General features: G+C 41.3%; 1 protein-coding gene across 2 annotated transcripts; it reads left to right on the forward strand.

The window, feature by feature from the left end:
• The first annotated feature begins 2,016 nt into the window (after nt 1-2,016).
• AGPAT5 (1-acylglycerol-3-phosphate O-acyltransferase 5) lies at nt 2,017-117,400 on the forward strand. Of its 2 annotated transcripts, XM_030555573.1 has the most exons (8): nt 2,018-2,336; nt 34,113-34,182; nt 38,516-38,631; nt 48,845-48,934; nt 69,430-69,520; nt 90,801-90,962; nt 113,220-113,343; nt 114,831-117,400. In XM_030555573.1, the coding sequence occupies exons 1-8, from the start codon at nt 2,118-2,120 to the stop codon at nt 115,054-115,056; spliced, it is 1,098 nt and encodes a 365-aa protein (XP_030411433.1). In that variant the 5' UTR covers nt 2,018-2,117; the 3' UTR covers nt 115,057-117,400. The 2 variants fall into 2 exon arrangements, with proteins under 2 accessions (XP_030411434.1, XP_030411433.1); XM_030555574.1 differs by lacking the exons at nt 34,113-34,182; nt 38,516-38,631 and having other exon boundaries at nt 2,017-2,336.
• The last annotated feature ends 26,779 nt before the right edge of the window (nt 117,401-144,179 follow it).

The raw sequence follows: 144,179 nt of genomic DNA on the forward strand, positions 1-144,179 counted from the left end.
TCATTTCAACAAAATTTTCAGCATGAAAGGGGAGGAGAGAGGGACTGTATGGCTTTAGCCTGGCAGATACACACAAACTTCCTGAATTGAAAAACTGAATCAAAAAATAAATTGACACAATTTCATTTTCACAAAAATGTTCAAAAGATTTGGGTTTCGTTCCAGATTTCAAAAGCTGTCATGAAACAGAATGGTCTTCTGGTCAGCTCTAATACATAGCATCTGAGGGCTTGCCCCAAGGGGAAATTTACCAGCATAATTATGCTGATGTACATTCCTACATGGACACTTATTCCAGAATAAGTGCTTCCACATGTGAAATTATACCAATATAATTGTAGCAAGATAATTATAATAGTAAATTTCCGCATGTAGACAAGCCCTAAACATCAATACAAGAGTTGTACTCTTTAAATGAGTGTGAAAAATACATGGAAAAAGCTGAACCATTTTGGCTGGAATTAAACAACCAACCCCACAATCAGTTTGAGGCAGACACTCAGGATGTAAAATTTCAAGCTGAACAATTAAACTATGGCAAAACTATAAACAACTGAAAACAAGAGCTTAGAATGGGATCTGTCACGCATCTTGATAATAGGTGGCACTAGCAGCCCTGTCCATATAAATAAGCAGCCCAGGTTTCCAGAAAAGAACTTTTTTGATAGGTATAAACAATCCACTGACTGGACTTAGTAAGAAATGTCCTCTGTGGGCTGGTTATTATATAAGCATCCTCTACATGGTGCCTTGCACTTTTCTCTGAAGCAGCTGGCCCCTGTTAAAGATAGCATATTGTTGTTATTATTTGAGTTGCAGTAATGCTATGGACCCCATGGTGTTAGACAGATGGTCGTCCCAAGAAGCCTGCAGTCTACCATCTAGTATGGCAACTCCTATGCAACACTGGCAGAGAAGGATCACCAGCATCTTGCTACACTGGCATCCCAGCAACCATACACTGGGGAGACCCTCAGTAAGCCTGTTCCCCTGTGAGATGAAAAGTGTCATGGTGCCTGTGCACTGGCTGGCTTCAGGGGGCTCTACGATGGCACTGGTGGGTGCCCAAAATAGGGGGTTGTGAGACCTGTGACAGGAAGGGGGTGATGGTGCCTGGCCTGAGGAGCTGTGAGACACTGCATAGTGGTGGATGGGTGCAGCGGACAGGGACTGAGGCTCAGGGAGGGCAGCAGGAGCTAGGTGCCCATGATAATGAACCAAAGTGTACAATAGGAAGTAGGTGCCTGGGCTATGGGGAAGGGGGCAGTGGGTGCCTGGGAGTGGGGAAAAGAGCCAGGTGACCAGGCCAGGGATTGGGGCCCTGGTGGTTGATTGGGAAGGGGGGGCGGGGGCTTGGGGTGTTGGACTCTGGGACAGGGCTGTATGCATGTGTATGCAGCTAGGTGGGGGAGCGGGTGCCCAGGAGGGAGATATATCTGTGTGGATGGGGGCAGGTGTCCAGGAAGAGGGGTTAAGGGTGAAAGGTGCCCAGGATGTGGGGGTGGCAGGGGCAGCGAGTGACTAAAACATAGCTAGGAAGGGGGGCAGCAGGGCCCAAGACGGAGGGCAGACGGGCTATGGGGGGGAACGGGCGCCCAGGATGGGGGTTGGGTGGAGAGGGTGACCAGGACGGCGGGGGGGGGAGGGAGAGCGGGTGCCCAGGATGGACCTTGTGCGGAGAAGGGCGCTTGCCCGGGACGGGGATTGCAGGAGGCGGGAACCCGGGCCGCAGCATGGAGGTAGGGGAAGGGCCGGAGCTGCCTAGTCCCCGCCGCCGCTACCCAGCCCTGTCCCGGGGACACACCTCACGTCGCCGAGCGGGGCGGGGCGGCGGCCTCCGGTCCCTGCCCGCCCCCGGAAGTCTCCCCGTAGCCACTGAGGAGCCACCTTGTTGCGGCCCGCGCCGCCGCTGCTGCCGGGCGCTCTGGTGGGCAAGCGCTGAGCCCGGCCCAGCCCCCGCCGCGCTCGCCCTAGCCCGGGCGCCGCCCCTGCCCGCCGCGCGGGCCATGCGGCTCGGGGCCGGAGGCGGCTGGAGGCAGACCGGACGCGCTCTCAGACTCGCCGGGCGCGGCGCACGTGGGTGCTGAGGGGCGGCGAGGCCGGGCCGGGCCGGGAAGATGCTGTTGTCCCTGGTGCTGCACACCTACTCCATGCGTTACGTGCTGCCCGCCGCCGTGATGATGGGCACCGCGCCCACCTACGTGCTGGCCTGGGGCGCCTGGCGCTTGCTCTCCACGCTGCTGCCGGCCCGCTTCTACCGGGAGCTGGATGACCGGTTCTACACCATCTACCAGAGCATGGTGCTCTTCTTCTTCGAGCGCTACACCGGCGTGCAGGTGAACCCCCCGCGCCTGGCGCCGGGAGTGGGCAGCGAGCGGGGCGGGGGCACGGAGGGGAGGGCTGCATTTGGGGCCGCTGCCAGGCTAGCTGCCACGTGGAGGGCACGGGATCTGTCCTGGCACTTGTGAATCCACCCATCGCCGTGCTGCTCGGGTGCCGAACTGTGCCACTACATGGACTGCTCAGAGCGGGCTGAGCCTGTTCACCCAGCGGCAAGCATTTGTTGCACCTGACCTGGTGCCCTCATAAATACTTAGGCAGATGTTAGCCTCGCTCTCCCTTCTGGTCTCACTGAGATCAGAGTAGCATGAAGGCAAAGAAAATATACACAGACCACCACTGGATCTTGTGATTGCCCACCTAACCTTCTGTTTGCACAACCTCTCCCTTCAACCTCGTTGTCACTCCTTCCTGGTCTTGTCTCGGTTTTGCAACTAAGCAAGCTGTCCTTGATTGCCACCAGCGACCTTGAAGCTCTTGAGCTGCACCCTTGGAAATCAGTAGTAAAACTCCTACTGACTTCTGTGCAGGCTCAGGCCTTTCCATTGTAAGCTCTTGGGCAGCCCGACTCTCTTATTTTGTAAAGAATCATCACAATAAGTTTTTATCTGGCACTTTTCATTCACTGCTCTTAAAATGCTAGTATTATTATGCTCATTTTACAGGTGTGGAAACTGAGTCATACAGTGGGGAAGAGACATGGGCACAATAATGCTCTGGAATCCAGACACACATACACACTAGTTAGTGTTTTTAATAACTGAACCATGCTGTCTCTTTTGCACAATCATGATACTAAATAGACAGTAGGTAATAAAATAATAGTTACATGAGTAAGGCAAGCAGGGTTAATGAAACTACTAGATGTTGCTATTGCTACCCAAAGAAAAACTTGAGTGACTCTCCTTCAATCCTTTGCAAATAATGGATCCAAACGTATCTAGTGCTGAGCACTATGAATACAGCTTGGATCATAATTGCTCATGTCTGACTTTGGGTTTCAGGTTGGACTTTTTCTATTATCCCCTAATTCAAAGTAGAGGGAGTGTTAAGGGGATATCTTTGAGATGAAATAGTATGTAAGGTGAAATTCCTTACTGTATTGCAAATAATAGTTTAAATTATTATAACCAATGAAGGTAAACATAACTTCTCAATATTTGTACTGCTCATTTGCTTAAGTTTTGGGCCAGCTGAAGTTAATAGGAGCTGTGATCACTCAGCAGCTCTGAATTCAGGTTCAAGATCTCAAGTTAGGAACCCACGATTGATGGCCTCTCTTGCAAGTTTCAGCCTTCTGTTGCCCCATCAATATGCATGTGTGTGCAAATAATAGTACCTCATATTTATAGAGCACCTTGTCTTAGAGATGCTCAAAACACTTTATAGATATTAATGAATGAAATCTGCTGCTGTGAGACGGTTATATCTCCATTTAGAGTAGGAGAAACAAGTATAGAGATGTTAAGGCCTGCATGTCTTCGTTATGGATCCCCATTATGAGTCACCTATGCCCTGTTTTCAGAGCAACTGAGCACCTTTTGTATGTCCAACTGCAGTAGTAAGAGCTGCAGGTGCTCAGCTCCTATGAATATAAGCCCTAAGTGTCTGAAAATGGGTAACCAAAATAATGGATGCTTCTTAAAATGTAGAACTAAATCATATGACCAGATTCACGTAGGAAGTTTGTTACAGAACTGGAGATGGAGCCCAGATCTCTTGACTCCAGTCCTGTAACAAGACTATCCCTCCAAGCATGAGCATTCTTGAAGACTTCAGGAGCCAAGTAAGTGATGTGCATATTTTTATTTACAAGCTTGTTAGTGCCTTTTAGTGCTAAACTTGGACTTCTGCGTGGAAGTTAAATGCATAAGGAGCACTAACTCTTTTGATTTGTGATATAAACTGGAACAGGGAGGAAGGATAGTGCTGTTTAAGGCACAGGACTAGGATCTGGGAGTTCTGTTCCCCGCTATGCCACAAATTGTGTGACTGTGGCCAACTCAATTAACTTCTGTCTCTGTTTCCACATCTGTACAATCAAAAAAACAATACGTCCCTATCTCACAGGGTGATGTTAATTGCTTACTTTGTTCACAGCCTTGTATTCCCATAACATCTTCCATCCAAAGATCTCAGTACGTTATTATTTATTAGAATTGATCTGCCAGAGGTGAAAAGTTAGCCATTTAACTCAACCAATCTTAAGGACAAAATTCAAAATCAGGACTATATGTATGATATAAACCATAAAAGAATAGGTATATTGTTCCCATTTCCTATTAGGAAGGTGCCTTCGGGTAAGTATTATGAACACGACACCATTGAAAAACGCCTGCTCTATTGAACATTCTAGCACTAACTCATAAGAAAATAAGACTAGAGAATGCCAAGGAAAGACATAGAAGGGGAAACATCAAGAAAACCTCTGGCTGTGCCAATACTGTGCGTTTTTCTTAATTTCCCCTGGTTGCCTCACAGCAAGTCTATCAGTGATGGCAACATAGACCATCAGCTGCTATTTTTGTCATAGGATCAAGTAACCCTGCTAAGAATTGCAGCAGTGGATGATCTTTGGAAAAAGTGCACTGCAGGCAAGGCTAAAAAGGAAGAGGGAACAGAAAGGGAACCAAAAGCTAACAAAGGGGAGACTCTCCAAGACCAATGCTTGTGGAATAATTCTTGTGGCTTAAAACTAGGAGATGGAAAAATAAAGGGAGTCAATTATTTTGTTGAAGTCAATAAAACTACACGTGTTTAAATGCTTTGCTGGATTAGGGCCTTAAGTGACTTGCTCAACGTTGTACACTGAGACAGTGGCAGAACTGGAAAAGATAATTTTATCTGAGACGGTGTCCTGTCCAGGATTCTTTGAAATTATTGTATTTGCATTATTTGTGGATTTTTAATGCAATAATATATCTTTTCTGCCATAACTATTTGATGTGCCTACTTTTAAAATCCTATCTATCGTGAAATTTCCATTGATATCAATGGGAGTTTTACCAAATTAACACTGAGTTTGAGGCCTGTATGTAGATTATTTTTTTAACTAAATTAAATAATAGTGTATCTTATTTTTGCAGGAATGGAGAGGAGAGGAAAGGAAGTTTCTGTGTAGCAACAGCTGTTAATCCACAAAGTATCTAATTACGCATAATTTTTTTCATTCCTCTAACTTAGTGTTTCTAATCAACTGAGTTTATAAAAACAAAACCCCTCCTCCATGCTGCATCTGAATTGTAACTTTATAGCAAACACTTTAAATCTAAATTTGCGAAATAAAATGGAAACTGGGATATATATTTAACTATGTAGCAGAGCTAGTCTGATATCCTAATAACCTATAGGGATTGGGACTAGAAATTAAATGTAAATATATACATCTCTACTCCGATATAACACGAATTCGGATATAATGCGGTAAAGTAGTGCTCCGGGGGGGCATGGCTGCGCACTCCGGTGGATCAAAGCAAGTTCGATATAATGCAGTTTCACCTATAATGCGGTAAGATTTTTTGGCTCCTGAGGACAGCATTATATTGAGGTAGAGGTGTAATTGTTATCGCAGAGCTCTAAAACTATAAGAACCACTGCTCCAGTATGTTTGTTTTAGAGTGTGGTTCTGGTACCTTCTTGCTCAATCATCTTTTCTTCCTATATTTTCTTAGTCATATCTGCTTACTTTCCTGCCAAAAATATGTTTTTTGCTCCTGTTAGCTTTGCAGATCCCATACAGCAATGAAAGAGAGAACTAGATTTTGTTGTGGCTCTCACATAATCAAGAAAACTGTTAATGAATTTTCAAATGCAGTCTTATTACTGGTAATGATACATGTCTTGGCTTTCAGAACCCAGAGTGAATTACCAGAGCTGGCAATTAGAAAAAACTTCCTAACCTGCAAATGAAGTCTGTTTAGACAGACATATTTTTGTGATTGTAAACATGAAAACCCATGATGCTACTTAGAACCAGTGTCAGTGTATGACTATATTTTAACAGATATTCATGCACTTTATTGAGAATCACATTCTTTAAATATTTATTAAAATAAATCCGTATGCTACATTCTGACAATGCCCAGGAGCACTAGCTTGGATTATAAGTGTATAATACTGAAATGTGTAAATGCAATCTACTGAAAAAATGGGGCATGGATAATCGCCACATTCCTTTCCCTCTCACACATTTATATTATTGCAAGATCATTGTATTCTTAAGATACGTTTCTATTTTTCTTTGACTTTTCTGTTGAGTCCTCTTTGCTCTGCTGTGAGTTATAGCAGTGTCACAATATGTTTTTTCTAGCTAGAACATATACAAGATGTTTAAACACTTTTTAAATTTAATTTAAAGTGAATAGAAAGTTTTATAGCAAAGGATGTTAACTGAATGACTTGGTGGGTCAGAACGGCTACTGACACGAACAGGTGCAACTCCTCTGAGTCATTGGAGTATCATTTGCTATGCTAATTGTGGATTTGGCCCCAAGTTTCTAAATCTTCAAACATATGTGGGCTGTTTGCAGGTGCTCACTTAGTGTATTAGTTGTTAGGATGTCTCTTGTTTCTTTTTGAATTCACCTTTATGTTCTGAAGGAGTTCTGTACCCTGGCCTATACTTCCAGGAGCCCAGAGTTTGTATGTTCTTATTTCAAGGTGTGACTGTGAAAACTAAAATGATTAAAAATACTTCTGTGATTAGAGTGCTTGAGTGGCTGAAAGGATTGGTAATGGGATATGATAAAGCCTTTCACCTCTGTGACCATTTAGACCAGGGGTTCTCAGGACAATTGTTTTGGTGAACAGATCTCAGAGTGTGGCCACCAGCTCTTGCTGGTGGCCGCTCTCATATTTTTTCCTTAAATACTTTGGGCTGGAGCCAGAAATCTTGGGTCCAGATCCCGAAGCCTCACAGATGGGGTCTGGGGATGGAGCCCAAAGCTGTGTGGCTGGAGCCTGAGGCCTGCTGCTGCACAGCCAGAGCCCAGGGCTGGAGCCCAGAGCCCCATGACAAGAGCCTGCCTCTCCTGGGCTGAAGGCAAGGCCAGACTTAGCCTCACTGTCCTGGGAACGTGGGGAACTCACTGGCTGCCTGCTCCTCCAGCATTGTGCCCCAGGTGTCTCCAGAAGGGAGCGGGGTCCAACCCCAGCAGCCAACACCAAGGCAGTGCATCCAGAAGCAACAGGGAGGGGCTGCTACTTTGCCACACATCCCCCACCCCCCAATCACAGCACAGGAGGCCGTGGCTGCAAGTGGCCATGGTGGCTGCATTTGAGAAACGCTGATTTAGACTCCTATCCCAGTTGCTGTCAAGTTGATGAAATTAATGACTGTTGTGTTTATGCATGTGTTTCTGAGCTGGTGAGGGGTAAATGCTCTTGATTGTAATCTTTTCTAATTTTGTTTGGTATTTGTGTTGACTGACAATGTAGAAATATTAAAGAAGAAGCCAGAGTGATGATTTCTTTAAGAATTATTTTCAAGCTGCCACAACGATGTAAAATCCTTGCCTGATTTACTGTGATTTTTTTTTTCCCTTGTCCAACATGCACACATCTGCCTTTCTTTCTCCATCTGCACCCTCTTTCGAGCAGAAAATGTTAGAAGTGATGCTTCAGCTAGGAGCATTGTGAAGTTCTAATTTTAATAAGGCTCAATTTACTAAGAGAATTGGATGTCTCTCATTGGTAATGCTTCCACAGTTATAGTCAGCACAACCATGTTGTTTCTAACATCGATTACAGAGTATGTGCTACATCACAAGTAGTCTACATTGTATAATATGCTTTCTGCAATGGGAGTTAAAGTTTGGACCTGTATACATTAGTAGACAAATAGTTTTTAACGCTTTGGCCTTGTCTGTACTGGGAAAATGGCGTGGTGTTAGAAAATGTGCTGACTAACACATTGTTAAAAAACAGCTTGGCATCTAGTAGACAAGGACAGCTGTGTTTAAAAATGTTAGCTGCTGATGGCCAGGAATGCCTTGTTTGTCCTAGAGCTCTCACTGATATTACACTGGTGATGCTATAGTAGCAGTCGTGAGGCATGTTAGGGGGGAAAAGTTCAGTATAGTCACAGTCTTCTATTTCTGTCTCATGCTAGAAGATCTTAGTGAAGCAAATGGGTGGCAAAAGTTTGGGAATGGTTAAGGGGATAGGTTTGAGACTATAAAGAGTGTGTTGAGGAAAATGAAAGTTACTATCCCCAGAAAGGTTTCAGAGGGGTAGCTCTGTTAGTCTGTATCAGAAAAAATGATGAGGAGTCCTCTGAGGTGTCACAAGGACTCCTCTTTTTTGTCCCCGGAAAGGACATCCCTTTAGTGACAGGCACTACAGAGGGGTGCTAAATCTCATGATATAAGGTAATGAAACAAGGAAATGTTGGGACCTGACCCTTAGTTTTAAAATTATGACCCAGTTGTTTGGGTCTGACTTCAACAAACTTTAGAAAGGATCCCTACTTTTTCACAATTATTTCCCAACAGGACATTCACAGACAGAGGCTGGTTTTAGAATAAACTCTCTCACTAGGGATGTTGGATAGATCAGGTGGGTTCGGTAATATCTTTTATTGGACTAACTTAGGGATAGTCAGGAAATGGATTCTTATTAAGGAATATGTGCCTTATATAGTGCAATTCTTCTTTGTGTATATTATTGTACAGGGGTTATATGATGCTGCTTAAGCACAGTGGATAAAGTTGCCAAACATAGATACCTAACCACAAATATCTACAACACCTGGGTGTTGTAGCCAAGGCGCAGCAAATGTTATTCCTCTCGCCGAGGTGGAGTACCAGCAGCACTGTAGCCGCGGAGTCAGAGCGCTCTACATGCCTTGCCAGTGTGGACGGATAGTGAGCAAGTGTGCCCGGGGTTCCTTTATTGCGCTGAACCTCACAAGTGTAGCTAAGTCGTAAGGTAGGGGCCAGTGCTGTGAGATTCAGTTAAACCATGCAGGACCTGAAATTCAGAGGTGTTATGTTCTTGTTGCTCCCATTGTCTTCGATTGAAGCTGTGGGTACTTAGCATTTCTAAAATCAAGCTTCTATTGTCCAAGCCAAAAATAACCTAAAAGCTCAGGCAATTGGCAAACTATTAAAAGCTTGTTTGGACAATCTCGTAAACGGCACTGTTATTTTAATCTCTAGGTTATGACTGTCCTTGATTCTTACAATGATATCAGTGATCTATGGTTATGTCTGTATCTAGTACCAACATGTGTACTTGTCAGTAAATATAAAGTTATGCATCTAGGGAAATCCTAAGAAGTCAAAAATATGTGTTGGATACAACTAAAGAGAAAAGGATTTATGATTAATACAATGGGGGATCAAAACAAAAAAGAGTTTGTGTTTGAAAGCAGGTTCAGCTGCAAGAACAAGAAGATGAACTAGGATTTGCATTTCTAAACAATCTTTTAAACAATCCTGTTTGTGATTGAGAGTCAGGAGATTTAATTTAATCACGAAGAGGATTGTTTAGATTGAGAGTCAAGAGATTTTGATTTAATTTAACAATCCTGTTTGTGATTAAATCAAGTCTCCTGGCTCTCAATCTAGTGCTCTGTCCATCTCAACCTCCATATAGGGATAGTTTCTCTCCTCAAATACATTTTACCCCAGTGGTTTCTGAGCAACTGTCCCTTTCTGAAAGGGTGACTGATGTGTAGCTGTTGCCTTATTTAGTATAGTGAAACCACCTTCTCTTTGTCAAGTATCTGTTTTGCAGATTTTCCTACTTTGATTGACCTTATAACTCTTCAGGAATTTTTTGAACTACATTGTCCCTTTTTTGGCATTATAGTTGTTAACTGGTGGATAGTGGATCATGGAAATATCCACAACAGCTTTATATTTAATACAACCAAATAGTTTGTGTAAAGTTGACTGTTAATAGAATGAAAAAAGACTCCTTTATATTCGGTATAGTGCCCCTCTTGCTCTGCTATTACCACTCTAACACTCTGGATTGACAGTGAATTACTTCAGACTTAAAGTGGTATAGCAGAGTAGAATTTGTCATAGGGTTCCTTAGTAGTGTTAGATTTGAAAATAGGCTTGAATGAAAGAGATCCTGACACTACAGATATAAAGAAGTGTTCTGTTGAGGGGAAAAGGTGGATTAACCTTCTTTGACTTCCCTTATCTTATTGGGATTATTTTCTAAAGAACTTTATGCAGAGTGAAATGGGGAAAATCTTCCCTTTCCCCTCCCTCTGCTTTTGTCACTCAGTATGTGCAAAGCAACCCCACTATAATAGATGGGGAGCTGGATGCTCGTAAGTATTGAAGGGAAAAACTAGTCTGTTTCAAGTTGTTTTGATTTGCATTTAAAATTAGTTGTTCATACCTGGGTGAATTCTGCTTATTTGAACATATGCCTATATACTAAAAATTTAAATTTCAGACTGCATCATGTATATAACATGAATTTCATTTACAGAATCACACATTGCTGTTAGACCAGAAAGTGTTGGCGATCTAAATAAAGCACTTTTGAAAAACTTTAAATAACATTTTCAGAAATAACTTTGGAGCCTGAGTTCCACGGAAAGTCAATAGTATTTAGGCTTCAAAATCACCTTTGAAAATAAAGAATAGCATTTTCACTATCTTCCTTTTCCATCCCTCATGATTCCTCAATAAGTATACACCAGCCGAAGAGTTTAGGGCAGAGTTGGGCAAACTGCATCCCGCAGGACCCTCCTGCCCAGCCCTGAGCTCCTGACCCAGGAGGCTAGCCCCATCCCCTCCCCTCCTGTTCCCCCTTCCCCACAGCCTCAGCTCATTATGTCAGCAGCGCAATGCTGTCTGGGTGGTGGGGCTGCAAGCTCTTGCCAGATCGCAGCTCTGCAGCTGCTCTACTCGACCTGGTGCTCTGTGCTGCGTGGTGTGGCGTGGCTGGCTCCTGTCCTGGTGCTCTGAGTGGCACAGCTGTAGCGCTGCCAGCTACCGGTGCTCTAGGCAGCGCGGTAGGGGAGCAGGAAGCAGGAGGGGTTGGATAGAGGGCAGGGGAGTTTGGGGTGGTGGTCAGGGGGCGGGGGTGTGGATTGGGGTGGGACGGTTGGAGGGTGGAGAACGGGGGGGTTGAATGGGGGCTGGGGTCCCAGAGGGGGCAGTCAGGAATAAGAGGGGGGGTTGGATGGAGCGGTGGGGGACAGTCAGAGGCAGGGATTCTGGGGGCAGTCGGAGAAGGGGTGGCTGGATTGGGTAGGGGTCCTAGAGGGCAGTCAGGAAGGAGGGGGGTTGTATGGGGCAGCAAGGGGACAGGGAGAGATGGATGGGGCCGAGGTCCTGGGGCAGCCATCGGGGCGAGAGGTGGATAGAGGTGGATAGAGGGGGTGGATAGAGGGCAAGGACTGGGCCTCTAACCTCCCCTAACTGTCCCTCCATACAATTTTGGAAACTTGATGTGGCCCTCAGGCCAAAAAATTTAGTTGGATGGGGTAGGGTCCGGGAGGGAGGGTGGATGGGGCAGTGGAGGGCAGTGAGGGAACGAGGGGGATAGATGGGGCTGGGGTCCTGAGGCAGCTGTTAGGGGGCAAGAGGTGTGGGAGCAGGGGGTTGGATAGAGGGCTGGGGCCAGGCCTCTAACTCCCCTAACCAGCCCTCCATACAATTTTGGAAACTCGATGTGGCCCTAAGGCCAAAACGTTTCCCCGCCCCTTGTGTAGGGCATACTTTTATACAAACATTTGTACAATGTTACAGATAGCATTTAACCAGCGTGCACTTCAAGTCCTTTGCGAGAGGTTAACTGTGAGGTCTCTAAAAGTGTTTCTCTACCTAGAACTCCTAAAGATGTCTGTCAGAATGTCCCTGATTCCTGCTGTTAGGGGAGGGACTAAGAATAACATTTTCAAAAAGCACCTAAGTGATTTAGGCTCCTAAGTGTTGTGTCACTTTTGAAAATTTTAGCATTCTAATTATTCATTAAAAAAAGATGTGTTCTTGGGAAATAATTCTTACATTGCATTTGAGTCACACCTTTCTTTTGAGGAAATCCCAGTTTTTCATAGGCCTTGAATGACTGTGCTACAGAATTATAGGAGAGATTATTTCAGGCATTTTTTCTAGCTTGTTCTAGGTGGGAAGTGGTTTCAAGTTTTTAAACTATCTAGATGTTCACTTTCCAGGCAATGCTCTTCAGCTGTTTCGGCTGAAATTTCTGCTTGTAAATAGATTTCCTCTCACTTTACATTTGCTGTGTGTGCTTGAGGGACCTGCAGTCCTCTCTAGAAAATGCAGTGTTTTAATAATTTGTATTAGGACCTGCTTACAGGGTGCATTGCTTTCATCTTCCCCTCAATCTCACACTGTAAGGACTGCAAACTTTTGCTTGACTCCTTGCGTCGGCAATGTGTGTATTCTCCAGGAGTGCTTATTTTGATGCACAGTGCAGTGCACCATGGGTAAATATCCCAGCATGCAACTTGCCACTGTCCAACACACTGTCTTTTGGTAAGTTTTTGTAATGCATAGTAGGGCAGAAACGGGTGACTGGGACTATAGGGTCAAGTCCTCATCATACTATTTTCGCCACCCCATAATGCCATCTCTATTCCAGAATTTTTGCGCTTATTTTAAAAATCCCATGAACTCACACAGAATTTATCACCATGTGCCATCTTGGACAGAAGCATAGAGCCTGTACACTATGCACTATGGTCATGAGCTTTGCAAGAACAGCATGCACAATCTGTGTTTTTTGTAGAGCTGCAAGAAGAGCCATGGGAAACACAATGATTTCCTGGAGGGCATACTGCTGTGGTGTTCATAGAGCAGCTGCAAATAGTGGAATGCTCCTTCTGGGCTGGAGAAGTGAGCACTGACTGGTGGGATTGCATCATAATGCAGACGTGGGATGATGATCAGTGGCTGCAGAACCTTCATATGCAAAGGGCCACATTCCAGGATCTGTGTGCTGAGTTTGCCCCAGCCCTCCAGCTCAGGAACACCAGAATGAAAGCTGCATTGATAGTGGAGAAGCAAGTGGTGACTGCACTGTGGAAACTTGCAATGCTGAGTTGCTACCACCAGTCATTAGGAAATCATTTTGGAGTTGGAAAATCCACTGTGGGGGCCATTGTCATGCAGTGGTACAGGACCATTAATCATCTCCTGCTGTGCAAAACTGTGACACTCAGCAATTTGCAGGACATAGTGGATGGCTTTGCAGCAATGGAGTTCCTGAACTGCGGTGGAGCAGTAGACAGCACTCCTCTCACTATTTTGGCACAAGATCACCTTTCCACAGAGTACATTAACAGAGAGGCTATTTTTCTGTGGTTACGCAAGTGCTAGTGGGTCACTCGGGATGCTCCAGCAACATCAGCGTTCGCTGGTCAAGGAACTTGTATGATGCTTGCATCTTTAAGAACATAGATCAGTTCAGAAAGCTACAAGCTTGGACTTTTTCCTCGACCAGCAGATTACCATTCCTGATGCTGAAATGTCAATAGTGATCCTAGTGGACCCAGCCTACCCTTATTCCCCTTGCTCATGAAGCTGTACACTGGCCACCTCAACAGCACCAAGGGAAGATTCAAATATTGGCTCAGCAGGTGCAGAATGACCATTAGATGTACTTTTGGTAGATTAAAGGAACACTCAATTGTTTACTAACAAGATTGGATCTCAGTGAGAAAAATATTCCAATAGTTATAGTAGTCTGCTGTGTCCTGCATAATATATGTGAAGCTGTCATGGTATAATTCCCCACTCTGAACCTTAGCATCCAAAAGATGGGGTACCAACATGAATTCCTCTAAGCTCAATTACCAGCTTAGTACTTGTAGCGCTACCACCAACCAGGAATTCCAGTGCCTGGTACACTCTGGTCCCCCCAAAACGTTGCCCGGGGACCCCCAAGACCCAGACCCTCTGGATCTTAACACAAGGAAAGTAAACCCTTTCCCACACCGTTGCCTTTCCCTGGGTTATCCTGGAAGATCACTGTGATTCAAACTCCTTGAATCTTAAAACAGAGAGGAAAATTCACCTTCCCCCCCCTCCTTCTCTCTCCCCCTCCCAGACTCTCCCTGAGAGAGACAGTAATCCTAACACAGAGAGAAATTAACCTTTCTCTCCCCCTTCCCTCCTTTCTCCCCACCAATTCCCTGGTGAATCCAGACCCAGTCCCTGGGGTCTCACCAGAATTAAAAAAACAATCAGGTTCTTAAACAAGAAAAGCTTTTAATTAAAGAAAGAAAAAACTGTAAAAATGATCTTTGTAAATTTAAGATGGAATATGTTACAGGGTTTTTCAGCTATAGACACTGGGAATACCCTCCCAGCCTAAGTATACAAGTACAAAGTAAAATCCTTTCAGCAAAATACAAATTTGAACTCCTTCCCGCCAAATACACATTTGCAAATAAAGAAAACAAACGTAAGCCTGACTCGTCTTATCTATCTAGTACTTACTATTCTGGACATATAAGAGCCTGTATCAGAGAGATTGGAGAGAAACCTGGTTGCACATCTGGTCCCTCTGAGCCCCCAGAGTGAACAACAACCAAAAACTAACAGCACACACAAAAACTTCCCTCCCTCAAGATTTGAAAGTATCCTGTCCCCTGATTGGTCCTCTGGTCAGGTGACAGCCAGGCTCACTGATCTTGTTAACATATGCTGCAGAGTGCCTAATGGTTGTGAAAACATCCACTAGTTGTTTTACGCACTGGGACACAACTCATAGGATCAGTGGCAAACACCGTGTAATAATCATAAATGGACAGCAAGCGCCACAGTGTTATATTCACAGATGTGCACTAAGCACCAAACAATTTCTAACAGGCGCCCAAATTGCAGGGTCAGGTAGAGCACTGTACACTGTGTAAAACAACTAGTGGATGCTTTCACCACCGTTAGGCACTCTGCAGCATATATTGGGAACTAATAAAGATGAATTATTTCCCAAGCAATAGAATTTTACTTAGTATCAAAAACACCTAAAAAATTCTGTGCAAGTTAAAAGCATATACATTAAAACCTTAATACATTTATGGAACAGAGCGTAAATAAGAGGAAGGAACATTCTTGTTAATTTTAGCTACAAATACATCAGTCATAGCTCTCACAGGTCAGTGTATGTGAAGTTGTGATTCTCCTGTATGTTCTCTAGTATACAGCAGTAGGGAAGGGATGCAGCCCTTGATGCCATGTAGAAAGTTGGAGGGGTGGGGGTGTAGGGAGGTGCTATACTGAGTTTCTCCAGGGACTGCAAAGGGATGTGAGCCTGGAACTGGTGATCCTATTTATCCACAACAGTCTGCAGCATCTGTGCTTGCTGCCAGAGAAGCCCCATTATGTCCTGGTGAATCTACCTCTCCTTTTCGTGTGGGGCCTCTTGGACCTTTCTCCTGTTTGATATTTCCTTCTCCATATAGTTTGTGTTGTTCATCCTCCAGGCCCTCTGTTCATGATCTGATGCAGCCCTGGCTTACAGAATCTCACTGAACATGTCATCCCGAGTCATCATCTTTCTCCTCCTGTTTTGGCACAGGGATTCCCTGGGAACCCCTCAGGGTCTCAACAGCAGCAGCTACAGATAAAACGCACAGAGCTATGATTGTCAGTATAGTCACAATGGAAAGTGAAAGTTAAGATTCAGAACTCACTTCCCTTGCTTCCCTAAAGTTTTAAACAAGACATGGTTATTATATACTTCTGCTTGGAGTGCTTGTGCATGGCACCATAGTACCAGGCATGGTAACTGTGGGTTACCAGTGGTGAGGGAAATGAGGGGATTGCTTGGTTACATGAAACTATGATTATAGGGCAATGATACTGAATATTGGCACTGTTTTCCGTAGGCTGTGGTGACTTTAGCTGATATCTCATTCCAGAGGGTAACAGAGGCAGAGAGCACACAGCTGCTATGGGCATCCCGAAGCCACCCAGGCCCTTTTTACTGGAATGTTTCCTGCCAAAGTTATCGCTGACTGGCATGGGAAAGTGTCCTACTGTGGAGGAAGAAATAGAGCTGCCATCATAGAAATCTTCTGAAGAGTCTTGCAGAGTACCTTCATGAAAATTTCATCAAGATCTTTCAGGTAGATTCAAGGGACATCCCTGTACATAAACAAAGTGCTCCGCATGGCCCCTCCCTTACCTAACTCTACAGAGGAATGAAAAGCAGATGACACGCTCTCTTTTTTTGTTCTACTGCTATCTTTTCTAGTACAGGTAAATTAATGAAAAATTGATGGCTGTGTCCTGCTAAGTTGGGGGTGCCATCACTGTAATGGGAACTAAATTTACACACTTAACCAAAGTTCCTTTCCTGCTTTGGGCTCACCCATGCTCAGGACTAACTAGACTGCGGTGGAGTCACAAACAGATTCTGGCTCATGGCATGGCCTCTTCCTCCTCGTTCATGCCATGAGGCTGTGACTTAAGCTTCATGGAAATATCGGTGGTGTGCTGGTGGTAGGTATGCAGCTCTTTGTAAAAGTGGCAGGGCTGTGGCTTGGCACTGGATTGACTGTTGGCTTCCCTGGCCTTTTGAGATTTCTGGGACAGGCTCTTCACTGTCACATGGCACTGCTGCTGATCTCTGCTGTTGTACCCCTTCTTTTGCATCCCCCGTGCAATCTGCTTGTAGTTTTCTGTGTTTCTATGACTGGTCAGAAGCTGTGCTTGCATTCTGTCTTCTCCCCACAGGCCCAGGAGATCCTTTCTATTCCAGTCCAGAGCACATCTGGAGCATGTAGCTGGCATGGTCAGCTGGAAAATTGGGCGTGGCAAGGAAGAGCTGCTAGGTGTGTTCGCCAAGCTAGGCAATCAGGACAAGGCATTTTAAAAATTCACGGGGTTTTAAAACGCTTCTGGTCTCCGTGACCTCTGGACAGTGGAGTTCACAATTGTAACCAGAGCAGTCAGTGATGGGCATTGTGGGACAGCTGCTGGAGGACTATTAGGATTGACATAGGTAACACAGAGTCTGTATTTGCATGGTGTCAACCTCAGTATATTGACCATAATTCAGCACTCTTGGGGAGTCGTGTTACGATGTAGGAAAAGCTAACGTCAGTGGGAGACAAATGTAAGTGTAGATACATGCACAGCTTCGTCGATGCAAGCCATTTTAGGTAGACCTAACTTTGTACTGTAGACTAGGCCTCACTCTCTATGGGACTCCAGTCCCAACTCTGCCACAGACTTTCTGAACGGCCTGAGGCAGGCAACTTGAGTCTTTATTTTAAAAAGTGTCCACTAATTGAAATTACTTGAAGTTATTTGACATGTGGTTGTTCAGTATCTCCAAAAAAGGCCTCAATTTAGTACACAAAGTTAGTGGATATTTCTGAACATTTTGTTTTTCTCTCGCTTAGTTTTCCCATCTCTAAAATGGGGTCAGTAAAGCTTTTTAAGACTATTTAGGCAAAAAAAGAAACTCAGTACTGCGTTTTATATTTTTCTTGGGCTGCTGTATGTAGGCGCAGCAAGTAAATACTTCTGTAGCTAGCTTTCCTCTTGTGAATTTAGATAACTGAAATTAGTGGTTTAATATTTATAAAATAAGTCTTTCCTATGTTATCACCTGCCTCTTGGTTTTTTCAGTAAGATGAAGATAATGAGCCTTTTTTCACTTTACATTTTCCCCTTCCAACGGGTTATCTGCTGTGGAAATATCTTTAGACCCATTTTAATAGAAGTTTTTAAATTCTAGATGGGTAGACTACTATAGTTTAAGGCCTGAATATTTGAAAGTTTATATTTTTAGGGTCAAATACTAAAAATATACATAGTCAGAGAAATATGAGCAGAATGAAAGACTCCAAAACTACATTTTTCATGCCATTTATAATACTATTTTATTACAATTATTTTTGTATGTTTTCTTTGGCTGACTAAAATAATCCTATTTCCTTTTAAAATGTCAGTGATTCCTTTTAGCTAGGAATAGCACCTGCTGGCAAGACTAGATCAGATCCTTTGCAATTCAAACTCAAGACACATTCATGACAATGTCAGATGTTCCTGTTTAATTCAGGTGGAGAAACTATTGGAGCAAGTCTTTATATTTTAGTCCAACAAAAACTTCAACAGGTGCCTAATTTTATGCTCGGGAGTAATCTCATTGACTTCTGAGTGAATACTGAGGTATGTAAATGTTTGCAGGATTAGGGTGTAAGAATAAAAGTCAGGGCAAACAGTTGAGGTACGGAAGTTTAGTACTATACATCAAATGACATAATCAGAGTAAACAAAATAATAAATTGATAGCTCTAAATATCATTTCTAGACAGAGGAAATAAATCAAAATATCTTTTTATTAAATCCTCTGCCTCTCAATACAGCCAAGTAAAGGATTTCTCAGACATCTTAAATTATGCATAAGGCTCTCTACAAGGTTGCTGTGAAGTTCAGTCTCTGGGGTTTGGCAACAGTTTCCTCCCCTGAAGGCAAACAGAACACACAAGTGCACTCTATTTCTGAGTGAATTACCTGCGCTAGTAATCTAGATTGGATGTAAATTGTGACCTCATTGTCTGATGAGGCTTTCAAGCCAGGAATTTGCACATTGTGACCATGAAGTCTCTTTGCCCACCGTATTGCTATACTTCATATCTTATTAAGTGGTTGTATAAAAATATATGTGAATGTAAAGGATTTTTTTCAGGAAAAGAATATTATTTAAAGCCAAGAAGTTTAGAGTTGCCTTTTCATAAGAAAATAAGAACAGTCATACTGGGTCAGACTAAAGGTCCATCTAGCCCAGTATCCTGTCGTCTGATAGTGGCCAATGCCAGGTGCTTCAGAGGGATTGAATAGAATAGGTAGTCATTAAATGATATATCCCCTGTCACCCATTCCCAGATTCTGGCAAACAGAGGCTAGGGACACCATCCCTGTCCATCCTGACTAATAGCCATTGATGGGTCTATCCTCTATGAACTTACCTAGTTCTCCTCAAATTAATGGACTAAAAAATTAAAGGATTCTTTCCTTCCTTCTTCTTTCATCTCTCCTGTCAGATGGGGGTTTGAACAATACTTGGGGTGGGAAGGGAGAGAAGAGAGAATATTTTGTTGCTCTTGAAGTAGTAGGTGCATTAGCCTGTGGACTGGAAGACCTGAGTTAAAATCTCTCATCTACCACAGATGTCCTGTGTAACAGGTCATTCAGTTTCTCCATTCCTCAGTTACCCATGTGAGAGGGAGAATGGGGATAATAATACTTCCCTTCCTCACAGGGGTATTGTGAGGATAAATACTTGAAAAGATTGTGAGATGTTCAGATCCTGTGGTATTGGGGGCCATATAAGTACTTGAGAGAGAGCGAGTTCCATGTTCCAATGCCTGCAATAGCATTCTCTCTTAAGCCCCATTACAGTCAAATGAAGGAGAAGCTCTGTGATCTGAACTACTACTGCTGAGATGCCCAGTATGGGCTGCTATTCTCATCAACTGAGTAAGTAGGAAAGACAGAAGGGAGCCAAAAAAAACAGGATTTTTTTTTTGTTTAAGTAAAAATTTGAACAACTTCAAACATAATTATACAGAAGCTGTTGTGATTTAATAGTAAATAAAACTGACATCAGAATGGTAGTTATTTGTTTCCTCCAGTAAATCCTTTTATACGAGCAGTAACGTCACAGGACCTCAGTACACACACAGTGTATGTTGGTTTCTGAATGTATACCTTACAGTTCGTTTGGTGGTTTGTGGGTGAGACTCCAGGGCACACTGCTACAAAAATATCTCCATGCTAATCAATTTCCATTTTGAAAGAAAGAAAGAAACAAATGAAGTAATGCCCCCAAACTTACTCTATTGGAGTCTCTTTGTGGTAGGTGTTGTATTAAAATGAGCTGGGCTCTGCCCCAAATAGCTCACAGCCAAAAACTACAGTATCATGATAAGCTGTAGTTATTTGGGCTGTTATTGTACAAAACTAATGTACTTTTTTGAGATGAATCTAGGCTAATGCCTTTTTTAAAAAGTCACATTCGCGAGATTTAAAAAAAAAAATTGCAATCTCAGTGAATTGAAAAATACTATTTATTTTGTTTATCTCTTTCTACAGTGCAAATATTTGCAGTAAAAATAATATAAAGTGATCACAGTACACTGAATTCTGTCGTAATTTAAATCAATATATTTGAAAATGTATTTTATGTATTGAAAATATTTATAATAATTTTAAATTGGTATTTTATTATTGCTTAACAGTGCGATTAAAACTGTGATTAATCATGACTATTTTTGTAATCTAGTTAATTTGTTTTGCATTAATTGTATGCATTAACTGCGATTAGTTGACAGCCCTAGTTAAATCTTTACCCTTTACTAGATCTGATCGTTTAAAAGGACCTGATCCACATTCCAGTGAAGCAAATAGGAACATTTCCAGGAACTTCAGTGGAAATTGGATTGGTACAAGTATCTCTTTATAGAAACATAATAACCTTTATAAATACACAAAAGGGAGATCAGACAGCACTGTGCAGGAAGAGTGAATAACCAGATATTAACTTGCATGGACAGCTGGCTTTTTCTATCTGGTTTATTACCTTTTTCTTCAGCTCACTACTGACACTGTTTTCTCACTCTCTTTAGCCTAGTCCTCCTTATTGTTATATTTCAGTGCCACTTCGTTAAACAGATAACAAAGGAGTCCTGTTGCCAGAGACCTCACAATCTTAAATTAGTAACACAGGAAAAGGAGGAGATGACAACACAAAGCTGGGAGTTGTGGGTAGTGGAAGGTTGAAAACAATAGGATCCTGTGGTTGTTTGGAGAAGAAATGCTGGTGTGTGTTTCTGTGACCTCTTTAACCCTTGGCTGTTTCCAATTTCTTTTTCACCTATGGACAGGAGGGACTAGTAGCCGTGCTAGTATTTTTATACTTCCAATTTCTCTTCCTCTCTAATTGCCATTCCCAGTGTACTTGAAACCTTATGTAACTTTCGGATTACACAGTCCATCCTATCCTTCTGTAAAAGGAGCATGGTGCAAAACACTTAGCTTGGTGCTGGAATAGTGTCAAAGAGGAGAAGACTGTTACTTATTGTGTATTTTAATGTGCAGCTGCCATCCGAAAGGCTAACAGAATGTTAGGAACCATTAGGAAAGAGAGAGATAATAAGACAAAGATATTATAATGCCACTGTATAAATCCATGATATGCCCACATCTTAAATACTGCATGCAGTTCTGGTCACCCCATCTCAAAAAATATATATTTGAATTTTTAAAAAGTACTGAAAAGGACAACATAAATGATTAGGGGTATGGAACAGCTTCCATATGAGGAGAAACTGAAAAGACTGGGACTGTACAGCTTAGAACAGAAGTGATCAAGAGGGAATATTATATATATAATAGAGGTCTATAAAATCATGAATGGTGTGGAGAAAGGGAATAGGGAAGTGTTATTTACCACTTCACATTACACAAGAACCAGGAGTCACCCCATGAAATTAACAGGCAATAGGTTTAAAACAAAAGGAAGTACTTCACAAACACACAGTCAACCTGTGGAACTCCTTGCCAAGGGTAATTGTGAAGGGCAAAAGTATAATCTGGTTCAAAAAATAATTAGATAAGTTCATGGAGGGGATAGGTATGTCAGTGGCCATTAGCTAAGATGATCAGGGATGCTGCCTCAAGCTTTGGGTGTCTTAACTCTGACTGCTAGAAGCAGGGGTTGGATGACAGGTATGGATCACTTGATAAATTGCCCTGTTCTGTTTACTCCCTCTGCATCTGGCATGGGCCACTGTCGTAAAAGAGGATACTGGGCTAAATGGACTGTTGGTCTGACCCAGTATGACCAGCTTTATGTTCTTATCCAGTTTCCTTTTACATTGGGGAAGAATTTCTGCAACTGACACTGCAGCCGGTTAACCTGTTGGGACTGACCTCCAGGGCCCTTCTACTAATGTAGATATGCCTATTATGATAGATCTCTCCTCTGAGCCTTTGTACCTCGAATATAACTGAGACCTGTTTTATTTTCTTTAGTGTATATATAGGGTTTCCTATGTGCAAAGCTTTTTTATTAGTAGTATTTAAATATTTGTCTAAATGAAATGATCTCACATATTCTGTTAATCATAGAAGTGTAGGACTGAAAGGGACCACAGTAGGTCATCTAGTCCAACCCCCTGCACTCAAGGCAGAACTAAGTAATAATTAGAACTTTCCTGACAGCTGTTTGTCTAACCTGTTCTTAAATACTTCCAATGCCAGAGATTACACAGCCTCCCTAGGCAATTTGTTCCAGTGCTTAACTAACCTGACAGAAAGTTTTTCCTAATGTCCAAACCTAAACCTCCCTTGCTGCAGTTTAAGCCCACTGCTTCTTGTCCTGTTCTCAGAGGTTAAGTACAATTTTTCTTCCTCCTTGTGCACAATCATCATTTATGTACTAGAAAACTGTTATCATGTCCCCCTTCAGTCTTCTCCACACTAAACAAACCCAATTTTTTCAGTCTTACCTCATAGGTCATGTTTTCTATATCTTTAATCATTTTTGTTGTTCTCCAGACTTTCTCCAGTTTGTCCACATTTTTCCTGAAATGTGGTGCCAAAGACTGGACACAATACTCCAATTGAGTGTGGAATAGAGTGGAAGAATTACTTTGTGTCTTCCTTACAACATGTCTGTTGATACATTCCAGAATGATATTTACTTTTTTTGCAACAGCGTTATACTGTTGACTTGTATTTTGCTTGTGATCCACTATATTCCCCAGATCCCTTTCTCCAGTACTTTGTCCTAGGCAGTCATTTCCCATTTTGTGTATGTGCATCTGATTGTTCCTTCTTAAATGGAATACTTTGCATTTGTTCTTACTGAATTCCATCCTGTTTATTTCAGACTATATTTCTCCAGTTTGTCCAGATGATTTTGAATTTTAATCCTATCCTCCAAAGGACTTGCAACCCTCCCCAGCATGGGTATTGTTCACAAATTTTATGAGTATACTCTCTATGCCAGTGGTCACCAATCCATCGATCACAATCAACTGGTTGATCCTGGAGCCTCTGCCAGTCGATCACGATCTCCAGGCTGCTAAAAGTCCAGTGGTGAAGCTGGGCTCAGGTAGGCTGCCTGCCTGCCATGGCTCCACGCCGCTCCTGGAAGCAGCTGGCTCCTGGCACATCTCTGCGGCCTGGGTGTGTGTGGGGGGGCAGCGGGTCTCCATGTGCTGCCCCGCCCCCAGGACTATCCCCGCAGCTTCCATTGGCCGATTCCCTCCCAGGGGCCACAGACACGTGTCAGCAGCCAGCTGCTTCTGGGAGCGGTGAGGGGCCACAGCAGGTAGCCTGCCTGAACCTGGCTTTACCGCCAGCTGAGGCCACTTGTGGTAAGCACCTCCTGGCCGCAGCCTGCACCCCAAACCCCCACCCCCCCCCACACACCAACCCTCTGCCCCAGGTCAGAATCTTCTCCTGCACCTAACTCCCTCCCAGAGCCTGCACCCCAATCCCCTGCACCACCCCGAGCCACCTCCTTCACCAAACTACCTCCCAGAGCTCACACCCCTCACACTCTCCTGCACCCCAACACTCTGCCCCAGCCTGGAGTCCCCCTCCTGCACCCAAACTCCCACCCAGAGCTTACACCCGTCATTCCTGCACCCAGGCTCAGCCAATGCACACCCCACAGTTGAGAATGTTACACTGATTTGTGACAATCCCTGAAGGATTTTGGACCTACAAACCACAAAAGACACTAATAAAAAGTAAAATTCACAGAATGTCCAGTGGATTATATGAGATTACGTGCAGTGTGACCATATGACCCCTGCACCCAAACTCCCTCCCAGAGCTTGCACCCCAACCCTCTGCCCCAGGCTCAGCCCAGAGCCCCCTCCCACATTCCAAACCCCTCGGCCCCAACCCAGTGAAAGTGAGTGAGGGTAGGGGAGAGCAAGCGATGGAGGGGAGGGAGGAAGGAATGGAGTGAGCAGGGCCAGGCCTCAGGGAAGGAGCAGGGTAGTTGATCTTATGTTCAAAAAGTGATCATGTGCATAAAAAGTTTGGAGACCACTTCTCTATGCCATTATCTAAATCACTGATGAAGATATTGAACAGAACCAGACCCAGGACTCATCCCTGCAGGACCCCATTTGATATGCCAGCTTGACTGTGAACCACTAATAACCACTGTTTGGGAATGGTTTTCCAACTAGTTATGCTCCCACCTTATAGTAGATCCATCTAAGCTGTAATTTGATAGTTTGTTTGAGGAGGTCATGCAGGACAGTATCAAAAGCCTTACAAAAGTCAAGATATACCACATCTACCACTTCCCCTCTAACCACAAGGTTTGTTACCCTGTCAAAGAAAAGTATTAGATTTGGTTTGACATGATTTGTTCTTGACAAATCCATGCTGACTGTTACTTATCACCTTATTATCTTTTAAGTGTTTCCAAATTGATTGGTTGGTTGGTTGCTCCATTATCTTTCCAGGTTCTGAAGTTAAAATGACTGGTCTGTAATTCTCTGAACTGTTCTTACTCTTTTTATAGATTGGCACTATATTTTCCCTTTTCCAGTCTTCTGGAATCTCTCCCATCTTCCATGAGTTTTCAAACATAATCGCTAATCGCTCAGATATCTCCTCAGCCAGCTCCTTGAGTATTCTAGGATATATTTCATCAGGCCCTGGTGACTTGAAGGCATCTAAGTTATATAAGTCATTTTTAACTTGTTGTGTACCCTATTTTAGCCTCAGATCCTGCCTCATTTTCACAGGTGTTCACCGTGTTAGATGTTGATCACTACTAACCTTTTTAGTGAAAACTGAAACAAAATATGCATTTAGCACTTCTGCTATTTCCACATTTTCTGTTACTGTCTTTCCCTCTCATTAATTAGTTAGCAGCCTCCGTCTGTGATCTGAATGAACTGGTGGTTTGACTATGACCAAACTGGTGTTTTAAAAATCGATGAGCTAGACTGTAGGCCGCAAGTCATATTGCATAGACTACAAGGAGGGCTTTGAAATAACCAAAACTGACTAATCGATACACTTGCATAAATGTCAGGGTGAAAAATAGATTTGTAGGACTGGAAAGGACCTTGAGAGGTCATCTAGTCCAATCTCCTGCACTCATGGCAGGACTAAGTATTATGTAGACCATTCCTGACAGGTGTTTGTCTAACCTGCTCTTAAAAATCTCCAATGGTGGAGATTCTACATCTCCCTAGACAATTTATTCCAGTGGTTAATCACCCTGAAAGTTAGGAAGTTTTTCCTAATATCCAATCTAAACCTCCCTTGCTGCAATTTAAGCCCATTGTTTCTTGTCCAGTCCTTAGAGGTTAAGAACAATTTTTCTCCCTCATGCTTGTAACAACCTTTTATGTACTTGAAAACTCTTTATCATGTTCCCTCCCAGTCTTCTCTTCTCCAGACTGAACAAATGCAATTTTTTTCAATCTTCCCTCATAGGTCATGTTTTCTAGACCTTTTTTAATTTTTGTTGCTCTTCTCTGGACTTTCTCCAATTTCTCCACATCTTTCCAGAAATGTGGTGCCCAGAACTAGACATAATACTCCAGTTGAGGCCTAATCAGCATGGAGTAGAGCAAAAGAATTACTTCTCGTGTCTTGCTGTGCTCCAACAGTCATATCATTGCAATTTAAAGCCTAAAACAGTTGTCTACTGTACTTTCCATATTGTCAATCATATTTCTGGTTAAAAAACTTAGCTCACTACATTGCTCTTCCCTTTAACTTACTTTCCTTTCCTGGCTTCACTATGCTATTTTTCTCTTCCTATGTTGTCTTCAGTGTTTTTTCCCCTCTCCTTCTCCACTTGCCTCAATCTCTCTCACACAAGAATGTACTCTTCTTACTTATGCTACTGGTCTCTCCCACTAATGCATCCGTAAGGCTTAAACACTTCTACCTGGTAGGTAGAGGACTAAACTTACTAGCCAAAGTTTGATATGAAAGGATGGACTTGAGGGTGGGAGGTATTCTCCAGTGTAACTACCAACAGCCCATGCCTTCTCTCCCCACCTCAAGCTGTTGGGATTGACAAGACTAATCAGTTCACTTTGCTGCATCTTGGCAAAATTATAAGCAGCAGGAAGGAGGCTGGAGCTGTCTGTCTGCAGACTTCAGAGTACAGCACTACATTGTTGACACTAATCTCACTTTGCAACCATAAATGTTAGGCTTTATTGTTCGTAGGAAGGCCTAGATTGCCTAGAAGTTGAAGGCACTTGCTGATGAAAGCTTCCCACACTCATCATGGGCAAGTAGATTTTTCAAAATCCATCTCTGAGCATTAGGTCTAGTCAGCGTTTTCAAGACTCCCAGTCAGGAACTCCTGCTTCTATCTGTATACCAGGTATATGTCATAGCTAATCCACAATGTCGAAGGGTCAGAAATTACATTTTTTTGCTATCTACTATGGATCATGTTAGACTGATTTGAAGAGAGATTTTTAAAATGTACTTTCTAGAGCCATCTTTTAAGGTCTTTGTGAGACTCTTCAGCTGAACTTGCTAAGGAAAGAGTGTAAGCGAGACTGCCGACCAGGGAAATAACCCACTTCCTTCCTTGACGGACCAAGGGATGCACCTCACCCATGTACTTATCTGCGACACCGATACTGACTTGGATTCCTTATTCATTCCATGGGTGGCGTACCCAAGCCCACTTATCCACTGACAGTTTAAAAACCCTTGCACCCCAATCTGGGTCTTTGCCAGTTATGTGATATGTATGTATCTTTTCATCCTTGCAAACGATATCTGTAACCCCGTATAACCCAAGCCTGATCCGAGATGTACAGTACCTTCCCTCTTAACTCGTGTATATTTCATTTTAAACATTCACTTTAATAAATTTTTTATTTCTGTTCAAAAGAGTCCTTGAAGTCTCCACTAGTCCTGTGTTTAGTGCCCATGAAAATTGTAGGTACACAGCACTGAAAACAAAAATTATCCATCCAAAGGAGTAGTACGACAGGAGTGACAACAGTGCAAGCTTCTCGACTGTGCCTTGCTGTGTCCCTCAACTCAGACCTCTTAGAGTGAGAGAGTGGCCCTGTAATTTCCGTCAGGTTCTTCTTGGCAACAAGGTTAATAAGGACTCACATGATGTAGTTTCAGTGCAGTTCCTAGCGGATGAGTGTCTAAATTCAGTTCACTAAGCCCACGTCCAGACTACCCCGCCGTATCGGCGGGTTAAAATCGATTGCTCGGGGATCGATATATCTCGTCTAATCTAGACACGATATATCGATCACCGAGCACGCTTATATCGATTCCGGAACTCCATCAACCCCAACGGAGTTCCGGAATCGACACGGAGAGCCACGGACATCGATCCCGCGCCGTCTGGACGGGTGAGTAATTCGATCTTAGATATTCGACGTCAGCTACGTTATTCACGTAGCTGAAGTTGCATATCTAAGATCGATTTTCCTCCCCTAGTCTGGACGAGCCCTAAGGCCACCAAACAGCTGTCAGATGGTAACAACCTTTTGCTCCTCACTGAAATGGGCCAAATTGAAATCGGTGACCTAGAAGTGAAAGTCTTTACATCCTGTTAACCTGAGCCATCCTGTCCTTCAAGACTTGACAGTATTTGGATCCTCTCTTTCTCATTTATAAAATAAGAGGTAAAAAAAGGCTGGAAATATTCTCTTCAGTTCAAAACAGAAAAAGATTGATTTTATCTATATAGCTAAACAATGCATCTCTTTTATTGGATATAGCTGTATCTTGTGTTTAACATGTGTCTTGAATAAATCAATTTTTCTTTGATCATGTATATGGAAAAACTCTTACGGACATGGAGTACTCACTTTGAAAAAAAACTATTTAGAAAAAATAACATAAAGGTGCTTTACCAAACTGGGATTATAAAAAAATTAATTATAGGGAAAGATCCAACTCTGAAGAAATAAATAATGCAGATTTCTTCTTGGATGTGGTGGATAATCCTAGCTATAGTATAGGATGCTATCTTGGGAAACTGTACTGTTTGTTTTTTTAAATTCATTTTTCTAATTTATTAGTCAAAAGTCAATCATGTATCTCAATATTGGTGTAGGGTTTTCGGAGAGAAAGGGAGGCACTAAAACTTTGTTTTTTAAAATATTTGTTTCCCATTGGATTTTTCTGTAGGTTTTTCCCTCTTTTGTTGTACAAGGTTAGTGGTAATACACAGTTTTTGTTTCTTATTCTTCTTGCAAGACTTAAATGTTGTGAAATAGCAGGTACTGTTCAGTGACCTTCTGCATAAGTGTTTGTTTCTTAGGGATGGATTTAGCTTGGGTTTTCCCTCCTCATCTGAAGCATTATCTTTGCCAGGAAGCGTGTCATTTGATTCAGAAAAATCTACAGAATCATAATTTCAATGATGTCACCCTCTGTAGTATGGCCAGTGGAGATTTGCTGCCTTTCATTTTCCCCTGGCTCCTAGCTCCAGGTCTTGTTCAATGTTCCTTCTAATTTTTTCCATCTTTATGTATTGAATAAATTTTTTTTATGTGCATCATTTCGAGGTAATGTGCAGGTGTGCGCCACCAGTAGAAACAAAAAACCTAGATATAATATATATTTTTTAAAAGTTACCATGGGGATAATTATTCTAGCGAGGACAGATTAGGCATTTTAGAACTCATTACTCACAGAATTAAATTTAAGTATAAGAGAGAAATAAAAATTATGAAATGCATAGAGCAGTCAAAACACTAAAATAACACACTTTGAAATAATAATTTTACAGAGAATATATGAGTATTGCATGAAGTATCAAGAAGTAACAACAACAATAATACAAGTATGTGTTGGGAGGTGAGTGTGAAAGACAGACACACACTGTGTGTGTGTGTGTGTGTGTGTGTGTGTGTGTGTGTGTGTGTGTGTGTGTGTGTGAGAGAGAGAGAGAGAGAGACATGCTGCCCCTTTCAGTAGATCAACACTCACCACTCTGAAGCCCGCTTGTTCAGACACAGCAGCAGCTGCCAGCAAGCTCTGTCCCACTCCTGAGCCCTCTCATATCATCCCCCCACCCTACCCCCGTGGAGATGGGGTACAGGGGCGGGGAGAGGAGGACTCCCTGACATCAGTGCCGCTCCCCCAGCTCTGAACAGCAAGCAGAACGCTCCCTGGAGCAGCTAGCCAGGGGCTCCCAGGCAGAGGGCAAGGGCAGTGGGGGAAGGGGCACCTGATGTGTGTGGCACTGAATAGACTGCTGGGCGGCCATGCATCTTAGAGGGCATTTAGGTGTTGGTGGAAATTTTGATAATACAGTGTCATCAGTCACAGTGGGTATTATTAAAAACCCTTTCTCCCATGAATACAATGGTACCAAACATGGCAAACCTACACAATTATGTAAATATATGTTCAAGAAAAAATTTAGCATACCCTTTCAGAGTATGACACTACTGGAAGGTTGGCTGGAAGAACCAAATTATCTTTTTCTGGAAAGCATTTGATTAGCCTCCGAAGACTTTTCTTGCTCTGAAGGTGCTTGAAATAACGGAGACAATCACTGATATGCAGTGTGGATGATGATCCGTGTGACAACATGTCTAGCAATGGTGCCCTAGACTAAGACGACACTGATGATGACTTTGATTTGAATAAATGTTTTCAGGCTTACAAGTCAAGGCCAACTTCCCTAGAATGACTAAAAATCAATGTCTATTTTATGTAAGTAAACCATCTCAGTGTTAAAGTATATTTTTTAAAAGTTTATTTAAAAAAAATCTTCTCAAATATATAGCTACATAATTATTCTAGGCTTGTTGGATTTGGTACCATTGCATTCATGGGAGAAAGGACTTTTGAGTAATACCCAACTTGATCCATTTCCAACTAAATTGTATTATTAAAATTTTCACCAACCAGAGGATCTGGAGCTGGGAGACGGGGACAGCAAGTGCCCCCAGCACTCTGCAGAGGGTGACACCATTGAAATTATGATTCTGTGGATTTTTTATGACTCAAATGATACCTCCCTGGCCTTTCTATCGCTAAATTGCCAGTGGAATAAGATTTTACTACATTATGCTCCCACACTAAAAAGACAACGTTTTTAGTTTCACAAACTAGATGATTTATGATTTCAGTGGCATTTCTGTAAATGAGTTGTAGAATCAGGCCCCTAAACTGTTGCTTTGTTCCTGAACAATGTGTAAGATCTACAGATGGCATTAAAATTTAAAATTAACTTTAAAAATTCTAGTGTAATGCAGTGACCAAAGGGGCTAATGTTATCCTGGAATGGTATAAACAGGAGAATAGCAAATAAGAGTGTGGAGATTATTCCCTTTTTGTATTTACGCTGCTGTGACTGCTGCTGGAATACTGTCTAGTTCTGGTGTCTACAATTCAAAAATAATGTTGATTAAATTGGAAAAGGTTCAAAGAGCCACAAGAATGATTAAAGAATTGAAAAACACACCAGATAGTGATAGACTGTTTAATTTAACAAGAGAAGGTTAGGTGGTGACTTGATCACAATTCGTGGGGCACAAAAATTTCATAATGGACTTTTCTGTGTAGCAGACAAAGATATAATGGGATCCAATGGCTGGAAGTTGATGCTAGACACATTCGGACTAGAAATAAGGAGCAGATTTTTATCAGTTAAGGTAATTGACCATTGGAACAGGTTACCGAGATTTGTGGTGCATTTTCCATCAACTTTTAAAATCAAGTTTGGATATTTATTCTAAAAGATGTTCTCTAGATAAAATCTTAATTCAGGGAAGTCTTATCGCTTTTGGTTATGCAGGAGATCAGACTAGATGATCACAGTGATCTTTTATGGCCTCACAATCTGTGAAATCCTTACATAAGAAAATGCTCAGACAAATTCCATGAAGGTTTTGGAGGGCTGTCATTCAGGATATTTTCCTTGTTGACTGGAATTCAAATTACAAAGACAGATTTAAATTGGAGTACTGACTCTTGGACTAATTTTAACTCAGTGGGAGTTACACCCATTTATATCAGGCCTGAATTTGACGTGAGTGTCTCTTTGCCATATACTGATGTAATTCTCTGCAGACATTGTAATCAAATAGTGTGTGTGCGTGTGAGAGAGAGAATAAATCCACTAAAGCAGTAGTCCAATATTTTCTGTTTTCTCTGTCTTTAGCAGTAGAGGAGCTGAACATGTATGTAACGTAGTTTTTAGGAAAAAATGATTACAGGGATTATGAATAGGAAAGGTGAAAATAAGTGTGGCAGACTTCCCTGGGCGTGAACAGACACATCTGTTCATAAGAACCAAGAACTAAGGCTAACCCACAGAAAAATGTTTTGAGACAGTTTTATTGTGGAAGTTGGTGGCTGGTCATGACCTGATTATATTCATTACGGGCAGAGGACAGTCATAGAATCATAGAATATCAGGGTTGGAAGGGACCTCAGGAGGTCATCTAGTCCAACCCTTAGTCCCAACTAGTAATACATATTTAGTGTTTCAAAAGGGCTGTTTTCCCAAAACTGAGGAAAATTATCAATTGTTTGGGAGAAAAAAATGAGACAAAAAGTGTGAATCAAAATTGGCAGATTCTTTTAGAAGTTTATCAAATGGCCAAAAAGCACAAGGCTACAATTAATAAGGAGGACATCTTTGGTTAAAAGCCCGTCCTGGGTCAGTGCTAAATTAAAGGCAGCAATTAGATATAAAAAACCAATATATAAGAAATGGGAAAAATGGGGAAAGATCTAACGATCAGGATAAAGCAGAAGTTATGAAGTGCAGAAAAATTATAAGGAAAGCTAAAGATAACAGGGAAAAATCCATAGCTGGCAAGGATAACAACAATAAGAAGGGATTGGGTGTGTGTTTGTGTGTGTGTTTATAAAGTTTGTTAAGAACAAAAGATATTCAAGCAATGGAAGAGTTCCATCACTAGACGGAAACGGTAAAATTGTTAATTTTGATGAAGAAAAGGCAGAAATGTTCAATAAATATTTCTATTCTGTATTTGGAAAGAAGTGGGATGATGTACTCATATCATATGAGCATTAAGTACTTTACAGTCAGTTAGTAACTAAGGTGACTGTTAGACAACATATACTAGGAATAAACATTTTTAAATCAACAGGCCCAGATAACTTGCATTCGAGTCCTAAAAGAGCTGGATGAGGAGATCTCTGGCCCATTGATGTTAATTTTTAACAAATCTTGGGGTACCAGGCAAATACCAGAGAGTGGAAGAGTGCAAATGTTGTGCCAATGTACAAGAAGGGCAAGCGGATTGACCCAGATAAATGTATTCCAGTAGTTAGCCTGACATTATTCTGAGACAAAATAATGGAAAAGTTGATACAGGAGCCTGCCTTAAATTCAATTCAATTGATAGAGAATTGGAGAATAGGAGTATAATTAGTGTCAGTTGACACGGATTTATGGAAAATAGGTCTTGTCAAACTTTATTTTATTCTTTGCTGAGATTACTGAGATTGGTTGATAAAGGGAACTACTTAAATGTAATAGACTTTTGTTAGCCATTTCATTTAGTATCACACAATGTTCTGATTAAAAAGTTAGCATTGTACAAGATCATTAAATAGATTAAAATCTAGCTAATTGATAGATCTCAGAAGGCGGTCCTTAGGGAATCATCATTTGATGGGGTTGTTTCTAGTGGGTTTCCATAGCAATTAGTTCCAGGCCTGATGCTATTCAACATTTCATCAATGATCTGGAAGCATAAATCAGAGTTGATAGCAGATGATGCAAAGATTGGTGGAGTGGTACCATAATGAAGACAGAGCATTTATACAGAGCAATCTGGATCACTTGGTAAATTGGGCCTATTCAAACAAAATGTCTTAATGCAGCCAAATGCAAAGTTATACCTCTAGGAATATGGAAAGTAGGCCATGCCTACAGATGGAAGGATTGTATCTTGGATAGCAGTGGGTCTGAAAAAGGTCTGCGGGTCCCAGTGGACAAACAAATCAACATGAGCGCCCCGTGTAATGTTATGGGAGAAAGGGCTAATTGTGATTGGGCCCAGATCTTGTGTCCACATTTTAAAAAGAATATTGAAAAAAAGGTGCAGAAAAGAACCACAAATGTGATTTGAGGGCTGGAGAAAATGCGTTGCCGCAAGAGCTTAAAGATCTAAATCTGTTTAGCTTATCAAAAAGATCAAGAGGTGATTTGATTGCATAAATACCTTCATAGGGAGAAAATACCAGGAACTAACATGCTTTTTAGTTTGGCAGAAAAAGGCATAACAAGAAGCAATGGCTGGAAGCTGAAACCAGACAAATTCAAACTAGACGCTAAGAACAAATTTTTAACGTTATGACACACTACCAAGGGAAATGGTGGATTCTCCATCTCTCTATGTCTTCAAGTCAAGACTGGATGCTTTTCTGGATGATAAGCATTAGTCAAGCACAGGTTATTGGGCTCAATGTAGGGGTAGCTGGGTGAAATTGTGTGTTCTGTGTAAGCTAGGAGGTCAGACTAGATGAGCTAATGGTCCTTTTTTTGCCTGAAATGCTATGAACTTATGAATCGCATCGGCATAAGGATCTGCTTGCCTGGATCCCATCGCAGAATTGAGACTCAATTTAACAAATGTCTTTCTTATTTCAGGAGCAGTGTATAGACATTACTCACTGTTTGAAAATAGATTGTACACATGATGGTTCCTGATAGGATCTCTTTAGAGGTTATTTTAATTAATGGTGGTAACTGGCTGAGAAGTTCTATTGCTTATTATTCATTGTCTCTTTATTAATTGAAATAATGAATGTAAATAATGAAGTAATGTTTTATTTCTTTTTTAGATTATAATCTATGGAGATTTGCCAAAAAATAAAGAAAATGTAGTATATTTATCAAATCATCAGTGCACAGGTTTGTATCTCATTTGTTTGCACTTTTTTTTTCTTAAACTAAAAGGTAGAAAAGCAGAATTTTAAAGCTGTTGGGCATGCTATTTAAAGAGAAATATTTCAGATTTTTCCAGTATAATCTTAAGTATAACAGCGATATTAAATATAGACAGTAAATGTGTTTTAGCTAAATCTCTGTAGTATTTATGTAATCTATATTTTTAAGAACAACTTTAGCAACAAAGTAGGAGATTTTTTTTAACAAAGTCATAAACTGACCTTGAAAATGAATATTATAGCCACTTATTTCTTAAATTAATTTCTTAAAAGGAGAGTGTCACAGATTAACTCAGATTATAAGCGAATATGAATCCAGACAAATATAATCTCCACATCAGAACCTGTGCTCTAAATTTCTTTTTGTGTTTCTGGACCTGAACCTGCAAAGTGTCTTTGCATATAATCCTACTTAGCACTGGGTGCAGCTAATGAGAGGCACTTGGCACCTTGCAAGGTTCAGCCCTATCCGAATTACCACAAAATGTAAGTCATAACATTTAAACTCTAAAATCAAGATGCACCCTAAACGGAGGAGATGAGGAGGCAGCTAAATTCAGCAAGGAAAAACTCCTGAAATTATTTCCTCTCAAGCACCTTTCAAGATCAGGCCCTGAGTACCTTAATTTCCATTGACTTCAGTGGAGGCACGCAGCACCTTAGAGGAGTAAGACTTTTAGTCCAATCTACTATGCATTTTAAGGTAGCTCGGTTTAGCTGTGCTTATCCAAGTTCCCTTATGTCTGGATTTCTCTACAGGGAAGACAGATACCACCTGTAACTCAAGGATCAAGGTTCAGTTACCTCCCTGCTAAACATTTGATTGGGTCTGTGCACCTCATCAAACAAAAGCTGTCGAGTGAGAAATCCCACTGAAAACTACAGCTAAGAATTGGTACCTACAAACTTATGTGCTTTATGGCCCATTTGTTTTAGCTTTTCTCAGAGGTTTAGGTGTACAGTAGGCTGATATGTGAAGATGTTGGTATTTGATTTATGTGGTGCTTCTTAGTACAGGCGTGAACTGACTGCATTTTGTTTTTGTGACTTTAAAGGATTGGCTGGGTGCTCAGACCTTGTATATGAGAGCTTTTAAATTATTATAAATTGAATGAAAAGAAATGTATTTATGAAACTGTCCGCAGCATAGTGTCTGGGCAATGATCAACAGTAATGTTTCTATACCTAACTTGTTGATCGTTGTCAACTCTGGATGAGTCTCACCCATCATTTAAATTATATAGCACCCCCATTAGGCAAAAGCCCAGGAGAAAATAGTCTTGCTCTGTGCCCTGAAGATCAGTGGAATCTGGCTTTGCCAACCTAGTGAGAGCAGCAAGTCCCAGAGCTAAGGGCCCTCCACTGGAGTGATTCCACTGTGTTTCTTTTGATTGATTTGGCAGTCTGTTCTTGTTTTAGATAGGTGTTTTGTGCTAATCATCATTGGTCTTTGCAGCTGATCTAAAGAGCAGCACTGAAGGACTCCAAAGGAGAAATCCATGGTGTCCTCGGAGGTAGGGGGTTATAAAGAAGAAAAAAATAAATGGCAAGGAGTTGAGGGAATCTCTCAAGCTTGAGTACGCACATATGAAGTAGGGAACCTTTCTGGCTTGGAGGAGAGGAAAGTATATTTTTCATACATGGTAGAGAAAGCTAGTAATGTAAACCAAAATTTCCTGATAAACCGAGTGCACCTGATGGCTCTTTACACTAGCAAATTGCAGAGTCACATGCCTAAATGCCACAAACTGGACTTTCAGTTGATCAGTGAAACTGGAAAACAGGCAAGACTCCTTTAAAATTTATTGACTGTAATGCTTAACATATTAAAATAAGATGATTGTCTTCAAGTGTCTGCTTTCCATATTGTGGGACATGTAATATGGAAATGGATTCTGATGCCATGTATTTCAGAAGGATGTAGTTTGTGTATGCACATGTGCATATACACAAAATGTGTGTCATTTAAGGTTATTGCAAGCAACATGCCTAATGCAAATCTTCAACAACAAAAAGACAAAAAGTTAAGTAACAGTACATACCATCTGTTCCTCCACCCAGAGAGAGATACCTCACCACTAGCACAACCACTGCATACCACAGGTAATGTATCTCAACTGTAACTCTGCCCCATAGGGAATGCCCCTCTTTCAGTGACCACTTTCTGAAACATCCACTACAGTTATCTTCATAAAGACCAGATACCTCTCACTATTACTTCTACACAGTTTTGAGAATCCACGTGAACTCAAGCTTTATAGAATACACATGTACTTAAATCAACGTGGCTACTTGCGTGCATAAAGTTATGCTTGTGGAAGATCAGCCCTTTAATCTTTGCAGGTAATTGATGACAGAATTTCAAGTGTCACCAAGTTTTTGGATCTGGAACTAAATTGTTTGTTTTGTTTTTTTCTTGTTAAAGATGTAGTGAAGTGCTGTCCATGCATAGGAAATAACTGCCTGGGAAGGAGTACTGCAGAAAAGAATCTGGGGGTTATAGTGGGTCAAAGACTAAATAGGAGTCAACACTGTAATAGCATTGTAAAAAAAAGGGGGGGGTTCTGGGGTGACATCATTCTGGGATGTATTAGCAGAAGCATTGAAAGCAGGACACGAGAAGTAATTCTTTCACTCTGCTAAGCACTAATAAGGCCTCAACTGGAGTATTGTGTCCAGCTATAGACACCACACTTCAGGAAAGATACAGACAAATTGGAGAAAGTCCAGAGAAGAGGAACAAAAAAGATTGAAGGTCTAGAAAACATGACCTATGAGGAAAGATTGAAAAAAATTGGGTTTAATCTGAAGAAGAAAAGACTGATGGGGGAGAACATGATAACAATCTTCAAGTACATAAAAGATTATAAAGAGGAGGATGATATATCGTTCTTATCCACTGAGGATAGGATGAAAAGTAGTGGGCTTAAATTCCAGCAAGGGAGATTTAGATTAAATATTAGGAAAAAAATACTTAGGGGAGTTGTGGAATCTTTGTCATTGGAGATTTTTAAGAACAGGTTAGACAGACACCTGTCAGAGACAGTCTAAACCAGAGGTGGGCAAACTATGTCTGCGGGCCCCTCCTGCCCAGCCCCTGAGCTCCTGGCCTGGGAGGCTAGCTCCTGGCCCTTCCCCTGCTGTTCCTCCTCCCCCACAGCCTCAGCTCGCTCCACCGCCAGCACAATGCTCTGGGCAGCAAGGCTGCGAGCTCCTGGGGCAGTGCAGCTGCAGAGCCGGGGCCTGATCTGGTGCTCTGTGCTGCGTGGTGGCGTGGCTGGCTCCAGCCTGGTGGCGCGGCTGTAGCACCACCAGCCACCGGTGCTCCAGGCAGCACGGTAAGGGGGCAGGGAGTGGGGAGGTTGGATAGAGGGCAGGGGAGTTAGGGGTTGGGAGTGGAGGTGTGGATAGGAGTTGGGCAGTCAGAGGGCAGGGAACGGGGGTTAAATGGGGGCAGGTGTCGCCAGGGGGCAGTCAGGAAGGAGAGGGGGGATTGGATGGGGCGGTGGGGGGCAGTTAGGGGCAGGGGTTCTGGGGCGGTCAGGGGACAGGGAGAAGGTGTGGCTGGATGGGGCAGTGGTCCTGGAGAGGGCAGTCAGGAATAAGAGGAGGGGGTGGACGAGATGGCAGGGGGCAGTCGTGGGGTTCCGAGAGCTGTCGGGACAGGGAACAGCAGGGTTGGATGGGGCAGGAGTCTGGGGGAGGGGGGACATCACAGTACGGGAAGCAGGAAGAATTGGTTAGGGGGCAGGGCTGGGCCGTGCCTAGCTGTTTAAGGAGGCACAGCCTCCACTAACCAGCCCTCCATACAATTTTGGAAACCTGATGTGGCCCTCAGGCCAAAAAGTTTGCCCGGCCCTGTCTAGACAATCCTTAGTCCTGCCTCAGTGCATGGGAATGGACTAGATGATCTGTCAAGGTTCTTTCCAGTCCTACATTTCTGTGATTCTATGAAACTAAAAAAAAAAAAAAAAACCCAACAGCCACCTCTTGGAATGGAATATTTAAAGTTATGAATGAACAGGAGTAATTAACGTGTCGGGAAAAGTTGACAAGGAAGTAACAAATAAACATGCTTCTGGGAAGATTTCTTAGTGTTGTCATTGAAAAATATCAGTCATCTTGAGTGTTTACTACATGCTTTTTCCTCTCATGAGATTTCTGTTATGAACATCAGAAGCATAATTACTGTTTCAGAAGCACTTTAGTTCTATCCTGTGTACAAAATGTTTTTTGTTTTTCTCAGGAATATTTGAGGCCCAGTTTGACTAAAGAGTTCTGGGTTTTTGTCTTTGCAGTTGACTGGATTATTGCAGACATGTTGGCAATCAGACAGAATGCTCTTGGGCATGTCCGATACGTTTTGAAAGATGGGTTAAAATGGCTTCCCTTGTATGGGTGGTATTTTTCTCAGGTAACTCCCATTTGTTTGTTTGTTCTTTTTCCTACTGTTTGCACATGTAGCATACAATTTATTATCTTCTTTACTGTCTATTTCTAGCTGTATACTTGTTCAAAATGAACAGCAGTGAGTCAGAATGTTCTTGGTGTGCCTTTATTTTAACAAGAAAATTGATTGGTCTTATTCAGAGGGGTGTACATTGGAACATCTGGCTAATATTGATGTAAAAGACAGCTGTTTATCAGAGGATTGACTCAGCTTTTTTAACTAATATTTCTTAATTAATCTTTCTAATTAACAAAATACTGTGTTTTAGAGTAATATCAGAATTAAAATCATGGGGCAGAATTTAGAGGTGGTGTCTAATTTGGGGTCCTTTATGCTTGTTCTCCCTTTCAGATATTTACATATGTGTGCTTGTCAGTGTGTAAGAGCCAGATTTTCCTTTCATCCTTCTGTAAATTGGGGGTAATGTCATTGAAGACAGTGGAGTAATACTGATGTAAAACCAGTAAGAGAGGAAAACTGGGAGAATACTCTCTCAATCGTTTTGTCAAGGGAGGTTGAAGTTTGCCTTCATTGCTATTGCCACTACAGAATGGTCAAGGTTGCCTTAACCTGCAGATGTCATGAGATCTGCACAGCTCTCATTACTCCAATAACGGACTAGTGCTTCTGCACAATTGTCTAGGCCAACCTCTCCCGCATGACAACATGGCTCCTTTAGTACAGCAGAACCTCAGAGTTACAAACACCTTGAGAACGGAGGTTGTTTGTAACTGAAATATGCACAGCTCTGAACAAAACGTTACGGTTGTTCCTTCAAAAGTTTACAACTGAACATTGACTCAATACAGCATTGAAATTTTACTATGAAGAAGAAAAATGCTGCTTTTAACCATTTTAATTTAAATGAAACAAGCACAGAAACAGTTTCCTTACCCATCTCCATAGCTTTGGAGGAGTAGCTGTAGAGATGGTTTACTCAAATTCCGTGCTGCATGGAGCAAGCATCAAACACTCTGTGGATATGGAGGAGAGCATGCCACAGAAGGTATCTGCTTCCTTACTCCTCTCAACTCAGTACACACAGAGCCCAAATCCTATGGTGCTCCAGGGAAGGGGCTTCTAGTGAGAAGAACAGGGGAGAATGTGCTATGGAGACAATGACCCTTCCTTCTCTGTTCCCTTCTCTACCCACTTGAACCCCCAAACCAAAGTGACAGTTTCTGATGCTCTTTATTTCTCCTCTGCCATGGATTAGCAGAGTGCAAGAAGAGAATATGATCTGTGGAAAGAGCACTGCTATTGCCCTTGCATCTAGTCACTATGTCTCTGGTGGTCTAATTCTGCTTTTATTATAGTGCTAACAATTTAGGTTCTCTATTGCATCTGCTATCACTGGTGTCCAAAGTTGGTTTTGTAATTTTCCAAAATCTTGCAATGGCTCTCTGAAATATTCTGTGTTCAACTTCCTGACTACTATACTGATTGTTAATAAACTATTCCTCTGGAAGTTAGTGTGAATGTAGGCTACGCTTTTATACAGAACATAGTTATTAACTTAAACCTGTGTAGTTTTGTGTGCCCCACAACTCTTTTCACACTATTAAAGACATTAAACATAGATGGATATATTACTAGTCCAGGGACACAAATGGAAGACTGTTTACAGACACTAGTGTTGTGTGTATTTAAGAAGATGTATTTAAATTACTGAAAAAGGATACATCAGCACTGAAGTGCAAGCTAATAGATATTTTTTTGTCTTTATCACACCAAGCACTGCGAAAACATAAAACACTTCCTCTTCTTCCTGTTGATGCTCTGTCAGTGATGTCACTCACACTCCACTAAAACTTTCCAGTGATATGTATTTACAGAATACTCACGGAATTTATATTCCCTCCGTCAGGTAAACATCCCAAAATACACACATTTTGGCTAACTAGTTGTGCAGAATTCAGGCGCTAAGGAAACATATTTGTAAACATAGTTCATTGTTGATCTAGAAACATGTTTTAAAGTACAGAGGGGAAAAACTGAAAATATAGACAGTGTGTTTATGGACTTCCAGACATCTGTTTTGAGCCTACACATATATTTTGATATTATTCAAAAGGAAATACAGTAGAAATTCAGTATAAATTAGGGAACTGGATCTATAGATGATTTCATAGCTAACAAATTCCTTTTTTTTGAATATGTATTTCTAATGGTAACAAAGAAAGAAACTCCTTACATTCATCTGCTATGGCACAGGATTGTTCTGTTAGCTATAAATATAATAGCTGTGTATCTAAAGTTGGCTTTAATATTTTTGTGTGCATCTGCAGAACAGTTTCTGACCAGTCCTTCTCCACTAAAATGCAACCATGCTGGATAAGAGATCAGCAGAGAATTTTGGGGAAAATTAAGCAAAAAATATTATATACTCTTTTTCTATGCTTCCTTCTAGTCTCCTACTGCCATCACTGCTTGTCTGGGTAAGTAGCCATGCCTCAACTGGCTATTAGCCTGTGGTAGTTTTATGATTCCCTTCTGAGGTGGAGTGACAGAACAAGTGGTGAGCAGTTAATGCACCATTGAATTTATGCTTCATTTTGATGCTATTTTTTTGGAGAGCAGTATGCTAACTGTGGCTCTCACTCTTCAAACAGAAATATCATTGCTAATGCTAGGTGGGCTTTTGCAACCCACAAAGCTCATTTGGGCAAGTCCATCCTCAGTTTAGCCAGTATCTAAAAAGATAGACAAATTATATAAATATTTACCCCAAGAGGATTTTTAAGACTCTTTGGTAGTAGAAGCTGCTGTTCAGAGACCTAAGGGTGGATTAGTACACACTGTTTACTCAGATAAAAATAAAGAAAATGAATTTATTGGGAAAAAGTCTTCTCATCTTTCACATTAAGTTAAATTCCATGAATTACCAAGACACAGTGCGCTAACAATACCATCTTTGGAAAAAAATGTCAGTGTGTATTGACTTGCTCCTGAATGAACAGAGGAAACTTGCACGTGCTATCACAGCAGAAGGTCTCCAAGTAGCATGACATGCCTTGATAGCATCTGTTGACTTCAGATGCAGAAGCTTGAGCTGTAGCTACTACAATTTCTATCAGAAGGTATGCTTGGCTTAAATTTTTGGAAGTGCCTCTACAGAGCTAAAGTGGAGGATCTTGCTTTTAAAGGAGGAGGACCATTGGGTACCACCACTGATGAGTTTTTGTAAAAGATGGAAAATAGATACACTGCCAGTTACTTCGGCATCTATCAACAGCACAGGAAAAAGCCACAAGTACTACGTTTTAAGTTCCAAAGACAACACTACCCTTGATTGTCTTCTCACCTTACTCAAAGGAGACAGTAATATCACCAGCAATAGCCTCCTTGGCAGTTTTTCTCAACCAAAGAGCTTCAAACTGAGATCAAGAGGCAATCAGGCATCTTGAGTAGCTGTGTTATTGGGCAGTATGTCAACTTTGTGACCTAAGGCCCGAGAGCTCTGATCCAGTCTTAATCCAGGTTCACTCTTCTCCATTTGGAGACTGGCTATAACATTTTTTCCCACTGTTGGACTTTTATAACCATGGATAAGGTAATGGTTTTTTTCACAGAGCTCGCAGAAGTCACAGAAACCATGACTTCCAGCAACCTCTGTGAATTCAGCCATGGCAGCCGGGCGCGACAGGGTCCCCCACTGTCACAGTTAGCAGGGGGGACTCCTGCAGCTTCCTTGTGGCAGGGAGCCCCCAACAGCTCCCAGCTGCCATGGGAGGCAGGAGCTCCTGGCCATTGCAGGCGGTGGGGGGACCACACCATAAAATCAACCAGAGCTGGGAGCAGGCTCCTGCAGTGACCAGCCTCTGCAGTCAGTGTGGGGACTCTGCAGCTGAGTTCCCCATTTTGTCATGGATATTTTTTGTAAAAGTCACGGACAGGTCACAGGCTTCCATGAATTTTTATTTATTGCTCATGACCTGCCTGTGACTTTTACTAAAAATATCCATGACAAAATCTTAGCCTTACCCATGGACAAGTGGATTTTAGAGATTGTCCACAGAAGATATTCAGTACAATTTAAAAAAAAATATCCATCCTTCCAATCACAATCTCCTTCCCTCTCACAAGAACCTGCTGAGATCAGAGATTCTAGCTCTAGGAATAAGGAGGAGGTAATATGTACTGCACCTAACAGAATCTGCATCACTCAATCCTTGAGATTGTACTTCTAAAAAAAAAAAGTTTATAATCTAGTTTAAAATAAACCTGCACGCTTATATAACAGTAAAAGTGAATAAAATAATAGTGCTTTACACTGACATAATACCATTCACTTGAGAACCATAAAAGGCTTTGTAAACCTCAATCGTATCAGTATCGCGATCCTGCTAGGAAGTAGATGGCCCTTATGCTCCATGACTTCCACTGGTTGCCTAGAGGGATGAGGAAGGAATTTTTTCTGCGGTACACAATTGGCTAGTTGTAGTGTAAGTTTATTTATTTAGCCTTCCTCTGAAGCAGAGACTGGTCACAGCAGGAAACAGGATAACAGGTGGTTTGGACTAGTGCTCTGAGGTGGTACAGAGAATTCTTTTTCTATATGTTGGACTGGTGTATCTTGCTCACATGCTCAGAGTTATAACAGGTTGCCAGATTTCAGGTTGGGAAGCAACTTCCCCATATCAGATTGGCTGGGACCCTGGGGTTTTGGGGGAGGAGGGGTTAGGTTGGTTTTTGCCTTCCTTTGAAGCAGTGGGCATGGTTCATATGCTGGGATCATCTGGGCATCCCTCATCTAATCAGGTCCTTGCTTTTGCAGAAGTCTTGGGTATTCATGGCACTTTGGTCTCTCTCAGTCTCTCCCCATGACACACAAAAAAGGTGGAAGCCTTTGCCTTACATTAAACCTCAAGAGGCTCAATACTCTCATCAAGACATCTTGTTTCTGTATGCTATCCTAGCCTCTATCATACCCTCCCCCTGAAAGATTGGCTTGCAGCTCGTGATTTGAAGGATAAGCATTTACATATTTCCTCTTGTTCTTATTGCAAATACCTTAGTTTCGTAGTGGGAGAGGACTACTTCCAGTACAGGATCCTTCCATTTAGACCTTATGCTGCCCCCATAGTATTCTCAGAATATCTATCAGCAGTGGCAGCTCACCTAAGAAGAAAGGGAATTCTCTTGTACCCTTATTTGGAGGATTGACTAATAAAAGTGTCATTAAGGGAATATCTTTGTAATGCTCTCCTCTGCACATGTACTCTCTTCAGAAGTATGGTTTCATGATAAACCCTAAGAAGTCATTCTAACAAATCAGTTGTGAAATCTTATCTCTGTTAGACTCTGAGATAAGCAGAGTGCTGCTTCCTCAAGAGTGGTCCCTGAATGTAAAATCAGCAGTAGAAACTTGGCACTCTCAAAGGGTGATGTTCTATCTCAAGTTGATGGGACTCTTTAACTTCAGCAATATACACATGTCTCAAAATAAGAACTTTACAGCACTGGCTGTCAGCCAACTACAGACAAAGTACAGACAGATTAATCAAAAGCTTTCCATTCCAAAGAAAGTGCTAATATCTAGATTAACAAGGTCAACCTTATGATGTCCTCAAAGGGACACCATTCAGTCCTCTTCCACTCAGAACAGATACTGAATAATTCAACATAAAATGTTATGCTCACTGCTGCAGGTTCACAATCCAGGAACACTGGAATCCCCCCCCCCCCCAAAGAACATTACATTAAATTACATTAAAACCTTATAGAGCTTACAGAGCAATTTGTTGGGCATTTAAAAACATTCTAACCTCATGTCCAGCACAAAGTTGTTCAGGTGCTTATGGACAGCGTCTCTAATATTTTATATAAACAAGCGGAAAGGTGCCTATTCTTAATTTTGCAGTGAGGCAACGGGAATGGTGCCCTCTCCGCAACATGTGGCTAAGCATCTGACAGGGAAAAACAGCAATCTGGAAGACCAGCTAAGTAGAATCATGAAAATCACCGGTGAGCGGTCACTGAAAACTTCAGTGATACAGGAAATCTTCACATGCTAGGGACACCCATAGACAGACTTCTTTACAATGAAAGAAAATGCAAAATGTCAGATGTTTTGTTCGAGAGCAAAGACAGACAGACATTCAATTTCAAATGTGTTCCTCAGATTATAGAGCCAAGGTCTCCTATATGCCTTTCCTCCTATTATGTCTAATAACAGAGTGCTGGTGAGGGGGGCATAAAAAAAGATAATTTTAATAGCGGCCATTTGGCCCAAGCAGCAATTGTTCACAGATTTACTACACATCTCAGAAGGGACGTACAGAACGCTGCCTGTCATTCCAGATTTGCTTACTCAACAGGATGGTTGAGTCTGCCATTCAGACACAAACTCTGTTCACCTTATTTAGGTTTCTAATAAAACTGAATTTATTTGCCTATCTTGTTCCACTTCTGTTCAGGCTATATTAGTGAGCTCTGGAAAACATTACATTTTAAAATGGAAAAAGTTCATTCACAGTGTGGGCAGAGGATGACGATAATGATCCCATCTCACAGCCTCAACCTAATGTATACCTGAATACTTCCTCCGGCTCAAAATAGCAGACCTATCACTCTCTTCAATTTAAGGTTCTTTTATTAGCCTTGTCCACCTTCCATTCTCTCAATGATAATAAATTGGTGTTTGCTCATGAGACGTTTACCATCCTATTGAAAATCCAGCATCCTCTTGTGATCTTAATTTAGTTTTCATATATTTAGGCCTGGTCTACGCTGGGGGCCGGGAGGGGAGCGGGTGTCAATATAAGATACGCAACTTCAGCTACGAGAAGTCAACATATCTTAGTTTGACTTACCTCCCATCCTCACGGCATGTGATCGGTGCCCACGGCTTCCCCTTCGACTCCACTTCTGCCTCTCGCCCTGATGGAGTTCCGGAGTCAACGTGGAGTGCGTTCAGGGATTGATTTTTCGCGTCTAGACGAGATGCAATAAATCGATCCTTGATAGATCAATCGCTATCCGGCGGGTAGTGTGGATGTACCCTATATGAAACATCTATTTGAGACTATAAGAGAATGTTCTTTACTTACATGTTTAAATCTCTCAAAGATTTTTATTGAAAAAAATCAGTGCAAGTAGTCTAGTACAGTACTTAGAAAAAGCAGTAAATGCAGCAATGATGAAAAGATGATTTGGTAAGATAACATTTTAATTTTGAACATGCAAAAAGATTATAACAATGAGGAATTTATTTTTGAGGCAAATTTTATTTATATCCTCTTTTATCTTTTTTGCTTTGGTTGTGTTTCTCTCTTTTCAAACTTAATAGTGCAATCAATCTCTCAGTTTTAAAATGTTAATAGTAATATGTCTGGAACAAGCTATAAAACTAATCTTTTCCAGGAGATGGTTTAGTTTTTCATAAGGTTTCCCAGTGAAAATGCTATTATTGTGAAGAATCTTTTGCCTTCTAAAACAAGTAGTTATTTTAATTTCTCTGAGTATCATCAGTATCTAACGTTCTCTGCAATTACCAGACTTCCTTTTATTTGTGAAAGTGTATAATAGTGTGATATGGTCAGTGCTGCTTGTTACTACATACACACATGTATCTACAATACGATACCTATTACTTGTCTTCAGTATTTGTCTTCTGTTGCTATTTACAGCGTGACACCCAGATTTGAAAATTCTGATCTGCAAATACTTATGCAGATGAATAACTTTACTCATGTGAGGAGTCCTATTAATCTCAGTGGTACTACTTGCATTAATAAAGTTACTTCTGTGTGTGTATTTGTAGGAATAGACCTTTGTGTCAGTTCCAGTGTTGTCTTCTGATTCAGTAACAGTGTTAAACAAGATAGTCAGGTCAGTGGTGAGTTGGAGCCAGTTCGCACTGGTTCATGCAAACCGGTTGTTAAATTTAGAAGCCGGTTTAGAATCGGTTGTTAAAAGGGTGGGCAAACTCCGGCCCGCGGGCCGCATCCAGCCTGCTGGACCATCCTCTCTGGCCTGGTTGAGGAGGCTCCCTCCCCGCCTTCCCCAGCTCCTCCCCCGCCTTCCCCCCCTCTCACAGAGCCTAGTGCCAGCGCTCTGGACCGCTCCTGGGAAGCTCTGCAGCTCCTGCCACTTTGAGTGGCAAGGTAAGAGGGTGGGGCTGCAAGCTCCAGCGGGCCGCGTGGCATCCATACAAGCTGCCCTGAGCAGCATGGTGAGGGGGCCGGGCCGAGGAGAGGTTGGATAAGGGGCAGGGAGCGGTTGGAGGGGGCAGAGGTTCTGGGGGAGTGGTCAGGGGACAGGGAACAGGGAGGGGGTTGGGTAAGCGTTGGAGTTCTGGGGGTCTGTCGGGGTGGTGGTGAATGGGGTTGGGGCAGTCAGGAGACGGAGGGGGCAAGTTGGGTAGGAGGTGGGGTCCTGGGGGGCAGTTGGGGTGGGGGGGGTCTCGGGAAGGAGTGGTCAGGGGACAAGGAGCGGGGAGGGTTGATGGGTTCTGAGGGGGGCAGTCACGTGCAGGATGTGGGTGGGCATCGGGTGGGGGTGGGGATAGGCTGTTTTGGGAGGCACGTGGGGCTTGTACTCACTGGGCAGTTTCCTACTGGGTCTTCAGCGGCACATTCTTCACTCGCTCCAGGTCTTCGGCGGTACTGAAGGACCTGCTGCTGACATGCCACCAAAGACTCGGAGTGAGTGAAGAAAGTGCCGCCAAAGAACCGGTAGGAAACTGGTTCCTAAGATTTTGGTAGCTCATCACTAGGTCAAGTGCTTTCTAATTATTTGTGTGGACATTGTGATCTACATGTAGAACACTTCTTATATGTAACTTTGTTAAAGAGTATGTATTGCTTATGCAAATATAAAATGGTGTGTCTTTCATCCTGAGAGACAGTGTTCTCTACTATGCATGTGTGACAGTGTACCCCATAAGGCTTTATGGGGGGTGCTTACAAAGGTATATATGATGTAACTGGAATAGAGTTTTGCTACATATGCCATGTAACATATCTATGTAAAGATTATGATCTACTGGTTATGTTCATCCTAGTTGTATGCAGGCACCATTTGTGTGTTCAGAGTTATGAACATTGGCTGTATAATTGCTTGGTCACTTCTTGGGAAACGAATGTGCTCAGTCAGGAAGCATTTAACAGACAAAAGAGCTTGGAAGACTCCAATCCACATAAGAAGTCTGCCTGAGGACATTCAAGGGAGCATGTGGGTAATGGCTGCTCCCTGCAAGTCCTAAGTCATGCATGGGCAGGTGACTTGCCCATGTGCTTCCAAATCTCCATTTTGTGACTGGATTCTACAAGGGGAGGAGAGGGTCTCCACCCACAAGAGAGAGTCTATTTAAATCCCTGGGAGACCCCTCCATGGGTTCTTCAGATGGCTAAAGAAGGAGGCTTTCCACCCCCCCAGGATACTGACAGGAAAACTGAAACAAAGGACAGTGTGCAAGGGGTGTGAGTGATTGCTGGACCCAGGCTAAAAGGAGATTAGCCTGTAAAAGGGAGCATTCAGGAACTGGTGAGGATCTTATCTGTATTCAGTTTGATTAGACATAGATTTGCGCATTTTATTTTATTTTGCTTGGTGACTTACTTTGTTCTGTCTGTTACTACTTGGAACCACTTAAATCCTACTTTCTGTATTTAATAAAATCACTTTTTACTTATTAATTAACTCAGAGTATGTATTAATACTTGGGGGAGCAAACAGCTGTGCATATCTCTCTATCAGTGTTATAGAGGGCTAACAATTGAGTTTACCCTTGCATAAGCTTTATACAGGGTAAAATGGATTTATTTGGGTTTAGACCCCATTGAGAGTTGGGCCTCTGGGCGCTAAAGACAAACACACTTCTGTTAGCTGTTTTCAGGTAACCCTGCAGTTTTGGGCAGGTAATTCAGACTCTGGGTCTTTGCTGAAGTAGACAAGAGTGTCTGGCTCAGCAGGACAGGGTGCTGAAATCCTAAGCTGGCAGGGAAAAACAGGGATAGAAGTAATCTTGGCCCATCGGTTGGCACTCCCAAGGGGGTTTCTGTGATCCACCCATCACAGCAGGCTGCTAATTTTATCTCAATAGATGCTTCTAATGACCTGTCACATAATATCTAAAAATTGTTTTTATCCAAATTCAAACATTTGTTTTTTCATCAAATGTAGTATGTGATAAATACTAAATACTTTTTATTTTTAAATTTTTATGTCCTAGCATGGAGGAATCTATGTAAAACGAAGTGCCAGATTTAATGAAAAAGAAATGAGAAACAAGCTGCAGGCCCAGGTGAAAGCTGAGACTCCAGTAAGATTATACATTTTTCTCTTTATTATTATTTTTAAGTAATCAGTCTTTGTAACTGGAATTACAATTACAAAAATCAGAGGAATTAGAAATAACTAGTATCTGTAAATTACAAGACAAGCAACCATGTGCATGTTTTCTTTAGGTATTTTCACTGATTATTCGTAGAGCTACCATTACAGCAGCTTTCCAGAAACAGCCAATTTCACTGTTCCCTATATTTTAAAATAGCATCTTGCTCACTGTAGTAATGCCTGTCAGATTGATTTTTTTTAACTGTATATCAAATTAGTTTGGTCTTTTGAAAGTCAAGAAACATTCTTATAAAATGTTAATTAATCAGCTATCAGGATGATTAATCATTTTTAATGTGAGTGACATTTTAAAACTGAATAACTTTGTCTACTACAGGGAAAATCTCTTGATAATTTTCTATTTGAAGAACAACTGTTATTGCCAAGTGACATTTCTCATGACTCCCTCTATGGTCCGTGGTTCACTGGTTGGAATCACTATGCTTTCATTTTTACTAGTTACTATATATTAATATGTTGTGTTTTCCCCCTTGTTGGCTTGGTGCATTGTAACCTACTTGGTCACACTTGAGATATCTCAGTTGATCAGCTCTGCTTTAAATTATATGAAAAAGGAATCCTACAAAAAGTGGAAACGGACAATTTGCTAAGGATGAGAACAAAAGAATAGTACAGCATGTAGGGACAAAATCGGAAAGGCTAAGGCACAAAATAGGTTACACCTACCAAGGAACATAGAAAGGCATTAAGAAGTTCTATAAGTACAGTAGGAGCAAGAGAAAGACAAAGGAAAGTGTAGGTCCTCTACTTAGCGGGGAAGGAGAGCTAATGATGCATGACATCAAGAAGCATGAAGGGTTTAATGCTTATTTTACTTCAGTCTTCACTAAACTAGTTAATTATGTCCAGATATTTAACACAATTAACCTTAATATTTACATAAGTTAAGCCTGGTCTGTATTTAAAAGTTAGGTCAACATAGCTGCATCCAGTCAGGAATGTGAAAATCTATACCCCTGACCCAGGTAGCTATGCCAAGCAAACCCCTGGGATAGACACAGTTATGTCAACGGAATAATGCTTCTGTCAACATAGCTACCATCATTTAGGAAGATGATGTTTGTACACTGATGGCAAAGACCCCTACCATTGATGTAGGCTGCATCTACTCTGACAGAGTTTTGCTGCCATAACTACAGCGATGTGGCTGTGCCGGTTTAGTCTCTGTAGTGTAGGCATACTTCCAAATATATTCAAGTTGATGGAATTCCCATTTGGGTACTTAAGGAACTAGCTGAAGCAATATCAGAATTACTAGCTATTATCTTCGAGAACTCATGAAGGATGGGTAGGATTGGAAAAGAACAAACATATTACCTATCTTTAAAGAAGGGAACAAAAGGACCCAAGGAATTATAAACCAGTTCACCTAACTTCGGTTCCTGAAAGGATACTGGAACAAATTAGTAAACAATCAGTTTGAAAGCATCTGAAGGATTATAGGGTTATAAGTAATAGCCAACATAGATTTGTCAAGAACAGATCATGCCAAACCAATCTAATTTTCTTTCTTGACAGGGTTACTGCCTACTGGATAGGGAAGAAGCAGTAGACACTGTATATCTTGGTTTTAATAAGACTTTTGATAGAGTCCCACTTGACATTCTCATAAGCCAGCTAAAGAAATAAGTCTGTCCTGTGTCCAGTACTATTCAATATTTTCATTAATGACTTGGATAATGAAGTGGAGAATGTGCACGTAAAATGTGCAAATAAATCCAAACTTGGTGGGGTTGTAAGTGCTATGGAAGACATGCAAAATACTATACTTGGGAAGGAAAAATCAAATGCACAACTACAAAATGGGGAATAAATGGGCAAGGCAGTAGTATTGCTGAAAAGGATCTGCACATTATGGTGGATCACACGTTGAGTATGGGTCAAGAAAGTGACGCATTTTGAAAAAGAATGGTGATCAGCTGTTCTCCATGTCCACTGAAGGCAGGACAAGAAATAATCAGCTTAATCTGCAGCAAGGGAGATTTAGGTTAGATGTTAGGAAAATCTTTCTAATTATAAGGATAGTTGACTATTAGAATGGGCTTGGAGGTTTTAAGAACATATGAACATAAGGAACATAAGAACAGCCGTACCGGGTCAGACCAAAGGCATCTAGCCCAGTATCTGTCTACCAACAGTGGCCAATGCCGGGTGCCCCAGAGGGAGTGAAGCTAACAGGCAATCATCAAATGATCTGCCAGGTGCCCCAGAGAGAGTGAAGCTAACAGGCAATCATCAAATGATCTCTCTCCTGCCATCCATCTCCATCCTCTGATGAACAGAGGCCAGGGACACCATTCTTTACCCTTCCTGGCTAATAGCCATTTATGGACTTAGCCACCATGAATTTATCCAGTTCCCTTTTAAACATTATTATAGTCCCAGCCTTCACAATCTCCTCAGGTAAGGAATTCCACAAGTTGACTGTGCGCTGTGTGAAGAAGAACTTCCTTTTATTTGTTTTAAACCTGCTACCTATTAATTTCATTTGGTGACTCCTAGTTCTTGTATTATGGGAATAAGTAAACAACTTTTCCTTATCCACTTTCTCCACATCACTCATGATTTTATATACCTCTATCATATCCCCCCCTTAGTCTCCTCTTTTCCAAGCTGAAGAGACCTAGCCTCTTTTATCTTTCCTCGTATGGGACCCTCTCCAAACCCCTAATCATTTTAGTTGCCCTTTTCTGAACCTTTTCTAGTGCTAGAACATCTTTTTTGAGGTGAGGAGACTACATCTGTACACAGTATTCAAGATGTGGGTGTACCATGGATTTATATAAGGGGCAAATAATATTCTCAGTCTTATTCTCTATCCCCTTTTTAATGATTCCTAACATCCTGTTTGCTTTTTTGACTGCCTCTGCGCACTGCATGGACATCTTCAGAGAACTATCCACGATGACACCAAGATCTTTTTCCTGACTTCTTGTAGCTAAATTAGCCCCCATCATATTGTATGTATAGTTGACGTTATTTTTTCCAATGTGCATTACTTTACATTTATCCACATTAAATTTCATTTGCCATTTTGTTGCCCAATCACTTGGTTTTGTGAGATCTTTTTGAAGTTCTTCACAATCTGCTTTGGTCTTAAGTATCTTGAGTAGTTTAGTATCATCTGCAAACTTTGCCACCTCACTGTTTACCCCTTTCTCCAGATCATTTATGAATAAATTTAATAGGATTGGTCCTTGGACTGACCCTTGGGGAACACCACTAGTTACCCCTCTCCATTCTGAGAATTACCATTCCTACTCTTTGTTCCCTGACTTTTAACCAGTTCTCAATCCATGAAAGGACCTTCCCTTTTATCCATGACAGCTTAATTTATGTAGAGCCTTTGGTGAGGACCTTGTCAAAGGCTTTCTGGAAATCTAAGTATGCTATGTCCACTTGATCCCTCTTGTCCAGATGTTTGTTGACCCCTTCAAAGAACTCTAATAGATTAGTAAGACACAATTTCCCTTTACAGAAACCATATTGACTATTGCTCAACAGTTTGTTTTTCTATGTGTCTGACAATTTTATTCTTAACTATTGTTTTCGACTAATTCGCCTGGTACTGACGTTAGACTTACAGGTCTGTAATTGCCGGGGTCACCTCTAGAGCCCTTTTTAAATATTGGTGTTACATTAGCTAACTTCCAGTCATTGGGTACCGAAGCCGATTTAAAGGACAGGTTACAAACCTTAATTAATAGTTCCGCAATTTCATATTTGAGTACTTTCAGAACTCTTGGGTAAATGCCATCTGGTCCCAGTGACTTGTTAATGTCGAGTTATCAATTAATTCCAAACCTCCTCTAGTGACACTTTAATCTGTGACAGTTCCTCAGATTTGTCACCTACAAAAGCCGGCTCAGGTTTGGGAATCTCCCTAACATCCTCAGCCGTGAAGACTGAAGCAAAGAATCCATTTAGTTTCTCCATGATGACTTTATTGTCTTTAAGTGCTCCTTTTGTATTTCAATCGTCAAGGGGCCCCACTGGTTGTTTAGCAGGCTTCCTGCTTCTGATGTACTTAAAAAACATTTTGTTATTACCTTTGGAGTTTTTGGCTAGCCGTTCTTCAGACTCCTCTTTGGCTTTTCTTATTACACTCTTGCACTTAAGCTGGCAGTGTTTGTGCTCCTTTCTATTTGCCTAACTGGAGGAGCTAAGAGAGGCAGAGAGGTATGTTGATGAGGCTTTCCGGGACACTCTAGAATTGTCCCACCTCTGCTCAGACAGCCTCTATGCTGTTGAGGAGGAAGAAAGGCCCAGGGAAGCAGAGCAGTCAATGGGAGCAGAGGGAAACCTTCCCATAGTTGGGGTCCTCCTTCCAGAGGGTGCTGGGGTTGCCTCTCGCACTGAGGTTACCTCTCTGGGGGAGGGAACTCCAGTTGCTAGGAAAAGGCAGGTGTTAGTAATGGGATATTCGATCATTAGAAACATAGATAGCTGGGTTTGTGATGACCAGGAAAACCGTATGGTGACTTCCCTGCCTGGTGCAAAGGTTGCAGATCTCTCGAGGGACCTAGACAGACTTATGTGTAGTGCTGGGGAGGAGCCAGTGGTCATGGTACATGTAGGTACCAATGACATAGGGAAGGGTAGGAGAGATGTCCTGGAAGCCAAATTTAGGCTACTAGGGAAGAGACTGAAATCCAGGACCTCTGTGGTGGCATTCTCAGCAATGCTCCCAGTTCCACGCGCAGGGCCAAGTAGGCAGGCAGAGCTTCAGAGCCTCAATGCGTGGATGAGACAATGGTGTACAGAGGAGGGGTTTAGATTCATTAGGAACTGGGGAAACTTTTGAGATGGGAGACGCCTGTACAGGAGAGAGGCGCTCCACCTAAACCAAAGTGGAACCAGACTGCTGGCACTAAACATTAAAAAGGTTGTAGAGCAACTTTTAAACTAGGAGATGGGGGAAAGCCGACTGCTGCAGAGGAGCATGTGGATCGGACACAGACTTCTCCTAGGGGAGAGACTGATCATAGGGAATCTCCAGATTATAGTCAGGAACAGAGGATGGAAGAGGATAATGTAAGGGCCGGATCAGATGATAAACAGTCACATAAAAAAGAATCTGGCACATCAGAAAAGGGCAGACAAATAAACAGGGACAAGTTTTTAAAGTGCTTGTACACAAATGCTAGAAGTCTAAATAATAAGATGGGTGAACTGGAATGCCTTGTGATAAAGGAGGATATTGATATAATAGGCAGAGTAATCAATGGGACACAATCATTCCAGGGTACAAAATATATCGGAAGGACAGAACAGGTTGTACAGGGGGAGAAGTGGCACTATATGTGAAAGAAAATGTAGATTCAAATGAAGTAAAAATCTTAAGTGAATCCACATGTTCCATAGAATCACTATGGATAGAAATTTCATGCTCTAATAAAAATATAACGTTAGGGATCTGTTATCGACCACCTGACCAGGACAGTAATAGTGATGATGAAATGCTAAGGGAAATTAGAGATGCTATCAAAATTAAGAACTCAATAATAGTGGGGGATTTCAATTATCCCCATATTGACTGGGAACATTTCACTTCAGGACGAAATGCAGAGATAAAATTTCTCGATACTTTAAATGACTGCTTCATGGAGCAGCTGGTACGGGAACCCACAAGGGGAGAGGCAACTAGATTTAATCCTGAGTGAAGCGCAGAAGCTGGTCCAAGAGGTAACTATAGCAGGACCGCTTGGAAATAGTGACCATAATACAATAGCATTCAACATCCCTGTGGGGGGAAGAACACCTCAACAGCCCAACACTGTGGCATTTAATTTCAAAAGAGGAAACTATACAAAAATGAGGGGGTTAGTTAAACAAAAGTTAAAAGGTACAGTGACTAAAGTGAAATCCCTGCACGTTGCATGGGCCCTTTTTAAAGACACCATAATAGAGGCCCAACTTGAATATATACCCCAAATTAAGAAACACAGTAAAAGAACTAAAAAAGAACTTAACAACCATGTATAAGAAGCAGTGAGAGATAAAAAGACTTCCTTTAAAAGGCCGAAGTCAAATCCTAGTGAGGCAAATAGAAAGGAGCACAAACACTGCCAGCTTAAGTGCAAGAGTGTAATAAGAAAAGAAGAGGTTAGACCAATACCAGTAAGGGATGATCAGTACGGGGGGCTGGACTAGATATCCTCTTGAGGTCCCTTCTAATTTCCTTTCTATGAAATATACACAAAAACACTTTTAGCGAATGAGTTTCTAATGATGGCACGTGTTTTACAGCTGAAACCATGGTAAAGATTATTTGGTCTTAATACTCTTCAGTGTTCAAGGATTCAGTGTGGTATGATTTTCTTCAAATATTAAAGTGGCCTTTTTGAATAGTCAAGCAAAAGAGGTTTATACTGGAGAGTATGTTTTCAGTCAAAGCTCTGATGTGCTTACTTAAGGCCCTCATTCCAGAAGGCATCTATATTCAGGACAGCACTTAAAACATATTCTGTCCTCAATCAGGGCTTAGTATGGACATGTTTTGTTAGGATGAAAAGAACAACTTGTCTGTTTAGATTTATAAAGTAAGAAGTGGATTTAAGTTATGACAACCAAATATTTGACAGAGTTTTTCTGTAGGTCTTTGGCTAGTGCAGCAGTCAGCAACCTTCGCATGCGACCCATCAGGGTAATCCACTGACGGGCTGTGAGACATTAATGTTCACATTGACCATCCACAAGCATGGCCCCCCACAGCTCCAACTGGCTGGGAACAGCGAACCGCAGCCACTGGGAGCTGCGGGGGGCCGTGCCTGCGGATGGTTAAGGTAAACAAAATGTCTCTCGGCCTGCCAGCGAATTACCCTGATGGGCCACGTGCTTAAGGTTGCAAACCTCTGGGCTAGTGTATGAAATGTCATTTAGTTTAGCATTGCAAAACTCTATTTGCCCTGTGTGAGAACTTTTTTGGGTGGAGTAGGTAAGTGATATAATTATTATTAGGGCATGGTGGAAGGCAAATGAGTACATGTGACTTGGTTGTTAAATTTTCATGACACTTCTGTAATGCTGGCTTAGTTCAGTTTTATTAACTATATATTATTGTATCTGTGTTTGTGCATATATTTTGTTTTTTAAAAGGGACAAATTCTGCCCTATGTTATATGGGTAAAATTTACTTTGAATTAAGTTATACCTCATAGCAATTTCATGTTATAATTAACAATAAATGCTCTCAAAATTGTTGGCTGAGCTGCTTAAAAATATTTCTGCTAATGAAAGTGATCAATTTTTGCACAGAGCAAGCTTACATTCAAACATTTATGTATTATATCTAACCACTTTACGTATTAATATTACAGTGAAGTCAGATTTATACTGTTGCATTTGTGTTTGAAATTTCACCACATGAATACATTAAATATTTGTGCTTCCTGTCAATCTGGATAGGAATCCTTCCATTTTCTTTCAAGCCCAACGTGCCATGAAATAATAGCAAAATGAACATATACACTGCTCTTAACTCGTACTTGCAAATAGCAAATACCCAAGTTGCAAAATAACCTACAGAAGAAAATGCTTGCATACAATACTTTGTTCTCTCATCACAAATTAGAACCATTTTATTCTCTCTGTAAATAGCATATTAATTGTCATAAATCTGCAGAAAGAATCTTTCTCTGCCTTTATTACACACAAAAATGTCTCCTCATAACTTGAAGACCCAGCTTGAAGTAACCATGAAAAATAAATAGTTGGAAAAATCTTCCCTTTCCCTGTTTTGAGATATGAGATTGTATCAGGATTTTGGGTGCTTCCAGTATTTAATTGTGAGTCACTAAAGTCTAGGACATATGCATGTTTCACTTAATCGTTGGAGTTGGGTGGAGATTGAGTGACACTGCCATATCATTTAAACAAAATGATGCTTCAGAATCCTCTTTAGTAATTCATCAGAGATTACTAGCATTTCTGAAATGGCTTAATATATTGTAAATTTAGCGGTGAGCATGGTAGCAAATGTGTTAATCAGCACTACCAAATCTGTTGAGGTGAATATAAAATAGAAATAATTACTGAATACCATGATGGACGTCATGGCAGCATATCTTAAACCTTTAGTATGAGTGGCCTTTCTCATTTGAAGTATTCTAAACCTATGAAAACAGGTTCAGGAAAATCAAACAGTCAAAAACCACACTCTAGATACGCTGGGTTACTGTAAAGTTCTCTACGTGGCATGCCTCTCTTGAAGTTCACTCAAAAGTTATAGCTGGCACGTTATTCAGCTGCTTATTTATTGTTTGGTGATAGTCACAGGGAGCTTTGCTTTGATGCTCCAATTGATTTGCTGGTTCTCTATTCACTTCTGGGATCTTTTTATTGATATAAAGCAGGAGTTCTCAACCTTTTGGGGCTCAGGATCCATTTGTAAGCCTTAATGAACTGTCACACCCCACAGACAATCCGCCCTTCCCCAGTTACTCCAGCCATGATAAAGGCTAATGCAAACCTAGAATGCATTAGGTGATGTATTTCCTGTAGAGAAGGGGAAGCATTGTTACCATTGTACAAGGCACTCGTGAGACCTCATCTGGAATACTGTGTGCAATTCTGGTCTCTCTTGTTTAAGAAAGTTGAGTTCCAACTGGAACAGATGCTACAAGGATAATCAGAGGACTGGAGAACCTGTTTTATGAGAGGAAACTTAAGAAATTTGGCTTCTTTAGCCAAACAAAAAGAGAGGCTGAGGGAGATATAACTGCTCTCTATAAATACATCAAAAGGATAAATACCAGGGAGGGAGAGGCGTTGTTTAAGTTAAGGGCCAGTGTTGGCCCAAGAGCAAATGGATATAAACTGGCCGTCAGCAAGTTTAGGCTTTAAATTAATTGAAGGATTCTACCCATTAGAGGAATGAAGTTCTGGAACAGCCTTCCAAGGGGAGCAGTGGAGGCAAAAAACCCGAACTGGTTACAGGTCTGAACTTGTTACGTTTATGGATGGGATGGGGATGGTGAGGCTGCCTACAGTGGCATATGGCCTGTCTGCATTTGCTGTAGCAACTGTCTCCAACAGCCAGAGATGGAATAGTCAATGAGGAATGCTCTGAGTTACTACAGAAAATTCTTTCCCAGGTGCTCAGGGTCTAACTGATCACCACATTTGGGGTCAGGAAGCAATTTTCCCTCAGGTCAATTTGCCAGGGACCTGGAATTTTTTTGCCTTCTTCTACTACATGGGACACGGGTCACTTGCTGGTTTGAATTAGAGTAAATGGTGGATTCTGTATAATTTGAAGTCTTTACATCAAGATTTGAGGACTTCAGTAGCTCAGCCAGAGGTTATGGGTTTCAGAAGTAGGTAGGTGATGTACCGTGGCCTGTAATGTGCAGGAGGTCAGAGTAGATTATCATGATGGTCCCTTCTGGCCTTAAAGTCTGAGACGCAGATGTTCCCTGACCCAATCTCAAAATGTTGACGGAGGGCATTGTTCTGCAAAGTTTTCTTACACTGAGTAGCACTTACTCATGCAACTGTTCTTAGTGAACTTTTGAAAACGTTTTTCAAGTGAAATTGGGAGTGTTCCAGCATTTCAGCGATGGTGTTGGGATGAACTGATGAGTGTAGCCAACATAAAAATGGGTATATTGTTTTATAAACTTCTTTCCAACCAAAGAAGAGAATGTAAGTTTACCAGGCTGAAATAGAACTGTCAAGATTATACTTACTAAACCAAATGCTTATGTCTGTTAAGATAAAAGAAGCAGTGCTACTGAGTCATTATTTCAGGAGAGACTTAAGTTTCCATTATCTACTTTGTCTAAGAATAGTTTAAATATAGATGTTGTAAATACCCTTTAATCTACAATTACTATATTGAAACAAGAAAGTGATAGCTTTATGCACTTAACACTATTCATGTAGATACTTGGTAATTCTGAAATCTAACATGATATGTCCACAAGACATCAAATTGTGTTTTTAATGGAATACCTTTTAGTCAGACAGAGTTTATGTGCCACTGAATTTAGCACAAGCATAGATATTGACCTTGACATGACAAATAATGGCAGACATTCCAGAACAATAATTTGTTTACCTGATGCTGCAGTCAGAGCAGAAAAGCAGTGTGACAACATGCAAAAAATAAATCCTTTTATTTAGTGTTTCTAAAAAATCTTATCCTATTCATTTCTTTAACTGTCAGGGAATGAGTTGTTTGCAGATTGAGAGAGATGGGGGAATCTGTACTTGGGATCACTTGATTATTTATCATTTTCACCTACAGTTTTAACAAAAGAATCAAAATGATTAATGTTTAGGGTTTCTGGATAATGCCTGCCCCCATTAACAAAGAAACTTGAGAGTTCAAGGAAGACACGATTGGAGCTGAGGCAGACCAGCTCTTAGTTTAGTGCAGCTTTTGGTTACATATATATATATATTTACTACCTCATGTCATGTGGTCCCCTTCATTTTTCATTCTTAAAAAAAAAAAAAACTTGAGTAAAACGGAAAAAAAAATTGACCTCCTCACTGCCTCCTGTATTAAACTGCTGCAGAGAGAAACTGCCCATTCATGTCTCTGCTGCTCAGAGTAGTTTCATTCTTTCCAGATAGCGTGTGCCAGAAGAGCTTTCTTTCAGGAGCTGGAATTTGATTTTTAGACGTGTTAGAAATTCTCACAGTATAGTAAACTAAAATTTCTTGCTAGAATTTGGAAATTATCGACTACTAAATTGCCATGTTCTTTCAGGAAATTTCACTTTTGCTTGCTAAAACCACATTGAAATGGATAGTCAGCTGTGCCGGTATCATGTCTTTTTATTTTTAATAAATAAAAAGCATTTAAGTACCTGTGCAAAAGGGAAATAATGGAAAACCCAACCACAAAACTATTAAATTGTGCTACTTCGCAATCAGCTATTTCTTACACAATTGTAACATTTTGCACTTGCATCATAAGAGCAATAACTGTTTTCACAAGAATTTGTAGGGTAGCTTTATAATCATATCACCATGAAATAGGGGCATTATTACTATTTTTTTAATATTACTGCAACTTGTACATTAGTGTTGTTGCAGTCAGAAAAGTGACTGAAAAAATTACTTTAGTATTCAATATTCTTCAGCAATTACTGATCTACTCAATATGCTAATTTATAAATAAAGTTGACCACTGGCTCTGGTTCTAACTGCAAGCTGTGAATCTTAACTTGTTTCCTGAAAAGGTAGCCTGTATTCTCTCTCACTAACCATCAAGAAGAACAAATCCAAAATCTAAATCCTGCCTCCCTTATGCACTGGAAGACAGCTTGGAGGTGTTCCAGGTGTTCTGCCCATGAGTCTGAGAATATAACCACATCATCAAGGTAGGCAACTGCAGATTCCCCAGATCCAGCCAGAAGGTTATCTACCAATCTCTGGAAGGTGGTGGGTGCATTTCTCAGTCTGAAAGGGAGCACATTAAATTCATAAAGCCCTACATGGGTGAAGAAGGCTGACCTTTCCTTGGCACGGTCATCTAGCAGCACTTGCCAGTACCCCTTAGTTAAGTCTAAGGTGGAGATGAACTAGGCACGGCCCAGTTTCTCCAATAGCTCATCTATGCATGGCATTGGATAGTTTTCTGGGCAAGTTTCAGCATTTAGCTTACAGTAGTCCACACAAAAGCGGATTTCCTCATCTGGTTTGGGAGCCAGAACCACTGGAGAGGCCCATGTGCTCTCACAGGGGCAGATTACACCCATCTGTAACATGTAATTGATTTCCCTTTCTATTGCGGTTTTGGCCTGAAGAGCCATCCAGTAGGGTTGGGCTCTAATTGGGCGAGCATCACTTGTGTCAAAGGAGTGGTACTTCCGTTCTCTCCATCCTGGGGTGGCTGAAAACACTGACGTGAAGCTGGTGCACAGCTCCTGGATTTGCTGTCGCCGCTTACTCCCAAAGGTGATGGAAAGGCTTACCTCTTCTGTGCCATCGTTGCTTTTTCCTTCATAGTAGACTCCTTCGGGCCACTCAGTGTCATCTCTCTCCTGGGCTGTAGAACTGGAGAACCTTGATCCCTTAGGAATAAAAGGGCTTTAATTAACATGGCATACTTTAGGTTTTAGGGTAGGCTCCCTGGTGCTCTTAGACCATAAATGGCCCCTCCCACGATGCTTCCATCTTATTGGCCTGGAACGCTTTCAGGACCATGACTTGGTCACCTACTCCGAAGGAACGCTCTCTGGCATGTTTATCGTACCAGGCCTTTTGCTCTTGTTGAGCATCCTGTAGGTTTTCTCGAGCAAGGGCTAGAGAGTCTTTGAGGGTGTTTTGCAGGTTGGTTACAAAGTCAAAAATGTTAGTTTCTGGAGAAGATGTAATCCCCTCCCCTTGCTGCTTCACCAACTGTAATGGCCCCTTAACTTCGCGGCCATAAAGAAGTTCAAAGGGTGAAAATCCCAAACTGGGATGTGGTACAGCCCAGTAGGCAAAGAGCAACTGCTGCAACACTAGGTCCCAATCATTGGAGTGCTCATTCGCGAATGTACGTATCATAGCCCCCAAAGTCTCATTTAACTTCTCCAGTAGGCCATTCATTTGATGGTGGTAAGGGCTGGCAACCAAGGGGTTCACCCTATGAGCTTCCCAAAGACGTTTCATGGTCCCTACCAGGATGTTAGTTCCCAAATCCATAAGAATGTCGGAGGGTCAATCTACCCTGGCAAAAACGTCTGCCAATGCCTGGCTCACACTTTTAGCCCTAGTGCTACTTAGAACTACTGCTTCCGGCCATCGGGTGGCAAAATCCATGAAGGTCAGTGTGTACAGCTGTCTTCTGGGTGACGTCTTAGGGAAAGGACCCAGAATATTCACAGCTACATGCTGAAATGAAACCGCAGTGATGGGGCGTGGCTGGAGAGGGGCCTTGACCTGGCCTTGGGGCTTTCCCACCCGCTGGCACACCTCACAAGACCAGACATAGGTAGAAACGTCCTTGCCCATTCACTCCCAGTGGAATGACTTCCCCAAACAGTCCTTGGTCCTGTTTACCCCAGCATGGCCACTAGGATGATTGTGGGCTAAGCTCAAGAGCTTTTCCCTATACTTAGTTGGAACTACCAGCTGTCTCTGAGGATGCCAGTCCTCTTTCTACTCACCAGAATGTCTCCTTGTATAAGAGTCCTTCTTCTATAACAAACCTGGACCTGTTAGAAGAGCTGAGAGGCGGTGGGTCGCTCCATGCCGCAATCCAAGCTCCCTTGTGTCACTCATCCACTTCCTGCTCTGTCGGAACTATTCCCTTGATGCTGGACACATTAATTCCTCTCAGGGTTGTGGACTTGGGCCTGGTCCCAGTGGGAGCGATGCAGCTAATGGGGTTGTTTCCATTGACTGTGAACCACTCTCCGCTGATGCATTAGATGGTATTTCAGGCTCTGGTTCAGTCTCTTACGCTGGTCTAGCTGCTGCTGTAGGTGCAGGCTCTGTGACGCCCTTTGGTGCTGGCTCTCATGACTCTGGTGGAGTTGCAAGCACGGGTTCTGGTGCTGACTACTCCGCCAGTTCCGATCCTTGGGTTGGTTCCGGCTGGGTTCCAGGAACTGGATTTACAACAGTTGCCAGGGACTCTGGCCTGGAGTTCCGTTCCACCACCTCTGACTGCGTTCCTGTAGGAGGCTCAGGAATGGAGTTAGGTGTGGAGACCTGTTTAGCCTGGCTGCGGGTCACCATCCTCACCCTTTTTGTTAGCCTCACATGGTTGGCTAAGTCTTCTCACAGCAACATGGGAAAGGGATAATCATTATAGACTGCAAAAGTCCATATCCCTGACCAGCCCTTGTACTGGACAGGCAACTTGGCTGTAGGCAAGTTAAAAGAGTAGGCCTTAAAGGGTTGAACTGTCATTTGGGCTTCTGGGTCAATGAATTTGGGATCCATCAGGAATTGGTGAATAGCTGACACCTGTGCTCCAGTGTCTCTCCACACAGTAATCTTCCTCCTGCCCACACTCAGCTTCCCTTCGCTCTGGGGGTATTTGCAAGACATCTGGTTCTGAAGGCTCTTGGTGGGACTCCGGGGTGATGAGTTGTAGTCGGCTGGTGCTCTTGGATAGTGACCTTCACATGCCCCAGCTCATTACATTTAAAGCATCCCCCAGCTGACTGTGGGCTGGGGCAAGGTGGGTGGTTGGAGAGTGAGGTGGTGGGAAAACAGGGCATCTGGGGTCTCCCTGGCTGTGACGGGGGGCTTTGGGCTGATTCCGATGGTGGGGTGTCACCTCAGGTTGTCCCTTCTGGTATCCACATCAACTGCTACTAGCTTTTTTTCTTCTCTGCCACCTCCACCCATTTGGTTTCGATCTCCCCTGCCTCAATTACAGTTTTGGGCTTTTCATTTAGAATGTATCTTTCTATTTCCTCAGGAACACCCTCTATGAACTGCTGCATTAGGAGAGACAGATCTTCCAGGGATTTAACACTTCCTCTTGATAGCCAGCTATCTCAATTTTTTACAGTGTGGCAGGTGTGTTGGGAAAGTGCCACATCTGATTTCCACTTTAGGGCTCTGAACCACCTACAGGCATGCTTGGCTGTTAGCCCCATTCTAATTCTGGCCTTTTGTTTAAAAAGTTCGTACTCGTTCATGTGTTCTTTAGGCATTTCAGCTGCCATCTCTGCTAAGGATCAACTGATTTGCAGCCCCAACTCCACCATATACTGGTCTATAGGGGTGTTGTATCCAAGGCAGGACCTTTTGAAATTTTCTAAGAAGGCCTCTGTACCTTGAACTCTTGGAATTTCTTGGAATGGGGAGGGATACCTGGAAAAGGATTGTTAGGGTTACTTGGTGGACCCAGCTTAGCCCTTTCCAGCTCTAAGCACTGCAGCTCTAGCTCCGCCTCCAACAGCTTTGCCTGCATTTCTGCCTCCAAGCACTTCACCTGGCTCCTCTCCTCCGCTTCCAAGTGCATCATCTGTAGGAAGAAATATCCTTGTCTTCTTCAGTCAGAACTCGGTCTGGATTAAGGGCATCCCTCCAGTTTGGCACCTGGATCTTGGTCGAGGGAGGGCTGACCCTTCCCTCCTAGGAAGTTCCCGGTCCTCCATCCCCTGCCTTCATTTCTGTCATGGAGCTGGATGTCTGGACTTGATCTGGGTCTGTCTTCTCTGTGGCGTGCCACTTTGGGAAGACTGGTTTTTCTAAGGTTTCGGTGCCTGACCTCAACCTCATACACAGGGCTGCCCTATGCTAGCTTAACTATTTCGTTGTCAAGAAGCTAGAAAAGAAAAAAAAATGGCTTGTTGGACTCCCTGGCTTTGCAGGCTGATCCCTTTGCGAGCCTGTTTCTCCTCAGGCAGCAAATAAAAGAAAAGAAAGAGGGGGAGGGGGGAAACTCCCTGGCTTTCAAGCAGCTAACAGGAAAAATGTGTCCTTTTAAAATCCTGAGGTCTGTGCTTCTGGTTCAAAACTATCCCACCACGCTGCCACCATGTCAAGGCTGAATCTCCACTCTGGCACTTTGAGTGCAGAAGGTGGGATCCGAAAGGATTTTTAAAATTCATACTTGCCCCTCCCAGCTTGTATTAAACTCCCAAGGTTACACCTTTTCTTTGACCTTGGCTTGGTAAACACTGCCACCACCCAAATGCAAAAAAAACCCTCAATGCTTAGACTCAGGAAGGAGCACTTGGGAATTCCTCCTTGTGGGGTACCCTCAAGCCCTTTCACTCCCTGCTCTGGGGAAGAGCTGAGAAAGAAAACAAAGAAAATTACCTGTTGCTATCAGCTAATCAAACAACATGCGCAAACCTCTTAGGACACGAAAAATCCAATCCTGTTCTTTAAAAAGGTAAATTTTATTAAAAACAAAAAGGAAAAAAATACATCAGGAACTTAGGTTTTTCTAGATTTTAAAAGAGCAATTCCAAATATTAAGCACCCAAAATAGCTTACTTGTGGTTTAGCTTAAAGGTTACAAGCAAAAAAAAAAGCATCAGGGGTTAGCACAGAGGAGATCCACAAGCCAGAATAAAGAAATAAACCTGATTGTATCTATCTAAACATTCCTAATTTACTTACATATTTGGGAGGGTTCAAATAAGTAATTCTAGGTATGATCTCATAGCTGGCTTAAAGCTTTACACAGCATTCCTGCTGCCCTCTGCTCCCCTCTTTCCTGGAGACACACAACAGATCCAAAGGGAAAGCTTCTTTCCCACTTTTAAAAAGTTCTAGCCTTCCTATTGGCTATTTTGGTGAGATGCCTACTCCTTTTCTTTTACCTGTGGGCTTGTTAACCCTTTACAGGTAAAGCAAGGAAAAAACAGACACCAAGAAGGATTTTACAGCTAACTGGCTGGCTGGGTGTCCATAAAAGGGAGCTATCCCCGCTTCATTTATCATAGGAGCATAAACTCTAGCAAATAAAATGTAAAATTATAATTATGAAGGCCAAAAAAGAATGTGAAGAACAGCTAACCAAAGACTCAAAGTAATAGTAAAACAATGTTTAAGTACCTCAGAAGCAGGAAGCCAGCTAGACAACCAGTGGGGCTACTGGATGACCGAGATGCTAAAGGAGCACTCAAGGATAAGGCCATTGCAGAGAAACTAAATGAATTCTTTGCATCAGTCTTCATGGCTGAGGATATGAGGGAGATTTCCAAACTGAGACATTCTTTTCAGGTAATAAATCTGAGTAACTGTCCCAGATTGAGGTGTCATTAGAGGAGGTTTTGGAACAAGCATATAAACTAAACAGTAATAAGTCACCAGGACCAGCTGGTAGTCACCAAGAGTTCTGAAGGAACTCAAATGTGAAACTGAAAAACTACTAACTATAGTCTGTAACCTATCATTTAAATCAGCTTCTGTACCAAATGACTGGAGGATAGTAATGTGATGCCAATTTTTTAAAAGTGCTCCAGAGGTGGTCCCGGCAATTTCAGGCCAGTAAGCCTGACTTCAGTACCAGGCAAACTGGTTGAAACTGTAGTAAAGATCAAAATTGTCAGACGTATAGATGAACATAATTTGTTGGGGAAGAGTTAGCTTGGTTTTTGTAAAGGGAAATCATGCCTTACTAGAATTCTTTGAGGGGGTCAACAAGCATGTGAACAAAGGGGATCCAATGGATATAGTGTACTTAGATTTTCAGAAAGCACTTGACAAGGTCTCTCGCCAAAGACTCTTAAGCAGAGTAAGTGTCATGGGATAAGAGGGAAGATTCTCTCATGGATTGGTAACTGGTTAAAAGATGGAAAACAAAGAGTAGGAATTAAATGGTCAGTTTTCAGAATGGACAGAGGTAAATAGTGGTGTTCCCCAGGGGTCTATACTGGGCCCAGTCCTATTTAATATATTCATAAATGACCTGGAAAAAGGGGTAAACAATGAAGTTGAAGAATTTCCTGGTGATGCAAAATTACTCAAGATAGTTAAGTCCCAGGCAGACTACAAAGAGCTACAAAAGGATCTCACAAAACTGGGTGGCTGGGTTACAGAATGGCAGATGAAATTCAGTGTTGATAAATGCAAAGTAATGCACATTGGGAAACAGTCCCAATGATACATATAAAATGATGGGTTCTAAATTAGCTGTTACCATTCAAGAAAGAGTTCTTGGAGTCATTGTGGATAGTTCTCTGAAAATATCCACTAAAAGTGCAGTGGCAGTCAAAAAAGTGAACTGAATGTTGGGAATCATTAAGAAAGGGATAGTTAGCAAGACAGAAAATATCATATTGCTGCTATAAATCCATGGTATGCCCACATCTTGAATACTGCATGCAGATGTGGTCGCCTCATCTCAGAAAGATATGTTAGAATTGGAAAAGGCTCAGAAGAAGGCAACAAAAATTATTAGGGGTATGGAACAGGTGCCATATGAGGAGAGATTAATAAGACTGGGACTTTTCAGCTTGAAAAAGAGACCACTAAGGGAGGATATGATAGAGGTTTATAAAATCATGACTTGTGTGGGGAAAGTAAATAAGGAAGTGTTATTTACTCCTTCTCATAACACAAGAACTAGGGGTCTCCAAATGAAATTAATAGGCAGCAGTTTAAAATAAATGAAAGGAAATATTTTTTCACACAATGCAATGTCAACCTGTGGAACTCCTTGCCAGAGGATGTGAAGGCCAAGACTATAACAGAGTTCAAAAAAGAACAAGGTAAGTTCATGGAGGATAGGTCCATCAATGGCTATTAGCCAGGATGGGCAGGGATGGTGTCTCTAGGCTCTGTTTGCCAGAAGCTGGGAATGGGCGACAGGGGATGGATCACTTGAACCTGTTCTGTTCATACCCTGTGGGGCACCTGGCATTGGCCAGAAAGACAGGATACTGGGCTAGATGGACCTTTGGTCTGACCCAGTATGAGCGTTCTTGTGTTCTCATGAAAGATTGAAAACGTGTGTGGTTAGTCTGGAGGAAAAAAGACTGAGAGGGGACATAATGTATGTAAAAGATCGTTATAAAAAGGAGGGGTGATAAATTGTAGTCCTTATCCACTGAGGAGAGGACAAGAGGTAAGGGGCTTTAATTGCAGTAAGGGAGATTTAGGTTGCACATTGGGAAGAAATGTCCTAACTGTAAGGGTAGTAGTTATTCACTGCAACAAATTACCCAGGGAGGTTATGAATGTGTGAATATCTGAGATTTGGAGGTTTTTAAAAACAGGTTAAATAAACACCTCTCAGGGATGGCCTAATACTTAGTCCTGCCTCAGTGCAGGGGACTGGACTAGATGACTTACTGAGGGTCCTTCCAGTCCTATGATGCTGTGACAGTGGTTCTCAAACTTGTGTGCTGGGGACCCCTCTCACATAGCGAGCCTCTGAGTGCGACCTCCCCTTATAAATTAAAAACACTTTTTAATATATTTAACACCTTTATAAATGCTGGAGGCAAAGTGGGGTTTTGGGTGGAGGCCGACAGCTTGCGACCCCCCTATGTAATAACCTCGTGACTCCTTGAGGGATCCCGACCCCCAGTTTGAGAACCCCTGTGTGCTATGACCACTCTACTCCCTATCATTCTGGACTGGTGTCATCTTTGACTCCTCCCTCTCTTTTCCTCTACACAACCAGGCTGTGTCCAAGTCCTGTCACTGTTTTGTCTACAGCCTTTAAATTCCGTCCTAGTTTTTTCTCTGTCCATGCAGCTGAATCTTTCTTATTCAGATCTTTCTCATGACAATCAAGATGTTGCCTCTTTCTGTACACTTTTGCAAACCACCCAAGTTGCTCCCTCCAGTTAGTTTAAAATGTAGCTACTAAAATTTTTGCATATTGCCCTGACCATATCATCTCCACTTGTTCACTAAGTTCCACTGCATAAATCTTAAAACTTCTTTTCCTACCATTTAGGGCTCTTTGTAACTTTGACCTTCGATAACGGTCCATTCCTTTCATTTATCACATCCCTTCTCCCTCCAAAGACTTCATTCCACAGATGCCAGTCTTGTCTTCTCAGGTGTCGTCTTCTCACTCCAACCTCTCCGTAACTACTTCTTCACTGCTCTTATGTATGGAACACCTTCCTTTCACTATCTACAAAGCCACTACCTTTTTTCTTTCTTCAAATCTTTTTCCACAAGACCCACCTCTGCTATGACACCAGAGAAATCAGCTATTTGGGTTAACCACAACTGGCTGACATGATTTTACACTGAATAAAATCAGATCATGTTTAATTTCATGCTAGTTAACATTTGCTACAGCGTGGCATTTCCAATGCATATTATGTATATTTTTAATGAAAATCCAATCAAGAGTATGGAGCATTTTCATGCAACACTGTGGAATTTATATTGGTCAACTAATAGACCTTCTGGTGATTATGAGGTCTGAGATAAAGTTTAATATAGTGAAGAAAGTTAAGTTAAAAATAACGTCAGAGGTAAAGCAGAAAATCCAGTTTAGATCCCCTGTGATATGTCAAGGGAAAAGAGTAAACACTTTTTATTTAAAGTTCATTCTGCCACTGTATTTCAAGTTGAATACTACCTATATTAGTAAAGATTATTACATGAGAACAAGAATTTTGTTCTTAGCACAGCTGCTCCTGCTGTTTATTTCCTCGGTTGATTTCCTAATCTTCCCTTTGGTATGTGGCTTTTTTATCTTGCCTCTTAAAATTTGTTAAATCACCTAATGGGCTTTTTGCTGCAGACTTATAAAACCCTGAAAATTGGGTTAATGACTGAAAATAGTTTTAAACCCTAAACTGTAGCATTGCAAATGAACCAGCTATGTATGTGACATAGTTAAAAGTGAGCCTCCTAGAGCTTTGTAATGAGTGTTGATTTTCTTCCAATATTTGCAACTGTATCTGGCTGTGATGTTAATCTCATGTGTAAGGCCAAAATTGTATTAGTGTTTTCAGAAATTATCTGCTATGTCTGATTTTTAAAATATTCACATATATATTTTTTTAAATCCCACAGATGTATCTTGTGATTTTTCCAGAGGGAACGCGTTACAATCCAGAGATGCCAAAAGTCATTGCAGATAGTCAGTTATTTGCTGATAAAGAAGGTAAGCGAAACGTCAAAGAATTTTGGTGAATGAAGAGGGAGAGAACATTATTCTTTTATAACATCACAGGTATGTGTTTGTGTGTATATGAGTGAGATAGAGAACGAGGGAGACTTTTTTTTGTATTTTGTAACCTATAAAAGATTACTTAAAATGTCTTCTGATTTGAATTAGGAATTAAGTTTGTCCACTCCATAAATCATTCTTAACAAAATTACAACCTTCGTGTGGTGCTTTTGTTAAGTGCTGGGGGTTTTTTTGTGCTCTGTGTTTTGTACAAATCCACCAACATACCAATGTCGTCAGTTGGCCACTGGACGTCGTTTTACCGACCTCCAGGTGAACGTAGCGATGATTATATTTCTCATAAATTTGTAGTTGTTGCTACCTACCCAAGCCATATGAAAGAAGAACAAAATCAGCTACCATTTTTATCTTATCATTATTCATTTGCTGATGTTTTTTAATAAAGAAGTAGTTTACTTTTTGAAGTTTTAATGTATGTATGTTTGTACAAACCTGTGTCCATTTTTAAAAACAAGGTTATCTGTTTGATTTTTATCTATAATATCTATACTTCAGGGAAGTTACTTTAGAGGAGCTTTTAGGAAAATGGATCAGACTACTGGTCCATCAAGTTCAGCCTCCTGCCTCTGATGATTGCCAGTACTACATGTGTAATGAACCCATTGTATAGAATGACCCACCCAAGGGAAAAGTTTGTTCCTAGCATTCATTCCTAAGAGCCCTCATCGTGGATCAAGACCCCATTGTGCTAGGTGCTATATAAACAAACAAAGGATAGTTCTTGTCTCAAAGAGTTTACAATCGACATACAAGACAAGAAAATACAGATGGTGGAGTATAAAGGAACAATGAGACCATATCATTCAGCATAATAGGCTGTGGTCTCAGTGCACCGGTCTTCTAACTGTTGAGGTTTTTGTAGGCATTATGACAGAGGAGAGTTTGAAGAAGGATGATGAGTTAGTTTGGCAGAAGTTTATGGAGCACTCCTTGCACGTGGGCAGGGAAAGCAAGGGAAAAAAGCATGAAGCTGCTTGTTTGAAAATTTGATAAGTAGGCATTGGAAGGTGGCATCATGAGCCAGTTGAAGGCAGGAGTCAACATCTCAAAATGTTTACAATTTTAAGCATAGCTGTTGGGAGAATGCATTTCCTGGGTTTTGTTTGTCTTTTTTCATTTATTTTTTCCTGTTGATCAGAAGTGAAATAAAAAATACAACAATGGTTCTCAGAAAGTCATTTCTGTGACACTGAGTTGAAGTCAGAAGTATGTGAGTCGGCATGCTGATATTGTCAGGCTATTGAACTTTTGTTAATTTTAGCCCAAAGGGATATAATTTTTTTTTCCTGCTTCTCAGGAAGAATGGAATGTGTGTGTTGTGTGCATGTTTAAGTCATAATGTATACATCTCTTCAGTTTCCTGTTGAAAGTGAATGACGGGTGTTAGTGATATTTTTTCCTGGTCTTAATTATATTTCTGCTATTTTGTCATTTTATGATGGTTTTTTCATGGTCTGTGATGTTTCATACCATCTGTTTACCTACTACAGCACCTTCTGAGTGATATATTCTGTTGTTGTTCTAAATCTTAAGAGAAACTCTTGTTTAAAAATACTAAAATTTGATCGTTTTAATTTAAATATTTCTAGGCTATTGTCATAAACATACAGCTAAGGGTAGCATAAAATCCCTCTTTACTCTGTAAAGGGTTAATTCCTCTTTTACCTGTAAAGGATTAAGAAGTTCAGATAACCTTGGTGACACTTGACCAAAAGGACCAATAGGGGGAGAAGCAGCAAAGAATCCTGTGGCACCTTATAGACTAACAGACGTTTTGGAGCATGAGCTTTCGTGGGTGAATACCCACTTCCTCAGATGCATGGTATTCACCCACGAAAGCTCATGCTCCAAAACGTCTGTTAGTCTATAAGGTGCCACAGGATTCTTTGCTGCTTTTACAGATCCAGACTAACACGGCTACCCTCTGATACTTGACACCAATAGGGGGAGAAGATACTCTTAAATCTGTGAGGGGAAGGTTTTGGGTCTGTGTCTCTCAGGGCCAGTCAAGAAAATGGGCAGGGAATTTACATCTTCTTAAATATATCTGAACTAAGCATCTAGTCTTGCAGAAATAGTAAGTAAAAGCAGAAAAGAAATGCGTTAGATTACCTTTTGTTTTAGCTTGTGAATTCCCCTAAGTGGGAGGTTTATCCCTGGTTTTATAACTTTAAGGTTTTGCCCAGAGGGGAGATCCTCTGTGTTCTTGAATCGTTTGTTATTCTGTAAAGTACTTACCATCCCGATTTTCTTTAATTAAAATTCTTCTTTTAAGAACCTGATTGATTTTCCATTGTTTTAAGATCCAAGGGTTTGGGTCTGTGTTTACCTGTACCAATTGGTGAGGATATTATTCTCAAGCCTCCCTAGGAAAGGGGGTGTAGGGACTTGAGGGGATATTTGGGGAAGGTAGAGCTCCAAGTCACCCTCCCTGAATGTTTGTTTAATTCACTTGGTGGTGGCAGCATACTGTTCAAGGTGGAATTTGTGCCTTGGGAAAGACCTAAGCTGGTAAAAATAAGCTTAGGAGGTCTTTCATGTGGGTCCCCACATCTGTACCCCAGAGTTCAGAGTGGGGAAGGAACCCTGACAGCTATAAAATGCTTTCATTTTTAAGGTAGAATCTTCCTCATCTGCATTTTTCTAATTCTCACATTTTTGTTGGGGAAAAAATGGTCTTTCCTCAACCCCTCAGCCAAGATATAATAGCTCAGTATGGATTTGTTCCTGCTTCCATTCATGACAGTGAAAAGAATCTTAAAGTAAAGTTTACTAATATGTTATGAAATATAATAAAAATGAACTACAGTTGTGAAAATAGTGCATTTTGTTTGCAGCATCCTTTTTTGTTCACTTGTAATTTCCCAAAACTTAGTAATTCAGAATTCATTACCTACTCTTTAAACTTTGTTTTACTTGGACAATTAAAATAGTCTGGTCAGTTTTATCTTTTGTTACAGTCAGTTTCACGTTGTTTTTTATGCACTAGCACAATGCATCAGTGTTTGAGTTGCCAACACTGTAGGGGGTTGTTTTTTTCTTTAAAAAAAATTGAAACTTGAATAAAAAAACGAGACATTTCTCATGATAGTTTTTTAAGTTTATTTTTGTTAAACTTAAATTTTGATACCAAATGTATTGAATATAATTCTCTTAAAATGTTTGTTCAGAATAAGTTGAAGTGATGAGACCTAAAGCGTAAAAGTTTGCTGTAATTACTATATGAATATACAAAATTGTTGAAGATCACAAAGCTGTCCTAGATCACAGAAAAAAGCGGTTCTTTCATACTTTGTACTGGTGTCTGAGCTCTGGAAACATTGACTGTTTTGAGCATGATTCTGAGTATACCTGAGAAGTTTATTTTGCTTTTACAAAGTGAGAAGTATGAAAAACTTTCTCTATTTTTATCTTTTGTAGGCCAAATTGATTCCCTGGAGAAGCTTTCTGAAAACAGGATAAATTTATTTCCCCCTCCCCCCGCCGCCACAATCTTTGGTGTATACGATTGATATGTATCTTTGTCTGATTATTGATATTAGTTAAACATCAGTTATAAAAAAGCTGCACTGACTACACTTTCAGATTGACTGGATTGCAAGATAGTTTTGGGACTGTAGAGGAAAAAAATCAGACACTTTGGTGAGGATTTGATTTGCAGGTTACTGACCTCAAATACATGTCCATGGCATAATGCATTATGAAAATGTAAATAAGTTTAACTGTGCATGGATAAGATGGAAGAATATCAAACACAAAGAATTTAAGCCAGTTGAGATCTCTAGTGAAACAAAGAGGTGATTTTTATTTATTTTTATTTTAGTTTTATTAAATAGACTTCCACGTGATGATTTGCTGAACAATGAAATTTGGGATCTTGTCTGTCTGATTTGGTTAGGAAGCCTCCTGTTTCTAAAACAGAAGCAAATGAGATACATAGAATTGTTTCTGCCTTGTGGCAATCTGGGTATGAAGAAGATGATACTGAAGATTGTATTCCAAACTTTCCTGGGAGGAAAATGAGCCTCCTCCTTACCCCAGTGCTCTCAGAAAAAAGAATAGGGTTCTTTAACATGAAAAATGAGCTCAGTGAACTGGATTTGAAAATTGCCATAATGCACTCTGCCAAGTTCTCGATTGAGTATACTGCCAGGTTTTTTGTTTACAAAAATCCAAAGGATGCCAGAAACTTCTGGAGGCTAAAGATGAAGTTAGGGGGCATTAATATTCCTGTTGGGGGGGAGAAGATGAGATGGACACACACTGATTAGACAGTACAATCAAATATTCCAGTATATCTGATGAAAAATATTATAAGTTGTTCCACATCCTTAAACCTGTGTGTGCAAATAGGAGTTAATTTATAGCCTACAATCTATCCCATAGATAGTATCTGTAGATATGAAAAGGGAAGGATGAAGATGGATACAAATTCATAGTTTGGGTCTGTTGATTTTAAAGTATGAAAAGAATTTAAGCCAGTTGAGATCTCTAGTGAAACAGAGAGGTGATTTTTATTTATTTTTATTTTAGTTTTATTAAATAGACTTCCACGTGATGATTTGCTGAACCATGAAATTTGGGATCTTGTCTGCCTGATTTTTTCTGTGATCTGGGACAGCTTTGTGATCTTCAACAGTTTTGTATATTCATATAGTAGTTACAGCAAACTTCTTTATGGCAGACTTGCTTCAGAAATAACTTAGCTCCATAACATTCCTGCAGTATATCATGCTGGGTGCTATAAAGTATTTTGGATGGAGGCGGTGCCTCAGACTCAAATTATGCCCCAGTGAGTAGGGTGCTGAACCCTAATGGGCTGCTGTGAAGTTAACTTTTTACTTCTACTATAGCGGAAGTAGAAGTAACTTTGAGCGAGGGGAAGCAACCTCCATGACATTGCCTACTAGCATTTTGTCAGTAGAGAGGCTTTCAAAAAAATTCCCCATGTGTTCATTTTGTTGTTGTTTATGTTTGAGCGAGGAAGCACTGTTGTTGACAGTTGGTGAAATAGTCAATGAATGTTTTAACCACTGAATTGATTTGGGGACAGGATTTCACCCAGTGCTTGTAATGTACTTTTGAATATGTAAAGGAGTGTAGAAGCACTGTTGTTTATTAACATTCGTTTTTTGGATTTTAAAAATCTTTTACTCCTCAAGATCTGAGAAGAGTATTGTTATTTTTCACTTTTTAAATTATAGGCTGAGATTTTAAAAGGAGCCTAAAGAAATTAAGCACCCAAATCCCACTGTAATTCCTTTAGTCTCCATTGAAAATCCCAGACATGAGTGTATTCTAAAATACTAAATATAGGCATTACTTTATTGAGATGTTGATTATGGTGAAATACTTTTATAATCAAATACTGAGGTGACATCAACTCTAAGGAACTAAAAATATTTACTATTCACATTCAATGGGTGCCAGAAAGTTCTAGGCAACCTCTTACATTTTAGTTGGAATAAGAATAGTCAACATTTTAAAAACAAAATCAGATACTTGATGCAATTCAGTGCATTTCAGAAGCGAAAAATGTGCTCTCCAGAAAGAAGTATTTAATGAGCCCCAGATATAAATGTGATTTCTGTGAGGCATGATACAGCAATACTCAAGAGAAATGAGGAATTTCTGTAGAGGGAGGGAAATCACTTGAACCTTTCATTCAGCTTGATGCCATAAATATAACAGTTCCATTCAAGAGACCTTATAGGCATGACAATCTATGCAAGTTTTGCCAGAGTGCAAGAAAGGCCCTCAGCTATCTGTCAGAGACAGACACAACCCACCCAAGATAGGGTTACACACTATGTCTGGATTTGGTCCTCTGTATCCATTTATTGTCTGTTCTTGGCATGGTGTAGGTGACTGTGTGTAATACAATGCCATATCTCCTTTCTTCCAGACAGTTGTTTTCCTCATCACTTTCTGATTATATGTCTTTTTATGATTCCTGATAATTTGAGGAAATTTCTTACAAATTTCTTTGTATTTGGGGTATTGGAGTAGAAAGTCCCTTGCAGTTCCCCCTTTGTCACATTGTGTGCATAGTCACTCCTTTCCAGGTTTAGACTATGGTTTTTGCCTCCCACTTTCCACGAATTCCATATTTCAGTTTGTGGTCACTGATTCTGCAGGTGGGGAAAATCTTTCCTACTTTTGCACATTTCATTGTGGTGAGGTAGTCAGCTACCTAGTTGTCATAGTTCTGTGTATGATCTGTAGCAGTTTAGCTTGTTAGTGTCAGAGCCCACGTCCAGACTAACCCGCCGTATCGGTGGGTTAAAATCGATTGCTCGGGGATCGATATATCGCGTCTAGTCTAGACGCGATATATCGATCCCCGAGCGCGCTTACATCGATTCCGGAACTCCATCAACCCGAACGGAGTTCCGGAATCGACACGGAGAGCCGCGGACATCGATCCCGCGCCGTCTGGACGGGTGAGTAATTCGATCTTAGATATTCGACTTCAACTATGTTATTCACGTAGCTGAAGTTGCGTATCTAAGATCGATTTTCCTCCCCTAGTCTGGATGAGGCCTTAGATTTGTTCTTCCCAATGATGTGTATACTGGTATTTTAGGTAATGGTCTAGCATCTTAAGCAGCTTTCAGTTTTTATTGTTGACTGCACTGGTCACAGGTTTTGAGTTGTTGTGCCTGAGGAGCAATAACATATAGATGTGGATTGTATTTTCATTTAGATTTAGTATTTGATCAATTAGTCCTTTGTAGTGGAAGTAGTATTTACTGCCTTCTTTGGTAAAAATCTACAAACCCTTTATAGCATATTGCTGGCCCTCTGTTGGAGACGAATATTTCTGTAAAAGGCACAAAATATATATACATTTTTTCTTTACACTTTTACATCTAAGCTAGTAGCTGCTCTACACTTCACTATGGATACCATGTTTAATTGTGATCTTTCTTTAGTGGTTAGGCCTATACCATCACAAACAGGAAAGCAGGACCTCACTTTCAACATTCCATTAGGTTTAGTAAAACATGAAATTCACTAGATTTCATAAAGGCGCTCAGAAGTTTTGAAAACAAATGGCAATGAACTTGAGCCTTGCCATTCTTAAAATTTCTTTAGTAACTTTTGGAATGATGGTCTAATATTTTTAAACGGTCAAAAATTAAACTTGGCTTACCGTAACCAAACCGAGACAAAACAATCTTCCCTGGCAAAATACATTCAGGAATTTTCTATAAATGTCTATGCCAGAAACTAGACACATTTTTGCATGCATGTTCATACCCACAGCAAATAAAAATTAGTTTATTAAATGAAGAGAGTTGAAAATATTTATTTTAAAATGTTATTTAAATGTAAATATTATCTTGATTGAGATTACTCTTTCAATTTAATCTTATTCTGCACGTACAAACATTTATCTTAAATTGTCTGTGAAAGTGATATTTCAATTGACTTAATTAGGTCCTGACACTGGTTTTGGTTTGTGTTTAAAATAATTTGCAATATTTTTATATCTAGAAATGATTATTTGGAACTCTTATATGAGCAAATTAAATAATAAATGCAGCACAAAACGTGGAGAGAAAGATGTAGAATAAATTGAAAGTGTGTTTCCTGTGTTGCATTGGAAACATTGGAGAGTCATGCTTAGGAAAAAAAACTTAAGAGCTCACTAGCGTCCTTTGTTTCTTTCGATGGGGTGTCTAATACTGGCAACGGTATGTTAAGCAGTTTTGTCTGGGCTTGGTTTGCTGTGGGAAAGCCCTGCTGCTTTGAGTGTTAACTGCAAGGAAAGAAACTAAGTATATAGTAACAGCAGTCTATCTTACCCAGAAGGGTTTGTAATACTGGTATTAATGTCTTGAATTATCATTTGAGTCCCAGCTCTTGAAATTGGTGGGAAGGCAATGCAGAAATGGCATTCTTGACTGTGGTGGGTTGTTACACATCACTACTCTTTAGAATTGTTCAGTGTCACAGGCAGGGTAGGATAGGGGCATTCTCTTTAGCTTCTTCTAAAAGAGACAGTAATAAGGAAGGGACATTGTTATCCCAAGCCATAATCAAAGGCTAAAATGTTTAACCTAAGGTTCCATACTTAGGCATCTACATTAAGTAACCTGATTTTCTTCTTCAAGTGCTTGCTCATGTCGATTCCATTCTAGGTGTGCGTGCCACATGTTCTGTTTGATCCGGGTGATGGACAGTGGCTCCCTATCAGACGCGTTTCTCATCCCATGGGTGGGGGCTTAAATGTATGATTCACACAGTTCTAGTGAAGATCAAGCAGGACAGGGCGAAGATTATCCTAATAACCCCCATGTGGCTTCACCAGCACTGGTTCAGGACTTTATTGAACCTTTCGGTGGCCGCGCTGCCGTAGCTGCCCCTCTGGCCAGATCTGCTGTCCCAGAACCACTGACATGTGCGCACTCACACCCAGAATGGAATGGACATGATTAACACATCTCAAAGAACAACAGTTACAAAAAGATAGGTAACCGTTTTGGTTTTTTTCCCCCAGAGGGAGTTGAGCAATAGTAATTCCCATTAAAACCACTGGCAACTATGTTTTCTTGGCACTGCTGAAAATCTGACTACTTTTTAGATGGCTGGCTTTAGGCGCCTACATTTGAAAACTTCAGATTTATCATATTAGCCAATTCCTGAGTATGCTTTTTCATTATGAGTATATCCTTTCAACTATGTGCAATGAATTTTGCCTGCTGTCATCAAATTACTGGTATATAGTAGAGAAGATGGGCAGGCTCATGAAGAATTTAGAAAACAAGCCCTGGAGAAATAAAGTGTTAATCAGCAGTAGGGTTCTGATGTGACAAATATGCAATTTCCTGCAATATCCTTGAAAAACCTTACTGAATTAGGTTTAAGTATCTTTGGAGTCCATTGTATTAAATGCAACGGTTATGTGTTATTGTAGACTAGGTTTCATGTAACTTTTGTAAGGGGAGGTGAATGCAAATTTCCTACCCCCAATTATGCAAAAAAAGTCTAGCCTTTTGAAGCTGCTCCCTGAGGTTTGGACCATTGTCATAAGAACATAAGAATGATAGTCCTGGCTCAGACCAATAGTCCATCAAGCTCAGTGTCTAGTCTTCCAACAGTGACCGATTCGTTATCAACATTGACATTTCATCTACATTTTGTTGCCCAGTCACCCAGTTTTGTAAGATTCCTTTGTAATTCTTCACATTCTGCTTTGTCTGCTGATCACCTGTTTTTGGAACCTGAAGATCAAAGGCCCAAGTTGTATAAAGGAAAGACTGAATCATTCATGGTTGTGCTAATTATGAGCTCAGGCTGTTATGAACTTGTAACCACAGAAAAAACCCTTGGTGGGGTTTGAAGGGGTGACTCCTTCCAGAGCCCTTCAGGTGTGACCTTTAGTAAGCTTATTAATAGAGACGACGTGTGGGGGGACACGTGAGGTCATGTGCCCTCTCCCTGACTTCTGCCAGTATTTGCCAGCCCTGCTTGGTCACATGGTGCAGCGAGACCCCTCCTCTCTGCCAGTAGCTGCCAGAATCAGCAAGCTGCGTGCCATGGGAAGAGGCAGGAGCTGCAGGGAGGAGCTGCTGCTTTCTGAGAGGGGAGATTGAGGGTATGTCTCCTGGGGGACAGGGGCAGAGGGGGACTCAAGCTGTTCAGGGGGCAGCCAAAACTAAATTGTGGGCCTCCCATCAGCAGGTACAGGTCGTCTCTGCTTATTAGCATGTGTGTAGGTTCTTTTATTTGTATTAATATTTTTTTCTCTGCAAGCCTCATGGACAAAAACACAAGGCCCATTGGGCAAAGGCCATTTACTTAACATATAATTTAAAGGACTATTCTTAGAGGGTTTACCCAGAGACTCATTCATCTGTTTGACACTTAAACAGAAAAGAGAATTACACAGAGAGCAGAGGGAATTACAGTCTAAGCCAGACTTTCCCACTTCTATACACTGACCGCTACAGGGGACAGGACAGAAGGATCTCAATTCAACCTCAGAACTTTCTCGCACACATGGCTTCCACTCCGAGGAATTACGAACAAGAGGTTCAGTTCTGCCCACACTCCTAACGCCCAAACGAACAGAGCAAAAAAACAACAGTAACCGGTTAAACAGAACAGAACCAGAACCAGATAGCATTTTCTTATCCTATTAGGACTCACTTTTACTCATGCAGTTCTCAACATATAACACCAACAGTACCAAGCAAAGCAAACACAAAATAACAAGGGTAAAACAGATGGTGTAAATTCTGCAGGGCTCCCCCCTTCTTAATTGCTCACCAAACTGTGACAAATTTCTGTTACCAATCTATCCCTCATGTCAGGTGATCAGGCTGACACTACAGGATCATTGGGGAAAGATAAAGAAAACACACCATATAACTGAATTTTAAAGCTTCATTAATAAAATAATAAAACAACAATGGAGAGTGTTGGGAACGCTCCCTCATCACTCAGGAAAACATTAATGCCCCAAGCCCCTTTCATACCCACACACGTACGTCCAGACTGGCCACTTCTGTGTATAATGTTCAGAGAAGGGGGAGAGGTGGACTGGAGATTATCCTGTATACAGCTTGTCCAGAATTTCTAACATGCTTCCGCTCTTTGGAGGGCTGTTCTCTTGCACCCTGGAATCTTCTGCAGCGTCTCTTTCAGAGATTCCAGTCCAGGTTGGCTGCCTGTGGCTTCTTCAGTGTCACCAAGCCACACTGGCTCCGGGGTCACAAAGGCACACTGTTGGATCTTACTGGACAGTTAAGCTTTGCAAATGTAATCTTAGTTCTGTAACTTGTATTGCCTTTGGTTTGCCTCTGTCTATATTTTTTCCTTCACAGCCAGCTGGGGCCGAAAGCAGTTTTTCTTTGTACTTAGCATAGTCTGCTTTGATTCTGGACCTTGAACGCAGAGCAATCCCCCCCTTCCATCCCTGGGCCAAGATGATTTTTAAATTAACCCGTTCCTTTCCTCAATAGACAAATTTGCTCACCCTGTGTCAGGGCTTTTTGGTGATTAAATGCTCCTCCTAGATAAGATCATACATCTAAATTGAAGTACCTTCTAGTGGGCATTGTTTAGATGGATTTTCACGCGTGTAAATATTCCAATTCTCTAAATACCTGCAGGTTGTTGAACTATAATGTACGTACATGTAATATGCTGGGGTACCCTTAGGGGGTGAGATGGAATGTTTAGACTGCCCCCCACCCATTTTCCACTTACACACACAGGGAGGGTGCCCTGTCCGCGCTAGCGGCTCATAAACTAAGGATTTTTCCCTACAGGGTACTCACACAGGAGAGGCTAACGAGGATGGCCACGACCCTCCTACACCTCCCTTCAGCAAAGAGCGTTGGCTAGTCTCTGGGAGACGGCGCCGCTTACTCTGATTGCATCCAGTGAGATGATCAGACTGTCAGTAGCCCACACGGAAAGGAAAGGGGAAGGGAAGACGGGTACACACACTCCTAGACCCAGGCAGCTTCCTCACCGGACGATGCCAGGCCAAGTCAGCCCACCATGGGTCGGACCTCCTAAAGATCCACTAGTTACCGGGCTTGCGTTAGAGTAGTCCTGGTCACGAGCTTTTGCTTCACAGGGTACTCTGGGCGTCTTCCGGTAACAGTCACTCACACTGGCCCCCAGTACCATTCTGCATCTGATCTTGCTTTTTAGCTACAACAGGGAGAGAGTGCACTAGGACACAGGGTCTCCCCTTTCTAGACAGGTCCCTCCTTTGTCCCTGCACTATCCCTAACCTGCTTTTGGATCCTTGCACTCTGCCAGACAGAGGGAGGAACTGGAGCTACAGTGGGGTATTTTTACAAGAGCTCTCCATACAAACAGCTTCAGAAGCTACCCATTTACTGACAAAACAGGAGTAATTGGAGGATCATGTTATAATTAAGTGATCCTTCCAGTGGCCACCTTTCTGGTCCTCTAGTTGATATTGAGGCCAGTCTACTATACAGAACTTTTTAGTCTGCTTTTAGTTAGTGGATCTGATCCAAGCACTTCCCAATTCGCTAGAATGCATTCTAAGGGTGTACACCGTGCCCTGCCTGTACTCTGTCCCTGCCCCATATCCTAGGGTGACACTGGGCGTCCCCAGGTCATAACAGGCAAAAATCCAGACCACTGGACTGTTCCTACCTTATCCAAGGGACCGGTTCCTCACCGTCACCCTCAACTGCTTCTCCACTACTCGAGCACGTTGCACCGTTGTGCCCTCTGGGGTCAGTCAAACTGCGTCTCCGCTGAGGCCCCCGGTGAAGTCACCGGTGCGCGCTGGGCGTCAGTCGTCGCCACAATCCGTCGACCACCAGAAGGGATCCAGGCAAGGCTAATTTTAGCCTCAATGCCCCACGTTGGGCGCCAAGAACTGTTGCCGGCAGATAACTGCCTGAGGCCAAGCAACAGCGGGGGGGTCCGTCGCCTGGTGTGCCGCGCCAATAAACACACCAGGGTGGAGAAGCAAACCAAGTTTATTTGAGATCTCAAAGCGGTGCAGGGAGATTGACTCAGATCAAGCACACCTAAAACAAGCAGTCTGTTCCTTTATATCCATGAGAACTTTTCTCACTGACTAGCAATCCCCTGTTTCCCCTCCCTCCTCCTCCTTCCTCCACCTGTAGCAATTACGTAAGCGCAGGTGGATTAAGTAATCTTGGCCGTGGCAGCTCGTTAGTAAGTTTTCCTTCTGCAAGTTATCTTGTCCTTCTGCTAAAGGTGCACAGGCCTCATTATTTCTGCTTTAGACCAGTTAGAACTGTTGCAACTGATAACGGCTGTTACACCTGGCCTTTTAGGTCGATTAAAGTTCAAACATGGAGGGACTCTTGTCTGCTGAGGCCTAAAACCAGGAAGGCTCCATACTCTTGTGGCCTTCCACCCTCCTGAGTTACATAGGGTTATGCTTAGTGACACCAACAGAGTTTTAAAATTAACATTGCCAAATCTTGTATTTTTCTCCGTAGGCCTCCAAATTGCTCAAAGCCAGTCTGTGAACCATGATAATCTAGGTGGGGATTGGTGTGAGAATACTTTGAAGGTGTCCATAAATGTTGTTAGAATGTAATGAGTATCTCCATAAATTTTTCTTACTCATTCATCTGTTGGTTGGGTGGTGTTTCCCATAAGTAAGTTTTGGAATTTCAAAGGGTCCCTGAATTTTTGGTAATCACAGTAGTGATTTTTTCTTGCCTTGCAAAAAGAAGACTTTTCATTTATCTCTGGAGGAGAAAGATTGGAGGGGAAAGAAGGTGTTTGTATTTGCTGTGTTCTTACCTCATGGTATGCTCTACAGTTGGGTTTGTTTTGGGTCAGAGACTGTGTGAGAACCCTAATGTGTAATTTTTGGAAAAATAGATTTTGGACTACTCAATCAGAGAGTTTGTGAAGATGTTTGTTTTACAAGTTAACAAGTCTTATGGATTTTGTCGCAATGTTAGACAGTATCTCTGTCAGTTCCTCTGGGAAGCTTTTGGTGTCTGATTTTTAGATTAGAACAGGGGTAGGCAACCTGCAGCATGCGTGCTGAAGGCAGCATGTGAGATGATTTTCAGTGGCACCCACACTGCCTGGGTCCTGGCCACCGGTCCGGGGGGCTCTGCATTTTAATTTAATTTTAAATGAAGTTCTTAAACATTTTAAAAACCTTTATTTACTTCACACAGAACAATAGTTTAGTTATATATTATAGACTTATAGAAAGAGACCTTCTAAAAAACATTCAAATGTTTTACTGGCACGCAAAACCTTAAATTAGAGTGAATAAATGAAGACTCAGCACACCACTTCTGAAAGGTTGCTGACCACTGGATTAGAACAATGTCCAGGTTAGTCCCTTTGGACTCTCAGTGGAGATACTCAAGGGAGTCCGACTCAAATTAGATTTTCCTGTGTCTGAACGTGGTAGGAAATAATATCATGACTCCTCTCCTCCAGATATGTTCTCTCTTGATCTGTAGTGAATACCTCTTGGGGTAAGATTAAAAAGAGGGAACCAGCTGACCTAAATTAGTGTTGGATGATCACTCAGCCAGGTTTCTTGTCCAGTGATTTGTCTGCAATAAAAATATGAATGGTAAAAGGCATATTAGACAGTGATCTTTAGTTGATCAACCTGACTCTGAGGTCTAGGTTTCAGTCTGTTTTGGGCTCTGGTGATACAAGCATTCCAGATTCATTATAACTATCCATTGATCTTTCCAGTCTCTGGCTGGCATTTTGTCTGTTCATTGCCTTCAGATACGACTTGTATCGAGGAGGAATACAAGTGAATTGTCAGACATTTATATATCTATTTTTAATTAAAAAGTTAATTTCTGAAGATGGTGGTGGCTTGGGCCTTCGTACTCATGAGGGAAAGCTTCCCATTCATCTCTGCTGCGTAGTTACTTTTTCTGGGTTGAAATAATCTTGACTTTTACTAGAATCTGTTCACCAGTTTGATGCTTGAAGCATCATTGTGCTCTTGATTTTCTTTAGATTATCTGACCATTTTAATAGAGGCCGGTTCTTTTTTGGATTTATTGGCCTCCCTAGCTTGTTAAGACTTTGTATTTTTATAATAGTTTACTAACTTGATAAAATTAAAAAATTAGCTTCTCCTGTATATATTAGCAATGAGAATAGCATTACAAGGTAAAGTGTGACATTAGATACTTAGCTTGTTTTCTTTGGCTTTTAAAGTAAAATCTCATGACCTCAAATACTTTAACATAGAGTCTTAACTTTGTATTGCCCAATATTAAAAACAGTTTAAGCACAGCATGTTTTGTAAATTGGATGCAGACAGGCTGTCAAAATAATTGTCATTAGTTGATTTTAAATTATGGTATGTTGACTTTAGCAAAGATTATCAAGTGATTGCAAGAATATCTAACATTTTTATAAAAACAGATACTTTTACAAGATGTGTTGTATGCCCAGTACTTTCATTTGTCTACAATATTCTAAGCGAAGCATATTAAATAGTGCATTACAGTTTTTATTTTTTAAGATATTTCTTGAACCATCTTCATTATTACCCAAATGGCAGGCCCAAAATCAGAGCTTACTTTGTGCTTAGGCCTTCAGAGCTCACCAGTAACTCCTGGAATGGGAAGGAACTTCATTCTACTTTCACAGTTAACAGCTTCTCAGTGACCACCCTAATCTCCAAAACAGGATCATATTTTCAAATTTTCTTATTCTCCGAGTGCTTGCTCGTGTCCATTCCATGTTAGATGCGTTTGTACCACATGCACCATTGCCAAAGATTTTTCCTTCAGTGGTATCCATCAGTACGGCTCTAGCACCCTCTGATGTCATGCATTTATGTACCGGTATGAGGGGTGCTGTCGGCCATGCAACCTCTCAGTTCCTTCTTTCCACCCCTGGCTGTAACATGCCCCAGTCCCTTGGTTTCAAACCTTGCGCCTCTTGAGGCAAGCCTATGTCCATGAGAGACTCACATGAGAGACCAGTGCCAGATCTCTCTGGACTTTTGACCCCATACAAAAAGGGACACAGAGATTAGAGGTTATCCTAATGGAAGCCGCATTCAGACCAGCCTCAGAGCCAGGCTGCTCTCATTCTGCACCAAGCACTTCAGACTCAGTACAAAGTGCTCCTCCAGCACCACATGCTTCCCAGCACCATTCCCCATTTCCGGTGACGAGGAAGAAGCACAATAAGCAGCACACTGACAGAGGGTGCTCACCAATGCAGAAGGAGGACAAACATGGGGAAGGCAGTAGTGTGACCCGCGCCAGGCCACTCCTCCAGCCCAGGTCCCATGGCGGCACCATCAACTCCATTCAGAGCATTGAGTCTATCCACCTTGAGGTTGCACATCTTCTGAGAGCTCGGAATGCACTGGCAGGTCACCTGAGCAGATCCTTTTCTTCTCACAAGGAGTGGTTCCTTCACTCGGAGGTCACCAGTTTCATCTTCCAAAGGTGGGGGTCTCCTCAGGTAGACCTGTTTGCGACCAAGCAGAACAGGAAATGTCATCAGATTGGATGTTTTTCTAAAAGATATAGTCTATGAATTATTTGGGGAAGTTCTGTAACATGTGTTATACAGGAGGTCAGACTAGATGATCACCGTGGTCCCTTCAGGACCCAATAGCTCCCAAATTAAACACCTAAATGAATGACCCGGTCATGAAAAGAACTCTGTTCCCATTTAAGCCTGATTTCCAGTAGTACACCTCCCCTATTGAGATTAACGATCCCATTCATGGTCATACTTTTTAAAAAAAAAAACTAACAAAACACACACTTCTCAGTGAGTACCATATACACGCAGTTTGAAAATCAAGTCAGAATAGAGTTAATTGAACATGCGCAAATTATGGAGCATTCCTTGAATGTAGGGAGAGTTGAGTTTGGGTTTTTTTGTCTGAATGGATGTAAATGTTTCCAGAAAGATCTGCGTGGTGATGGTAGCAGGGGAAATGACAAATTTCAGGCCACAGGAATATATTTGGGAAAATTGAGCAGCATTAGGTGTGTTGAATGGAATGTCCAGACCCAGAACTATATAATTGCAGGTACAATACTGTAATATTCAGCAGTACATTTACAGAATAAATATTTTGAAACAACACAGTGATATCATTTGAAATGACAGTTCACAAAATAAAAAAATATGGCAACCATATTATGCTTCTAAATTTTTACATAATGTAATATTGAATAAACAGATATCACTGGGGCAAGTAGGGTTTGTTGTATATGCAGTGTACCTCATTCAGTGCACTAAATGCCCCGATAATAAGTATGTGGGTGAAATGAGAGAATCGTTACATTCTTGAAGGAACACGCATAGAAAAATGATAAAAGACAAAAACACTATATCTCCTGTGGGTGAACACTTCTTTTTCACAAAGCAATCGCTCTATAGCTGACTTCTGAGTTCTCATTCTCAAAGGATGAGGACTTTACCTTCAAAAGTTGAGCCTGGGAGCTTAAATTCATAGCTTTGCTAGATACTAAAAATCATGGACTCAATAGAGATACTTGATTTATGACTTATTACAACAATTTATAACCCATTTAACCCTCTTCCCCCCTCCAGCTTTTTTTTTATGATTATTCCTTTCCCCTCTGTGACTGGAGAGATGTTAATGGGCTAATTCACCTTGAATGATCTCTTGAAATGTGTTAACTACTTATGCTAAACAATTTGTTCCACCTCTATTTAGCTGTGACACTCTGGGTATGTCTACGCTGCAATTAAAAACCCCTGGCTGGGCCATGCCAGCTGACTTGGGCTCATGGGGCTTGGGCTTGCGGCTGTTTAATTGCAATGTAGATGTTCGCTCTTGGGCTGCAGAGACACTGTGAGAGGGGAAGCTACCAGAGCTTGAGCTGCACCCAAGCCCAAATGTCTGCACCATAGTGAAACACCTCCTTACCCATAGCCTTGCAAGCCTGAGTTAGCTGGTTTGGGCCAGCCCTGGGTGTCCAACTGCAGTGTAGATATACTCTTTGAGTACCTTTCCAAGACCTGAAGAGCTCTGTGTAGCTCAAAAGCTTGTCTTTCTCACCAACAGAAGTGAGTCCAATAAAAGATATTGCCTCACCCACCTTGGCTCTCTAATATTCTGCACCAACATCGCTACAACATTGCATATTCCTAAAGAAGCAGGATAGGGATAATGACTTATACAGATCATTTCAAATTTAAGGATCCCAGAGCACTTTAGAAATGAATTGTTTAATAGCACTCAGCAGTACTACAAGGCAGTTTCGCAATTTTAGGTCAGGAAGTGAAGGAAATCCCAGAAGTTCTCCCCAAAATACTTCTAGGTGTCTCAAACTTTGTCATAGTGTTCTTGTAGCCTTCAGCATTGTAAAGATTTATTTAAAGAATGTGAGGTAACAGAGAGTGACTGACAAACCTTTTTAATGTTGCAATGATTTTGTCAAGTCCTAAGCAAAAGGAAACTGTTAATATTTTAACTCTGTAAATTCAAAAATTCCTAAGCAGTACTGCAGTATTTAATATATTTACTCTCTGCTTTGGAAATTCTGGTGTTCAGTGAGCAGGCGTCCTGGGGAACATTTTTGAGACAGAACCAACAAAAGATAGAATATCTCCTTGGAACAGTTGAGGCTAAAAGTGAGTAACCTCCAAAGCCTTCTAATATTTTACTTGGAGAAGAAGTTTTGTTAACAGCAAGAGACTGGAATTTTTCAATTCACATGCGGTCCATTTTATAGAAGTATTTTTAAAACATCAAAACACTGACTTCGGATCATCTGTTTCCGAGATTCAGTGCTCGTTCAAACTCTGTGGAACTGGACCATAGTTTCACTATCAAACACAAATAAAGTACATATATTCTGGTCATGTTCAAAAGTATGTTTTCTTATATAGAAATCGGTATGGTCAGCCACAGCAATCATGGATTTTAAACATTTTGGTTAAAACTTTTAGGATGCTATGAAACTATGTACTTTTCTTTTGTCCAGTCACGTAGATCTTCAAACTGAACCAGTGTGCAAGCCAATGGGCACCTTGGTGTTCCTCAAGAAAATTCTGAAGATTTAGCTGTTCAGGGAGTGTAGATCTCTTGACATTCCTTCACAGTTGTTTTCTTAATTCCACATTTCCCCATCCACATCTGTTCAACCTATCTTCTGTTATGCACCTGTCAGCTAGAAGTGAGCTTTTTTTCCAGTTTTTGTCTAAGCCATTTCTAAGGCCTCAATTCAATGTCTGACTTTAAGCAAGCCATAGTTCCATTAACCAATAGTCAATGAGATTATATGTTTAAGTTAGACACATGCTTAAGTATCTTGTTAAATTAGACCTTCATCTGCTCATCTTTACTGGGTGAAAAATGCAGCTGGTATTCTAGCATCCCCAGGAGGAGGGAGTGTTCTATCCACCTCACTATGTGCCTGCCTGCCTTAATGGAGTTGAGAGTAAGTTACCTTTGGAAACTGTTTCCCCATGAATTGTTGAACTAATCTTAAGACATATTTGCAAATAACAAGGTGTTTGTTTGCCTGGGGATACAATCTTCTGGAGACCACATAAAACTTTACTGACTTTAATGGGAATTGTTATAGTTTATTGATGGAAGGCTGTGGGCCCTCTTAGCAGTTATTGGCAAATACCATTAATTAGTTCTCTTGAGATTTTTTAGCCTTTTTTCCCCCTCCATGGTGGGCAAAGAATTCTTTCCCAGTCGTATACAAAGGAAGATACAGAATAAACTGGGAGAGTATTCGAGGCTTATGAGTTCTTTAGTTAGCGTGAAGAGATATTTTCTAATGGAAACTTTTGAAAGCCCTCTGTTTTTTGTTGTTTGGGTTTTTTTGGTTGATTGATTGTTTTTTTGTTTTTGTTTTGTTTTTAAGCACAGGTGAGGAGTAAATTTCATAAGAATAAAACTTCAGTTTCCAGTTGCTATACAGCTCCCAGGTCAGATGTGCGAAGGCTTCATTTTTCATGCTTAAAATGCAAAGTGTTTTTAAACAAATATCTTGTCAGTTACATTATGAAAAATTATACATCAAATGGCTGTGCTGAGCCAATCAAAACACACAGCTGCATTACTACTGTCCGAAGGATGGGTTGTTTAGTGATCCAGATGGTATAATTAACAATAATGGAATAGAAATGAGGAAAGAACAATTCAGGTTGAATCGAAGGGATAATATACTGTAAGAGAGATCTGTTAGACTGTATAGTAATCTCTCAAGTGAAGTTGTGAAAGCCTCACTGCTTGAGTTCATTTTAAACTGGAGTGGTCAAAGCACTCAAGTATATTCTCTAGGGAACAGTTATCCTTGTCTCTTTTCAGTCTCTGGCTTCTGTGATGCTCCATGATTCACATTATTATCAAAATATTATTTCTGTGAAATAAATGGGATATTTCCTGATACTCATTTCACACCTTAGGTATTATCACTTTCCTTCTATCCTATCTCAACATGATATCTCTCATCTGTTCTCTGTTACTGGCTTGATTTTATAAAAGTGTGGAAACAGGGTTAATCAAATATCTCCAGATTAAATGTGATGTGGAGCTGGAGAATGTGCATGTTTTTACTGTCCGTCCTTGCTTTTTTCAAAATTCCTTAACAGTAGAATCCCATTTGTGATGCTGCTGCTATATCAAACAGTGCTCCCTTGGCAGTGGTGGTATAAGCAGCAGTGATGCTACATTGTGCAAAGTGAAAACACAATCATAGAGAAAATGGGATGAGGAAGGGCCAGGAACAGAAGTTGCAAAGACATATGCACACACAGAGAGGGGGACTGCACCATTAGTATAGCAGCATCATTTTAGTTATGAACAGAATTTGGTTCCTCATATGAGGAAAGACCTTTGATTGCTCTTAATCAGTCCCTTCTGGCAAACTGAAAAATTGGAGTTGATGGGCTATCAGAATGACCACACTTATAACTTCTCAGACAGTGGGATGGTTGCAGTTATACAATGGAGGGAGAATTAGTATTTAGGGAGGAGAAACAATGTAAGCATCTTGAAATCACCAATTGCACTTTGTCAGTGCGGCCAAGAATAGCATCCTGTCTAATCACATATAATTTGAATAGATTTCTATGTCACTGATATCGAGGAGTAATGGAACTCAATATGTAATGGGAAAAAAATTGGTTACACACAGGGAGTAAGATTTTGGGCAAATATTAAACTTGTTTGAATTTACCTGTGTTTACTTCTGAGTTGGTTCCAGGATACAAACTTTCAGGAAACAAACTTTATGTTCTAACATTTCTTCACAATTTCAACTCACTTTATACCACTGTGAGACAGAAAGACGCTATAGAAGGACATTTTTCACACACCCCGCTCACAGAATTTAAATGGTGTTCATTACTACTTACAGAGGTTCCCAAACCTTTCCACAGTGAACCATATCTTTAATACAGAGATTGTTTTGTGGACCAGCCTCCCTTTCCATTAAGAATCACATAATGTTTCTATTGCAACTACAGCAGTTGTTTAGGTAAAAATACATTAAATATGTTCTATCTTTTTAATGCAGTTTAGCAAATGGATATCAGTAGGAGAAACCAGCAATATGTAGCCAGAGTGCTCTACACAGACCATAGTTTGGAAACCACTGACCAATCATCTTTTGAAAATGATTTTTCCTTAGTATATTTTCAGTATTTAAGTCCAGTTAATTTTATCCTTCCAATGTGTGTTTGTGCTCTTTCCTAGGGCTTGCAGTATTAAAACATGTGCTGACGCCACGTGTAAAGGCAACTCATGTTGCCATTGACTCAATGAAGAATTACTTAAATGCAGTTTATGATGTTACAGTAGCATATGAAGGTACTGTGGACCACAAAGGGCAAAGAAAAGTGGCACCATCCATGACTGGTGAGTTGACATTATTATTCATTAATTCATACATACACTTATAAAAATACAGGGCCAGATCCATCCCACAGCTCAGTTTGCGCTGCTCAGATGGTTAGCAGCAGCAGTAAAGCTTGGTGGATCCAACCCAGTGAGGACTTCTCTCTGGGGACCTGGGGATGGTGAGCATATATAGTGACTCCTACACAATTCGGTAGAAGGTTCCCAAACTGTAGGCTCCTATACCAGGTCACTGCTTCTGGCCCTCAATTCAGGAAATATTCCTATGGCCAAGTCATACCAAATGATTACGATGAACTCTTGTGGCCATTGGCAGCCAGGTGACTTTAACTTTTAAGCTTGTGCTGACTCCAGGTTTGGGAGACTATGAAAGTTGCTTAAAGCCTTCCTCTCTGGCCCACCTATTTTTGTCATGCCTTTGGTTTTCTGTGAAATGCCTTAGACTATAACTGCTAAAATTTACAAGGGAAAGTATTACACTTAATAACATTATTTGAAAATTTACAAATAAAATTATTACAGTTTAATGTAATCTAAAATCTTATAGAAAATTATAGCATTTTGTCTCCTAGGCTCAACCTAGTCATATGGACACATGCCCAGTAAAACTTAAAACTGTGTCAATTTTAAATTGACATCTTTTATTGCACTGTAGCTTTCCAGAGTTTTTTAAATATAACCTTCTGTTCTCATAAAGTTCGATTGCTTTCAATTATCATGTGCTATTAGGATGAATTAATGGAGATTTCTAACTAAACTAATTAGTAGTAGTTCCTTTAACTCTCTTAAAACAGGAGACAGGATTTTTTTTTCTGTAAAAAAGTAACTCAAGTTTCAGAGCAGCAGCCCTGTTAGTCTGTATCCACAAAAAAAGCAGGAGTACTTTTGGCACCTTAGAGACTAACATATTTATTTGAGCATAAGCTTTCGTGGGCTACAGCCCAAGGTTAGGGCTACAGCCCTAACTCAAGGTTACTTGCAACCGTATTGACATGCCAGATGTTTTCCTTTCGCCAGCTTCAGTTGGTGAATTATCATCACTTCTGGGCATCACTATCTGGATGCATTAAGTTGCATCTGTCAGTAATGAAGGCCAAAATGTTCATTGTCAAACCTGATCTTTAATTGTAATTTGTCTTTTCAGCACATTAGAAATCTGACTTTGCATACTAGCTGACTAAGCCTTTTTGACTTCAGAGTCTGCTTTGTGCAGAGGATTTTTTTTCAGTCAGAGTAAGGGTAAAAAGGATTGCATTAAACTTTTTGCTATGACTTGTTTTTCCCCCCATTTAAAAAAATGTTCAATGTTCTGAACTCAAAGCATTTTGTCTCCTAGGCCCAACGTAGTCATGTGAACTCATGTCCAGTAAAACTTGAAACGGTGTCAATTTTTAATCAACATATTTTATTGCACTGTAGCTTTTCCAGAATTTTTCTAATATAACTTTCTGCTCTCATAAAGTTCAGTTGACTACCCCATTACTGTTATAATAGATATTTAAAAAACAAAATTCTGATATTATTTATTTCTCTAGTTATTTTAAGAAAGAATTCCATACATTATTACTTTTCATCTTAAAGTTCTCGTCAAACTTTTCTGGCAGCTCCCTAGTACTGAGTATTGCCAAGGTGCACTTTTGTAAAACCTGATTCAGTTTCAGAGGGGTAGCCGTGTTAGTCTGGATCTGTAAAAGCAGACATGCATCTGACGAAGTGGGTATTCACCCACGAAAGCTCATGCTCCAAAACGTCTGTTAGTCTATAAAGTGCCACAGGACTCTTTGGTGCTTTTACTGATTCAGTTTGTAATTCTGCAAGCCTGATGAACATCTGTAGTAAACATTTAGAGAACACTATTTTCTATTCAGTTCTTCAATCTTAACATTTAGCTTTCTTTCTCTTCTTTTTTTAAAAAAAACTTTTTGAACTTTTATCTTGTCTTAAGTGTTATGATCAACTAATATATTCTGTCTGTTTGTAGAGTGCTGCATAAGCGTATGGTGATAAACAAATATATTAAAAAATTTGAGATGTATCCTTCAGCCAACTAATTGTGAAGGTTGAGATGATTACGGCCTCACACTTGTCCGTACTTTCAGCAAGAGAAAAACTAACACGTGATGAACTTTCAGCTAAATAATTATTTTATTCATAACCAAGTAGCCATATGGAACATCTATCCAAAACATACCAGATTCTTGTAGTAGTCACATAAGATACATAATTTATTATTGGACATATAAGAACTAGGACTGTTAAGTGATTTAGAAAATCATGATTAATCGTGTGATTAAATAAACTAATCACGATAAATCATGCTGTTAATAATAGAATACCATTTATTTAAATTTTTTGGATGTATTCTACATTTTCAAATATTGATTTCAGTTGCAATACAGAATACAAAGTGTACAGTGCTCACGTTATATTTATTTTTTATTACAAATATTTGTGCTGTAAAAAACAAAATAAATAGTATTTTTCAATTCATCTCATACAAGTACTGTAATGCAATCTCTTTATCTTGAAAGTTGAACTTACAAATGTAGAATTATGTACCAAAAAAAAAAACTGCATTCAAAAAAAAAACAGTGTAAATCTTTAAAGCCTACAAGTCCACTCAGTCCTCCTTCTTGTTCAGCCAGTCATTTATACAAACAAATTTGTTTACATTTGCAGGCGATAATGCTGCCCACTTCTTGTTTACGATGTCACCTGAAAGCGAGAGCAGACATTTGCATAACACTGTTGTAGCCGGCGTTGCAAGATTTTTACGTGCCAGGTGTGCTAAAGATTCATATGTCCTTTCATCTTCAACCATCATTCCGGAGGACATGAGTCCATGCTGATAACAAGTTCTGCTCAATAATGATCCAAAGCATTGTAGACTGATGCATGTTCACTTTCATCATCTGGGTCACATGCTACCAGCAGAAGTTGATTTTCCTTTTTGATGGCTTCGGATTCTGTAGTTTCTGCATTGGAGTGTTGCTTTTTTAAGGCTTCTGAAAGCGTGCGCCACACCTCATCCCTCTCAGATTTTGGAAGGCACTTCAGATTCTTAAACGTTTGGTCGAGTGCTGTAGCTATCTTTAGAAATCTCACACTGGTACTTTCTTTGCATTTTGTCAGATCTGCAATTAAAGTGTTCTTAAAATGAACAACATGTGCTGGGTCATCATCCGAGACTGCTATAATATGAAATACATGGCAGAATGTGAGTAAAACAGAGCAGGAGACATACTATCTTCCCCCTAGGAGTTCAGTCAAAATTTAATTAACACATTAATTTTTTTAACAAGCATCACCAGCATGGAAGCATTTCCTCTGGAATGGTGGCCGAAGCATAAAGGGGCTGTTTACATAAACATAAAGGAATGTTTAGCATATCTGGCACATAAATACCTTTCAGTGCCAGCTACAAAAGTGCCATGCGAATGCTTGTTCTCACTTTCAGGTGACATTGTAAATACGAAGCTGGAAGTATTATTTCCTGCAAATGTAAACAAACTTGTTTGTATAAATGACTTGACTGAACAAGAAGTGGGACTGAGTGGACTTGTAGACTCTAAAGTTTTACATTCTTTTGTTTTTGAGTGCAGTTATGTAACAAAAAAAAATCTACATTTGTAAGTTGCACTATCACAATAAAGAGATTGCATTACAGTACTTGTATGAGGTGAATTAAAAAATACTATTTCTTTTGTTTATCTTTTTTATAGTCCAAATATTTGTAATCAAAATAATTTAAAGTGAGCACTGTACATTTTATTCTGTGTTGTAATTGAAATCAATGTATTTGAAAATGTAGAAAAACATCCCAAGATAGTTAATACATTTCAATTCGTATTCTATTAACTGTACGATTAAAACTGCGATTAATTGCAGTTAATTTTTTTAGTTGTGATTAATTTTTTTAGTTAATCACGTGAGTTAACTGCGATTAATTGACAGCCCATGTAAGGATATATGAAAAATTATGAAGATAGACATATTTGTCATTCTCTTGAACCCTCAAGCCACAAAATAGAAGAAAAGTATATGTTCTGAAAAGGCCATTCTGCCATTTGCCAGGCAATAGCCTAAGAACTGTTTTGTTCAAAAATTAATATAACATGATTTGAGGGCACTGGGAATCAATATAGAAAAACTTCTAAAATTAGTATTATAAAACATCCAATTTATGATAGGTACATATTCATGTCAAAATTAAGAAGATAATGTTGACATTTCTTTTTCAATTTAGCAGCTTTGATTGGAATTTATTGTATGGAAAACAAACTTTTGATAAGCACAACTCTAATTGAAGGCAATAGATTTATTATGTTGAAGAATTATTTCCCATGTGAATGAAATTTTACTTCCATATAGTTAAAACATAGTTCTCGAGAAATTCAACATGCTTTCATAACTGTAAAACAAAATTCTTTACAAGAGCCCCTGTCATTGTCTCAGAACCCGTATGTGTCTAGGGACTTGTTTAATTCTTTGCTGAAAATTTGTGTTCAGTGGTAGTCATGAGTAAGGCTACATTTTAGTCACAAGTATTTTTAGTAAAAGTCATGGATAGATCACGGACAGTAAACAAAAATTTATGGTCCGTGACCTGTCCATGACTTGTACTATATACCTCTGGCTGAATCTTGAGGGGAGGTTAGGGAGTGCTGTGGGTGTTTGGAGGGGGCAGCCCAGGGGGCGCTGCGGGTGCTCAGGGGACGCCATGGTGCTCGGGGGGTGGCCCAGGACCCCGCGGTGGTGGGGGAGTGGGTTGATTGGCAGGGCTGACAGGTTTCCTACCTGGCTCCTCGCAGCTCCCCGGAAGCGGCGACATGTCCCTCCCTCGGCTTCTGTGCACTGCCCCCACCTCCAGGCGTTGGCTCCGCAGCTCCCATTGGCCGAGACAGGGAAGGGATTCAGACACCTGTAGCCCCCCAAATCCTGGCACACACACAGGAGCACAGGGAATGGGGCTCAGACACCCTCAGAGAAGCAAGGTCCTCAGATCTCAGCAGGGAGAGGGGCTGTGACCCTCCTAAATGGTCCTGGCACACACACAAAGGTAGTGAGTGGGGCTCAGACCCACCCAGATCCTGCCCTACACTCAGAAGGTGAGAATGTAGGTGTGAGGTAGCCCTGCCCATTTTCTCCCCCTGCTACTCCCTTTCCTGTGTCCCTCACTTCGTCCACCCCTCTCCTATTGAGGTAGGCACAACCCCACTGACTCCTGTTCCTCCCATTCTCCCATCCATAAAATGCCCCTCCCCTTCCAGCAAGTATTTGCATGTCTAATTTTTTTTTTTGCAAAAATACTTTGATTACACTCACCGTCAGAGACAGATTTTCAGCAATATGCCTTCTGCTTGAGCTGGGACTTAAACTGACACTCATTGGATGTGCCAGTTTCAGAAGGAGTACTGCTTATCTTGAGCCATCCAGTTGATATGAAACTTTCAGCACTAAATCCCGTTGGCTCCTCTGTCTGTGTATGCTCAGTGTAATCTGTTTGGTGCAACGCCAAACGTTGCAAAAGTTGAAGTGCCTAATTAAATAACTAAACTCTTTGGCTAATAATATTTTAAAGGCTAATGGATAGCATGCACTCTATTGGAATTGCTCACAAGCACTTGAGACCCTCGTGTGATTATGTCAGCCCTGGTTTGATCTGTATCTGCACAAAAATTTGCTGCCAGAACATGTCAGTTTTAAGAAAAGCTATTTGATTCCAGGGCTATGTCTTGAGAATTCCTTGTTTAAATAGCTCCAAATTTGGATCACTGACCAAACCCCACACCCCCATGAGGCACACAAAATTTAAAGGCAATCTGAGTAACCATGCAGATTTTAGAGTACTTAGAAGAGTCAAACTTTAAACATAAAGGTGGTTTTAATCTTAACTATAGCAGAGTTGGTGCAGGGCTCCTTATCTCTGTCATACTGCATCACATCCAACCCGAATCACAGACTGAAAGTTCTTCCTATTTGTTGGTTATTCATTGTCTCTTGTGACATGAGTGAGTGGTCTCAGTCAAGTTTCTCGGGGACATCACATCACTGCCTGGAGCAGTCAGTGCAAACAAGTGGTGGTTACACAAAGCTATCTTCTCCCACATCTCTAAAGTTGGTATCTCCTGGTAAGGGATGAGAGAGTTTGGTGGACCAGTGTGGGGAAGCTTGCACTGCTAGTTACCTGTTTATTTTTAATAATCTCTGTTAGACTCCAGTGTTGTCATTGGTACTTCAATGAACACTAAATTCATATTTGCATCTTTATATACTCTGCCTGGAGTTTTTAACACAAGCAGATGGTATTTATCTGGGGATTCTAGATTAAATAAAGTGTGAAGTAGTAGCGTCTGACAATGATAAACACTGAATAAAAATAGCAAGTGACATAAAGATAGACTCTGTGTTAAAGGAGCCAAAGGAAATCCTGAGAATTACTGACAGCCCTATAGCAGTTCCAAACATGGTCTGAAAGGTTTTGTGTTGTTTTATAGTTACTACAGCATTTTGATCAATATAACCTGAGAGGATTAAACCAGTTTGACATCCTTTGAGGGAAAATTGTGCCTTTCTTATGCCTTAAATTTTTGGTACAATCTAATAAAATGGTAGGTAAGTAACCCAGTGAGAATAATTTCCTGGATTTTTCAAAAGCATTTAGATTAAATCCCTCAGAAGATGATTAATAAAGATTGAATTGCTATGGATTAATTGTCAATATCTTATGAATTAAAAGATGGCTAACAGATAGGAAATAGTCATAGTGAGGAAGTAATAGTGGGTTAGCCAGAGTGCAGCGGCAATAAAAAGAAATCAGAGATATAGAAAATAATCCTCATCAGGAGCACTGTCCAAATTTTATTTCACCTTTTATGTCTTAAGCTCCAAAGAAAGGTAATAGAGATAGCTAGAGATATGATGTAAGACTCTGAAATTAGATGTACTAACCTGTTAAAGAGAAGAATGAGAGGGGCTTCAATAGCTAACTGGAATGATGATGGTCATAGTGAGAAATGATCGCGTCACATCACTTCAACCGGTCCCTTAATATAAGAGCAAAGGGACACTTAACAAAAATTAAAGAACAATGAATTTAGAGCAGGGGAAGTAAAGAAGACACTACCATTCTTTATGCTGCATATTGTCAGCATGTGGAATTCAGTGCTGCAGAAAGTAATTGACCTGAGTATGTGGCTGACTTTTAAATATGACTGGATAACTAGATGCCATGAATAACCCTTGAATTTGTACAAGCTAAAATAAAAATAATGCTCATATTTCCTGGTGTAAACTTTCCACTTGAAAGATGTGGGAGGAATTTTCATTTATGAAACTTTTAGCTTGAATGGGAGTTTTGCTATATTTTACCATATCGTGACTTTTTTTAAAAACAAAAAACATGGTTTTACCCTGAGAAGGTATTAGAGAATATTTATTTAAAATTAACAGAGTTTTAACCTGGGGTAGGTAAAAAGATAATATTAAAGTTTAAGTGAAAATATGTTGTGTTTATTTTATATAGTAATAGAGACATAATGGTAGAACCATATAAAGATTAATTCTGGCAACCTAGGAGCCCCTGTAGGAATTGGTGGTTAATGAAAATGCTGGTACTATTAACAAGGAACTATTAACATGCATACATTTAAGTACATGCTTTAAGTTTTTGCCAGTCAGGATCATAACAAAAGTAATGTGTTGTGGTAATGTTCATGTGCTTAAGTCTTTCAGCAGTGAAACAATGAATAATGTGCTTCTATTTGGTCATATGAAAATAATCTAATAAAATACTTTCCCAATAATATCAATTTCTGGAGAGTGCATATACCCTGTAGTAGTTTTTTCTATAGAAAATCCATTCAGATTAATGGAAGAAATCAGGCTATTCTGGGCATGTTTGATGTTTGTCACAGTTTATGGAGCTAGCTGCTGCACCTTTGACTCCTTACTGGTCTCTTGAGGGCACACACTTCACCTCCCCCTCCGTCCCCTCACCCCCCTCCAGATGTGAAGCCTCATACCTTTACCTGTCTTGGGTGGAATTTAGCAATTATCACACTCTTAGATTAGGACCTGGGCTAAGGTATCCTGCACATCAACCATTGTTATGCTGCAGGTCTGACTGAGTTTGGGCACCTGTGGTTCTTTCCTTTGGTGGTAGTCTGCTGCCTTCTCAAATGTGTTTTGTTTTTCAGTAGGAGCCACACATTTGGGAAAAAGGATTTTAAAGCAATAGTCTACATGCATCTATCTTATCTAAAGGCTCATAATCCTCTGATGATAATCTAGGCAAGCCTGACTTCTTTAGGCACCTCAACAGGATCTTGTGTGTATCTGGTTCCCCTGAATAACAACTGATCCTGTCTTCAGGGAGTGTCTCTTTTCAACCTTGCCAGAGTTCTTCTGTGTTCCTGGGCCTTTTCGGGAGCTGGTCAAAATCAGTTTTGTAGGTTCGCTGGAGGAGAGGTAGAGACATCAAGCTAACAGTTCTGGCATTGTCCCTGAATGATGTTTGCTAAGAGGTGGCAATCTTGAGCTATTCTTTTCCTTCCTGCCTGTTTTTTCCAAACAGCCTTCTATTGAGCTAAACTAGTATATTCACACAGTAGGTATCCCAGTAATCTGCCCAACATACAGTATTCATATGTTATTACAGAGCAGCTTCAAATCTCTCACAATGTATCTCTATACTAGAGGAGAGTATTTACTGTATATGTTCAGTCTATCTGACAGAATGGAAGGGGTTTATTCAGTGAACAAGGCCCTGTAAATATTACTGTTCTCTGTCAAATATTGTCTTGTTTCAACTAAAGAGTTTGCATTAGCCCTTTCAACGGTCTGATCTCCTGTGCTAATAGCACTATAGAAAAACACAATGTACCACTTACCTTTTTAGAATAGCAAAAGCTAATTATTTGACAGCCTCCATCTCTAGATCTGCATGTGTTGGGAACCTTGATCTACATGTAATTTCCTGAAGAGATCCTGTAATTCAGAAGTTTCTAATTACCTGTTTTCTTTAGCCTTAAGAGATTAACAATTTCATGATGGATTTCTTTTAATCAAGTAATTGTTCCCTGGATTGTCAGACAGAATGTCCACTTCCCCACAATGCTACTTCCCTGTACAAGGTCGCTGCCTTTCAACAGCCAACATTGCAATGGAGTGTCATTATTTTTCACTAGAACCAGCAGTGAAAGGGTTTTCTGTCAACTGGATTCAAGATGGTTACAGATGTGAATCTGAGAGATACACTGGCACTCAGAATTAATGTTTGATTTACTTATTGGTTGCTAATTTTGGATATAAAACAGTAAAAAGCAGTGAGGTAGTGTGTCTTAAAGCTTGGCTACACTCACACTTTACAGCGCTGCAACTCGGGTGTGAAAAAACACCCCCCTGAGCGCTGCAAGATACAGCGCTGTAAAGCGTCAGTGTAATCAGGGCAGCAGCGCTGGGAGCGCGGCTCCCAGCGCTGCACGCTACACCCGTAAGGGATGTGGTTTACGTGCAGCGCTGGGAGAGCTCTCTCCCAGCGCTGCCGCTCTGACTACACTCACACTTCAAAGCGCTGCCGTGGCAGCGCTCCCGCAGCGCTGCCGGGGCAGCGCTTTGAAATTCCAAATGTAGCCATACCCTTACTTTACAAATCAAATCCATTAATAATGATTTGAGTCTAAAGGTTCAGTCTAGATTAATGATTGTAGTGAAAAACATTATAAAATAACTAACAGATGACACTTGCAGTTTGGACAAGAGCTTTATTGACATGACTTGTCGCCATAACAGGCAGGGCTTATATACCACAACTTTCAATATTCTATTGCTAAAAGGATACATTTTTAATTTTATTTCTATTAATAAAATCTGCTTCAAGTCAGATTTCAACCTCCTGTGATGTCATGTTCAGTGTGTTCCAAACATTGCCAAAGTCCTTCAAGGTTAAAGGGGAAATCCGGATCTGATATTGATATATATTGTAGTATATAGGAAGGAATTGGTTACTGTGTTGTAAATAGTTTGGGAGCTCTCTAGTAGCCCTCCATCTTCAATCGCATTAGAACCCTCAGAGCAGCAGTGAACATACGTACCTAGGTCTTTTGGTTTTACGTAGTTAATAAACACAGTTATGTGGAATGCCAACTTTGCCAGTGTGGTTTCCCATATTCATTTCAGTTGTACTGAAAGCAAGGATGCAACAATTGGCATTGAGGATGTGATGATCCTCATCCAGGTATACAGGTTAACTGGAGCAAATGAAACACCTTTGTTGTGCCAATGCTGAAAAAGAATGGGGCTGTCCTTATCTGTGAGCATTTCAAGTATTGCATTCCCAGTATTGCATTCAAACCAGTATTCTTTACCTAGAATAGAGAATATGTTTGCCTCAGTAACTGGTGGTGTGCTATTGAAGATCAATCTAGCCCGAGCCTATCTAAAAATGGGGATTGAAGACAGTGAGAAGAAGTACCTCACAATTAACACATAGAAAGTCTTATTTCAATATAACAGGGTAGTGTTTGGAATAGTCAGCACCCACTTTTTAGTAGCAAGACCCGTATCAGGAATTAGGGTGTTTCAAGTACTCAGTGTTATTTGGCTGATTAACTGGTCACAGGATCTAGTGATGCACACCCCTTTGAGAACCTCCCAAAGGTACTTGCAAGGCTGGCTGAGTACGGTCTTAAAGCAACTAAGAGAAAATGTGAATTTTTCTAAGATTCAGTAGCATGTAGTGGCCACATCATTGACAAAGATGGTTTCCATAAATTCGAAGAAAAAGTTGAAACTATCCTTAAGGCACCTATAATGCAAAATGTGTCAGTCACATTCCTTTCTGAGGATGGTCATTTATTAGCATAAGTTCCTACCTCACGCAGCAACGGTGTTACACCCCCTGAATGAATTATGACCCAACGGACAGAAATGGCTTTGGTCCGTACAGTGCAACGAGGCTTTTGATGAAGCCAAGAGGCTCATATAATTTGAAATGGTTCCTACACACTTAAAGGCATATTTTCTATTAATTTAGCTTGTGACGCTTCCTTGTGTGGAATAGGAGCAGTAATTTCATGTGTAATGAAAAATCATACTGAAAAAGCCTATTGTCTTTGCTTCTAGATCTCTTACCTCAGCAGAATGTAACTGCTCAAATTGATAGAGAAGGGCTGAGTTTAGTCTGGGGAGTTAAAAAGTTTCACCAATATCTCTATAGGAAACAATGTACTTTTATTACAGATCATCAACTGCTAGTTTCAGTTTTTAGAAAAGGAGAACTGGCAATCACTGCAGCACAGTGACAGAAATGGACAACATTCTTGGATGCTCACTGTTCCAATAGTAAGTTCAGTGGTCCCAGCCAACATGGTAATTCAGATTGACTATCACATCTGCCATTAGAAGTGGCAGGAAAGGATAGTGAAGTGGAGGCACAGAGAGTAAGTATGTTCTATATGGCACAAATTGAGCCCTTGCCAGTAACAAATGCCATGATACAATGTGAAATTTAAAATGATCCAGTGCTGGCTAAAGTTCATGACATTACAATTAGTGGATGGACTCAGGCACGCGAATAACTATGTCCAGTTTTCTTAGCTTGAAAAGATTGCATAATATGTAACACTAGAGTGGTTATTCCTATTTAGCCAAAGTTTCACAAACTACAAGAATTACCCAAAGGACAGCTGGGAATTGCAAAAGTGAAAGTCCTGGCCAGGAGTTTTGTGTGCTAGCCTGGGATTGATACACAAAGAATGAAAATGGCAAAACAGTGTCAGGGTTATCAGCAAACTCAGTACATGCTCCATTACATCCTTTGGAGTGTCCAGCTACCTTGTGGCAACAAGTCCTTGCAGACTGTTTGAACCATTTATGGGACATATGTGTTTGGTTGCAATAGATGCTCATTTTAAATGGCCTGGAGTATTCTGTATGAATTGAGCTAGTTTAGTGAAAGTGTTAAAACTTTTGTTTTCAAGGACAGGAATTCCTGAACAGGCTGTAAGTGACAATGGAACTCAGTTCACATAGAAAGAGTTCCAGTTGTTTGTCAGAAGAAAAGGTATCAAACATGTTGACGTTGCACTCCATATGTTTTATGGAAATATGCTTATGAGTGTGAATATGATGTAACTGGAATTTGCTATATTCAAAAAGTCTCTTGTAAGGTATCATAATAAAGGTTATAACCTACTGAATATATTCCTCCTATTTGTATGTATGTAGCATTCTTGTATCTGAAGCTAGAAATATGAAGTATAACTCTGAGGCCCTATTGTAAATATACAAAGTGTGGGCCATTGATGGTGGTTTAAAATCTTGATGGCTCACATTGACTAGGACAATTGGTTGTAAATGTGGGTAATGATACTGGAATCCATCTTAAATCTGGTGCTTTTCCATTTAGAAGGAGGGGGGACCCACAGAGATAAAAAATTCCCACCTTGTGCCAAAGCTATAAAAGGAGGTGGAACAGAACAAAGGGGGCTGCAGTCATGAGAAAGCCCCCGTTTTCCACCTAAGATGTCTGTTGGAACTAACAAGGACTGTACTGGAGGAAAGGGCTGGGCCCAGACTAGGAAGGAGTCTCGTCTGTGAAAGAAGCTTATTGGAACAACTCTGAAGGTTAGATATTATTTGTAATCCAGTTTCTTAATTTATTAGGCTTAGACTTGCGTAGTTTTGCTTTATTTTGCTTGATGACTTATTTTTGTTCTGTTATTACTTGAAACCACTTAAATCCTACTTTTTATACATAAAATCACTTTTGTTTATTAATGAACCCAGAGTAAGTGATTAATACCTGGGGGAACAAATGGCTATGCATATCTATCAGTGTTAGTACCATTATATAAGGCACTGGTGAGACCTCATCTGGAATACTGTGTGCAGTTCTGGTCTCTCATGTTTAAGAAGGATGAATTCAAACTGGAACAGGTTCAGAGACGGGCTACTAGGATGATCCGAGGAATGGAAAACCTGTCTTATGAAAGGAGACTCAAAGAGCTTGGCTTATTTAGCCTAGCCAAAAGAAGGCTGAGGGGGGATATGCTTGCTCTTTATAAATATATCAGAGGGATTAATATTAGGGTGGGAGAGGAATTATTTAAGCTTAGTACCAATGTAGACACAAGAACAAATGGCTATAAACTGGAAACTAGGAAGTTTAGACTTGAAATTAGACGAAGGTTTCTAACTATTAGAGGAGTGAAGTTCTGGAACAGTCTTCCCAGGGGAGTAGTGGGGGCAAAAGACATATCTGGCTTTAAGAATAAGCTTGGTAAGTTTATGGAAAGGATGGTATGATGGGATAGCTTAATTTTGGCAATTGATCTTTGGATTATCAGCAGATAAGTATGCCTAGTGGTCTGTGATGGGATGTTGGATGGGATGGGATCTGAGTTACTGCAGAGAATTCTTTCCTGAGTGCTGGCTGGTGAGTCTTGCTCACATGCTCAGGGTTTAGCTGATCGCCATGTTTGGGGTCGGGAAGGAATTTTCCTCCGGGGCAGATTGGCAGGGGCCCTGGAGGTTTTTCGCCTTCCTCTGCAGCGTGGGGCATGGGTCACTTGCTGGTGGATTCTCGGCAGCTTGAGGTCTTCAAACCACAATTTGAAGACTTCAGTAACTCAGACATAGGTTAGGAGTTTGTCATAGAAGTGGATGGGTAGGGTTCTGTGGCCTGCTTTGTGCAGGAGGTCAGACTAGATGATCGTATTGGTCCCTTCTGACCCTAAAGTCTATGAGTCTATGAGTGTTATAGAAGGCAGACAATTTATGAGTTTACCCAGTATAAGCTTTATACAGAGTAAAACGGATTTATTTGGGGTTTGGATCCCATTGGGAACTGGGTGTCTGGTGCTGGAGATAGGTGACCCGCTGAGCAGTTTTTGGTTAAAGTCTTCAGCTTTGGAGGCGTGGACCAGACCTGGGTCTGTGTTGCAGCAGACTAGCATGTCTAGCTCAGCAAGGCAGGGTTCTGGAGTCCCAAGCTGGCAGGGAAAATGGGCTCAGAGGTAATTCCAACACATCAGGTGACAATCCCAAGTGGGTCTCTGTGACCAAACCCATCACACATGTCACCTTGTATTTTTACCATCCTGCCACAAAGGGATCAGTGGAAAGATGTATTCAGATATTTAAGCAAGTGATTCATGTTACAACCCTGGATAAAAGTAGCTTGCAAACAGGTTTGTAGGTTTTCCATTGACCTATAGGAATTCAGTACATGCTACTACAAATCTGGGGCCAACCACGTTTATGGGTCATAATCTAAAATCTCACCTAGACTTGTTAAAACCTGACCTACAGAAGGACATTTGAAAGAAACACTGTGATCCACTGGCCACAAATAGTCCAGCTGCACATCTTCATGCAGGAGGAAAAAATCTTAGCAATTTCCAAGAATTCATGAAATCCTAGTGTGATTACATCACAGATGAGTCCCGTCTTATTGGGTAGAAGTAGCACCAAATACGTAGTGGAAAAGACACACAAACCAGTTTTTGAGCACAAGTTCAACAAGATATTCTATACCTGTGATGCCTGTTGAAAATACTGAGCCTTCAGTACAGCTACAGACAGTGACTTGTGATAGTGCCAGTGAGCCTCGTGTCCCTGTTTCTTCTACAAATGACCCTAATGCTTCAGAGCAGGAAGATGCTATTGATACTGCTATACCAGAAAGTGCAGGCACATTCAGAAACTGTTGCTATACCTATGATACATTATTTAGAAAGAAGTCTTTAACCACCTCTCATACTTAATTTGTAGCATTTATATTAGTAGTTTATAAAGTAATACATTTATAATATTTTGTATGTCCTTTCATGCAAAGGGAGGAAGACTATATAGTGTATAGAAATTGGGTAATATTTCTTTGAATAGTTTGGGTGACCCACTACAGGTCTCTGTCTTCTATTGCAGAAGCCACCAGAATCCAGTCACAGCAGCAGTGTACATAGATAGCTAGGATGTGTATATTTGTACAGTGAATAAACACAGTTATTTGGAATGTGACAGTATGATTCCACAAAAAACTAATTTCTGGAGAGAGAAGAGTTTGAGGCTTTTCATATACATCATTCAGTGGAAGTTTTATATTTATATAAATAGTGTTTTTGTGTTTGTTTGGTATTTGCTTTGCAGTTCATCTTTTATGGACTCATCTTTGCCTTCCTCGATACAGAAGACTGAAAATGTTAATCTATTTTGAAAATATGGTATTAATATATAAAAAGAGGTGGAATTTACTGGAACTAGCTAGGGAAATACCATTGACTAGATATTTGTTTGAGACTGAAATACATTTGGGATCTGATAGTCTCCAAGGGACAATCAGTGATGTTTTTAAGAATCCAAATAATACATTATAACTTTCTGTGCTATGTTACCATGAATTCTTTCTTGTATAGTGGGCTTGGAATTTCACTGTGTACTAATGGATTTAACATTCTTGCCCTTAAAACATTGTAAATTGCCATATTTTCCTTCCTCTTGCTTTTGTCATTAGTATCATTATAAAAGTTTTATGCTTTTAGATCTTAAGCTGCTGCTAAATCATTTTGTAAGTCTGAAAGCTTTTATTAGCAAGTTATCACCCATATGAGAGTCAGTCCACTTTGGTCCCATGTGAATTATTAATGTTCATTTAACACATATTATAAATGTTCATTTAACATGTACTATTCTTGGTTCTTGATTTATGATCATAACAAAGTTGTCCCTAATCAAAAGTTTGATACAGTGCATGATTCTCAGTTATGTTGTATCTTTTGCAGAGAAGTTCAGACTTGTTTGTTCATACTGTTTATTGTAACACATTCCGGTGAGATCCGAGATTTGCAAAGCCTGTCAAATGTTGCTTTTTAGGGCCGACAGCTCTAAAATTGAATTTAATTTGTGCATAATAAATTGCTACAATAAGATTTCTTAGCTTAATTACAAAAGCCTTTTGGGATTTAAACTGATGTGAAATTAGAGGTCATGGGACTACCACAAATTTCTGGAGGTTATAGTGATAAAATCCATCTGTTTCTTCTCAAAAGCGGCAGCTCAATAAATTGTTCTTATCCACTGGTGTACTTAAGTGGTTGCAGTGACATTGTATGTCTAAAAAATAAAAAAAATGGATTAGTCACATTAAATGCTAAAATGAATTGCCTATTAAAAATAGCTCAAATAGCTGGCATGATTGTTTGCATTTGAGCATTTTGTATAGCTGTACTGGAGGGCAGTTTAAAAATGGTCCTGGGGCTGAGAGCAAGGGGATTCGGGTGGGGAGGAAAAGGATCTTTTAACACTTGTAGCGACAGATAAGAAAGTAGCACAGCAGCCTTGGATGCAGGCCAATCTGGCCATCCAGCTGCAAGGGTGAGTTTGGTGCAGATACGAGTAAAGGGATTAGGTTTGCATAGTGAGGAAACCTTGATGGGGGTAGGAAGGTTTAGGACTTTGATTTAGGTGAGCTAAGCTTATGCTGTGCAGAAAAGCTAGAGGAGGAAATAAGGGTACACATGCATTGGCACTTGCTGTGGAGAGCCAGCATCAGTGCTCAGATATATGGAATTTCTTTGCCACAAAAGAACAGTTTCTTTTTAGGTTTGATTAAAAAATCGCATTGTTTTCAAGCAGCGAATCATGAGGAATCAAATCCTTCTTTGTTTAGCTGTATGGATAAAACTGCAGAAACCTTTTTTTTCTGTTTGCTTCTGACATTGGGAGCTAATTAATATTCTTCTGCAGAGTTTGATAATAGTTGTAAAAGTGCCATATGGCTGTTATCAATGGTTTTGGAATGATGTTTAAGACTGGTTGGGGTTTTGTTTGTTTTTACTTAATTATGTATAAATAAATGTCAGGGAAGAGTTGTTTGTTCTTTTATAGAATAAAATCATAAAATAAAACTTCAAATAATAAATGTACACTGTAAAAGTTCCACCATTCTCCAGAGCAATATTTTTAATATTTTTAAAGGTAAATGGATACATTTGTATATAGCAGTGGTTCTCAAATATTAGCAATGCAAGGGCCCGCATTTTGATGTAAAATTTTTGGGGTACCTGCCTCCCCCCTGCTGAGGCCACACACCCCCACCCCAGCTCTTCCCACTCCCTCTCACTACATCCCTCCTCCCTCCATCACTCTCTTCCCCCCCCTCACTGTCATAGTATATTTCCCTAATTTGAACCTTAAGAGTCCAAAAAAATTGGGGTACCAGCATGAATTCCTCTAAGCTTAATTACCAGCTTAGATCTGATACACTGCCACCACCCAAAAATATATAGTGTTTTGGGGCACTCTGGTCCCCCCAAAAACCTTCCCTGAGGACCCCAAGACCCAAATTCCTTGAGTCTTACAACACAGGGGAATAAATCATTTCCCGCCCCTTCTCCTTTCTTCCTCCCAGATCTTTCCTGCCCTGGGAACACTAGAGATCACCGTGATTCAAACTCCTTGAATCACAACACAGAGAAATCATGGTGGTTCCCCCCCTTCTCTCCCCCTCCCTTCTCCTTCCCTGTTAAGTACAGACTTAATTCCCTTGAGCCTCAACAAGGGGAAAAAATCAAACAGGTCTTAAAAAGCAAAACTTTTAATAAAAAGAAAGAAAAAAGTAAAAGTTATCTCTGCAATTTAGATGGTAAAAGTTACAGGGTCTGTCAGCTTATAGAAACTGGAGAAAAAGCCTCCTCCAGCAGAAATACAATTTAAAATACTTCCAGCCAAATACACATTTGCAAATACAGAAAACAATCAAAAGACTATAACCCGCCTTTCTTACTAAATACTCACTATTTTGAATATATAAGAGACTGTAGCAGGGAGATTGGCAAGAAACCTGGTTGCACATCTAGTCCCTTCCAGGACCCAGAGAGAACAAAACCAAACCCAGAAAACACAAACAAAGGCTTCCCTCCACTGAGATTTGAAAGTATCTTGTCTCCTGATTGGTCCCCTATTCAAGTGTTTGGTTCCCTGTTTGTTAACCCTTTACAGGTAAAAGAGACATTAACCCTTAACTATCTGTTTATGACACTCACTCTCTTTCACCAGAATGGGGTAGGAAATTGGGGTGCAGCAGGGGGTGTGGGTTGCAGGCTCTTGAGGGAATTGGGGTGTGAGAGGAGATGGAGGGGGTGGGCTCTGTGAGGGAGTTTGGATATGGGAGTAGGTGCAGGGTGTGAGTTCTGGGAGATAGTTTGGGTGTGGGATGTGGTGCAGGCTCAGGGCTGGGGCAGGGGTACAGCAGGGTTCAGGGTGCGGGCTCTGGCCAGGTGGCACTTACCTAGGGCAGCTCTGGAAAGTGACCGGCACATATCTCTGGCAGCAGCTCCTAGGTGGGGGGACATGGAGGTCTCTGCGCGCTGCCCCCACCTGCAGGCACCACCCCCGCAGCTCCAATTGGCTGCAGTTCCCGGCCAATGGGAGCTGCAGAGTCGGTTCTTGGGGAGGGGGCAGTGTGCAGAGACCCCCTGGTGCCCCCCCATCCCCAGAGTCCACAGGAATGTATTGGCCACTTCCAGGAGCAGCGCAGAGCCAGGGCAGGTAGGAAGCCTGCCTTAGCCCCACTGCACTGCCGGACGTTTAGCACCTAAAATCTCCCGGTTTGCTTCAGTAGACCCCGGGAGATAGAGGGATGGGGAAGAGTTGATCAGCGGGGACCACAGACCCCCCTGGAGTACCCTCGGGATCTCCCAGGGGTCTGGGGATCTGAGTTTGAGAAATTCTGGTATATCTGGTAGAATGCTGCCTAAAATCAAGTAGAAAAAAAGACTTGATATGACCATTTGTTTTGATCTGACCATTCCAATCATTTGTTTCCTATTATCCATTTTTACATATTTTAGAAAGTTCCATGTTTAAGGCTTCTCTCCCTTGCCCATAGGAAGTGTTATGTCCTAATGAAAGTTAGTTATTAGCATTTATTAAGAAAGAGATAAATCCCCTTTGGTTTTAAAATATGAATTGTGCACTCTTAGGAATCCCCACTCCATTAGTTTCAGGATTAGAATCTAATATATGGATCTCTCATTTGTTTTGTTAAAGTATTTCAGAATCTTAAATGTGTGAAAATTGAAATACTTAGAAACTGTTTTCCTCTAAAGAGACAGTCTTTGCCACCTTCTAAACATTTTGTCCTGTATCACATATTCCCATATCAAGATGTCATGTGCGGTTTCATTGTCCACCCTCTCCATCCTCACCTTTAGGGGGGAAAAAGAGTCAGTGTGACTTTGTGCAGTCTACATGGTTTTATAAAAATTTAATAATAAGTGAATATAATGTAACTGAGATATGCTTCATGCAAAAGGTCTCTTGTAAGGTATCATTACAAAGCTTATAATCTACTGAGTGTGATCATCCTGTTTGTATAAATGTACCACTCTTGTATCTGAAACTATAAATATGAAATATAACTCTGAGGGCCTATTGTAATTATGTAAAGTGTGGCCATTAATGGTGGTTTGGAATCTTGATGACTCCCATTAACTAGGACCATTGTCTGCAAGTGACTGTCTTTTACCTGTAAGTCTTCCTGTATATGTGTGTGCTGGCAAGTGGGTAACGAAGTCTTGCAGTGACATGTGATCATGTCACCTGAACTGGAATCCATCTTTAACTTGGCATCTTTCCATTGAGAAGGAGGGGGTGGGAACTCAGAGAGAGACAAAAGGATTCCCGCCTTATGCAAAAGATATATAAAGGGGTGGAAGAGAACAAAGGGAGGAGGGCCATTATGAAGAATCCCCTAGCTACCACCTAAGCTGGGACAAGAGCTGTACCAGGGGAATGAATTGTGCCCAGGCCTGGAAGGTGTCCAGTCTGAGAAAAAACTTGCTGAAGCATTTCTGAGGGTGAGATTATCTGTATTCAGTTTGATTAGACATAGATTTGTGCATTTTATTTTATTTTGCTTGGTGACTTACTTTGTTCTGTCTGTTACTACTTGGAACCACTTAAATCCTACTTTCTGTATTTAATAAAATCACTTTTTACTTATTAATTAACTTAGAGTATGTATTAATACCTGGGGGAGCAAACAACTGTGCATATCTCTCTGTGTTATAGAGGGCAAACAATTTATGAGTTTACCCTGCATAAGCTTTATACAGGGTAAAACGAATTTATTTGGGTTTAGACACCATTGGGAGTTGGGCATCTGAGTGCTAAAGACAAACACACTTCTGTGAGCTGTTTTCAGGTAAACCTGGAGCTTTGGGCCAAGGAATTCAGACTCTGGGTCTTTGTTGGAGCAGACGGAAGTGTCTGGCTCAGCAACACAGGGTGCTGGAGTCCTGAGTTGAAAGGGAAAATAGGAGCAGAGGTAGTCTTGGCACATCAGTTGGTAGCTCCCAGGGGGTTTCTGTGATCCAACCCATCACAGTCAGAAATACTAAGACCTGGCAAGTATAGCTTTTGCAGCATGACACTACATAATAGATACTGGTGTGGTTGTGCAAGGATGGGTTTCAGCTTTGACAGGCTATGATGTGGTGCATATGTCTCTGACTCTTTGCTCAAGTTTTAACTATACCTCAACATACTCCCTATCTTGCATGGTTACACTGTTCACAAAGTAAAATTACAGCCACTTATATGCACCGTGGCCATCAGTTTTCCATCTGTTGTCTGTCTATAATATATAAAGGCATTTTTGGACCCTTTTCAAGTTTAACATTGTCCAAATGTTGAGGTACTGCAGCATCAGGATGAAAAGGTATGTTAAGGGTTTCTGTTGGTGGGACACCATGGTTACTACCTTTTAAACTTACAATTTCACCATTATTCATGGACACAAAGTGATATCAGCAAAAAATCCAATACAGGGATGTAAGATCCGTTAGTATCCAACAATTTAAACATTTTAGCTGAGGTAACAGCTTCCACTAGGAAGAGTTCTGTTCGCAATTGGCTTTGTATTTACACAGTGAACTGCTTTAAGCATAAATATGAGGTGAAGCAACAATCAAGCAATATAATGCTCTCTGTAAAAACAGAAAAGTAAAGAAGTATCTGAGGATCTGTCTCCTAAGCAGGTGACTATATTTTAAAACAAGTTTACTATCATTGAGATGATATTGATTATCAAATAGTGTAAAACATAAGTATAACCAATTCTCTGTCAAGAACACAGAGAAGCCAAGATTCACCGCCTACAACTAACATCACCTACAACTGGCATCACCTACAACTTGTCTCGGGTGATGCCAGTATAAAAGAGTCCTTTATATATCTCAGACAGCGAAGTTAATTAAAGGAAAAAAATACCCAAGTCCTGTGTAGTTCATTTTCCTTTAACAAACTATGATTACTCTGTTCTGACATTAGGCAGTAACTTATTGATTTAGGATGCATAAGAAGCCAATCAGGCCATTTCCCTAGAATCTTATTGAAGTGTTTTCATTCAGTGTACGTTAAGTAAATGAAATACCTGATCTGGGAATAAAAGATACTATCAATCCTACAGAGTCCATTCCAACTAAGAATAGGTTGGAATTTTCACTCACTTTACACTGTTCTATCAGGAATGACTTGATATTGAAATCAAGTAGCATTATACAATGTAAAAGTATGTAATCCCAGTCAAACCCAGTGACTATTGGCAACTAATGGAAGACCGAAGAAGTGTATGTTTTGAGGACAGCATTTGATTTTTAGTTATTACACACTTAATTTATCTGTTATTTCGATTCTAACCCACATCCTCTTAGAGATGTCCAGGGAAGTTTACAGTAGTTTGAATTTTATTATACAATATTTCAAGCTAGGAGCTATTTTTAAAAAAAAAAATCTGTAACTTCTGATTTTAAAAGGGACAAGAAATAGGCATTGGATCTTAAACAATTTAAACCAAAATCTAAAAATGATAGGCTGGATAATTTTATGACCAATAACATGTAATAAAATATGCTGAAACAGAGGTAATCAAATCTCACATTACAGAACATCAGCTGATTGCTACTGGGATCTGGACGGAACTTTCTCCATGTTGTACAGTTGGGTTGATGGATTGTTGGAGGGTTTTCCACACTGGATAAAATAATGGATAAAATTTTCAGAAGCACCTGGGTCACTTAGAAGCCTAAATTCCCCTAGTTACTTTTGAAAATGGTACTTAGGTTCCAAAGTCACTTAGACATTTTGCTCTATATTTATCTTTATTATATTGTATTTATTTGGAGAATGTTTTTTCTACCATGTAAAAATTACTTACAAGACTTGGTTGTGGGTTTTTTTTGTTTTGTTTTTTAGAGTTTCTGTGTAAGGAATGCCCAAAAGTTCATATTTACCTTGATCGGATTGAACTGAAAGATATTCCAGAAGAACAGATGTATATGAGAAGATGGCTTCATGAACGCTTTGAAATAAAGGATAAGTGAGTAGCGATAGTCATGTCACAGCTGAGACTTAAGATTTAATATGCTTCAAAGTAACTTATTTTTAGTATTAACACAATAAACAGTCTTAGACCTCCTAAACATGTCCATGGACCAGATCACCCACTCTGCTAAGAACCCCATGGTAGGGGTCAGTTTCCCCCAAATTGTTCCATTGATGCGGTAGATGGTGTTTCCCACATTGGAATGTCGTATGGGGGCGCGCACACAGTGGATCCACATGAGGGTCTGGCATATTTACGGAGGTCTGTGCCTCCGCATCAGCTCAGATTCCCCTCCAGCTCTTTCTTGTTCCCATGCAGCATAGTTCAGTAGGAACTGGCCTGCCAGAGTTTCCCCAGTTGGCAGCTGCTCCTAGATATAAATAAGTGATAAATAATTCATCTAGTGAGCTCCTAACCTTCTGTATACTTGCATACATCCTATAAGTGAAAGGCTGCCACGTGTGACTCAATGGGTTCTGTAGAGATATATACCGTTTCAAACTCACAAGGCTATAATTGTCCCTGGTGTAACTTCATTGAGGTCAATGAATAGATAAATTTGATCTTGAGCCCATGTGGAAGGCAACTATAGATCTAGGCATATATATATATGGTCCTCATCGCCATAGTATTTGAGCATCTCACAACCATTAATAAATTTTCTCTTTACCACACTCCTGTGAGGTAGGAAAGTCCTGTTATCCCTATTGTGCAGATACAGAACTGAGTCATAGGCAGAAGAAGTGACTTCTGCAGGGTTACCCAGGAAGTGTGTGGAGTCAGGAATTGACTGGAGGTCTCTAGTCCCAGTTCAGTGCCCTGTTCACTAGATCATCCTTCCGACCTAGATACATGACTGCTTGGCGTGTGCATTTTAGGGGTATGAAACATTCAGTTTTTTCAGAATTTAGTTGCATGCTACAATATTACTCTCTAAAAAACAGTAGAAGGAAACTGGTTTTGTTCCTGAGCCAATAAACCAATATCCATTGTAGACATTTTGACTTCACCATGTAAGAATAAAATGTTCGTGTTTATTTCCAAAACCCTTTGAGTCTCCTGAGACTTCATTATCTTCCCTGTTTTGTTACATGCAGACACTTTTCCTTTTGTTCACAGAGTTGCTTTTGTTATGAATTATTGACAATAAAATATTTTTAATTAATATTATTTTACAGGATTGGGGACTTGTTTTGCTAGGTGCTGAGTAAATATAAATGTGGACACAATAATATACATTGATAAGAATTGTATGACAGGAAAAATCATTTGTATTGTTTTAAGGGATTAAGTTTGAGCACCCAGGTACAGAGCATAAGTTTGATTGTCAATATACCTATAGCATGTTGTCTGTTACAAAACTGTTGCTATACGCACTGCTAAATAAGTATTTGATAGGTAATAGAGGATAAGATATAAAATTATTAGATGAAAGAAAACTGCTTTAAACATGAACTAATACATGAATTTGTCTCTCACAGGTTACTAATAGAGTTTTATGATGCAAAGGATTCTAAAAGAAGAAACAAGTTCCCAGGGAAATGTGTTCATTCCAAACTAAGTCTCAAGAAAACTTTACCATCCTTGCTGTTTTTAGGTGGCCTGACTGCTAGTATGCTTCTGACAGAATCTGGAAGGAAACTTTATGTAAAAACATGGATATATGGGACTTTAATTGGCTACCTATGGGTTAGTGTTAAAGCATAAATAGATGCTAGTCTCCAATGAGAGAAATGTGCTCTCTTGTCTTGCACATTGCACCAAAATTTTTCCTGAATTTATAAAAGAAAAGTAAATAAAGCCTTATTGATTGAACATTGGATAAATTCGAATTTGTGGCTTATACCTCTGTGTGGTTGGTCTGGGGAAAATGTACTTAGTTTTACAAATTTGCTACTGATTTTGCTGTAAAAATGACAGATAAACTGAGTTTTATTACACACTGCTTTCCCCATGAATGAATATCTATCTGTATCTGCCGAAGATTAGTAGAAGTATGTCTTTATAGATACGTAACTTAAGTGGACCAGTGAATGTATTTACTAACATTAATTTAGGGGATATATGTATTCTTCTTCTACTACTACTACTACTACTAGTAGTAGTAGTAGTCAGTTTAGTTTTTGTTACTTTTCAATTCATTGCAGCAACTCAGTTATATCTATCCTAGCTGCATTACAGCTAACAGCAAAGCTGATGTTCTTCAGTATCTTGTTTTTCAGTTTTATCTAAATATGTTCCTCAGAAGCTGATCCTGTAAATTCGTAAATCATGAAATGTTATGCAAGGCAGAGAAAAAGTTCCTAAGAACCATTGTTCACCGGGAAGAAGTTTTGATTGCATTGCATTATTACCTGATTTAATTATTTTACATATGCAAAACATTGAATTATAATTAATATTATTGAACCAACAGCTTATTTTGTGCGCCCTATGTTTGTGCAGAAGAGAATATGTGCAGTATAATGAAAGTTTAATTGTGGCCTAACCAGATTGTAGCCTACCTTATGTCTAAATCGTCAATAGTTTGTTAAAGATTCAGCTCAGCTGATAAAACTGTAGAGTGTATGTGCCATAAACAGTATGAACATTCAGAAGTTTCCTGTTACTTCATCATTATCTCAAAGCAAATTGATGTAATCTGTATAATACATAATAATACTATTACTTCAGCAGGAGTGTATATTATGGTAACAAGGAACTTTCAGATGTTCCTACTGAACTTAAAGCATGTGCCTTTGTCTGCTGATCTATGATTTAGCCTGATATTCATTGTCAATAAATCATTTAGTGTTATGATATTACATTAGACTTTCACAGCATCCTAGTTAATGTTCATGTCAGACAGATTGAAGATTTTGGTGTTGATACATATGGTTTGCACAGTAGAATAATTGTGAAAGAAATGCATATCTGACCAGTATTTCACCTGCTTGAAAATATACATTTTAAAAAACTTTGTTGTCAGCAGGCCTATGGTTCCCGTGGCTATTGTGTCTGTGTGTTACGTGGGGAAATTCCATTTCCTCTTTTCCAGGGAATAGGCTATCTGCACTAGGGTCTAGCTAGAGAAGAGGCTCCTGTATTATCTTCTTCCATTAGGAAATCAGACTCCCAGCATCAAAACACAAGACCTAGAGTATGCTTTTATCTCACTTCTCCAAGCTTTAAATGTGCATCTCTTATTAGCTTTAATGGCATTTACATTGCATAAACTCCTTATGCATTAAAATAATAATATACATTTTGAAATTATCATTGTTCTCAAAGTTCAATTATTCTGTGATGGAAAAGTGCTTGCTTTTAATACATATTTTTTTTAAAACATTATAAAAGACTATTTACAAGTCCACCTTAAAAATGATCCAGTTTGCAATTCTGTATCCTTCCATAATGGATTTTGTCACTGGACATATTTATATCATTCATTTATGCAGGAGGTGTTGATGAACCATCTTAAAACAATGACAGGGAACAGGGTTTAGAATAGTATTGTTGTGAGGTTCTGAAACCATGGAAAAATAAGCCATTTTATGTATGGGTCATACAGCTTGTGCTGTTCTCAACAGAATGGCCAATGGATACAATCAGAATGCAGTGTTCTCCTATTAATCTGACTTTGATGTATGAAATGTAAATTTACAATGAAATCTCACTGTGTCATGATTTTATGTAACAGTCCGAAAGTTAAGAATAATACTTAACTGTACAACAAAAATAAATGCAAATTGCTTAACTCACTTGTAGCAAAATTACTGCTGTTTTGAAGGTCCTAATGACTACAATTTTGGCGCTCTCATGTTAAACTCTCTAGAATATAATTGATTCAGTGAAACAAAGCAACTGGTCTGTTTATTTTGAATGTCATTCTCCTGACTACTCTTACACAATTTTTTTTCTCGCAATTAGTTAATACATTTTTGAAAATTGTTATGAATTTGCTCATGTATTGGGTGTTCGGAGCATTGTATGCTATTTCTTAATATGCACTGATGTCAACTTGAAATATTTCTTTATTAAAAAGAAAAGAGCCAGATGCTCATTCCCTTTTTTTGCTGTTCCTACTCTTGTTTGAAGTATTTTTAAGCTTTTATGTTTGTGACTGTTTACAGCTGAATTATTATTCTTTACAAAAACAGTCAACATGCAAGATTCTAATACTCTTCAGTAAAAAGGTTTGTGTGAACAAAAGTCAAATAAAAATGGCCTTGTCTTTCTTTTCTGTGCTGCTAAAAAGTTTCAGAAACTTGGAATGTTTTATAAATGCCCATGTTCAGTACAGTACTAAGGAGATGGTTAGACCCTGGTAGTAGCTTCGGAACTGAGAATGCCTGCAAGATTTTGTATTTAATATTATTAATCATGTTTATTACAGCAGTGCCTAAGTACCAATGAAAAGTGGTGCGCTGTACAGAGTAATTGACAATCCCTGCCCCCTGAAGGGCTTGCAGTCTAAATAGGCCAGGCAGACAGAGAGTGGGTGGCAGGGAGGAATAACATGCAAAGCAGTGTGATGGCACAAGCCATCCCTTCAATGCCATGACTTTTTTGTGAGGGGAGGGGAGTTGGAAGGGGAAAAGCTAAAGGGAAAGGAAGATGAGTGAGCACGACAGGGGCAGGACAAGGGAGGACACTTGTGGAGTGAAGCTAAGATGAGGAGAGGGGGAGAGGCAGGTTTGGAGCAAACAGCCAATTAGCACAGAGCAGAGGAAGTCCAGTCAAAACTGTAGGTGCTTCTGTCACTGCTCCTCCAGATGAGTCACTGGCTGGCCCCACTGTGGAGTTCTTTTTCACCATGGCCACACTCGGGGTGGGGGAGTGGAGAAGGGAGGCACCATTTGTGTCCTTGTGCCCCCAGAGTAGGGGAGGAGCATTCCTTGCAACATTCTTCAGCTCTGTGTAGCTGAAAAGAGATGACTGCTCTCTATAAATGCATCAGAGGGATAAATAGCAGGGAGGGAGAGGAGTTATTTAAGCACCAGTGTGGACACAGGAACAAATGGATACATACTGCCCATCAACAAGTTTAGGTTTGAAATGAAACAAATGTTTCTAACCATCAGAGAAGTGAACTTCTGAAACAGCCTTCTAAGGAGAGCAGTGGGGGCAAAAAACGTAATTGGCTTCAAGACTGAGCTGGATACATTTGTGAAGGGGGTGGTTTGATGAGACTGCCTAAAATGACTTGTATCCAATCAGCAATTGCTAGTAGCAAATATCCCCCATGGGCTGGTATGGGCACTAGATGGAGAGGGCTCTGAGTTACGGTGAAGAATTATTTCCCAGGTGTCTGGCTGATAAGTCTTGCAAAAATTATCAGGGTCCAACTGACCACCGTATTTGGAGTCAAAAAGGAATTTTCTCCCAGGTCAGATGGGCAGAGACTCTGGGTTTTTTTCCCCTTCCTCTGCAGCATTGGGCACAGATCACTTGCAGGTTTAATTTAGAGTAAATGGTGAATTCTCTGTAACTTGACATCTTTAAATCATGATTTGAGGACTTCAGTAACTCGGCCAGAGGCTAGAGGTCTATTACAGAAGTGGGAGGTGAAGCTCTGTGTCCTGCAATGTGCAGATCAGACTAGATGATCATGATTGTCCCTTCTGGTCTTAGCCCATGAGTCTATGAAAGCTTGTCTCTCACAAACAGAAGTTGGTCCAATAAAAGAGATTACCTCACCCACCTTGTCTCTTAGTTTGGCATGTTCAGTACTGCTAGACTTTGTGAATAGTCATGTATTTTAGGTGTCTGTGTGCCAACAGTAAGGAACGGAAGTGGAGATTTTGTGGAGTTTATTTATTTTGTTGAAAAATAAATAATGGAAGGTATTTAATTTTAATTTTTTATTTTATTTTATTTTATTTTCTCACACAGAGAAGGAATCCCTTAGTCTGGGGACTGTAGGATTAACCATGCTCACAAAGGCCATAGAAACAGTTAATAGGCTACAGATCTTATCACCTCCCAGCCTTCTGCCTAATGAGCCTGGGAACTGCAGCACAGCCTTTGCCTGCTATGGCTGGGCTGCAGTGAACAGATCTACTCCAAATACAGGAATTTAAGTGGAAGTGGTGGCGGTTTTTGTGAGCTCATCCTTGGCAGGTTTTTTATCTTCTTTTGTTCTTCTGGCCTGTTTCACTGATGTGGAGTCCTGTAGTCCCAGTGAGAAGAAGCTTGAAATGTTTTACAACTTGCTGAACATGAAATAAACAGGAATATTATAGTTATGTTTGCACACGTCTGGTCGATGATGCAATTCAAGCAACAAAATAGATAATCGAGTGAATGAAAACCAATGAAAAATACCAGTTCATTTCATTAATTTAAAATATCTACTGTAACTTACGGTAATTGAGTTCCCTATTTTGTAGTTCATGTAACCTTGTCTTCTGAGAAATGGTTTGGCTTCTTATACCTTCTATTTTATGAGCTGTGTCCCTGTTCTGAAGGGGTCGTGACCCATAGTAACGGATTGGATTTTGCTGTTCTATGTGTGGAAATTAAATATTTACGCCAGGTCTATATTAAACATACATTCCACTAGAAATGATGGTGTGGGGGGAATAATATCAAAGGAACACACTATTGATTTTGAATGTGCACAATGATAAGTAAATATTGAAATTGGAACCATCCCTTCTAAATGGTCTCTTGTATCTGGTTCATGTTTATACAGTGAAAACTTACCCTTATTAATTATTCTTGTACAAACTGAAGATTTCTAGGCTGCTTTTCAATTTTTTTATCTTGTATAAAATTAAGTCTCCAGTAGAAACAACTCTGCTTTTTGTTATATTCTCAGTGTGACTACAAATTCGATGTAGGATTTTCCATCAAACCAGAATTAACCTATCCTACAAACCTGGTTGTATTATCTGTGTGTGTTTTATGGCAGCCATGGCCAGGGGAGTCCCCAGCAGTGCTGCTCCATTGGCCAGAGCTACTGCAGAGGCTCTGTGCAGAATATCCTGGCCAGCTGTTGATGTCCCAGAAGCCATATGGGGGGATGGGAGCCTGCTCTGATTTCGTATTCTCTTGAATTCAGTGGACTTTGTATCAGACTGATGGAGGAGAGTCAGTGGATTATCCAGCTGACCCCAGAAGGCTCTCAGACTTGGCAGATATCCTTGCATTATCTTACCAGCACATTTTCAGCATGGTGCACAGGTAATTATACACACTAAGTCTTGGTGTTATGAGCACTTTTCTTTTTTTAAGCCTTTGGAACTTGATTGCAGAGGTTTGGGTCATTTATTTAAAAAAAATAAATACTGAATGTGACAATTTGTGCTAGTAAAATACAAGATTGGCAGCCCTGCAGAACAAGGGATGTCCTGGTACAAGCTTCCCTGCTGATATGCTTCAACCATGACCTTAGAGGGATTGCCTCTAGGGATGAAAGATTAGTTCAGTCACTATAGATCTGGCTGGGCATGTAAGCTTGCATATACCTTGATTTGAGTTAAACTGTAAATAGGATGTGACAGGCTGTGTGCAGGAGATGGTGTTTTCAGGCGAGTTGAGGTAACCGGGAACTCCCTGAACTGATAAGCTTCAAATGCAGATAAGGTGAGGACATAAGTGATTGGTCCTTACATGACTTGCAAAGCACTTGGTCCTTACATGATCTATACAATGTCCAAACCAGATTCAAGTAGTATAGATGTTAGTAGCTAGTAAAAATGTGCGTTGTGTGTGATATGGTTTGGAATTATGGTGTTACCCTGTACCTGAGCCACCTGTATCGGGGCCTGGCCAGCATGGGTTTAGGGCTGTTACATGCCTAATAAAAGTAACCTGAGTGATGAGCTGGAGTTGAACTGAGGTGTTTTGGATCCCAGAAAGCTGGATAAAATGTTCTTCCAGAACTGGACAAGGTGCTTTGAATAAGCCAAGTGGAAAAGGTCTTGGAGAGAATCCCAAGACGTAGCCCATTCATTCCTTGGCTCCTCTTTTAGGACTACTAATAAAGAAGCCAGTTAGTGTGATTAATGTGTGTGCATCTTTTCATTAAGACATGAACTTAGCCTGTATGAAATGACTGACTGGTCTATCTACCAGCCATCCCATAGTAACCACTTTCAATCTACCTGCCCAGGCTTCATTAGAACCAGGAACTTGGAGCTGAATGCTCCTTACTCTCCTGTTACCCTCCCCAGGGCCTGTGCAGTCAGCTGGGTTCAGCCATTTTATGAAACCTGATTTCATGTTGCCGTTCTTGGCTGGGGGAAAATGCTGGGCTTTGGTGCACAAGGAAGAAGTGGAAGGAAATTTATTTTCGTGAATTAAGGGTTAACTCTTTATACCTTAAGGAAGTGTTTACCTATTCTCAGTAAATTATAGTGAGGACAGGTATACTCCACGTAGCCATTTTAATGTTCTCGTATATCATGGCACCTGTGTCTCCAATATGGCATGGCTCCCCACTACCGATTTCTGTGTGCACACACCTCTCTCTCCCCCTCTTCTGGTCCCCTACAATGCTAGTAGGAGAGTTCCAGTTAGCCAGCTGGAAGCCAGCTGTACTCTTCCTTCCCAGCTGTCTTCTGCAGCTGGTCTATGCTTGAGCATGCAACCACTCTGGGCCTCATCGCAGGAAGGGTCTAACCCTGTCTTCTGCTGTAGGCACATACCATCTCCCCAGTGCTGCTACTCTACAGTCAAGTATTTCTCAGTCAGAACTTTTGAGTTCTGTTCCCAGCTCTGTCACAGACTTGCATCATGCCCTGGGGAAATCACCCTCTCTGTGCCCCACTTTATAAAGAATTAGAGATATGAGACAACTTGCTTCTGAGTCTTTCCAAAGAGATTTTATTTGATCAAATCAGAGCCAAATGTCTTGTCCACTTTCCAGTACTCAGGAGACTAAACTGTTCTGTGCCAGGCAGGGAAGAGAGATCAAGGTGCTGCCAACACTGGAGGTCCTTACCCCATGGCAGGGAATTGATTAGGTGGGATGTTATAGACTCCTAGACTTTAAGGTTAGAAGGGACCATTATGATCATCTAGTCTGACCTGCACAACGCAGGCTACAGAATCTCACCCACCCTCTCCTGTATCAAACCTGTGTCTGAGCCACTGAAGTCCTCAAATCATGGTTTAAAGACTTCAAAGTGCAGAGAATATTCCAGTAAATGACCTGTGCCCCACGTTGCAGAGGAAGGCAAAAAAATCTCCAGGGCCTCTGCCAATCTGCCCTGGAGGAAAATTCCTTCCTGACCCCATATATGGCGATCAGCTAAATCCTGAGCATGTGGGCAAGACTCACCAGCCAGACACCCAGGAAAGAATTCTCTGTAGTAACTCAGATCCCGCCCCATCTAACATCCCAGCACAAGCCATTGGGCATATTTACCGCTAATAGTCAAGGACCATAAGCTTATCAAGCTTAGTCTTGAAGCCAGATATGTCTTTTGCTCCCACTGCTCCCCTAGGAAGGCTGTTCCAGAACTTCACTCCTCTGATAGTTAGAAACCACCTAATTTCAAGTCTAAATTTCCTGATAGCCAGTTTATGTCCATTTGTTCTTGTGTCCACACTGCTACTGAGCGCCTTCCCTGGTGTTTATTCCTCTGATATATTTATAAAGAGCAATCATATCTCCCCTCACCCTTTTGGTTAGGCTAAACAAGCCAATCTCTTTGAGTCTCCTTTCATAAGACAGGTTTTCCGTTCCTCAGATCATCCTAGTAGCCCTTCTCTGTACCTGTTCCAGTTTGAATTCACCCTTCTTAAACATGGGAGACCAGAACTGCACACAGTAATCCAGATGAGGTCTCACCAGTGGCTTTTATAACAGTACTAACGCCTCCTTATCTTTGCTGGAAATGCCTTGCCTGACGCATTCCAAGACCGCATTAGCTTTTTTTCATGGCCATATCACATTGGCGGCTCATAGTCATCCTCTGATCAACCAATTCTCCAAGGTCCTTCTCCTCCTCTGTTACTCCTCTGTTATGCTGAGATGATCCTAGCAGGTGATCCCTGCTCCATGCTGCTGAGGAAGCTGAATCTCCCTTCCACAAGTCCTTGCCAAGCTGATATTGGGAAAGTTCCTCATCCCTGATGCTGATGAGGAAGATGGGGAAAAAAAACAACCCAGGATGCATCTGGCCAGTTGTGCATAGGCGGAAGGGGGAAGGATTCTTCCTGACCCTTGCAAATGACCAGCTGAAGTCCTAAAGCATGAGATTTGATTACATCATTATTTGAATGCAGAGCTGCAGGGGTTATAAGCATGCTGAGAGCAAGGCTGAACTTCCTGTTCTCTCCATGACCTAGAAGGGAGGGAAGGAGGCAGATGGATGTGGGGAGGGGAGAGATTTGTGGTCTTTGTTTGGAGCTATAATGGAATTCATGTCAGGGGTCGGACTAGAGTACCTCATAGGGATAGTGCCTTAAACACACTCTGCCTTTACGCAAGACAAATCCAGCATGTCCCTGACCTAAGGAGCTCACAGACTAAATAAGGGAAGACACAGAAGCAGGAAAATTCCATCTGATTGTATCTCTGTTGTGTGAGAGTAAAACAAGTCCAGTGCACTGTCCTTGTGGCATGTACTGGGCTTTGCTGGGGGACCCCAATCTCTCTCTCTGTAGTGAGGATGCTTGTGGACCCTCAGGGTATTAACTGAGAGTAAAACAAGTCCAGTGCACTGTCCTTGTGGCATGTACTGGGCTTTGCTGAGGGACCCCAATCTCTCTCTCTGTAGTGAGGATGCTTGTGGACCCTCAGGGTATTAACTGAGTCTCCTCTTTATTATTCTGACTCCCAGTGAAGGCTGTGCCATGCCCAGTGGGATATCAGTAGCAACAGAGGCAGAGAAGAGGTGTGGCTGCTCCTGACATTGGGTTCAGCCTGACACTAAAACTGAAGGAGAAAGGGCTGGTCCTGGCTGAAAAGAGCATTGTGAAACCCCCTTGATCAAGCCAGCTGCTCTGAAGAGTTTCTGCCCAATGAAATGGCTGTATTTTGAGCAGCACTGAGAGCAAATGGTAACTCCTGGGAGTTGTAGTTTTGGTGCCTCTTGCTCCTTTTCTCCCCTATGGGCATGGCTCTCTGGCTGGACTCTGACAGTGCACCTGCAGTCACAGGACTCCCTTGATGCACTACACAACTCAATGAGAGATTTTGGATCCTTAGCAGAGAATGGGGACACAAATCCCCTGAACTACAAATTCCCTGGCTTCCAGTGTTCTTGCCCAGCCAACCGCAGTCTTCCCATTCCTCTCCACAGCTCCTAGTCCCAATCTACCTCCACCATCCTTACAGGTACATCTCTTGTCCCTCTGCATTCAAATCAGGAAGCTTCCACGTCCATGCTGCCTGAGCCCAGCAGAGGGATCAGTGAGAGCACAGGAGAAACAGTCTCCCTGCTTTCAGTTCTGGTGCCCAGCCCTGGCCTGGCCTGAAGCAACCCAGAGCAGCAATTCCAGGGAAAGTCCTGTTTAGCCCTGGGCTGCATCATGCTCAGTGTGATGGAATCTTTGGATATTTTAGCTGCTAATCTAATAAGGCTCTAGTGAGAATGTCCTGAGATTTTTCAAAGGCTGATAATTTTGCCAGATTTGATTGGATTTTCATGGGGACAGCAAAAGGCACATTCCTGTCACATAGGCCACCCCTTCTGTCACATTTCAAGTCCCTGCTACAAAGCAGGGGAGTGCTAAAGCTTTTCAAACAAAAGGTTGCTGAATTTTTGCCAAAACATCCTTTTGCCTAGCTTTGTTCTCAGAAATGGCTGCAATGTTTTGGCTGAAATTTTCTAAAAAATTCAGCATGAGGCACTCATCATATGAAATTTCAGCCAATGTGAATAAAGTCTGGCAAAGTGATAGGGAATGGAAAACAGGCTTTTATAATGGGAACTGTTGGGGAACATTAATAATGGGTAGTTCTGCCAGCTCTATCTATAATATCTCTGTTTCTAACACTGATGATTATTCTAGCATCTAGCTCTTCCCCTAAAAGTTTCCAGAATTAGGATGTGAACACTTGTTATATCAGTTTTTCTGGTTTCTAAATTACCCATTGGTATTAAACTTAAAAACTTTTCTTCCATAACTCCTAGGAAACTCGCCCCTGGATAGAACCTTGGGTTTGACCAGTTTCCAGGCTTTGAGTAGGCTACTAAGGAGGTCTGTGCCAGAGGAGAATAAGGGTGAGGGGCCACAAGAGGAAGGAGCTGTGTAGAACTCCTTCCTACAACCAGTCCTGCTACATTTTCTTGGTGGGAGCTGCCTCCCTCGTCTTCTCAGCCTAGGGAGCTGCAATGTGAGGCAGCATGTGTCTGTAGCAGAAGCTAAGGGGCTTCCTGTCAGGGAGCCCAGAACCGCTGCATGCAGAAGAGCAGGACCACTGCTGAACACAAGTGAGCAAGAAGGATAAGCCTGATGTCTTGGGGTGGATGGGGCTCTTCAAAAACCTGTAGTGGGAGCTAGCAGAGGGCTTCAGAGGAGGTGATCTCATTTACACAGGAGAGGGAAAGAGAGAGAACTGTGTTAGCACAGGATATAGGCTATATGCAAGCGAGACCGCTGGTCCACAGGATAAGTATATTAGTCTGAGGCATTGCAGAACATTGTAGTATACTTGTCCTGAGGGAGGGAGAGACCTTGCTCACCAGGTGATTTCTCTCAGCTCTAGTATTTACTACCATCTAGTGGTGAGATGAAAAATACCAGCTTTACTCAATTTCCATTTAACCCTATACATAACGGGGAAAGGAAACAAGTTTTTCTCAGTCTCCAAACTTTAGAGATGCTACCCAGCTCCGTACTGCCCCGGACCATCTTTTCAATTTCCTGACAGAAAAGAAGGCAGACAGCTGCTGGGAAACATTTTCAAGTTAAGTTGTTATAGTTAATATATCAGAGGGGTAGCCGTGTTAGTCTGGATCTGTAAAAGCAGCAAAGAATCCTGTGGCACCCTATAGACTAACAGACGTTTTGGAGCATGAGCTTTCGTGGGTGAATACATTGCATCTGATGGATTCTTTGCTGCTTTTATAGTTAATATAGATGTTGTTTTTCAGTGAGTGGAGCTATAGTGGGGAAATTCTCAGCTAGGCTATGGCCCTGACCCACTGTTTGCAGATGGAAATTGTGTCCATAAACAAGGCCTCTATATGAATTACAAATGTGGGTCTTAGCAGTTTCTACTACCCGTTTTGTACCTGCCATGAAACTATTAGGATTTGTGCCCACAGTTCAACTGCAGTGCAAAATTGTGCGTGCAGATTTTGTGCTTATAAAAGTCGTGGGTGCAAACTGTGCCTGCAAAAAGGTGCTGATCTTTATTTCTATGAAAGTTTAATATATTTTTAGCAAGAAGCCATTATCCTAAATCTCCTGTGTCTTTATTCTCAGTACTTATGAAATTCTGTTTCTCCAAACTGATACAGAAACACAGGATTTCTATAGGATTTCCTTTCATTGTGGCACAATAAAACTGTCTCATATCTGGTTCTAGTTTACTATTAATGCCATAATAACTTGTATTACTATTCCATAGAAAAGTAAAGAGGATCCCTCTTACTTCCATCATCAGAAATTTTAAGTGCTGATACACTGAAATAATTGGCTGCTCCAATTTTGTAAAGGGACCTTGCAGTGCACAAGAAACATACTTGACTGACAGTTGTGCAGGCTGGGAACATTCTGCTTTATTCAGCTATATACAAACAAAGAGAGAAGAAAACACACTAAACAGTAAGCAAGAGAGGACTAGAGTATGGCTCCAACCCATAATACTCTGAGTTAACATCTTGATAATCACTTTACCGCATCCAACAGTTCTAGTTGAACCTAATTTGGGGTGCCACTCTGAAGATTTAAAGAGAGACATTTTCAGAACCAGTGGTTCTCAAACGGACCACTTGAAAATTACTGAAGGTCTCAGCGACCACTTAATGATCTTTCCAAATGCTGTTTGTAGGGTGACCAGATAGCAAGTGTAAAAAATTGAGACGGGGGTGGAGGGTAATAGGTGCCTATATAAGAAAAAGGCCCCAAAATCAGGACTGTCCCTATAAATTTGGGACATCTGATCAACCTAGTTGTTTGTACTGTTACCTAACTATTGTAAAGCGCTTTGGATAAAAGCGCTATATAAAAAAAAACCTGAATAAATAATTAACATGTTTTTGTTCTACAAATAAAAGCACACAACTCGTATTTTAATATCAGTAGTCTTACCTTTCTAATGCGATGGACGTGCCCTTTCTCCCCTGCTGCAGAAGCTCCCAAGCTGGAGTTGGGAAGGAGTGGTGAGTCTCTCCCTCACTCCCACACTGCAGTGGCCCTCAGGCTGAGGCTGGGAGAGAGGGGGGTCTCTCCCCCACCACAGCAACCACAGAGCTGAGGCTGGAAAGAAGGGCCAACGCTCCCTGGCAGCTGCAGCCCTGGAGCTGGGGAAAGTTGCCGCTTTGGCCACTGCAGCCCTGCATGTACCAAATTCCCCCCTATCCCTCTCTTCTCATCCCGCTGCCCTCTTCCGCCTATACCCTATTCCCCCCAAGGCCACCATCTCACCTTACATGTGCGTCTTCTCCAGTGTCCAGGCACCTAATTAGTGGAGCCACACCTGCGTGGCTCCACTAATTAGGTGGGTGGCCCTTCATTCTCTCATGTGCAGCTGCTCAGGCACACACCTTAGAGGGAACTATCTATGGACCACAGTTTGAGAACCTCTGTATTAAACAATTTGGACCCTCCATTGCTGTTGCTTTTAGAAAACAGTGACACGATGAATCTTATTGCACTATATTTTATTTAGGAAGCCTGCATAATGCACAAAGGGATAGATTTAATTTTTGAGAATCACTTTGGCTTGCTAACAAATCACAAAATTTCTCCTGTGTTTGTTTTGCTTGGTGTTTGCTTGCTAAAACCTGAAGTGGGTGGGTGGCAGCTGAGAGAGCACTAAGGAGCTGCAGCCACAATGTGTTTTTACTGACTGATTTCATCAATCGAAAACAAGTGTATAAATAAGCCACCTGGCTCATGGGTTGGACTTTTAACATACAGTTTCTCAATATGGGGCAGTTGGATCTGCTTTCATCTCACATTCTCCATTGTACCATTGAGCCCCAAACAGCTAGCCGCTCTTCCGTGCTGCATCCTGCCTTCCAGAGCTCTGTGGAAATCCATGGAAGGTCACCTGTCATCATATACTGTCCCTTCAATCTGAGCACTGAAAGCATTTTGCAGACATTGATGGATTGAGCCTTACAGTGCCCTGTGAGGTAAGGGGTAATGTTGTTCCTGCTCTGCATATGGGGAGGCTGATATTTGGAGAAGGTGATTGGAAAGCAAAGGTCACACAGAGAGTCTGGTAGTGTAAGGAATAGAACCCAGTATGACTCAAAGGAATCTGTGTTTGTGTGGAGAATTAGAAGATAAAAACTTGCCTTAAAAGGCTCTAAATCAAAATACCCTTACACCCAGAAGCACTGAGTGCAAATCCATGCCTCACTCCTCAGGACTAACAGTTTTGTGGGTTATATCCCATAAAAGCTTATGCCCAAATAAATTTGTTAGTCTCTAAGGTGCCACAAGGACTCCTCATTGTTCTAAGTTTCTATTATTTTCTCTATTTTTGCAACACCAGAGAGAGGGAGGGAGGAAAAGAATCAGTTTCCCTGACTCTGACTTTCCTCTCTTATATCACAGTACTGTAGGGATATTCCCCTCCCACTAGTGTGCATGGAAAGAGATACAACTGCCTTTGTGAACTGGTTTGCCTCCAGATCCAATGTTAAACACCTCAGATTCTGCACTTAAGTCTCTGACAGTTTAACTGTATTGTGGGGTGCCCTCAGGGAGGATGTATTAACAGGAGTATCATATGTAAGACCCAGAAGCTAATTATACCACTCTACTCAGCACCAGTGAGGATTCAGCTGGAATATTAAAAGCAGCAAAGATTCCTGTGGCACCTTATAGACTAACAGACGTTTTGGAGCATGAGCTTTCGTGGGTGAATACCCACTTCTCAGATTCTACAGGCCACTTCCCTCAGATCCCACTGGGGAATACACTAAGAAACTACACCATCTACTCAGGACATTCCCTACACTAACACTGGAACAAATCGGCATACCCTTACAGCCCAGACCAGGGTTATTCTATCTACTACCCAAGATCCACAAACCCAGAAATCCTGGATGCCCCAGCATCTCGGGCATTGGCACTCTCACTGAAGGACTGTCTGGATATGTGGACTCTCTACTCAGACTCTATGCCACCACCACTCCCAGCTATCTCCATGACACCACTGATTTCCTGAGGAAACTACAGTGCATTGGTCACCTTCCAAAAAACACCATCCTACCGACCATGGATGTAGAGGCTCTCTATACAAACATCCCACACACAGATGAAATACAAGCTGTCAGGAACAGTATCCCTGATGATGCCACATCACAACTGGCTGCTGAGCTCTGTGCCTTTATCCTCACACACAACTATTTCAAATTTGATGACAATATATATCTCCAGATCAGTGGCACTGCTATGGGCACCCGCATGGCCACACAATATGCCAATATTTTTATGGCCGACCTGGAACAACGCTTCCTCAGCTCTCGTCCACTCACGCCCCTTCTCTACCTAGGCTACATTGATGACATCTTCATCATCTGGACCCATGGGAAGGAGACTCTGGAAAAATTCCACCACGATTTCAACAGCTTCCAGCCCACCATCAACCTCAACCTGGACCAATTTACATGGGAGGTCCACTTTCTAGACACCACGGTGCAAATAAGTGATGGTCACATTAACACCACCCTATATCGAAAACCTACCGACCACTATGCCTACCTTCATGCCTCCAGCTTCCATCCTGGGCACATCACACGATCCATTGTCTACAGCCAAGCACTGAGGTACAACTGCATCTGCTCTAACCCCTCAGATAGAGACCAACACCTACAAAATCTTCACCAAGCATTCTCAAAACTACAATACCCACATGAGGAAATAAGGAAACAGATCAACAGAGCCAGACGTGCACCCAGAAGCCTCCTACTGCAAGACAAACCCAAGAAAGAAACCAACAGGACTCCACTGGCCATCACATACAGTCCCCAACTAAAATCCCTCCAACGCATCATCAGGGATCTACAACCCATCCTGGACAATGATCCCACACTTTCACAGGCCTTGGGTGGCAGGCCAGTCCTCGCCCACAGACAACCTGCCAACCTGAAACATATTCTCACCAGTAACTGTACACTGCACCACAGTTACTCTAGCTCAGGAACCAATCCATGCAACAAACCTCGATGCGAACTCTGCCCACATATCTACACCAGTGACACCATTACAGGACCTAACCAGATCAGTCACACTATCACCGGTTCATTCACCTGCACGTCCACCAATGTAATATACGCCATCATATGCCAGCAATGCCCCTCTGCTATATACATCGGCCAAATTGGACAGTCTCTATGGAAAAGGATAAATGGACATAAATCAGATATTAGGAATGGCAATATACAGAAACCTGTAGGAGAACACTTCAACCTTCCTGGCCACACTATAGCAGACCTTAAGGTGGCCATCCTGCAGTAAAAAAAACTTCAGGACCAGACTTCAAAGAGAAACTGCTGAGCTTTAGTTCATCTGCAAATTTGACACCATCAGCTCAGGATTAAACAAAGACTGTGTTTTCACACCTCAACTGCTAGAACAGGGCCTCATCCTCCCTGATTGAACTAACCTCATTATCTCTAGCTTGCTTGCATATATATACCTGTCCCTGGAAATTTCCACTACATGCATCTGACGAAGTGGGTATTTACCCACGAAAGCTCATGCTCCAAAATGTCTGTTAGTCTATAAGGTGCCACAGGACTCTTTGCTGCTTTTACAGATCCAGACTAACACAGCTCCCACTCTGAAGCTGGAATATTGTGCCCAGTGTTGGGAATCACACTTTAAGGAAGATGTGGACAAATTGAACAGAGTCCAGAGAAGATCAACAAAAATAAGAGATTTGGGAAACCTGACCTGTAAGGAAAAGTTAATATAGTTGGGCATCCACAGGAGAGAAGACTGAGAAGGGACATAAGTCTTCAAATATGTTAAGGGCTCTTCTAAAGAGCATGGTTATCAATTGTTCTCCATTTCCACTGAGAGTAGGGCAAAGAGTAATCATCTTACTTTGCAGCAAGGAAGATTTAGTTTAATTATTAGGAAAAGCTTTTTAACTATATGGATAGTTAAGTACTGGAACAGGTTACCAAGGGACATTGTGGAATCCCCGTCATTGGCAGTTATTTTAAGAACAGGTTAGACAGCCCCCTATCAGGGATGGTCTGGGTATGCTTAATTTTGCCACAGCCCTTCCCTCCTTACATGCCTATAATTTTGTGCTCTCTGATCCATAGGTCCTATGCTATATCTGAGTAGTAACTATTCTGATTACCTTCAGGTGGCACTGGGGACCCTGGTTTTCTTAGCTCTTGGACTTTGTGATGGGCCTGCCCTGTTCATCTTAATCTTCTCTTCCAAGGAAGAGTCTCCTTGCACAACTCTGCCTTCCTGTGCTTTACGGTTTGGAGTTCAGAGGAACAAGTTCAGAGAAGAAGCCTTCTCCCAATAAGTTGCGCAGATTACGGCTCGGGAGTCAAAGGAAGTTCAATCAACAAATTGTACCCAGACAGTTGATCCAAACTCATAACTGTGAAGCGCATGGACATATCACACCCCTTCTGGTTTGGATTTAGGAATAGATCTGCTATTGTATAGGCTCTACTTTTCACTATTTCCTGGCTTCTTAATAGGTGGTGCCATAATGCTAGCTGTATTGAATCCTATCTGAAGACTTCATAAGAAGAGAGTTGCCAACAAACTCACTTGCTATTAAGATGCATTTCCATATGAAATATTAGAGAGGGCACAATTCATCTTCTGGGAGTGCTTACTGTACTTCATACACTGAAAGATGGACCACTGCTGTGATCCAGGCTGGCAATTGCAAAACAAACAAAAAAAGAATAAAACTCTCAGACATTTGCAGTTTGGTCTACATAACTATTGGGGAACACTCTAAAAATAAACATGATAGTTCCACATGCTATATTTACAATATTACCACAGATATCTTTAAAAGTTCTCTTTAAGGTAATGAAAGGCATTGTATTGGGGGAGGATAGCTCAGTGGTTTGAGCATTGGCCTGCTAAACTCAGGGTTGTAAGTTCAGTCCTTGAGGGGGCCACTTAGGGACCTGGGGCAAAATCAGTACTTGGTCCTGCTAGTGAAGGCATGGGGCTGGCCTCAATGACCTTTCAGGGTCCCTTCCAGCTCTCAGAGATAGGCTACCTCCATTAATTTAATCATCATGTAGGATGGTTAAAAAAAAAAATCAGATAGGCATTAACAATGTTAACAGCTCTGTATAGTATGGGGTGGGGCAGGGAACTGGGATTCCCAGGTTTTGCAAAATATTCCTTAGAGCCTGATATTGCATCCTGTTGCCAACGGGCTCCAGCTAGACTGTTCCTTTCTACTTGTGTTTGAAAGTTTGTGTAAATAACAAGCTTGTTATGCTGTTGATATGAGTTATTTGTCCGATGTGGAAGGCTCACTTTCTGTTTGGTGTTGATAATCTTTTAAACCTTGCTGTTGTTTAACTTTCCATGCAGCGTGACACACGAGGAAAGGCTGCATTGTATTATGTTACATTTTAATAGTGTTTCTCACACTGGCATAATGAAATACCTGCAGTGGAGCCAGAGTGTCCAAGGCATCCTGGTGTGTATTCAACAATACACGAGCTGCAGCTGTGCATATTTCAACTAGTGCAATTGTTGGTCAAAGAAAACTGAAGAATCTAAAATGGAGGAACTTGTCTAGTCTAACATTACAGAACTGGATGCTGGAACACTGCATACGTTTATTCATGGAGAGACTTGGGGCCTGTATTAAGTTAGCAGCTGAACAGTGAAAGGATAGACTGAGAAGACTGATCTGTCTAGAATAGATAACTGCTGTAACTTTTATAACAGTATGTATCCTTCCTATAACCCATAACCTATACTGCCTGCATTGTGCTGTATCCCCTTCTCTGTGTATCTAACGCCCACTCTTATTGCTTATTCAAACAATAACTTGTACTGTCAACAGCTTGGTTTAATAGTTATTTTAAAAGTGGGAGGAAAAAGCAAAAGAAAAGGAAGAACGTGGTGCTGGGAAGAGCCCTGCACTGCAGGGGAACAAACTAGCTGACCTAATAGGTCTCTTCCATCTCTCATTGCTGTGATAATCCCTGCTGTTTAGAAAAACTAATACGAATAGAATGAATTCAATGCACAATTGTGTTAAGTTCTTCTGTATTTGTTTTGGGTTTGTCTTGCTATTTCTCATCCCACGCTCCCCTCTCTCACCTTTGTCTCTCTGCTGGTAAACTTTTCTAAAGGTTTCTTTCACTTTCTGCAGGTCTGTTATCTTCCCATTTCTTGGTCCCCTTCCCCTCCATTGGTTTCCACATCGTCTTTCTCTTAACCTCCGCTCTTTCTTCATTTGCTTTGTGCACTTGTTCCTGTGTGCCATCTTTCCCAGCTCCCTTTCTCTGTTACTTTCTCTCTCCCCTCTCCCTCTTCCCGGTTCTCTCTCTTCTCTTTCAGGATGGTTTTTTTGGTCTGTCTTTGACTGGTCTTGTAATTTTCTTTAAATATGGGATGCCTGATCTTCCTCTCACTCATAATCGCTTTTACTCCACTGAATTCAGTGTCACCCCAGGCACCTGCGCTGGTATGAGAAGAAGAGAATCCAGCCCCTGGCACAGCACAGTACTTGAATAAAGGAGAGGCAGCAAAAATCTCTGGGCTAAATGCTCTCCTCTTGTTGGGGGAGGGGAAAAATCCTTCAGCAGGGTAAAACCTGCTAGAACCTTTTCACAGAGACGCTGGTGGCATTAGTGCCATATTCTGCACTCAGCGGAGCACAGAGGTGAAGCCTTTAAACTCATTTGAACATGAAGATCCAACTCAGCAGAGCCCAGGATATAGTGGTACAGCTCATTGGCATGACTTTCTCTAGCTATTGCTTAGAAGTAATATTCCCCTCCCATAATCCTCCCACATTCTAAACCCGTATTTGGAGCTCCAACCACAGGTTCTTAGGAAAGGAGGTGGTGCCATGTAGCCCCCTTTTCTCCACTCATTCCATTGGTGGCAAATCATTTTAGCTACTTTTTCTTCTGTATTGTCTGCCTTTTTGCTCTGAAGTAGAGGGAGCACTTGTCCCATTGGTCTTTTTTAACGAAAGCCGAATCTACTCACAGTTTATGTACCTGGCATAACTATTTTGGTTAGGGAAGTGATTTTTTCCCCTCAAAATAGTTTTACCAGTACAATACCTGGTGTGAATACAGTTATACTGATATAAAGGTGCCTTATACTGTTCTAGCTTATTCCTCTTCTTGTATTTGTTTAATCAAGGCTGTGCCCATCACAATCTTTTATTGTGGTATCCATCTAGAGTATTTTTAATTTGTGCAAAAATGTATAAGAGCAAAATTGAGGAAATAGACAAAATAAAAATGTCATTTAAAAAACCCCAAACTCCTATTTTTAAGCCAATCTCTCAGTAATTTTAGTCTTTCTCATTTTTCAACTCCTAGGGTTCGTAATGCTGCTAGCACTGCATTAGAAATCAGAGGAAAGGCTCCCAAGAAGTAGTCAATCAGTCTGCAATCATAAAAGTTACATACAGTACTTCTTTAGTCAGAACTATTTAATATATGAAACGTGGTCATCTCTCCTGATGCCTATTAATAATATTAAAAATTCTCTCTGTCATCCAAAAACTTGATTATCCAAACCCAGTCAAAGTCCCCCATGACACTGGGATAATCAAGACTGTACTGTAGTTTCTTCAGCTGCTCTGTTTCCTGCTATGCAGGGCCATCCTTACTTTTCAGACTCCGGACTAAGAACAATATTCATTTGTTCAAGTTTCATTTCCCACATTGTGTGTGGGTTTTTTGTTTGTTTTGGTTTATAAAATTGGCAGTCGAGGGCTCTGGAGAAATGATTTTCTTGGACCTGACACTTTGAATCACCTTTAATTTGCAAGTACAGCCCTCAATGACAAAGATCAGCTCAATGGATGTTGACCCATTTGAAGTGCAGAACAGCTGTGGTTTGGGTTTCTGAGAGTCACAGTAACTTTTGAATGCTTTCTGAGCTGCAGTCTGTGTATTAGCAATTGACACTAATGATCACAAGTGTTGAGGATCATTGTACGTTAAAATTGCTACAAAGAGCTACTGTAAAAATTGGAGCTGCTCTGTGACCCCAGCAAAATAGGGAAAGAGACTTGAGAAATGTCAAGGATATATATGTCACCTATCCCAATGCTATCTACACTAGAAGTCTGGCTTGACAAAATCCATGATGAAAATAGCCTGCAATTTTTGTGGCTTGTACATAGAGTAATTTTAGGGAAATATAAATATACCACAAATCTTAAATGCTTAACATTTATTTTGGTGATGTGCATGAAATAAATACTATATTCAACTTACAGTATGTAAATTTTTCAAGCCAGAAAAAACATTCCTTCCCTCTCCCACCATGTGGGCTTGGGAGAAAACTGCAGAGAGGAACAAGCCAGAGACTCTAGTTGATAGGGGTTGAAGCTGCCAAAGCAGGGACCTTTGGTTCGTTGGACACACAGGGTGTGTCTACACAGCAATGTAAGCCCCTGGTGAGTGGAACTTGAGTTATCTGACCCTTACTTAGAGAACCCAGAGCTTGAGCATCTACACTGATTGTTAACCCTATGGTAAGAATTTCCTAACAGAGGCTGTAACCTGGGGCTCTGGTGTTCATGCTGCAGCATGAAGACCAGAGTCAAACCAACCATACCCCCAGACTCCATAGTACCCTCCTGAAATGTGGCTACTCTAGCTCTTTGACTGTTGTGCATTCTGGAAAAACTTGACTGTCCACCCTGCAAGTTACTGGAAGTTTGAACAGCTGCCAACACAGCCTGCTGAGCAGTCCTTTTGGTCTGAGAGCTCCCAGCTACCAGAGCCAGCAACATGGAGGAGGCACCTTTTAAGAACTTCTCTTGCTTGCGCTTTCACTCCTGTGTCAGAAAATGGGCAGAGCACCTGTGAGGTGCTGGTGGGCATTTCAATGGCATTTTCTGACCCACCAAATGTACCTGACACAGTTTATGATGGAGTGGAAGGAAAAGGGGATGGCAGATGAATGCCCCCAGGCCTGGCAGACTCAAACTGGCTGATGCTATTCATGACACTTGATACAGCTGTTGATGCCCCCTATGTAGACTGGCACTTCTGGTGCAAGGCTACAGGCACAGACTGGTGAAATCACATCACCAGGCAGACCTGCGATGACTAGGAATGGGTCCAGAACTTTTGCATGAAGAAAGCTATATTTCTGGAACTTGGTGAATAGCTTTCCCCACCCCTCCAACATCATGCATGTGGGTGGCCATCACGGTCCAGAAACAGAGTGCTAAAACCATCTGGAAGCTGACTACACTGCAGTGCTACAGGTCTGTGGCAATCCAGTTTGATGTTGGAAGGTTGACTCTGAGTAAAGTGGTGGAGGAGGCTTCTGAGGCAATCAGGCATGTGGTTTACCCCAAGGTAACAGCATAAAAGATATTCCTGAGATAATTGCTCACTTTGAGACAATTAGATTTCCAAACTGAGCTAGGGCCATTGATGGGACTCATGTACCCATAGTTTGCCCTCCTCAAGGAGCACAGGAGTACATAAACAGCAAAGGGTGCTACTCCGTTGTTATGCAGGCCCTCATGGACCATAGAGGGCCATTTATGAATGACAATGTGGGTTGCACTGGGTAAGTTCACTCAGAGCTCAGGCCTTGTCTATCATCAAAGAATCCATAAAGGAGATAAACTCCATAAAAACCTTCTCTAGAGCTGCCAGAATAATTTTTTTCTAAATTCTTTTGACAGTTCCCAGGTAGTGATAATTAAGGCTGTTTGCATCTTTTGCACACTGTAGTCTCTCAGCTCCCACACATGATTTGCCCACTTTTGAAGCCTGCCCGTCTTTGGGGTGGATCCTGTGGTCCTTTCTATCAACTCCATTGTCCTGCAAGTCATGGTAGTGTGTGTCCTTTCTACCAGGAATGTCCATCAACCCAAGTAGGGGAGATAGGGAGTGTCTTCAACCAGCTACATTGAGGTAAAATCTACTTGGCCCTCATCACTGTGGTTTCCATGGAGTTAACTAGCTTGAGTTTGCTTTCCTGATGTAAAAAGGCAGCTATTCTTGCAGTAAAGACATGGGGCATGGATAGTGGATGGGGTTATCTAGCATAGTTCCTCCTGGTCTGACCAACCACCGTCACATTTTCTTGTCTAAACAAACCTGGAGATTCACATTTATATTCTTTCTCCAGTGCAAAATTATAGTTTGAGTAGTCAATTTCCTCTTTCAGGACAGATTGTCTCATTCCCAATTGTTCTAATGTTACCCTGGATCATGTGGAACAGCAATTATTTTGTTGACTGTTTTTCTCATTTTAAATATATTTAAATATAACAGAGTGGGAGTAGTGTCAGGGAAATGTGTCATTTCAGGTTCTCTGACAGTGGAAGGAGGTGGGGTGACTCAGAGATTCCCTCCTTCCCCATCACCTCGGAACTGTTACCTTGTGTCTGAGCCATCCAGAGTTCACCCCTTCATATTCCTCCACTTCCCAAAGTGTTCAGTGAGGTAGTGTTCTTAGCTGTCTGTGTTAGGGAATGGTGCTTGGACGTCTTTGATCCTAAATCAAAGTCACTCTGGCAGGAGATGAAAGTGTCACAGATCTGGAAGAGGATTTCAGATGGATCCCAAGCACACTTCCAATCCCATTTTCTCTCTACTGGCAAAGCCACTTCTCGGCAGGTTGGCTATTTCTTCCCCCTGTTATGAAGATGCTAAACATTTTATAAATAACACTAATGAGACAGAACTGAGAAGCAGGTTTCAATGGATTATGGGAGAATCTCTCATCCTGATTCTGAGACATCAGTTATAACCTACTCTGGAATTTCACTTTAAATGAAAATGAAAGTGTCTTCTAATGCTCTGTGATATGGGTTTTGTGTCTTTCATGACAACTCCTTGGTCATATAACTGTATGTTAGTTGTTTGTTTGTTTGTTTTTTTGACAGAATGTAGCTCAGATTTATTGGGCAATTTCAGACAAATGACCATCATTTGTTTTTTTCCCCATCCCTGCATGATGAAAATTCAAATGCAGGTCACAGGGTTGGACTAGATGACCTTCTGAGGTCCCTTCCAACCCTGATATTCTATGAATAACTCTGTCTTAGTTCTAGACCTACTTCACTGCAAGTTCTATGCAGCAGCATCTGTCTCTTGCTGCGGATATCTACGGTGCCTATCCAGTGGAATCCCAATCACAGCTGAGACTGCTGGGTTCTATGGCAACACCACAGCTACTCATAATAAAACAGTCTAAGACTCAAAGGATCTTACTAAGAAACCACATTTATGATGAATAGCTGAGAAAAACATCAGATTAAAACAAGAAATGGTGCAATCCCTGTAATCTTCAATCTAGGTGTAATCTGTACAACCTGTGTAGTTACCACAGAGATGGAAAGGATTACTTGTCTAAAGTAATCCACTCCTCCAACCTTCAGTCCTTCTCTTGGCAGGTCAGAATGTCAGAATTCCCCCTTGGGATAAAATGTTTTGTTGTAATCTCGCTTTGCTCCCCAGGATCCAAATCTTTTATAGTCTGTGTCCCTTTAGATGATGCAGGTGCAACAGTATGCATCCTCCTATCAGGCAGGAAAGTGGAGAATCACATTAGCATTGCAAACTATGTAATGTTTGATTAGGTGCACTGTCTGGGGGCTGGGAACAGGCAGAGTTCAAACAATCTCTTATGTGTACAATAGCTATTGTCCTCTATATCTGTTAACTCCAGAGCTAGAAAGGGGAGATGTTGTTTCCCAATTTTCTCTCTCAAAGTCTAGCATTCAAAATACCCCTTTGATCTTGCCTTTACCTAGAGTGTCAAGGTAACAGGATCCTGGTTTGCCTATTAAGGGTCTCTTTTCTCACTTGGAGCATTAGAGCTAATAAGATTTGGGGCTAGATCTCCATTGCCTTCCCCCTCATGTTGTCATTTATACTTGTGCAAAGGTGTAAACTGCTGCCATTTTGATCTGGAATATTTTATACCCACTTTGCAGAGTTGTAAATGGTTATTCAAGGCAGTGGAGCAGCAAGCCGCATAGGGCTCATATTTCTTAATCATCCTATTTTCTGTCCAAACCCTCAGTTTCACATGATATAAACTATTGTTCCCTTTGTCGACTCAAGCAGCGAGTCAAAGTTCAGGGCCCTGGGGATGTTCCAGTTGGAAGCAGAAATTGATGGAGTCTGGTACTTTCTTTGATGCAGTTTTGTTTAATTACAAGGAACGTACAAAGTCCTGCTTCTCCAAATGCAAGAGGCATCAAGAACAAAAGGAGCATTTTCTTAGCTTACAGTCCCAAGCCAACAGACCCAAAAACACACTCTTGAGCTTTTTCCAGGTTCACACAGTGCCCACCAGCTACTGCTTGGCTTTCTTGTTCCCCTCCCCGTGTTTCTATTTCTCTGTTCATGTCTGTCCTCAGTTTGTGTGTGTTTTCCCTTCTCTCTCTCTCTCTCTCTCTCTCACACACACACACACACACACACACACACACACACACACACACACACACACACACACACGAGAAGTGCCATACTGTGTCAGATCAATGGTTCATATATCCAGAGTCCCAGCACTCCCCCATCCCTGTCTTCCCCTTCCAGCTTTTGGCAGTCAGATGATACTCAGACAAAAAGCTCCTCCGCCAACACAATCCAAAACTCCTGGGTGAGGTGTATTAGACTTTATTTTAGGTATGGCCCCTTAACTGTCTCACAACTATTTTAAGTGAAAGGGGCATTCACTCATCATTTCCAATGAGGTGTTTGTCTTTAACTCCTCTCTCCCACTTTCTCTTTACATATAAATTAGCTAAATTGATTGTAAGCAACTTGATTCAGGGATCTCTCTCATTACATGTAGTTCTTACTTTGTAAAGGAAAAGGTGCCAGGGCTAAAAATGGCATCCTCCACAGAGTGTGACCTCACATGCACTGTAGGTGCGAGGTCATGCCTTGCATGGAGGTGTAGATTGCATGCAGTACTAAACACCACTGACAGAAGAGGTGCTCAGCACCAGCAAGCCTGGCACCAATTAAGCTCTGATTACATGTCTATAAAATGCCTAGCTTGCTTTTGGGTGTAATGGGCTCCCTGGAAGGAGGGTGGTCTATTGCACAGGATTGGTGCCCAGGATTCCCAGTGATGCCCAGATGCAGACTGCCTGTAAGACCTTGGTAAATCACTCAATCCATGTGTCTCAGTTCCCCATCTGTGAAATGGAGGCAATACTTCCTTACTTCACAGGGGTATTATGAAGGTGAATTAATTAATGGCTGTGAATTGCTCAGATACTAATGGCAAAGGCCATATTTAAATGTGCTGAGTTATATATGCTCTTTGAGGCTTGTAAGCGGAACACTCTTGTTCCAGGTCTGGCTGTAGTAATACTTGTATCACAGGGAGGGAAAGCACTTCCAAAAAGGGGAAGGGAATTGTATTGGAAAAGCAGACTGCAATTTATAAAGAAGTGCTTCCTGCCAACCCCTGCTTCAGGGCCCAAGGGCAGAGTTCCTTGAGGAGGGTGGGCTGAAACTCCTCTCTTCCCTCAGTAGGGAAAAACAAGACTGGTTATTAGTAGCCTCCAGCTGACCTCTCTCCCATTATCATGGAATTTATCATGGACTGGGATAGAAGAGCCATGGTGGAGGGGTGGGAGAACCAGGCATGAGAGTGGAGGGGTGATGGGGGGCAGGATAGGGGGAGGGGGAGCCCTCCTTTGAGGTGGAGGGGTGACAGGAGCAGAACAGGGGAGGGAGATCTGTGCTCCAGGGGTAGAGGGGGGATGGGGGCAAGGCAAGAAGGGGGAGCCATGCTCTGAGGGTGGAGGGGTGATGGAGGCAGGATGGGGGAGGGGGAGCTGTGCTCTGGGGGTTGAGGAGTGACTAGGGCAGGATGGAGGAGGGAGAGTCATGCTCTGGGGGTGAAGGAGTGATGGGGGCAGGAATGGGGAGGGACAACTGTGCTCTGGTGATGGGGGGGGGTGACTGGAACAGGACCAGGGAGGGAAAGCCATGTTCCAGGGGTGACTGGGGAAGGATGGGAGGCCGGGCACAAAAGAGGCTGAGACTGGGGCCTGGACAGTGAATCCTGCCACTGGCCTGGCTTCTCAAACACCACAAGCTTCAGGATCCCTTCCCCCTGGCTGCTAGTACCTCTCTCCACCAGAGCCAGGCAGTTCCTGAGTGATCCTCCAGCTCTAGCAGCAGCTGGTCTTCCTGCCCTCCCGGCAATGGAATGGAAGCTGATTGAGGACCAACTTTTGGTGTCTGGTCAATAGTACTGACAGGACACTGTCAGGTCCCCTTTTCAACTGGATTTTCCAGTCAAAAACTGACACCTGGTAACCCTAAGCTGAGACCCAAGAAAGCCAGGCAGCCTGAGATATGGCATCCATGACAGTCATATTTGTTATCCTGGGTTTTGGCAAGGCCTGCTGGGAAATAGGAAAATGTATATAAACATCACTCTTCTCACAGACCAGGCAGAAATTTGGAAGGAGCCTGCCTGACTGGAGAAAGAGGCATCTTTTCAAGAAGTATTGGCTAAGCAACTTACTGCTTGTTTTATCCAGTAATATTTCTTTGTAAAGACTCTGAGGCAGATACTTCAATAAAATATGTGGAAAGACTCTGAGACTGGATGTAGAGATGTTTCCTCTTTTTTCATTTAGAATCATATGAACCAGAGACCCTGACAATGGGAATTTTTGTAAAAAATTCAGGGACTTTCTGTTTTGTGGCTTGGCCTGTGATCATGAATGATAATGTATCTATTTATCTATCTACTTTTATGGCCTTTCATTTCTTTGGAATCCTTTGTCTGCCCTTTGCCACTCAGATCTCCTCCTGAGCATCAATGAAAGGAAGTGCTGTGTGTGTCCGAGAAATCCATGTTAGCATATTGTTGCAGCCACACTGGCAGACTATCACCAACAGGGTTGGTGCAGTAGCAGAAATAATCTTTTTTTATACCATGTGAGTGAAATGGAAGCCATCATGCTGTAGAAAGCAGCTGGTGAAAGACCTAGTTCTGATCAAGACCTAGCTAGATTAGGGCCAGGGTACACTTGAGACATGTACAAGAGCAGCAGCAGCAGAGGCTTAGGGATGGGAGTGGGCCTGGGACTCCATAAAGGCAGCAGTAAATGATTGGGAATTTGATGTTTATACACCAAACAAGAATGTCGCATTCTCCCTAGGGTAACATTCACACGTTGCCTGGCTTACGTTTGTTTATGTGCAAAGAAAAGACACTTGTCCCTGATAAGTGAGCGTCAAAGCTGAACAAAGATAAAAATTCCAAATACAGATGCAGATAGTGAGAGCAGCTGTCCAACCAGCCTGCTGGAGAAGATATAGCTGTATAAATACAATACATCCCTTTTATCATGAAACGGCGTGCGAGTTATTTATTTAAAACGTTTGCTCTCAGAGAGCCTGCCTTGTTGAGATACACATCTTGCTTTTATGAGAGTCCCAGAGGACACTGGTTAGTTATTATTTCATGCAAGCATACTTCAACGGGCACTCGGGTAATTACAATGCATACCACTCATGCAAAAGGTGCAGACAACACTGAGCAGTCGTGATGGCACTGAGAAGCTTTCTAAATGAAGGATTAAGATATTCTTAAAGTCAGAAAACAGGGGTGCTTGTTTTAATAGACTAGGGAGCTGACTCCAGCTTTCTTGGGCTCAGCAACCCTAAAGCCTGCCTCCCACAGTCCATTGGAATGCTGGATACTTTAATAACAATAGCACTTAAACCTTTTAGACTGTGGATTCGAAAGCTTTACAAAGGGAGAAACTGAGGCCTGGAGAGAGAAATAATGTAGCCAAGGTCACCCAGCAAGGCCAGTATCAGGAACTGAACCATGGTCTCCTGATGCCTCATTCATTGCCTTGTGCACTAAGATGCATTGTTTCCTTTAATACAGATATATATTACAATTTTTATGAGAGTTATCAAAGCTGGCATTCAGTCTGCATGACCTCTTTCAGGTGATCTGCAAGGGGGGAAGTTGGTGTTTCTTACAGATGGACTAAAAGGCTACCCTCTGGATAAGGGCAGGTTTTTTACAGAGCCATAGTGTCTCTCTTTCTCCCACCCTTTTAGCGGAGTATCCTGAGAATACTTTGCACATGGAGGTTAGTACTTCCCTGCAGTACACCTGTGCAACAGCCATTACCCTACTGCTCAACACTTGGTCTTCACATGGTTTTAACAGCATCACTCCACAGGACAGAGCTGTCTAACTGAGGGGTACGTTTCTAGTGTAAACAGGCTTGGGAACAGAACTTCCATTAACAACACTAGCTAGAGCTGTGCATCTAATCCCTTGTGCATTACACCAGTCCTGACCCCATTGAATTAAATGGCAAAACACCCATTGACTTACAGGTGACAACTTGCCTTATTTAACTATTGTGGCGACATGCAGAAAATCTTTTAAAAATATATTTGCACACAATACTTTAGTGAGACCTAGCCAGGTAAATGGAGTTACACCAGTGTAAAACTGGAGTAACAGAGGGGTGAATCAGGACACCCTCCCTCCCCCATGTGCACTATTTCCTCCTTCACTGCATT

This window comes from Gopherus evgoodei, chromosome 3 (genome assembly GCF_007399415.2).
Source record: "Gopherus evgoodei ecotype Sinaloan lineage chromosome 3, rGopEvg1_v1.p, whole genome shotgun sequence".
NCBI lineage: Eukaryota > Metazoa > Chordata > Testudines > Testudinidae > Gopherus > Gopherus evgoodei.

Excerpts from the sequence above, each read along its gene's own strand:
- AGPAT5 (XM_030555573.1), top strand. The coding sequence starts at position 2,118 with ATGCTGTTGTCCCTGGTGCTGCACACCTACTCCATGCGTTACGTGCTG. Across the intron at positions 2,337-34,112 it reads AGCGCTACACCGGCGTGCAG|ATTATAATCTATGGAGATTT; the intron begins GTGAACCCCCCG and ends TTTCTTTTTTAG. Across the intron at positions 90,963-113,219 it reads AGTGGCACCATCCATGACTG|AGTTTCTGTGTAAGGAATGC; the intron begins GTGAGTTGACAT and ends TTTGTTTTTTAG.